General features: G+C 43.3%; 1 protein-coding gene across 6 annotated transcripts; it reads left to right on the forward strand.

Annotated features, from left to right (window-relative positions):
• The first annotated feature begins 15,134 nt into the window (after nucleotides 1-15,134).
• LOC142422177 (uncharacterized) lies at nucleotides 15,135-91,384 on the forward strand. Of its 6 annotated transcripts, XR_012779061.1 has the most exons (9): nucleotides 15,135-15,204; nucleotides 25,806-25,965; nucleotides 29,827-29,972; nucleotides 37,645-37,824; nucleotides 40,877-41,003; nucleotides 66,822-66,952; nucleotides 67,811-67,936; nucleotides 75,625-75,769; nucleotides 89,919-91,384. XR_012779061.1 is itself a non-coding variant. In XM_075527648.1 (7 exons), the coding sequence occupies exons 5-7, from the start codon at nucleotides 37,810-37,812 to the stop codon at nucleotides 46,959-46,961; spliced, it is 1,794 nt and encodes a 597-aa protein (XP_075383763.1). In that variant the 5' UTR covers nucleotides 15,135-15,204; nucleotides 25,806-25,965; nucleotides 26,771-26,917; nucleotides 29,827-29,972; nucleotides 37,645-37,809; the 3' UTR covers nucleotides 46,962-47,932. The 6 variants fall into 6 exon arrangements, 5 of the variants coding, with proteins under 5 accessions (XP_075383763.1, XP_075383762.1, XP_075383765.1 ...); XM_075527648.1 differs by lacking the exons at nucleotides 66,822-66,952; nucleotides 67,811-67,936; nucleotides 75,625-75,769; nucleotides 89,919-91,384 and adding exons at nucleotides 26,771-26,917; nucleotides 45,310-47,932; XM_075527647.1 differs by lacking the exons at nucleotides 66,822-66,952; nucleotides 67,811-67,936; nucleotides 75,625-75,769; nucleotides 89,919-91,384 and adding an exon at nucleotides 45,310-47,932.
• The last annotated feature ends 52,795 nt before the right edge of the window (nucleotides 91,385-144,179 follow it).

Here is a 144,179-nt window from a genome sequence, read left to right on the forward strand (position 1 = left end):
CCTTTATAGGAAAGGCAATGACTAACTCAAATCCTCACACACCATACAACCTTACCTGGGAAACCACTAATTTAGAAACTCAGGAAGTTTATCATAGAACCTCGAGATCAGCCCCGGTGCACACCTGGTGGCCGGACCTGTATTGTAACCTAGAATAAATTAGTCCCTTAGAAGAAATGGAAGGGGGACCATGGAGGAAGAGACAAAGGCGGGTATCCATAAGTAAAAAAGGGTTTTATGTATGTCCAGGGTTTAGGACCGGGAAAATGTATGTCCAGGGTTTAGGACCGGGAAAATGAGGTGTGAATGTGGGGGAGTTGAGTCTCTTTATTCTGCAGCTTGGAAATGTGTCACTACCAATTATGGGGAATGGAAATGGCAGGTCAAATCTCTCTTCATTGAAATGTCTTATGTCCAACCTAGTTCATGAACCAGGTATGCTCCTGACTGTAACCTGATACGTGTAACGTTCACAGAGGAAGGAAAGAGGGACAAACGATGGGTTTCAGGACTGTCCTGGGGAATATATCTCTATAAAAGCCCATTACTTGGCACCATAATACAATTAAAGCTAAAAATTTCTCCCACTGCGGGGGTCGTAGGACCAAATCCAGTACTGGGAGGGGGACAGCAAAAACAAAGACACCCTCACCTAACTGTCGCCCTGTCCTTAAACCCCAAAACCCTGGTAAAAATGGAAACTCAAGTAACCCCTAAAGTGTATGAGCTAGGGAATCCTCTATGGAAAATGCTAACAGCAGCATATGAGACCCTAAATCGCACTAACCCCAGTGCTACTGAGGCCTGTTGGCTATGCTATGATATCAGACCCCCGTTCTATGAGGCAGTAGGAATAGCCGCCCCTTTCAACCGGTCGAGCACAGAGACCCCAGGTCTTGCAGATGGGATCATAAAGGCCCAGGACTGACACTCCAGGCAGTCACTGGAAGTGGAACTTGCATAGGCAAGGTGCCGTCTAGCCATGTTCAGTTCTGCGCTATCATCTTCCCTTCTGTGAATACAAGGGGTGGAATAAAATGGATAGTTCCGGCGCTCAATGGGTGGTGGGTGTGCTCTAAAACCGGACTGACTCCATGTTTTAGCCCACCTGTCTTAATGAATCAATAGAGTTCTGCATTATGGTGCTGATATTCCCCAAAGTTGTTTACCACCAGGAAAGAGTAATGTATGACGCATGGACAAGGGGTGTGGAGAATACCAAGATGATCAGGGAGAGGCGGGAACCCTTCACGGCAGTAACCCCGGCTACTCTTTTTGGCCTTAGGAGCAGGAACCGGCATCTCATCCTTGGCAGTACAGCACCGGGGATTTAATAGTTTGAGGGCAGCCATAGATGAAGATATAGCTAGAATAGAAGAATCTGTCTCCCATTTAGAAAAGTCACTAACCTCCCTGTCCGAGGCAGTGTTACAAAATCGCAGGGGGCTAGACCTAGTGTTCCTCCAGCAGGGAGGGCTGTGTGCAGCCCTGGGGGGAAGAATGCTGTTTTTATGCCGACCACACTGGAGTGGTAAGAGTCCATGGCTAAAGTCAGGGAAGGATTGGCCAGATGGAGACGAGAATGTGAACAAAAGGAGGGATGGTTTGAATCATGGTTTAATAACTCGCCTTGGTTTACCACCCTGCTCTCTACGTTGTTAGGACCCCTAATCATACTCTCATTCATTCTTACTTTTGGACCATGCATTGTAAATCAGTTAATTGTTTTTGTGAAAGAACGCGTCGATACTGTCCAGCTAATGGTACTACAACAACAGTATCACAGGCTGAATCCTGACCCCCGTCTTGTAATAGAAGAGGTACAAAATGCCACTTATGAGCAAGAGTACTTGTAAAGACATAAAGGGGGGGCGGAGCTCTACATAGCTTTAGGAAAAACGAGCTGTTTTTATATAAACTACCCCTAGACTAGAGTAAACCTAATATAACCTGCTAGTTTCTTGCTTCTGTGCACCTGCTTATTGCCGAATCAAGATGGAGTATGGTTACTCCAAATAGTGCCAACATAAAAAAGGGGGGTTGTGGGGTCCTGGTTTACAACTGCCAGCACCAGCACCATGACAGACTGTATAAAACCAAAGTCTGGGGCAGGCTTAAGCTCGAATTTCAGATTCCTGGACACTGAGGTAATTCTGTCAGAGAAGGCATCACCTGTCCCAGACTGACCAGTAGGGAGCAGCGACCACCACCCCCAATTGACTAGTCAAGAAAATATGCAGGAAACTGCTCACCAACCACCACTGGACAACGCTGTTGCCAGAACTTTTATCCAATAAGTTTAAAGAACAGCAACAGAGATGACATTGAAGATGGCCGACTGAGAGCTCTTCTGAAAAAAAGCGAGTTTGGTGTCCAGGTAGCTGAGTGGCAGGAGTCTGGTGAGTGAAATATCCCCCAGGGACAGCACCCCAGACCCACCCCACACATTTGTCCTGAGCCGGGGCCTGGGTGATACAAGACTGGACTTGTGAGACATCTCTGGTCACTAGGCTGCCGACATCGCACCAGCGACTAGCCTCAGCTCCATTCCCAGACCAGGACCCCAGCCCAGAGTCGCTTGCCTGCCCCGCCTAGACAAGCGCAGCAGGTCGCGCGATCCCCTACGCCAGCTGCCCACTCGTGGGACCCCACTAGGAGAGAAGCTTCCCTTTCCTGCGGTTCCCCTCTCCCCTCCTGGCCCCCAAGCTCCAGGTAATAGACCTGCGGGCTGCCTGGCGACCCCCATGGGGGACCATCCACCCACACCGCTGCCGGGGGGCCTCTTCCCTGGCACTCCACGTGCCGGCCGCCCAACCCCCGTCAGCCTAGTGCCTGCTCCTCTCCTGGCTGGGACCCTGCGCTGAGCACTTCCCGCCTTCGCAAGCCATAGCCCAACCTGTGCCTACCCCGACCCTGCGTTTCCGCTGGAGCGCAGCTGCCCGGGGCGCGGAGTCTGCTGCCGAGGGCCCCTCCCAGCGCCAGGCGCCAGAGTGGATGCCCCTGCCGACAGGGAGCATGACAGGGAGCACGAGTGACAGAGCTCTGCACTCCTGCGGGCCGGCTTTGCACCCCTTCCCCCATGTGCTGCAGGGATCCCAGCGGCCGCAGCTCTGAGCCTGGGCGGAGGAATCAAAATTAAATTCCATGAGAAATTTCAAGGCTAACTGTAAGGTAGATTAATGTTGAAAATTCCGGTAGCTAGAGATCAGAGTATTCACACAGTATGAATAAACACTTTATGTTTTGTTGCTTAAGTTCAAGTTATTGGGTACAAACATAACAATGGTGTGAGAGTACATTACTAACATTTTCTATGAGACCAGTAAAAGCCTAATACCAAGGTCAGATGATACTTCAGGAAAACTGTAGACCAATATTGGTAATGGATCTACATGAAAAGGTTCTTAAAATTATTGGGAACTGAGTCAGACAACACATTAAAATAATAATATACCATGATTAATTGAAATCTGTCCTAGAGTTGATTTAACATAAAATAAGCAGTGTAATATACCAATCAATGTAAAAAATATTTTTTACATTACTTGATAATTATCAATTATCTAAATAAACAGATAAAACATACTAAACAAAGTCAAAGGCTTTTAATGTTCAGGGGAAAAAACCTCCACAAATCTCACATAAAATAGATATAGTTCAATATGTTAATATGCTAATAAACATTCCTTAAAAAAAGTCAAAATGTCAGAAAGAGAAAAAACATCACCGTACCTCAGAAAAATTACACCACTTTCACCACTGATATTAAAATTGACTGTACAGTAAGGCTTTAGCAATCAGGACTATATTTATGATATTTTTAAGGATGTGGCTGCCAAAGAGAAATAAAAATTCCTCTAATCATAAATTAATAATCATATCCATAAAATATTGAAACTACCCCATAAATAGTCAATAAATATAAAAACATTGTAGGCTACATTTCAGTCCACAAAAATAACTTTTGGTACTCAATTCACAAACCATTAATTGCTAAACAACAGCTCCCAAACTATTAACCCTTACACCTTAACATTGTGAACATCCTTACAATACACTGACAATCTCCTCAAACACTGAAACCCTAACTACCTGAAAAGCCCCTTACCATCCATTATGGTTATTAACACCCTGAGTGTCCCATCCCGCGGGACATTCAATGTGGATCCTGGAGGAGAGAGTGGGAATTGGGGGGACAAGAGGGATGGAGAATGAAGACAAGACAGTATCCTGATCAAGTCTTATTTATTGAGTGGAAAGTTATAGCTTATATAGGCCAGGGAAAGGGAAACAAGCCACAGATGTTTCCCTGAGAACAATAGTGGGGGAAGCAAAATGCAGATGTTTCCCTGAGGACAATGGTGGGGGGATCAGGATGCAGATGTTTAATCATTACACACATGTTTACCCAAGGTTGGAGCAGAGTTCATTCTGGGAATAGTGACCGCAGAGCAGAATTGTGCAGGCAGATAGAGACTTCCTTATCTGTGTCTGGCAAGATAAGTGTGTCAAACACAGCTGCAGTGCAGTAGGCTGGGGTGGAAGAATACCCAGAGCTCAGGCTAATGAATTCCAAGTCATGGCCGGGCCTCATGGCTCCGGGAAGGTCCTAATAAATTCCAAGTAATGGCCGGGTCTCATGGCTCCGGACACCCGAGAATTCCCTGATACCGACAACCAATTTATATTTAAAAATAGCCTAATTCATCTATCTCAATATTTAAAATCAGGAGGACAACTTGGAATATATTCTATAACCTTAATCCTAACTTTATAACCCAGTCTTAAATTGAGAAACCAACTTCCAAAACTGTACTGTTTAAGCCAGAACTATACATGTTTACACTATAGTACATAAGCCCTAAGTAACTCTAAACATAAGATGTTAGGCAGGACACATTCTAAACATAAAGATCTTTCATCTGTCCACTAACATCTGACTCCTGACACTTATGTTCTATTTCTATCCATTGGCTCTTGTTCTTGATCTGGGAACATTAATCCCACGACCTAAGTTCCAATCATAAGTACAGACTCTGACTCTAGCACTCTACAACCCTAAACTGAACCCAAATCTAACCGATCAAGAAACTCACATTGCCCCACATGGAAGCAGCACACCAACATGTGTGATCATGAAGGGCTTAGGGGACCAGGTGAAAAAAATCATATCATCGTGAATGGGGGGGGGGTGCATGATGGTGACCCAGTGCCCATCTATAGATAACTGGACATCTCTTGCAGAGGAGCAGTGGGGAGGAGATGAGTCACTCAGGGTTCAGGGTAGCAATAATAAAACTCACAATCTTCCTCCCGATTCTATCTTACAAACCTGATTAGACCAGAGGATGCAGAGCGGCACAGATGGGATCTGGAAACACAGGGAATCTAGGACAGATGAACCCCTCAGGGTAAACGGTGAGAGTGGCGATAACGGGAGGGAAGAGGGGGTGTGGTGTAGAAAGGGGGAACCAATCACTGGGATATGCATATAACCTCCTCTCTGGGGAATGGGCAACAGAAAAGTGGGTGAAGGGAGATGCTGGGCAGTCTAAGATAAGATAAAATAATAATTTATAAATTATTAAGGGTTAATGAGGGAGGGGGAAGCGGGGAGGGAAGGGGAGGGAAAAAAAGGACAATGCGGACCTGATTCCAGGAACCCAAATGGAAGGAGGATTTTGAGAATGATGAGGGCAGCGAATGTATAGTGTGCTTTACACAATTGATGTATGTATGGATTGTGATGAGTTGTATGAGCACCAATAAAATGATTTTTTTAAAAAAAGAAAGTCACATTGCTAATTATGTATGTGGAGCTGTCTTCTCTCAGTCTTTACCTAAATGTAAGGAACTAAGGAAGGTAGACAGACAAAACCAGGAACCACAGGCACATTTTCAGTAAACTATTAAATCATTTATAATTTCTGATTAGCAGCATCTGATTCATGGTAGTTGGCAAAATAAAGTGGTTCATAAATGTTCATATGTGATAAACAACATTATGTCCATATCATAGGTCTCTTGTGGATCTCCCCTTCACTGTGTCCTGGCTCCAAGGAGACGTCTCTGCTATTAGACATACACAGGGATGTGTTAACCAATAAGCAAGGTGCCTGGGGGTTCAGTTGTATTGATTTACTAATTTGTAAATCCCAAATTTCATCTGGTTTCTTCCTCAAAAATGTAGTGAAACCCATGTTAAATAAGGTATATTAACTACTGATTATTCTGTCATCGACCCCTTCCCTCCCCTCATTCCCAGAGGACACTCAGGTCACAAGAGATGCAGGAAGCAGAAAATTACAGGTACATACATTGGAATAATTGTATCCATTTTTCCAAACTAACATTGGCCTTTTACTCAGACCTAGGGAAAGGGCTCAGAGAATGATTTTTTGTACCCCTCAACCAGTGTGCGCTGAAACCCTAAAATATTTTGGTGTGACTTCCCGACATGATCGCTGAAGACAGATGTGTGCATAAGCAAACGTGGTGAAGAAAGCTGATGGTATCCGGCTATCAAAAAGATATAGCATCTGGGGGTCTTAAAGGCTTGAAGGCAAACAAGCGGCCATCTAGCTTGGAAGCAACAAAGCTCACAGAGAAGAAGGACATAGCCTAAGTGAATTTGAGGTGTTGAAGGAATCAGGTAGCAGATACCAAAGAACAAAAATCATCATTGTGTGATCACCTTCCCCACATAAACGCTGAAGACGAATGTGTGCATAAGTAAGTATGGTAAAGAAGGCTGATGGTGCCCAGCTATTGAGAGATATAGCGTCTGGGGACTTAAAGGCTTGAAAGTAAATAAGTGGCCATCTAGCCCAGAAGCAACAAAGCCCACATGGAAGCAGCACACCAACATGTGTGATCATGAAGGGCCGAGGGGACCAGGTTTCAAACAGCAAAGGTGGGGGGGGGGTGGATCATATCATCGTGAATGAGGGGAGTGCGTGACGGGGACCCAAGTGGGGAGGAGATGACTCACTCAGGGTCCCAATTCTACCTAGCAAACCTGGTTAGACCAGAGGATGCACAGCTGTGCAGTAGGGATCTGGAAACACAGGGAATCTAGGACATATGAACCCCTCAGGGCCAGCGGTGAGAGTGGAGATACTGGGAGGGAAGGGGTGTGTAGAAAGAGAGAATCAATCTCGGGGATATACAGGTAACCTCCTCTCTGGGGGATGGGAAGCAGGAAAGTGGGTGATGGGAGATGCCGGGCAGTGTAAGATAGGATAGAGTAATAATTTTTAAGTTATTAAGGGTTCGTGAGGGAAGGGGAGAGGGAAGGGAGGGGGGAAGGAAAATGAGCTGATTCCAGGAACCCAAGTGGATGGTGAATTTTGAGAATGATGAGGGCAACACATGTATAAGGGTGCTTTACTCAATTGATGTATGTATGGATTGTGATAAGAGGTGTATGAGCCTCATAAAATGATTTATAAAAAAATATTTTTGTGAGCCAACAAATTAACCTCTCAAGACATACTTTAAGTGGGGCTGTATCTTTACACCAAAATGGAAACGTGTCAGTCCTATGGACACCCAGTGTCAGGAACTCCCTGTCAGAGCACACTGGGGTTCTCCTCTCATGAAGAAGTAAGTCCTCAAAGAGCTACTCGTGATAACAACAGTAGGCCAACCCCTCTCTGATCTCCCCTGTGAAATGCTGACTGAGCACATGACTCTCTCACTAAACTCTGGAATGAAAGCGAGGCTTTGGTGTGGACCAATTAGCAGAAGTCATTAGTGGACGCTTCATTGTCAGGAAGATGGCACAGGGCTGAATACCTTTGAGCTCAACCTCCGGAGCTTCCACAGTCAAAGTGCAGTGTTCCTCCCTGAGTCTGCCATACATACCTACTGGATGACGGTACCTGGCCTAGGATAGGCCCCCTGCCCAGTTTCCAGGGTCCCTTACTTTCCAGGAAGCAGAGAACATCCAACAAAGAATGATCCGCTATCTTTCCACACAGCATAGCCTGATCTGAGATCCACATCTGCCCCAATTTCAGCACCTCACACAATCTGCCTCCAGGATCACCCTGGTCTGAGCTCAAACTGGGAAATAAAGGGGAGGCTACAGACAGATTAAATGGTAACCACCCAGAATGACTTCAGCATGATCAATAAATCAATATAATTTTTCCTCCAGGTGCCTTCCTTACTAGAATAGCCACCCGGGGGCTTGCAGCGGATTACCTAATATAACCGGATGCTTGTGCTAAGAATATGCAGACTTCATGAAGACCTGGTTAGTCATCTATAGAGAAGGGGCCAAGGATGAGCTATATCTGTAAATCCATAGCTGGAATGTGGGACATGGCCAGCTGTTACTGTGTGAGACACAGTGAAGGAAGTCAGTCTGAACCCAGGAACAAACCTCACCTTCAGGAAAGGGCTACAGGGGTTGCTTATGATCAAGTGGGCACAAGAACCTGGCTCTGTGGGAGGTAGAGATGTGTTGACAGGGTGGGTTTCCTGTTGTAGTCTCTGAATTCTCAGTTCCTTAGTTCCTCCCAAGAAAACATCTCTATTTGTATTATTATGTTCCACAGCATTGAGATCTATGAATTCAAGTATTGGGCTTCCTTAGAAGTTAAAATAATCTGTGTGTGAACTATTTGCCTTCAGAGATCTTCACTTTGGTCAGAACCAGGTGGGGAAGGGAGACTCCGGATAGGGCAAGATATGACAAAATAACAATCTATAAATTATCAAGGGGGGAGCGGGGAGGGAGGGGAAAAATAAAGAGGACCTGATGCAAAGGGCTTAAGTGGAGAGCAAATGCTTTGAAAATGATTAGGGCAAAGAATGTACGGATGTACTTTATACAATTGATGTATGTATATGTATGGATTGTGATAAGAGTTGTATGAGCCCTTAATAAAATGTAAATTTTAAAAAAAAGAAAGAAGAAATCGATGACCAGAAAAGAAGGTGTTAACTGCAGGTCTGAAGGGAGTGACCTCACTTAGGGTGTAATCAAACCCTAGGAAAGCAGCTGCCTTGAAGAAGTGCTGAACTTGTCTTGTCATTCTGAGCCTCTCTCTCCTAGCTGTGAATGTAACATTCATAACAGGGGAATGTCACTGTCCTATAGCAATGTCACAAGAAAGAATCTTCAGCTTTACGAAGGCTCCTTAACAGTTGTTAAGACCTTTCAAACAGTGAAGATGTGTGTGTACTGACTGGAAGACAATGAACGTCTAATAATCCGGCCACACTCTAAACCCATACTGGAGAGAAGGGTACACAATGGTAACAGAGCTGCCTTGCTGAATAAAAGAAGTCTTCTAAACATGATTAAAGAAAACACAGCATGATCAAAAGTGAAAAATTATTCAGCAGAATTTGTTTCCACCCGTTCTGTGAGGAAAATCATGGATTTAGAGTCCTGTAGATTTCTATGGCATTGAAGCTCCCCATATCTTGATGAATGAACTAAAACAAGAAATTTCTGTGCACAGAAACACAAAATTAATTCTCATTAAGAATCACCATGTCAGAATGATGGGGGCAACAAATGTACAAAATGTGCTTGACGCAATGGATGGATGTATGGATTACGATGAGAGTTGTATGAGCCCCCAATAAAATTGTTTAAATAATAATAAAATAAATTAATTTGAAAAGAATCACCATGTCTATAATGCAAAACATGTCAGCTTGGCAAATCTAAATTAGTCAGTAAAGAAACTCTAATGCTCCGGTGGTTAAATGATCGGCAGTTCTATGAAGTGAAAGCAGTTGAATCCCACGAGGTGGCAATCTGTTAACATACAGATTACAGTCAAGAAACCGTAAGGAAAAGTTTAAAGCCCCGTGGTATCACTAACAGAATGCACTGGAGTGCACCTGAGAACAATAAACCAGTGAATAAAACAAGCCTTCCATCAAGAACACTTGGATAAAAGGTTAGAAAATTTAAGTACTACCAGGCAGTGGGGCAGAGAAAATGGTTACCTCTTTTAAATAAGATGAGATCTTACTATATATAAGAGTTATATATCTGGATGTTGCCTTGTACTAGGAACAATTATAACATAATTTTTAAAAACTAGGAGTTAACATTGGGACATAGTTCTGCACATTAAAACCAAACAAATTGAAAAAGAAACAGTTACAAAGGAAATAAATCAAAAGGTTTAAAAGAATTTACATACTTAGAATTTGGTTACAAGAAACATTTTCTGTATCTAGTAGGACAGTGGTTCTTAACCTTCCTAATGCCGAGACCCTTTAATACAGTTCCTCATGTTGTGGTGACCCCCAGCCATAAAATTATTTCCGTTACTACTTCATAATTATAATTTTGATACTGTTATGAATCGTAATGTAATTATCTGATATGCAGGATGTATTTTGCTTGTTACAAATTGATCATAAGTAAAGCCTTGTGATTAATCACAAAACAATATGCAATTATATATTGTGAAATATTTATTTCTAATTACAAATAAATGAAATATTGTCTTGAGTCATGGTGTAGCATAGGTAACAATCTTCACCTCTGGGTACTCCTATGTGGGCGTATCTGCATGTGGGTGGACCTGCCTGAAAACAGATAGAGGAGCAGTGTCTAGGTTCCTAAGACCATCGAAAGGCCCCTACCCCTTCCCTAGTTTATCATGCATTCTTTCCAAAATCAGGACTTTTTTTTAAAACGCCACAGAACAAATTGTTAAAAACCGGGACTTCCCCGCCCAAAGCAGGACTTCTGGCCACCTTAAGCACAGGTGACAAGACTGCAAACCCAGGAGGAAGCCCCCAATGTTTTGTGCACTAGCTGCAGCCACTTACTTTCTGAATAGCATTCACTTCTTCCTGGTGAGGGAAGCAACAGACCTTGGGGCTCACCTTGGAGCTGAAGAGGTTTCAAAGAGTCTCAGGGAGGAGGCACTGCTGTGTGAAAGGAACTAATGCAGGGGGGTTATGTCCAGGGAAGTCAGATGCTCACAGGCATCCTCCCTGAGGGTGATCAGTTGCCAGACTTCAGTGGGCCCCACTCCCTGCTGTTAAGGGCAATGGACACCTGCAGTCATCTATTTGGTTCCTGTCAGTGGAATTCAAACCCTACTGATAATGGTTCCTATGGTTCCTCTTCCTATTGCACGTATGTCTCTACACCACCCCCTCTCACTGCTGTATAACATAGTGCAAGCCCTCCCTGTGATGCATCTCTTTACCTGTAATTGGGGGGCTTGCACGCACGCTCCCAAAGGTATATAAGCCTGGGTTAGCAATTGGTCTCTCTGGCTGGTCTCTTCCGCCTCTCTTCTCCGCTCCCTCCCCTCCCATGTCCCTTTCCCCTCACCCTCCTTCCCTTGCCCCTCTCTCCACGTGGACCACCAAGCGGGGCTGAGGTGAGCAGTGCTACCATGAAATGTGTCTGACCCCATTATTGCAATATCTCTTCTATCTCTCATGCTCTCGATAACTTTAATTTAGTATTTACATATTTCAACCGTACAATTGTGCTAACTGAACCTGTGATTAGTGGTAGAGGGCTGGGACCCCCCAACTCATACCACAGGGTTAGGGGAGACCTGCAAAATTCCCGCCAATGGGGCCCAAAGCCCCAGCCTGGGATCCCCCTTTCTCCAACAGGGATTCTCCCCCACGAACCCCAACCAATCCTAAAACTGGGGATGGGACCAACCTCTGGGACACCCTCCCAAATTTCACCATCCAAGGAGTGCGGCAGCAGCAGGTGGGGGGTTGTGGAAGAAGAGGGCTTGCCACCCAGTCAGGCTTCTGTATACACCAGGGTTACCCCGAACTGGTCACCACGTGACCCCCACATGAACACACAGAGGACACACTGCTCAGGCTGCAGGCACTTCTCTGGCACCACAGCCGGCCCCATGCACAGTAAGTAGGAACAGTACTATGATCCTCACTTCCAGTTAGGTCACAGCCACTTCTGGCCCTGTCTCACCATGACCCGGAATGGGGGGAGCATAGTCATGGGTGTGATCAAGAAACACATAAGTGAAAAATCCGTCAGGAGATGTGACTTCATTAGGTATAGACATTCAGGAAAATATGAATCTTACTTGATATGGCAGCGATTAATATAACATCATAAGCAGCAGTTCCCAGTGCCTAATTCCCACCAACATAATTCAAAGTTTGTTCTCCATAACACTGACCCTCCAGAAGGAATTCAGATGAATTGGAAATAATACAATGTATAGGTCTTGATGGGAAAAGACTCTTATCCTGACAAATGATTCAGATTATTATCAGATGTGTGATCAAAGTCTTACCTCATAGACAGTACTGATGGCTAAAGGCATCAACCTACATATGTGACACTGAGTATTTACAACATAAAAGGTGATTCCTCAGTCACTTTAATAGTGGGTCAGGATATCCTTCTCTTACAATCCTCACAGCTGTGCTCAGGGCCTTGTAAAACAATTAACAATATACTTCTACCATAGCAACACTGTGTGGGGAGGTCAGATTCTTACAGACATCCTCCCTTAAGAGAGTCAGTCCCCAGGGAGTAGGCCCAGCCCCCTGCTGTTAAGGACAATGGACAGGTCTGCAGTCATTGATTTGGTTCCTGTGGGTGGAGTTCAAACCATACTGATAATGGTTCCTATGGAGATCCAGAGAACATAAATCTAGGATCCGCCCATCTTGTCACATGTATACCCCCAATCCCTCCCCTTCCTATTGTGTGTATGTCCCCAGACCGACCACCCCCTATAACTGCTGTATAACCTATAGTGGAAACTCTTCCTGTGACGTATGTCTTTACCTGTAGTCAGTGGGCTTACATGCCCCCCAAAAGGTATATAGGCCTGGGTTAGCAGCGATAGATCTCTCTCTCTCTCTCTCTCTCTCTGCTCCTCGAATCGAATCATCTCCCATGCTCACTCCCTTTCCCTGTCCTCCTTCCCTTCCCCCTCTCTCCACGTGGACCACCAAGTGGGGCTGAGGTGAGCATGCTACAATGAAATGTGTCTGACCCCATTATTTGACTCTCTCTTCTATCTCTCATGTTCTTGATGACTTTAATATAATACTTATATATCTCAACCATACAATTGTGCTTACTGAACCCGGGATTACTAGTGCGGGACTGGCACCCCCCAACTCATACCACACTACACAATTTTATTTTTATACAAAACAAATGGAATATTTTTTGTCATCTCTTAGATACTCCAGTGCATGTGGAGCTTATCCATGTCTGAGAGCATGAAAATAAACCACTACATCACCTGTCTATAGTTTTGGACTATTTTTATATAAGGACACTACCTGCTGTGGTAAAGATGAAACATTATGGTTTATAAAATATAAAAAACAAAAGCCTACGGAGCTTTTCCTCTGCTCCCTATGGTTCTATGAGTCAGAATTTACATGACAGCTCTGACTTTACTGTTCTTTTAAATGAATTCTCTTATGCCATATAAGTAAAACCTTAGAGTGTTTGTGTATTTGCAAACCAGAGGCAAATACAAGAGATAAATCACTTCAACCGTGGTGCTTGGTAGAGGGGAAGCCAACAAGAGGAAATCTTTTTAGATTGACAAATCCTAAAACAACAGGCTCAAATACAAGAACAATCTGAGGATGATCCAGGACAGGACAGTGTTTCTCCCTGTGGTACACGGGGTCACTATGATTTGGAACTCACTGAGTGACCCCTAACAACCACCTCCCTTGTATAAGTACTGAAATGTTAGTGTTTCTTTTTTTAATATGCAGTAAAGTAATAATCATTCCAGAATCATTGTTGAAAATGTATACTCATGGTTTTAATATATACATACCTGCAAGATGAAGCAATAATCAAGGATAAAATTGAACAAGGGTAGTAGATTGGTACAAGAAACTTTATTTATTTATTACTTTAATGCCTGAGAAACTTTAAAAGAACATTTTAAGACTACAGAGTATATGGGGTAAAATCATTTATAAAATACACTACAACAGGATATATTATACTGGTGTTTTAACAATAAAGTAACATATTTCATGATTATATAACTTTATTGGATTAGAAGAGTGATTAGATCATACATCAGAGCAATTTAACTCTACATTTGTGGAAATGGGATGGATTGAGTTTGAGAGCACCTATCCTTGACTTTGAGTTCATATTTCAACTTGACTAGGTGGGATTATTACCAGGGACACAAATATGATTCAGTATTAGAAAACTATTATGTAAACAACTACATAAACAGGACAAAGAATAAGAACCATATGATCAAATTGATAGGTGCAGAAAAGGCATTTGACAATATCTAACACCCATTCCTGATAAAAACGCTCAATGACATAGAAATAGAAAGGAGAGACCTCAACACATGAAATGTATTAAAGGAAACACAGACCGTGAAGGACAATTAGTTGACTGGAACTTGTTGAAAATAAGACACTTATTCACACAGAAAGTTTCATCAAAGTAGTCATACAGAACCTACAGATTATGGGGAAATAAATCTTAAGCAGTGAGGAGAGGGAGAGAGCAGGGGAGGAGAAGAAGAGGAGGAGGAGATGACAGCTGGACAGCTGTGGCATTTTCAGGAATTCCCATCTTGATGCTCACTGGGCATGCATCAAGGGACAGGAGTCTCGGGTGTGGCTGCTGTCGCATCAGTAGAGCCTGAAATCCATGTCTGAGGATGAAGCAGGTTGTGAAGGGTCTCCCCATTGTAGTTCTTGATTCTACAGGACTTAGGCCTCTTCTTTGAGTTGGGTGATTGAGAGGCATTCAGGTGGAAGCCAGGAGAGAGGTGGTCAGGTGGAGCAGATGGCATCAGATCCTGTCAAGTGTGTGTCTCTGTGGTCCTAGCCGCTGGAGTGTCTCTTCAGGGGAAATTCCCACTTGGGAAGCATGCCTTCCACCCACCACTTTTCTTACAGTTTGTCTTTCTGTCTGGGCTTGTGAGTTGCTGTGATTCAAATGCAAACGCGTTTCAAATGCAAGCAGGGCCACCCAAAGGGCACAGGTTTCTGCAGGGTTTCCAGACTAAGAAGAAACTACTAAGAATGGATCCTTAGCCCTGAGCTTCACCTCCAGGCCCCTCCCTCCAGACCGCCCTCATTATCTCCAGGCCCCGCCCCTTCGCACAGACACCACCCTACCCCCTCCCCAAGTGATACAATTTCCTGCTGAACCCACTTCCTCTGACTGAAGGATCCGAGTGAGCGTCCCATGAGTTTCTAAGGGTGAGTGAGTTTCTGTGTTTCTGTGCTGATCCCAGGCGCGGAATTCCCCACAGGCCTGGCGTTCCCAGCTGTGTCCGGATTCCCGGGGACTTTACAGTTCCCGCACCCTGTCCGCCAGTGTTCCAGGTCACCGCGACCCCTGGGACAATTCCAGTCAAATCCTTTCTGAGCTGGCTACAGGCCTCAGCCTTGGGGCCTGGGAATACTCTGGCTTCTTTTCTTGCTCAGAGCTCCTCCTGCACTCTCACCCTTCACCCCAGAAAGACGCGATTGGGGGTGGGTTCTTGCTTGGGGCCATCCCTACCATGTCAGGTGGCGTGCATGAGAGCATGGGGACCCCAGAGTGGCCTTTACTGAAAGGAGAGGCAGCCTTGCAGTCATCAGGCCACCCCACTGATGACCGAGGTCTGTATTAGAGCTTAACTTCTCAGAACCTTGCTTTGCAAAAGGGCACCAGCCTCAAATCCCCGCATAGATTAAGTCCTCATGTGGATTGCAGAGCCCCCCATAGAGTAAACCTCCACTGAATGCTTTCTGCCCAGGAACCAAGGTAGTAGGTAGTCTGGCCCGCAGGCAGAGGGTTTGGAGTGTGGCTGACCTTCACCTCCCCAGGCAGCCCAGGGAGGGGCAGTCTCTTGGAGGTTTGCCTGAGTGTGTGTCCCTGATGGAGGTCACCAAACTGGAGGCAGTACAGGGGGTCTCCTAGGCAGGAGCCACGTGCTATCCGCCTTGCCCGGACTGCATTGGTCAGAAGGCCCTGGACCCATCTTGTAAGCCCTCTATCTAAGGATGGAATGTCTGTCAGAGTGATGGACTGATTGGCCACCAATCATGCTTTTGTGACAGTTTCCTTTGCCCTGTCCTTCCCCCATACCTTCTTTATCTCACATCTCAACTGGGAACCAGGGAAGCCATTTCCACCTCCTGTTGGGGGTGGCTTCCCTCATCCAGATGATGTGTTTGTTGTTGTCTCATAAGATTTAATAAATGTTATCTTTAAGCTCTATTTAAAGAGGATCTCCTTTTTACTCCGGTCTCTGCATGTCCCTCAACCATTTCTGCCCATCGGAGACTAGCTTGTGCTCTGTTTTAGACTGTAAAATGAAATTCCAATCTCAAATATAATTTAAGGTGAACATTTACTAAGTCTTAAAAGAGACAGACTACAAAGACGCGGACCCATCACGGGATGGAGATCATAGTGCAGTTTAAGGAAACAGTCAAGTCGGGAATCTAATGAAATAAGATTGCAACAGAGGAAACGGTCATACGTTTTTGATTGGAGGAGCATCAGTACAGCATTGTTATCAATGGGACTACAGAAGCAGGGACAGGACCGTAGTGAGCGACCTTCATTGCCAGATAGAACATTTTACAAGATTGTTCCAAGTCCTTCTGACCCAGGCAATCAGGGCTCAACTGCTAAGGCATGGCTCATGACTATAGAACCCCCCCATTGGCTGGAGAAAGGTGGATGGTGTCCACTTTCCAAGTTCCTCTGCCCTGGGGCAAATTTAATCCACCTGTTTGCTTAATGATCCGAAAGAATTCAATGGGGCTTAATCTACACTGCCATCTGTAGCCCTTTACTAACTGACCCCAATTAGTGTTTGGGATGGGTCTACACCATGCAGCCCCCTCCCCCAGCCTCTCAGAAAGACGATGACCTGCTGGACTTTGCAGCCCCCTTGCCCCAGCTTCTCAGAAGAAGGATGAGCTGCTGGATTTTGCAGTCCCTGCCTCCAGCATTCCGAGGACCTTCTCTCTCCTGGCAGGATCCACACAGCCTCTTCCCCCCACCCCCAACCCCACCCCCCATTCTGGGAAGCAGGTCTGCAGGAAACCAGCATGATTTAATCACGGACACATCCTGACTCAAGGCCTTGCAGCTGCAACACTAAAAGCCTCCTTCCCCTTATCAACACATACCTCCTTGTCTCGGACCCTATACAAGTCCTGCTGCCCCACTGCCCCACTGCCAGGCACGACTTCCTTGACCTAGCTCCTTGGGTTGGGGAATCTGCCTGCAATTCTTTCTCTGCCTAAATAAAGCCTTTCTTAACTTCACATTCCTGGCTGAATTCTATCTCTGCTCTGCGTCTCAGTTTTCACCTCTCAGGGTGCTAAGATTTTAATCTCTAATAGAGCTCCTGAGATTTGTCTGCTGCTGCTGTACCTTTCCACTTGGAGTGTGATGAGCGGCCCCCCCCCCCCACGTGGGGAAGTTTCCCCTAATAAACCTCACCTCAGAGATTGGTTGTGTTAATGGCTCATCTCTGTTTAACACTGCGCTCTTCCACTCCTGCCACCACCCCCTTATCATCCCTCTTGGCTCTTAGAGTATTGCTGGCCCAGATTTAATATCCACTAATTTTCTTAATAGGGAATTTTGGTTTCCTTTGTCATCCTTTTGAATTGCAGAATCCAGCAATTATTTTATTTATTTTCAGGTCCTTCTCTGTATTAATCTGCAGAAATAATAGATTTCTTCACCTATAGTGTTTCAGTGTTGAAAATCCACAGGGCAGTTCTACACTATCCTGTAGGGTCACTATGAGTGAGAATTGGTGTATTTTAGTGGCACATGCCCTCATGGTCAGCACTTTTTAAAAATTTGAGTTATTTTCACAGTGACAGAGAATTTAAATCGGCCATTTATCATTTATCCTAGTGGATACAGAAAACGTTTGAAATATCCTGATGTTTATTAATTAACCAGCTGAATTAGCTTCTGCATTTTCTTGCTTATGTTTAATTGAGTTGGTCTCCATCCCCCACCCCACCCCTCTCCCCACATGACTGAGTTTAAAATCATTAATGGTGGACATACATCCACATCCTAGGGGCTGCATACTTTGACTGAAGGACCTTGAGTCTCATTTGCTAACCTGCTGACACTTGCCTCTCTACTTTTCCATTGCTTAAGCTTGCTATTTCTACATTGGTCCCCAGACCCACCAGATTCAAAATTTTAGTGGGCTGCCGCCCATGCCAATATTGGATACCAGCAGGAAGTTTCCTAGCTGCTCCATCCCGCCTCGTCAGCGTGTGTAGTTGTGATTGGAGGCGAAAAGTATTCCCACCTACCTGCCCTGGGTTTGTTGCTTTATAAACCAGAGTTCAAGTAGTGCGCTTGGGGCCCAGATGTATTGAACGCTAGCTGTTTCCTGGCAGCCAGCTCCAGGAAAGCTTTTCATCTGGTCTTTTTCGGTGTGGCCCTGATTAATCTTGAGACCTGGATATAACATTTTCTTGTAACCAAATTCTAAGTATATAAATTATTTTTATCCTTTTGATTTATTTTTTTCATAAGTTAGTTTCTTCAATTTGCTTGCATTTGCTGTACAAGAAATGTGTCCTACTAATAGCTCCTCATTTAAAAAATTGTGTCATAATTATTTCTAATACAAGGCAACATCCAGATATATAGCTCATATATAGTAAGATAGGATCTTATTTGAAATAAGATACCATTTTCTCTGTGCCCCAGTGCATGGTAATGCTTGAATGTTCCAGCCTTTTATCCACGTGTTCTTGATAAGAGGCTTGTTTTGTCCACTGCGCTATGGTGGAATATGTGAGTGATGCCGCAGCACCTTAAACTCCTCCTTGGGGTTTCTGGGCTATAATCGTGTGTTACCAGATGGCCACCTCATAGAACACAACTGGAGGAGTAGGGCTTCTTCACGGACTAATTTAGATAGGCCACGCTGACATGTTGTTCATTATAGACATGGTGATTCTTAATGGGAATTGTGTTTGTTTCTGATTTAGTCATATTTTCAACACAATATCCATGTGCATACATAGACAGGATATGCGCTCATCATGTTCAATTTCCCCTTTGCTTAGGTGTCATGGAGTTAGTCCCATCTCACGGCTATGTCATGTGTTATATAGCAGAACAGTTCCATATTGTTTCTGGAGCATCATGATTGTGGAAGCAGATCTGTTCTTCCACAGTAACGCAGGCTGAGTGTACCTCATCAATCCTCAGTGGAACAGTCCAATCTGTTTGTGCCACCTAGAAACATTCTTTGTCCCTAACCCCCTAAGACTAACTCGCTGCCACAAAGTCAATTCTGACTCATGGTATTCCTTTATAGGTGTCTGAGATCTATACGGGAGCAATCAGCCTCATATTCCTCTTTTAGATCTACTGGTGGGGTTGAACTACTAGCCTTGAGGGTAGCAAATGAAGCCAGAGTTTATTTTTCCCCCTGGAAATGAACGAAATCAAGCAGATGCCATCAAATCCACACCAACTCCTGGAGACTCCTAGTGTGTCAGAGCACAAAGATGTTGCATAGGGGTTTCTGTGACTGGTTTCTCAAAGTGTATCACTCAGGAGTTCTTCCCTGGAGACTCTGAGTAGACACAAACTTCCAATCTCTCCATGAACACCTATCCATGTTAACCATCTGTAATGCTCAGGGACATCAAAAATGAAGCAAGGCACACATGCGTGCATGTACACACACTTAGCAAAGCCAGAACCTATGTAAATTGGAAATCTTTCAGAGAAGGAAAACTCTAAAGTATAAAATGAGGTTGAGTTTCTAACTATAACACGAGAAACCACACAATTGAATTTGTAAAATTTGCAGGACCCAGAAAAATAAAGTCATTCTGCTAATTTTCAACTATCAAGTTTGTATGTGAATTGTACAAATATACTGTAACTTAACTGGTCTCTTTACCATAGCTAGAGAATAAAATTAATATCAACTTTAATAGATCTTCAAGAGAGATGGTATATGTAAATAACTTAATATTCTTCATGAATTTTCATGGAAGATGAATAGGTATCATAAAGATTTTTAAGATGTACAATATTTGAGGAATTAATACAAATGTATTACATTATTCTGTTTAGCATAATCTATTAGGAACAGCTATACAGTGGCTTCAAAAGTTTCATGGATAAATTCCATTATCTTTATTCCATTTTTCATGACCTTTATGAAAGCCCCTTGTGCATTCATGGCATGAATGATTGGCTACCAATGAGCTCCTTGTATCTCAATTAGATAATTGGTAAATATCAATCATTTTGCCTACCATATGATTCTATGTGGTGACCGTATGTGGTTTCAGAGTAAAACTATACTCTGTAAGATTTTCATTGGCTAACTTCAGAAGTTGTTGATTTCTTCTAAGGTTGCCTTCAGTCTCTAATCTTGTTTGGTAGCTGAGCACTCAGTTGCTCTCACTACTTAGGGACTCCATTTAAGGACCTGCATCTTGAAGTATGAGTGCTTGCAGGCAGAGCCCTGTGTGGCCTGATGTGTCAGGAATTAGCTTCCCTTACAAATTGGTGGGCCTTTCTGGGGCTGCTTTCCTTTTTCTGTATGTCTCTTATGTGTTCCTATAATGATACTCTATTGCATATGGGGTATATGAACAAAGGAGCCCTTTTGTCACAGTGGGTTAAAAATTGGGCTGCTGACTGCAAGGGCAGCTGTTCATACTCACCAGAAATGTGCAGGAGAAGAAGAGTCTGCCTGCTCCAGTAAAGATGTGCAGGCTTGGTAGTCCTATGGGGAGTTCTGCTCTGTGTGATAGCTCTGCTGTGAGTTGGACCAAACGTGGTGGCAGGGAGTTATGTGTGGTCAACATCAGAACTTGTTCTTGACCACTTATTAGCTATTTGAGGCTAAATGCAATTAGATTCACATTTTTGTGGACTCTTGTGAAGTGCCAAAAAAAATTTTTTGTGACAGTTTTGGGAACTGATTATTTGTGGAGGAGAGTTGTTTTGGAACATGCTACTTTTTGTTGATTTCAGTCTTGTTTATATTTCTTCTTTGAAGTTTCAGTGATACACCTTTCTGACATCCTTTATCCTTATTAAAATTTATTTGGTCAACCTGGGCTTTCCTTATAACATAACAAGTACACTCCCTTCTGATGCCCTGTGGCCTGGTATTTTCTCCTCCTGGAGCTAAGTCTTTTGGGCTATCCCTTAGTTAAGCCCACCACATCCTTCAAATCACTGTTGTCAATGAATTCAATTGATTAGACTACTACGAGCAGATGATTAAAGCCACCACTGAACCAAAGGGCCCCATAGGCAGTTACAGAGAATGATTTCACAGTGGAAATCAGCTGAGAGAGTACCTATGTTTACCTCCCCTCTGTTTTGAGGACAGATGCTTGCTCTGGTTTCTAACTAGATTAATTAATTAGAGGCATTGAAGAGAATGCCTCTTGATGTTAGTTGCCATCTAGTTTTCTCCAATTTATAACAGCACTGTGCACCCATGGTGAGGTAGTGGGCTATGTGTTGAGTTGGTGAGGTAGTAGGCTATGTGTTGAGTTGGTGATGTAGTAGTCTATGTGTTGAGTTGGTGATGTAGTGGGCTATGTGTTGAGTTGGTGATGTAGTGGGCTATGTGTTGAGTTGGTGATATAATGGGCTATGTGTTGAGTTGGTGAGGTAGTGGCCTATGTGTTGAGTTGGTGATATAATGGGCTATGTGTTGAGTTGGTGAGGTAGTGGGCTGTGTGTTGAGTTGGTGATGTAGTAGGCTATGTGTTGAGTTGGTGAGGTAGTGGGCTGTGTGTTGAGTTGGTGAGGTAGTGGGCTGTGTGTTGAGTTGGTGAGGCAGTGGGCTATGTGTTGAGTTGGTGAGGCAGTGGGCTGTGTGTTGAGTTGGTGAGGCAGTGGGCTGTGTTGAGTTGGTGAGGTAGTGGGCTATGTGTTGAGTTGGTGAGGCAGTAGGCTATGTGTTGAGTTGGTGAGGTAGTGGGCTGTGTGTTGAGTTGGTGAGGTAGTGGGCTGTGTGTTGAGTTGGTGAGGTAGTGGGCTGTGTGTTGAACATGTGCCCACATGTTCAGCCATTCAAAACCACTAACTGGTCCACAGTAGAAGGATGAGACTTTCTACTCCCTTAAAGAGTTGTGGTTTCAGAAACACACAGGGCCTATTCTACTCTGCTCTTTAGGGATGTTTTGAGTCAAAATTGACCCAATGACTGTTTTTTAAAAAAATGTGCAACAGAAAGAAAAACATGCCCTGTGACGTCTGTACTCTGACTTCAACATGGTCAGCTTTTTTTCTCTGAGACTGGAATGGTGACTTTGGGCTCTTTACATATTGGTCATAAACCTGAACGTCCTCCTTTGCATTTCTTTTAACTATTGCTTCTTTTGTTTTACTTTCTTGCTAGTGCTTCTTCATGCTCCATTTATTTTTCTCATGTGGGAATTTCCATGAATACTTATTGCTAAGGAGCTTTGCATTTGGTGGCTGGCCATTGACTTCCCTTTCCTGCCCATGAAGACCTGGGTGCTCTTTGACTCCTTTGCTTGTATGTTTTAGAAATGGAAATCGAACTGAGCATTTGCAAACTCATGAAAGAACCTTTCCATGTTGTTAGAACTTCCTTATCATACCAGGGTTCTCTGGCTAGTGTTTCCTAAAGTGATCATTTTATTTCTCCCTACACTAGCTCACGAAATGTAAGTATGCATGTGTTAATGCTTAGGCTCCACCTTTGTTGCATTTCTCATACAAGCCGTTACCATTTGACCTTGTGCTTTTGTTCTTGTTAGTTGCTGTAGAGTCATTTTCAACTCATAGCCACCTCATGTGTCCAGGGTGGAACTCTGTTGGTTTTGGAATGGTGTGCCCTCTCTGAACAAATTGGTCTTGTTTTGTTTTGATTTCCTCCAAGGTTTGTCTGGGTGTTATATTACTTCAATCAGTCTAATAAATGCAAGAGCCAGTTATACGGGCGTGAGGTAAGCAGTAGTGTCTGAGAGTCCTGGCTTTTCCAGGAAAATGAGTTCCAGTTACCTGAATTGAATAGATTGTTTTCTTTGTCTCCTCTTCGTGCTATTCAGAAGATGTCTAGATCATCTCTGTAACTGATGAGTGACAGAATACAAACTATCGGCATATGAACAGAAATGTAGTTGCCAGGCACTTAGTTGTAGGTAGACACATGGACCTGCATGCTGACTCGATTCAACAACTTACCATTTGAGTAATACTGAACATGGACTTAATGGTTCGTGACTTTCTTCAGCTGTATTCCATTGGAAGCAACATCTACTTAAAAGAGACAAGAGGACTAAATGAGCCAATGTGTCTAAATCTCTTTGGAAATTGCTTCAAAATCGTGGTTGCTGAATAAATGCAGTGTTTTATCATGAACATGTTGTGTGAAAGAGACCCTAGTGGTTCATTGGTTTAATCGATTGGTTGCTGGTCATACCCTCTGTGGCTCCAGCATACCAGCCACATCAAGGGAGGACAGTGATACTATTTGTGCTCATAAAGATTTACAGTCTTGGAAACACTCATGAGCAGTTTCATTCCCTGTCAGAAGGTCAAAATGAGGTAGAATTGACTTGAGAGCACTGCATCTTGTTTTTGTTCATCATAAAGGAATGAAATTTTGGCTTGGAAGGCTTCAAACATGTCATCTGATGCATTGCTGTAGATGAGATTTTGAGAGGCTTCTTGGATCAACATTACATTACACTGTTGTAGCAGAATTGTAGCGTGACTGTGGCAGCTCATGTGACTTTATCTTACAGCTAGTTGGCGATGCCGTGAAATATTAGCATCCAAGTGCAGCCTCTTCTATGTTGTTGTTAGGTGTCCTTGTGTCCTGCACCATCCTCACAAATGTTCCCACGTTTGAGTCCCTGTGTCAATCCATTTTGTTGGAAGGTCTCTCTCTTCTTTACCTCTCTCTCGCTTCCCAAGCACAATGTCTGGGGGAAACAGAGGATTTCTCCCAAGTTGTCTCCCCCAAATACAGGCCAAACTTAGCTGCTTGTTACATGTGTCAAATGACTACACTTGAAGGTCAACAGAAGTAGGTCAGGGGATATTCTCCCTAAGGGTTATCAGCCATTCAGAACAAGCAGACACCACTGTTTATCCCACAACAAGCAGGGCCAAGTCTCTTCTGACAAGGAGAGTAGTAAACTGTTTCTCTTAAGGAGAACCCACGGAGGTCAAGCCCACTGAAGGGTGATCAAGGTTAGGCTGCCATATTGAGTCTAGGGAGCTGCCCTTCTTGTCACATGCATACCCTTAGTTCCTCCCCTTCCCATCATGTGTTCACCCCTAGCTCATCCCCTTCCTGTTACACCTATGCCCGTTGTAGACACCTCCCTCCCATTGCTTGTAGTGCCTATGGTTCAGCCCCTTCCTGTGATGTGTGTGGTTATCTGTAATCAAGCCCCCTAAGTAGATATAAGCTTCTGTTAGCTACGTGTTGGGACTGATAAATCACACCTCGCCTCGCTTTCCTGCTCTCGGCCCATGCTGTGCACGGACCTGGCTGGTAAGATCATGGCTGTCCAGGAGGTGAGCATGCTACTATGAAATGTGTCTAACTCCATTATTTCAATCTCTTATCTCTCATGCTCTCTATGACTTTATTATAATCTTTATGTATCTTAACTGTACAATGTGCTTACTGAACCCGTGATTAGTTGTGGGGGGCTGGCCTTTCCCCTCATAGATGTCCTTCTCCAGGGACTTGTCTCTCCTGACAAAATGTGGGAACAAAAGTATGACAAGTCATAGAGGCCAGTCCCACAGCTAAGAGAATGCTAGTGGTCATCATGTTCAGCTAGTCTGCCTTCCATGATCTGCAAAAGTGAAAAAAATCTTACAGTGGCCCATTCAAGGCCTGGTGTGTAAGTCCTAGAATCCCAACACAGTTTAACAGTCAAATGCATTGAAGTTCAGTCAACTTATAAGAGAATTGGAACCTAAATACATTTTCCCAATCAGCAAAAAGAAGGACATGCTATTATGATACTGCTGTGCTCTTTTGTCAGTATATCCTATGAGCTTAGTGTGTATTGATGTGCGTATCCACTATTTTTGGAGGGGAGCAGGTGATGATAATTACATGACAGTAGCTTTGTGTCTCAGAGTGGGAAGATTTTGAGGATATCTATATTCTATTGTTACCTTTCCCTCTTGCCTTGTTTCCCTTTTCAATAGCTTGGCCTATCTCCACAAATGTACAAAATATACAAGAGGGCAACCGTAGAGTGACTGAAAAGTAGGCGAATAACATAGAAACACTACAAAAAATTTCATAATTCCCCAATTAACCATCTCTTTCAGTAGGTAATATGCCAGCTCTTGATCATGTAAAATTCTCCAAGAGGATACCATGAATCCAGGGCTTTGGGTTGCTACTTTGCTAGGCCTTACCTGCAGCTCTCTAATGGCTAAGGAGGGGCTAAAGGGAAAAACAACAAATTCTGCAGTGTTTCCTAGTTGTTATCTTGCTTCTACCCTGTGCTTCATGTTTTGATAAATATTCTGGTTGGTCCTGTGCAAGGAGGTGAATTTCTATCCTCCCTCCAATGGAAAGAGGATGTGAATGTGGAATTGAGGCTTTTATTTTTTATCATTTGTTTAATATATGTTATGTGTTCTGACTGTTCTGTATTCTGAACATATAGAAAGGACTAGGTTGCAGTTGGTCACAGACAAACTGTACAGAGATAAACTCATTATGCGAGAAGCATACAGTTGTTGGGATAGCATGTAATTAGTGAGGAAGTGTGTCTAGTGCACTGGTTCTCAACCTTCCTAATGCTGTGACCCTTTCATACAGTACCTTGCTGAACCAGAATCTATGGGATGTTTTAGGACACTGGCTGTTGAAGAGGTGGCTGTGGATTTCTCCTAGGAAGAATGGGCATTGCTGGATCCTTTTCAGAGGAAACTCCATAGACATGTGATGATGGAATCTTTTAGAAACCTGGCCTCATTAGGTATGAATATTTTATTAAAAAGAAAAATATATATGTGTGTGTGTGGCATATTTATTGATGCTACTGTAATATGTCGGCTGAGAAATGGGAATACTTGTTACATAAACAAGTGTACTAATTTCCTCTCAGAAGTGTGCATGTCATGCTTCCCCCATGAATATAAAGCTCTTAGTGTTATACTAACTTCTTACATCAAGTGTGGCTGTGAGTCTACTAAGTTCTTTACATGTTATAAATGTGAGTGTTGATGCTTGGTGCAGAGAATACATGTGTGTTGTTCCTTGTAAGTGCTCTGTGTTTTTTACAAGCTTAACAGGATAGTTTTATTATAAATAGATTTACACCCACCCAAAATCCACAGCCCTGGAGGAACATAGGATTGGCTCGGTGTCAGGGAATTGTTGATCATCTTTTCAGACTTCCTGGTGATGTGCCTTTCTCCAAGAGCAGCTTGTCAGATACACCTTTTCGCCCTCATAGGACACCAATATGATGGGGACCTGCGTTAGGCTGGGTTGTCTAGAAAAATACAACTGTAGACAGAGACATGTGCATAAGAAGGTGCTTTAGATCAAGAAGTAAACTTTTTTCAAGAGAACAGCCCAGCCCAGTCCAATTGAAGCCCATGGGTCCAATGTTAGCTGGAGCATCCATGGCTCAGTGTGTTCAAGTCCCCAAACTTCTGTTTTTGGGTGAACAGCAATCCTTTCTGCTGCCCAGCTTAATATATGTGTGTGTATCATATACATATATGTAAATCCATATATAGTCACTCTAATATGTGCATAGAATTTTCTTGTTTTAGTTTATCAATTCATCAGTATATGAGGACCTTCAACACTACAGAAAACTACAGGACTCTAAATCCATGACATCATCACAAAGTGGCTGGAAACATATTCCCTGTTTCGGGGTTCTGATCTGAATAATTTTTCACTTCCTTTTCTGTAAGGTAAATGCTGTATTTTTTAATTAAAACACTTTATTGGGGACTTGTAAAATGCTTATCACAATCCACACATCCATCCATTGTGTCAAGCACATTTGTACATTTGTTGACATCATCATTCTCAAAACATTTTCTTTCTACTTGAGCCCTTGCTATCAGCTTTTCATTTTCATTCCCCTCTCTCCCTCATGAACCCTTGATAATTTGTAAATTATTATTTTTTCATGTCTTACACTGACACATGTCTTCCTGCACACACTTTTCTGTTTTCCATCGCTCTGGGAGGGGGTTATAGGTAGTTCATTGTGATCAGTTTCCCCTTTCTCCCACCACTTTCCCTTTACCCTCCTGATGAGCAATTAATGGTTAGTGAGTTAAGTACCAAAAATTAATACTGTGTGTTGAAATGTAGCATACAATGTTTTTATATTTATTAGCTATTTATGGCATATTGTTAATACTTTATGGATACGATAACTAAATTATGATTAGAGGAATTTTTATTTCTTTTTGGAAGCCTCTTCCTTTACAAATGTTAATCTCATTGCTGTAGTTGGAACATACAGACAGTTTTTAATATCATCGGTAAAAGTGGACATTTATGTTTGTCCTTTCTCTGAGGTGGGGTGTTGTTTTTTCTCTCTCCTCTAAGTGTGACATTTTGACTTTTTCTCTTTTTGGAATGTATATTAGCTTATTAAAATACTGAACTATAGCTGTTTTATGTTAGATTTGTAGAACTTTTTATTTTTCTTAGCATTAAATGCCTGTGACTTTTTTTAGTATGTGTGATAATCTGGGTACTTTAGAGAAACAAATTCACAGAAACTCATGAATAAGAGATTTTTATATAAAGGGTAAGTGTGCATCAAGGAAACATCCAAACCTAGTGCTGCCCAAGCCCACAAGTCCAATATTAACCCATGTGTCCAATACCAATCCACAAAGTCCTCCTCCAACTCACAAAACAGATGCAGTGATGCCAACTGCAGGAGGAAAGTTGAATCAGTGAATGTGTACACATCTCAGTGCTAGCAGGGGTCTCCACACGAGTGCGCCAGCACCCAGAGCTGCATCGGGGTAGATCCATTTGGTTTCTCCTCAGGGATGCCTTGCAGGAAGTGAGCCTTGCCAGCTGAAGCAGGGAGCTGGCTAAGACACGTGCACCCTGGTCCCACCAGCAGAAAGCAAGAGGTCTGAGAACTAGAAAGGCGAGGCTCACCAAGCCATTTATTCCTCCGCCCTTCAATTAACCCCACATGTGTTTCTCGGCCAGGTTGGCAGAATTAACTAACTCAGTATGTTTTGTGTGTCTAGATTATTCCTTTTTTCCATTAATTGGTATATTACAGTGCTTATTTTCTTATGTTAAATCAACTCTAGGACAGATTTCAATTAATCATCACATGTAATTATTTTAATGTGTTGCCTGACTCAATCCCCAATATTTTTATGAACTTTTTCATGTTCTTGAAAATCCATTATTAATATTGCTCTAAAATTTTCTTGAAGTATCATTATCATTATTAATATTGCTCTAAAATTTTCTTGAAGTATCATTATCTCACCTTGTTAACAGGTTATTACTGGTCTCATAGAAAATGTAAGTGTACTCTCATAACCATTGTTTTTTCACCCAATAACTTGAACTTAGACAAAAAACATAAAAGTGTTTATTCATACTGTGTGAATACTCTGGTGTCTAGTTGCCAAAGTCTTCAACTTTAATCTGGCTTACAGTTACCCTTGAAGTTTCTCTGGAATTTAATTGTGATTCAGTTGTTTATAGACCTTTTTAGCATCCTAAAACCCACTCAACTCTCAGATCACTTGCTCTGACTAGATCCTCTGGTCTTGCAGCTGACTCCTCAGTGTAGAGTGATAAATGATTTACACTAATCTTGACAAATAGTCACTCACACCTGAGACTATGGATGGGCCATCTTAGAACCCAAGCCAATACGCTCTCTCCTACAGTGTGTGTGGTTTGCCATCTGTCAGCATTACCTAGAGAGCTTGGCATCCAGAATCTAAGCCAAGATGACACAATGGTTGATCAGTCATCTCTTTCCTGGATCCATCTTGTACTTTTAAGCTTCTGCCCTCACCTTTGCTCTTGGGATCACCTATCTACCTATCCCTTGCCAGTCCTTGACTCTAGGCTGCAGTCTTTCCCAAAGGCCTTAAAATTGGACATCTGTAAACACAAGAGCTTAAGAGAGTAGTAAATAAGGATTCTCCTGGCTTGTTTTCTTGTTAAGAATATCTCTGTCTTGGCCAAGGTACCTCTAGGATGTCCCATTGGTGTCCTTCTGTCTCTTGTTGTCTACCTCTAAAGCAAGTTTCTCTACTTACCTCACTATTGTGCATAAATGGGCTACCCAATCATAGGCATTTCTTCACACACAATAGATATATTATAAAGAGTACCCAGGATGCAAGGGGATTGGAGCAGGTTAAACTTGGGTTACACTGGGCTGGAGTGGCATATATGACCATGATTCAGCTTGATCACACTTTAGCCAAATATGTCAAGGGTTATGGTTTGAGGTGCAGTAGAGGCTGGTAAAGAACATTCTTCATACAATATTCCGTTCTTCAGTTAGATTGCTGGTGAAAAGAAGATATTTACCTTCAATGGAACTTGAGAATTTTGAGGCCTTAAATACTTCCACTTTATTCTGAAAATAAATATTGTATATATAGGATGTGGATCCAAAGTTGATAATGATATTCGAGAAATTAGTAAAATTGCTCTGTAAAGATAGAGTGGGCTCTTGTTAAATGCAAACACCCTCAGACTGGAGCAGGACTTTGATCCCGAGGGTTGGGGGTGGTTACTATTTAGCACAGGAAGTGCAGGCTAACAACCTGACATGCCTTTCTTAGCACTTCCTCCTCTTCTGTTTCAGAACAAAGATTTGCCACAGACAAATATGGTCCAGTCTAGGGAGCTAGAAATCTGTTACTGCTGTCTTGCACATTGAAGCATCACAAGGAAGGATTTCAACATCTGACTGGGTTGTGAACCAAAACCATTCACCTAACACCAAACAGGGTGAGCAACTCTGGGGTTCCTGGGGGCACCGCTGGGTGGAGGAGCTTGAGGGGAAGCAGGAAGGACCTGGGCTTCCTGGAGTCTGAACCCAGGAAAACACCAGTGTACAAGGGCCCAGGCTGCCCCAATGGTCAGGGTCTAAGTTCTTTGTGCATCTCCCTGAATGATAGAATGCATTGGTTATGTAACCGCTTAATAATTGTATTAGAACTTAAATTGTGAGCACTCCAATTTTCAAAAGGCTGGTGGCATAGTGGATACAGATTGGACAGCTAACTGCAAGGTCCGTGGTTCAGAATTACAAGTCACTCCTGGAGAGAAAGACAGGTTTTCTAATCTTACAATGAGTTACAGTCTCGAAAATGCACAAAGGACTGTTCCACCTTCTTTTAAAGGTCGCTATAATCAGATTCCATTTGGTGGCAGTGATTTGGGTTTTAGGTTTGCGTTGCTGATGACATAGCAACTGTCCCTTTGCTGCATCCCCACTTTGATTAAGCCTCCATTAAATTCTTTCTGATCATTAACCAAGAATGTAGATCATCTTCCCCTTGGGGAGAATGCCTTAGAAAATAGATTGCCTGCACTCCTCTCCATCCAGCCCCCTCCAAGGGCCTGCCTAGATGTATCCTTGATGGAGCTCACCTTACTGAGGACAGCACAAGGGCCATTGTCATGAGTCTGGCCTTGACTGCCTTAGTTTGATGGCTCTGGGCCAATCTTGTAATTTTTTCTATCTAATAATGTGCAGGTCCTAATTATGATCTCATTCCTGCTGCTACAGTCCCACCTGTATCTGTGATGTATTGATCTGCCACCAATCGTGATCTGTGACATGCCTTTTGTTCTGTGCCCTATTATCCAGGGTCTCGACTGAATCCTCAATTGCATTGTCACCTCCTACTAATGGCCTCCCTTATCCATACGATATGAGTCTTTTATTGTCTCTTAAAGTTTAATAAATGTCCTCCTTAATTTATATTTGACAAAGGGGTCACTTTTCTATCCTAACACACAATTTAGGATCAGAAATGACTCAAAGTACAGTTCTTTGGGACAGCATCTTGACAGCCATCCCTACAGGTGAGGTCAGGCCCTGCACACCCCTGGCTTCCGTCCTGAATGGGCAAATGTTACAAAGGTCTTTTAGTTCTGTGGATAAATGTACACTCCGCACCTTAGCCCCACACCAAACGCACTCAGCTCTGTGTAGGCTGGCAAATCTAGTTCCCCAGATAAGTACTCAAATGTACCTCACTTTACCTACTAATCTTCTGCCCAAAGGCACACAATTCTTGTAATGTGGCCTGGGAATCCCACTGCTCTGTTTCAGTCTCTTGGTTCTACTGCCACCATGTCTGTGTTGCTGCTTCTCCCCATCATTTTCTCTCTTGTGTCACAGCTCTCTGTCTTTGGGATTGAAGAGTTTCAATGCAAGAATCTAGGATCCAAAGACCCCTACTCCTGGCTCATCTTTTGTGATGGTAGTGAGATCCCAATTTCTCTCTCTGAAATGACTCAATCAGTCCTAACACGATTTCCAATGTGACTAATCCTCAGGTTAGGTTTCAGACAGTTTATTTCCGTAACCACAAGGCACAAAGGTACCAATTTATTGTTGGGCAAGCTGCCCAATCCTCTTAAACAAACAAACAAACCAAACCCACTGCCATCAAGTTAACACTGACTCATAGCGAGCTTGTATGACCGGATAGAACAGCCCCCGTGGGTTTCCAAGACTGTAACTCTATAACGGAGTAGAAAGCCATGTCACTCGTGGGAGAAGGAAGCCCCATCCTGCTTTTGAGGAGAAATTGGTGGTTTCAAACTGCTGACCTTGCAGTTAGCAGCCCAACAGTCACCACTATGAAGGGCTCCTTTCCTCGTTCACAGTGGCGGGCGACAAACCCACACAAGTAATTTGGAAGAAGGGGACATACTAGAAAGACTGTACACTTGGATAGGCCAACTGTCTAACACAGTGATAATCAACCTTCCTAATGCCGCGAGCCTTTAATACAGTTCCTCATGCTGTGGTGACCCTCCAACCATAAAATTACTTTCGTTGCTACTTCATAACAGTAATTTCACTACTGTTATGGATCAGGCAACCCCTGTAAAAGGGTCATTCGACCCCCAAAGGGGTCTCGAACCATAGATTGAGAACTGTGATGTAACTGCATTAAGTAATACAAAAAAATACTACATTAACAACATTATCTATATTGGGATTCAAAAGTGCACTCACTATTGGGGGATGTATACTTCTTCATATATATATATTTCATATATATATTTCAATCTAATAGATGTCATATAAGTGTTTATTATGGAGTCTTGGTTTTGACATGTGTTAAGAGTTGGCCTGCTATCCTCAAGATCAGAGGTACACACCCATTAGCTTCCTGTCATGGTTTTAGGGTCTCGGGAGCTCTGTACAACTGTTCTCCTGTGTCCTATCTGCAACTTATACATCTAACTCTACTTGATGGTGAGTTTTAAAGTGTTTCTAAAGTGATTGCACAATTTATAGTTCCTCTGTAAAATAATCTTTATTTATTTTAAATGAAAAGATAATTTTTTTCGGGACACTTACAACTCTTGTTACAATCCATATATCGGTTGCATCAGGCATATTTGTATATATGTTGCCTTCATTCCTTTCTAGACACTTACTTTCTTTTTAAAAAAATCCTTTTTATTAGAGGCTAATACAACTGCTATCACAATCCACATATACATCAATTGTGTAAAGCATATCTGTACATTCATTGCCCTCATCCCTCTCAAAACACCCGCTCTCTACCCAAACCTCTGGCATCAGGTCCTCATTTTTTCCCTCTCCCCACTTCCCCCTCCCTCATGAACCCTTGATAATTTATAAATTATTATTTTGTTATATCTTGCTCTGTCCCACATCTCCCTTCACCCACTTTTCTGCCGTCTGTCGCCCAGGGAGGAGGTCACATGTAGATCCTTGAAATCGATTCCCTCTTTCTACCCCACCCTCCTCCTACCCTCCCAGTATTGTCACTCACACCACTGGTCCTGAGGGGATCATCCACCCTGGATTCCCTGTGTTTCCACTTCCCATCTGTGCCAGTGTACATCCTCTGGTCTAGTCAGACTTGCAAGGTAGGATTCGGATCATGACAGTGTGTGTGTGTGTGGGGGGGGCACATTTAGGAACTAGATGAAAGTTGAATTTTTCATCGTTGGTATATTGCACCCTGACTGTCTCGTCTCTTACCCAAGACTCTTCTGTAAGGAGATGTCCAGTGGCCCACAAATGGGCTTTGGGTCTCCACTCCGCACTCCCCACTCATTCACTATGGTAAGATTTTTTGTTCTGATGATGCCTGATACCTGATCCCTTTGACACCTTGTGATTGCACAGGCTGGTGTGCTGCTTCCATGTGGGCTTTGTTGCTTCTGAGCTAGATGGCCGCTTGTTTACCTTCAAGCCTTTAAGACCCCAGATACTATATTTCTTCATAGCCGGGCACCATCAGCTTTTTCACCACATTTGCTTATGCACCTGCTTGGTCTTCAGAGGTCGTATCAGGGAGGTGAGCACACAATGATATTATTTTTTGTTCTTTGTTGCTGGATAACTGATCCCTTGAGCATCTCATGGTCACACAGGTTGGTGTAATTCTTCCATGTGGGTGGGCTTTATTCCTTCTGAGCCAGATGGCTGCTTGTTTACCTTCAAGCCTTTAAGACCTCAGATGCTATATCTTTTGATAGCTGGTCACCGTCAGCTTTCTTCACCACATTTGGTTGTTCACCCTCTTTGTCTTCAATGGTTGTGTTGGGAAGGTGAGCATCATAGAATGCCAATTTAATAGAAAATATTCTTGCATTGAGGGAATACTTGAGTGGAGGCCTAATGTCGTTTTGCTACCTTAATGCTAACCCTATAAATTTATACACATAGATCTATTTCCCATCCTCATGTGTATATTTGCATATATACATGCCTTTATCTAGACCTCTATAAATGCCCTTTGCCTCCCAGCTCTTTCCTCTATTTCCTTTGACTGCCCTCCTGTCCCACTATCATGCTCAATCCCCACCAGGGTCTCAGCAATTCCTCTTAGTTACATTACCCTTGATCATGCCCAATAAGGCCTCCCATCCCCTCCTCATCACCGATTTGGATCGCTTGTTGTTCCTTTGTCTCTGGGTTTATTAACACCACTACCTTTCCCCCCACCTTCCCCTTGCTCATGTCCCCGCGCAACTCTCGGTCCCCTTGTTGTCTCCTCCAATTGTTCATCAGTCTATTTTATTTAGACAGACCTGCGGAGATAATAACATGCACAACACAAGACAGAGCACAACTAAGCAACTATATACAACAAAAAACAACAAACTAATGACAAAAACTACAAAACAAAACACAACAAGAAAAAAAAGCTTGTAGTTAGTTCAAGGATTGTTTGTTGGCCTTTAGGATTGTTTTGCAGTCCAGTATGTTGGGGCACCACGCCCTGGCCCCAAAGTATACTTTCCATATTCCCTGGGGACCTTGTCGCTCCATTCCCTTGTGGTTATGTTGCACCCCCTTAATGTTTTGCCTCGGTGTGACAGGATTTGATCGGGTGCAATTCCCACAGTGTATCTCCGGTATTGTCCCCTGTAGGGCTATGGGTCAGTGAGGGACGTCATGTCTCATAGTGGGGCCGGCCACGTGCTCTTCTCTGTTGACTGGCTGTTCTAATTGGGAACATTGACTTCCTGGTCTGGTGGGCCATGATGTGCTCCACTCTCTCCTCCACCCCCTTCATCTGCTCCCGTGTACTCCTATCAGATATGACCCTCTTCCGGAGCTATAGATTCAGTGCCGTCCTTTGAAATAACTGCTTCTGAGGGGAGGGGCAGGTTTCCACTTAGTAGTTGGTGTTGGGACCGACCTCCCCAGACCTCTCCACTGGTTCCCTACTCCACGCCGGCATGTTGCATTCACATCTTGGAGCACTGGGTTGAAGTCTGGTTCCTCTTTCCCTGTGGATACACAAACAATACCCTCCCCTTGGGTGGGTTAGTGCCCAGTGCCCCTGCTACCCTTTTATTTTTACTATTATTTTTTGCTTTTCCCACCTCCTTTTTAGTTGTCTACCATTTGTATCCCTGTATTTGGTCTGGTCCCTACCATATTACCTGGTCCTCACCCCGGGAATGTTTGTATACTGTAGCTTTTTCCCTATGCCCCTTTTGCCTGTTTTTTATTTTTTAAAGTTTACCTCAGCAGCCTTTGAAGTCTATCTTTAAGTCAATGCTATCTTGAGGTCTATTTCCTCTTTTATGCCCTCTGGGTGAGGTTGTTTTATGTGGTGGTCTCTTATTTATGCTTGGTGAGTGTTGTTCTGCCCATACTGGGTTGGCAAGGATCTTTTGTAGGGATGGGTTTCTTATAATGTATTCTTTGAGTTTTTCCTTGCCTGGGAATATTTACTTCTCCTTCTATCTTGATTGATAATTTGGCTGAATAGAGTATTCTTGGGTTTGCATTGTTTTCCTTCTTTGGAATATGTTACTCCACTCTCTCCTCTTCTTCATAGTTTCTGCTGATAGGTCTGAGCATATTCTTATTTGGGAAGCTTTATATGTGATTGTTTTTCCCTAGCTGCTCTCATGATTTTCTCCTTTTCCTCAAAGTTGGATAATTTAACTATTATGTGCCTTGGTGACTTCTTCTTGGGAACTAATCTTGCTGGTGTTCTTTCAGCCTCCTGAACGGTTGCCAGGTTTTCACTCATTAACCTGGGGAAGCTTTCCTCCATGAATTCTCTATTGTTGCAAATGACTTCTTTGTTGTGTCTTCCTCTGGTATGCCAATAATTCTAATGTTGTTCTGCTTCATAGTATCAGATATAGCTCTTCAGTTTTCTTCAGCTTCTCTGATGATCTTATTAGACTTTTGTTCGCGTTTGTTAAAGTCTGCTTGGCTATCCTCCAAGTAACTGATGCGGTTCTCTGATTCCTCCAGTCGCTTCTCGTGGTCCGTGAATCTGCTACTCATTTTTGTTATCTCCTCCCTAAGCTCCTGTATTTCTCTTTGACTATGGCTTTTATCTCTTCTGTCATTTCATCCTTTTTCTGTATTGTTTCACTCATATCCTCTATGACTCCAAAGTAGCATTCTGAAAATTTCTTTCCATGGCAGCTCAATGTCTGTTTCCTCTATGCATGTCATTATGTTCAGGACATCTTCTGGCATTGCCTTTTGTTTCTCCCATTTTTTCGTTGAGGTCGTTGGGGCTAATGGCTGTATGCGTTGTTTTAGATGAGCCAGGTGCCATTTTTCAGGGAGTCGAAGGCCACTGGCTCTCTCTGGGAGACATATAGGAATACTTCTTTGAACTGCCTATAGTTTATTTCACCATGGAATTAAACTACCACTTTATCCTCTGTGGCTTCCCTCTCAGGGGAGTGACCCAGAAGGGTTGCCTGCTTCGGTGTTGCAGAGGTTGGGGGAAGGTTTCCGCCTCGGCATTGAGGAGTGTTGGCGGGGCTGTCTTATGCCTCCTGGCACACAGGCAGGAATTCCCCAGTAAGGAGTTGAGCAGAGTATCCCCTGGTGGAGGTGGGGAGGGCCTTGTCAGCCTTGGGCTAGCTACACAGCAGTGGAGCTCACCTAGCTGGGTGTGTTGCAGCATAGGCTAAGGGGAGTGGTCTGGAGGCTAGCAGTAGTGTGTGAGAGACCAAGAAAGAGACAAAGAGGAGAAAAAGAGTTAAAAGGCAAGCCCTCTGGGCCTGTGGAGGGTAGAGGAGGGGAGATATAGTGAAGAGATGGAAACGAAACAAAACAACAGTGTATCTGAGTTGCAATCTCCTCCAGTGGAGCTGTACAGGTTTTGTCCCTGCTCCTAGGAGGCAGCTGGCAAGCCATGGCTGTGTTGAGAAAGGTCCCTGTACAGTCCTGCAGCCCTCCAAGTCTGAGGGTGGGGGATAGAGAGGGGCCGCAGGGGTCCAGTAGTCCCTGCCCCAAGGCGGGTGTTGGCAAACGGTGGCTATGTTGAGACCAATCCGTCCTACATGATCCAAATGGTCCTGGGCTCCAGCAGAAACAGTGGTAGGGCCTAGGTTAAGCCCCAGCTGGCCTCCACTAAGTTAAGGCAAAATCCCCCAGCCCCTCAAAACTCCATGAGTCTGTGCCTACTTTTATGATGTTCCTCCTGCGCTCCAGCAGTGTTGAATTTCCCTCTAAGCAACTCTCCTGGGCTGAATTCTGCATAGTACCTCTGGTCAATCTTTAGTTTATAATAGCTCTTTATATAGCCCATTAAAAATGTTTCCAGATGCTTTAATTAACAATCATCTTCAAGGTTCCTTAATTTGCCATTCTCCTTGAGAGTCACACAGTAAGGAATTGATATTTTTGTATGCTGTGAGGTAAGGATCCAACTTTTTTGTTTCTTTTGTTGATGTTTATATTTGATTACCCAATCTCTATTTGTTATAAAGTCATCTTTTATTCACATGTCTGAAAATTATGAGTTTTAGATTTTATTGCTTATGGTAGAAGCATGCTTACCATCACGCAATAAGGGCACCGTTAACAGTATTGAGAACTTTGTGTGTTAAGAAGAAAGAAAGAATAGTAACAGCATCTGGAACTACAAGTTATGTGTTACTCACATTGTATTCTCCCATCGGCCTGCAGATGGTGCATCACCAGCAGCTTAGAGGAAGGAGGAAGAAGTGCCTGGTATTACTACTTTTTGGATATCCTCATTAGAGATTGAAATTTGTGAGCATCATTAGAGCTGATCCAGATAAGACAAACAGAACATCCCAGTTGCCTGCAGTGCCCTAAGGACCAAAGAAAATGACCAAGGCTCAGGTGATTCTGATGTGTTTTATCCTTTTCTATATTTCCTACTGGAATTGAAGAACCTTTATAATACTGATTCAGGTCATTGGAAAAGTGGATACTTGAAATAGTAGAAATTAGAGATGAACTTTGACTCTGACTTCAACATTTTGCTGGAGAAGATTAGGAATATATTGATCATAGGATGAACACTGAACTCTTGATATTCAACATAATACATAACTGAGGATGCTTTGGATGGCATTATCTTCCAACTCATAATTCATTATTCTATGGCCAACTCCTGAGAATCATCAAAATGATATGCTATGCATAGTTTTTAAGGAGAAATAAAAATGGGATTTTTGTCTGATTAAGTTTCTTTAATGCTTCTTCTTGAAGGTGATATGTTACATACTCTCCCAAACAGCAACATTCTCATTAATGCATCTAAAATGGGCCTTGTAGCAATAGTGGCTTAAAAATAGTTGATAGCATCTCACCTCCTCTAACTATAGATGCAGCATCAACTGTCAATGAGGCAGAGCTTAAACATACCTGTATGAGGCAGTGCTTAACCATACCTGTACCCTCCAGTAGTTTTCCAGTTATGACACCACTATCTTTGCCATAGCTCTCTCCTACTCAGCTCATTAATTTTTTGCAGTGGCCATGGACTAAATACAGTCCAGAATCACAGGTACTAGTTTTGTTCGGTAACAATGTAATTTGGTATCAGAATTAATAGGCTGCACATTGGCATTCATATTAAAGAACCATGTAGGCACATTTACTCTTCTTCAGGGAAGGCTAGTTTTCCCTGACCCCTATCAGACATTTTTCCTTCTAAACATAGGCTCATTTCTTAGTTCTATCTTCATAGGCTCCTCTCAACTCCCTTTGGATATCTTCTTCTTGATCTTGCCTGCCTGTCCCACGATCTTGACTGAAAAGCCCTTTTTGAACCTGTCACCATTGGCTCTGTCACTGTGTCCCTTCTGCCCTGGTCATTGTCTCCATTGGTGCAGCTCTTGACCCATGAATAGTACAGTTCATTTTGCAGGAGCAGCAGTAGACCAGTCCCTATGAGGTAGAGGTTCAAGATGGTCCATGATTTGCTCTGCAGCATCTCAAAAAACTAAATAGTCACAACGTAAATAAATCCCTCTTCAAGATGTGGAAGATGGTGTGTCCCAAATCTATATACAGATCAGATATCAGTCTGTAGAGTTCTTCTCATTAATGTGTTTGCAAAGGCTGATGAACCACATCATCAGGTCAGACAACAGTCCACTGCGTCACAAAGTGAAGTTGTTGAATCTGGTCAGCTAATAGGTTGCAGGGAGTGAGGAATCCAAATGGGAAGGTGAGACAGCAAGCTGCTGGCTCATGGAGTGGAGGAAGCTCTCAAGTCAGGTCACACAGGCAGCTCGTAGTTGCCATTCAAGGAAATGGCTCATAAATTTTTGGAAGCTGGCAAATCCCTAATATATTAGTTCATTTTGAACTCTGGCTGCAGGGACTAACAAAACCAAATGTGTCTCACTCTCTCTCACCACACCATGCCTGCAGGAAGTTCTCTCTCTCCCTCTTGAGATGATGGCTTCTTGGCCCAACCTAGCACCTTCCCTGCCTAGGCAAGATTAGGAGAGCTCCAGAGGTCCACCCAATGGCTTAGAGCTAGGAGGGACCCCTTGGAGAGAATGTGGTCAAAGATGGCAGGTTCAAGAAGACCTTGCGATTAAAGTTAAGACAAAGGTGGCTGAGAAGAATTTGTCCTAATGTTGTCAAGAGTAGATTTTGCTAAGGTGTCCTTTAAGAATGTAGAAAGTTGTTCTGCATTCAGGGAGGTATTGCCTATGAATATTCTGATAATGGTGCTGAGTTATAGCTTCTTGTTCCTGATCCCAGATTGTACCTTATTCATTTTAGACGACTTTGATCTATTTGGTAAAGTTTTATTTGGTAACAGCATGTAATTTGGTATCAGACAAAGAGTGGAGTGGGAGGAATGACTTGTGTGAGTATTGACCAAATATGTGTAAGAACTGAGGTATGTTTGACCACCCCCATCTGAACTGTTCCTGATACCTATTGCCACTGAAGGTACAGAGCCTCTTATAATGGTGATACTGCTAGAACTCCTCATTCCATTTCACAATGTACTGTAAACTTGTTTGTTAATATAAAGAAGTGTGTGGATATAAATCTACCTTGTGTGAAATAAATCTGAGGCATTTTTATCTACTTTGTGTGAATATAAATCTGAGCTATATCTAGCTCATTCAGATAATTTCACTGGTACTCAACATTCTAATTTTATGAGTGGGTGCATTATTTTGGAGCATGGTGGTCCCAGCACTCAAATGGTGATCCTCAGGAGTGACACTGCAATTGTGGCAAATATGGAAGACAGAGAGCAGACAGTGGGGAACAGGGGCTCCTCATCCATGTGAGGACTGAGAAAGTGAATGTATTTTCTAATGGGTATATATAATTGAGCTTACAGATCTTTCCATAAGGAATGCACATCATGAAATTAGTGTATACATAGTCAATGGGTAATATCATAAGCGGGTAACATAATAAACAAGCAAGATGATGAATCACCATCTTTACCTAGTGCTAGTTGACTTCAAGCCCTCCCTGAGCCCTCCCCAGGTATTTGCTACATTTATGATGGGTTGACCTCAGAATCTGATTGCTCTGATCTACAGATAACCGTCAGGCATAGTGAAGTAGCCAGGCACAGAAATGATTCATCTACTATGGTAACTCCTTCAAGACTGCTCCTTATTGGAGAACTATTGTTAGGGGAGCACATTATTTGGCCTGGAGAATGTGTTTATGAAAACATTAATTTCTAGAACAATGGAGATCTTTCTGAAAATAGGACTAGTTTTCCATCCCCATGGTTGCCAATGTAGAAATAAGGTCATATACACTTTCTATCAAGTTCTCAGTTTAGTACACATTATGATATGTATAGTTTTCATTACTGTTTTGCTTTCTTTACTATAAGATATTTTTTAAAAATCTTCAAATGAAAAATACATCATTAAATAGACTCCCCTTACTACAGGAATCACTGACATTCAATGATGTAGCTGTACAGTTCACCTGGGAGGAATGGCAGCTCCTGAACCCTGCTCAGAAGACCCTATATCAGGATGTGATGTCGGAGAACTATTGCAACCTGGTTTTCATTGGTGAGGAGAATTCTCAAGTCATTGATCTCGTCACTGGCTTTTCCTACCTTATGTGTTAAAATCTTTGCAGTGTCTGTGGTGTTCCCAAGAAGGTAGATTCTCATTGCATTCTCTGGTCCTAAGTTAATCGGTAAGGTCTTCTATCCTTGAGAGAACACCCTTTATTTTGTTCCTTTGAACATGATTTTCCTAGAAATACAACATTCTTCAGGCTTTACAAACTTTAGGCTAATTTTGGTGTGTCTAATATTCTGTAATTTCTCATAAACATGTTACCTGGTTGACATTGAGAAACTCTCTCATTTCCAACAAGGATAACTTTGGTCGGTATTAGAAACAAGCTGTAGTGGAATTTTTCAGAGGTATGGTTAAAATACCTTTAGGGGAATTGGCTGGCAGAGTTGATTCAACTGGCAGAAGGCCTCACATCCATGGTAGGTATCGGAAAATGCATAAAAGTGTGTGCTTCTTTGAATGTGAGAGCTCACTTTTCTTAGAAGTTGAGAGAAGTACTTATGTAGCTCTTATGAGATTAGATTTCCATTTATTTGATTTATACTATTATAGGTTTGCTTCTATAATTTTCTTTCTTTAAGATTCTCAAAACTTCCCCTCTTTTATATGCTTCTATCTTACTATGAAAATCCATCTTGCAAACTTCTCTCCAGAGAACCCTGAATTTGTAACTGTCCTCTGAATACAGCACATTCCTCCCCTACTAAGTAAGAATGGATTTGCCTTTGTAGTATTCAACAGCATCTTGGATCTTCAGCTCCCACTATAAATGGGTTTCCTTTGTGCTTCCTTAGCTTTCCCTAAAGGTTTTGATGTCCATTTTCTCATTTGTTCTCTTGTCCCTTTAAAGTTTTCTTCATTCTGGTGAAATAAGTTCTGTTTTCTAATAGAGATGGTCAAATTGCCTTCTCTGTTGGAATTCTTTAATGGATGTATTTCTCCATATTTTACTCCTTTTGGTGAACCACATTTATAACTTCTGTTATTTTCAGATATCTAAAATCATCTTTCTAGCAAGAAAAGTCTTATCAGCTTAGGATATATTTTAGCATTGTACCTCCAATTTTTTTCTACTTGTAAGATTTTTTTAAATTCGTCTGTTTCTCAAATAATTTTTTAAGTGCAAAGGGCATTTTTAATAACCTACATTCGTGGTTTTTTTATTAAATGCATGTCTGCTATATATTCCTTACTATTACAGTTTGCCTTTCTTAGGCCCACCCCTTCTGCTTAACAGGTCCAAAGCCTGAAAAATGACCTTTGCTGCTTTTAAAGAGCAGTTCGGCTGTATGTTCCAACAGATATTTTTTTGTTGTTATTCATATAATGCACAGTATATTCAATGTTGTCCTCTCATTTTCTGTCTATTCAACATTGCTCTCTCCGTTTTCTGTCTTTTGAGTAGTCTTTCTGTTTCTATATGTGTGATGCTGTCCTTGGTGCCATCCCACAACTCAACTTGTTTCAGTCATTAGTCTTCAGACATCAGTCTTTTCTTGTTTTGACTAATGAGCTTCTCCATCATTTCATTCCATAGATGTGGTTGATTTAATTTTTGTTTGTTCCATTCAGAAAGATCCATGTGTTTAGTTTTCATTTCTGTTGTTTAATAAGGAATTTGCTGTGAATTCATCATTGGTCTCAAAATTTTATCAGTAAACTTATGTGTCATTTCTGTCAGTAAGGCCACATTTTCCAACTACTAATACTGTTCCCAAATTTTACAGTCATCAGTGCACATGACTGTATGGTTGATCAATTTCAGCCTGTAAAAGTTATGCGGCATTTTCTATATATATGTGTATGTGTATTCATTTATATATGTATATATATTTAAATTTTATTGGGAGCTCTTAAAGATATCACAACATTCCACAGTTCAATCACATCAAGCAGTGCTGTACAATTGCTACCACAGTTTCAAAACATTTTCTTCTTGAATTTTTTGATATTAGCTCTTCTTTATCCCCTCCTTCCCCCACCCTCAATTTATTTATTGTGGAAAACAGAACCTGGATCAAAGTGTGAGCAGTCTTTTCTCTATACTCCTGTCCACAGGGCTTGGACAACCAGTACTAATGTTAGAAGAAAACCTCCACAGCCCCAAGGATAAAGCTAGAGCTGATAATGCACAATCTCCAGATAGAGTTTTCACTATAACTGCCCTCCAGTAAGATGCTACAGGCGCCTTTCTTCTTGCTACTCAGCTAAAAGATGCCTAGTTTTAAAAGCAATCAGGTTTCCTTTATTGCTATCACTCAAGGAATCAACTATCCCTTTGTCTCTTAAATGTCCTGTGGATGGGTTCTAAGGAATGGTTGTGTAATTGAAGGGCAGATATAAAAAGCCTTTGTATTATTTCACCAATTTATATCGTCTCAGGGCATGCAGCTACCTCCTGCGCGCACGCGCACACACACACGCACACATACACTTACCTATATAACAAGGTAGGCACTATCTTTACCCTGCACGTCCCTGAACTAATTTGGGGGAGCAACTTAAGACCAGTGCTGAGGCTGAGGGCAGGTGAAGGGGAGAAACTGGCCTCTGAGCAGGGAGAACAATAACAACATTTCTGTTCTTGTAGTTAAAGCTGGTGGCAGATAGTAATGATGCTTGTATGAGGCATCATTAAGGAAGCACGATCACGAGAGGATATTGTGAGGATGATTTTTAATTAGGAGAATGTGACTGGGACTCTTCTCTAACTTACAAATGTGAATGCCTCCCTCCAACCAGATACCTGGCCTTGCAATCTTCTTTAATTCTGAGATAAAGAATCGGTCTGCATCCATTCTCTTCTTGGTCTTCAATTTCCTGCAGCCTGATACTTATCATGAAGTGTTCTAAAATAGATCAACATACTCCCACATTTCCACTTGTTGTCTGTTCTGTTGTGCCTGTGCCTTTTGGAGGCTTGCACACCTTGCTACTATATGAACTCACTGTTAAATGACCTTGCTATCTTATTCCGTCATCGGAGATGAAGCCACTCTACCCTGTTTTTTTATCTACCCTGTTTTTGCTGTCTGCTTTATCTTCCTTAATTGCACACGCTATTCCTACGAGCCCTTTCGACTGGGGGGCTGGATCCTCTGCTTTATGTTTGCTTAAACAGTTGGTGCACAAATGTAATAGCACTTGTAGTAACTGGTCTTACTTGCAGGCATATGAGTATTAAGCGTCCACCAACAGAATGGTACTTCAGGGAGGATCTTGCAGTGTACATTTTGATGATGAATATGATGCCAGTCTTTTTTGTCAGCCTCAGCCTTATAAACCACTTGATTATCTGATTAAAAATAGCCAATTCCAGTCTATTTAGTTGAATAATTCATACACTATCAATTTTTAAACATTCCATTTTGTTTTGACAACTTGTAATTTTTTCTTGATACAATTTCATATATTCCATCTTCCAATTATTAGAGGACGTTTGCAGCTATTTTTTTCTCATTTTCAGTCATTGAATGTCAACCATTGAGGGTCCCCAAAGCTCCCCTCCATCCACATCATTACCGTTGACTGTACTTTGAGGATTTAGTGCTTCTTCAGTGTTATTCCATTGCCATTAAATCTGAAGGGTTCATGTTCCACAAGTAGAGAGATCACCAGGTCTTCCTCTCAGCCCCTAATTCTGGAGATTCCACTAATCCCTGTGCACCATGGATGGTCCTAATTGTATTTGAAACACTGGGTGGCAGTGCTCCTGGCATCACAGAAACATGCAAGCCACCACAGGACAACACGGAAAGATGAATGGTGTAAGTTAGAATACAGACTCCATAAACATAAAGAATATCTTTCTATATCATAATACCTTTCATATATACCTGTGAAAATTGTTTTCTCCCAGGTAGAACATTCTGCATTTTTCACATTCCTAACTTTATTTAGTACTTAGTTGTCTTTCAGTAAATATTGATGGAGTGAATATATCTGACGTCTACCAACTGGAATTAGCAAGCCTTAGCACCCCTGCAGTCTATTGGTCTCCGTGTCTTCCTTGTATTATGTTTGTTGAACATTTTCATGTACCTCTTTAAGCAAATATCAAATCTGTGTTCATTCATCACTTTCATATCCAACCTGATCTCTACAATAACTTTTTATCATTTGAATTGTTTAACAATTGTATTTCTTCCAATGGGCAATAAACATTAATCATAGCGTTTTTGTTATATTCATATAATAGGGATGTCACTAAAGATCAACTTTGTATCAATGCATATTTTAAGATGTCCATTGTAAAGATGTTGAAAAGAGTCAATGTTCTTTCCTTTTATAGAAATCCAGAAAGATGATCATTTGCTTGAGCACTTACAATGTGAAAGATGCATGGACAGAATGGAACGGCGCTATAAATGTAATACATTGGAAAGTATTGTTTCTCAGCACAAAATTAATTTTCTTCCAAAGGAAAATTACGAGATATTTGGCTTACAAGAAAAAATCGTAAAATCAGATTTAATCATTCTGGAATCAAATCAGAACAGAAGCAACAAAATACAGAAGTTAGTTGTGCTCAGTGAAGATGAGAAAACTTTTCTCCCCAGTGAACAAGAGCAATTTTGTACTGAAATGAAATTCCCTGAGTGTGAACCACCCAGGCTCATGAAGTCACAATGCATTCAGCATCAGGAGTCTGATGAACTTGAGAAACCACACACAGGCGATAAATGTGGGACAGCCTTCATCGAGGACTCTGTGCTCTATGAGCAGCAGATTATCGATACACTAGATAAGACCTATGAATGCAGTCAGTGTGGGCAGAAATTCAAGAAAGTGTTCAAACTCCATGAACATTATCGAAAAAGTCATGAAGGACAAAAGCTAGGAAAATGCTTGCAATGTGGGAAAACTTTTCACAATGTATCATACCTCAAGGGGCATCAGGAACCTCATGTGGCAGGAATATCCTATGTATGCAGTGAATGTGGGAAAGGCTTCACCAGGAAGAATGATCTCACTGTTCATCAGCAAACTCATACTGGCAAGAAACCCCATGTATGTGGTCAATGTGGAAAAGCCTTTATCAGGAAGACTGCTCTCACTGATCATCAGCAAACTCATACTGCAGAGAAATTCCACGTATGTGGTGAGTGTGGAAAAGCTTTTATCAGGAAGAGTAAGCTTACCGTCCATCAGCAAACTCATACTAGAGAGAAACACCACATATGTGGTGAATGTGGAAAAGCCTTTCTCAGGAAGGATGGTCACACTGTTCATCAGCAAACTCATACTGGAGAGAAACCCCATGTATGTGGTGAATGTGGCAAAGGCTTTATCCAGAGGACTTCTCTCACTGTTCATCAGCGAACTCACACTGGAGAGACACCCTATGTATGTCGTGAATGTGGAAAAGCCTTTATCTGGATGGCTTCTCTCATTGTTCATCAGCGAACTCATACTGGAGAGAAACCCCATGTATGTGGTCAATGTGGAAAAGCCTTTTGCAGGAAGAATGCTCTCACTTTTCATCAGCGAACTCATACTGGAGAGAAACTCCATGTATGTGGTGAATGTGGCAAAGGCTTTTTCCAGAAGACTTCGCTCACTGTTCATCAGCGAACTCATACTGGAGAGAAACCCTATGTATGTGGTGAATGTGGCAAAGGCTTTATCCAGAAAACTGCTCTCACTGTTCATCAGCGAACTCATACTGGAGAGAAACCCTATGTATGTGGTGAATGTGGAAAAGGCTTTATCAGGAAGGATGGGCTCACTCTTCACCAGCAAACTCATACTGGAGAGAAACCCTATGTATGTGGTCAATGTGGCAAAGGCTTTATCCAGAAGACTTCTCTCACTGTTCATCAGCTAACTCATACTGGAGAGAAACCCCATGTATGTAGTGAATGTGGCAAAAGCTTCAGTCTTAAAGGAAATCTCAAAACTCATCTAAAAATTCACAGGAGAAAAACCCTATGTATGTGCTGAATGAGTTAACGCTTTCAGCCAGATGTGATGCCTTACAGCACATCAGAGATTTCATTTCACAAAGGAAAAAAGTCCTTTGCATGAATTAAATGTGGAAAATCTTTTATGTGGAAGTCAGAGCTCGTTAAACATGAGAAAATTGCCAATAAGAAACCTTTCATTGGAGTTAGTGTAACAAAGCATTCAAAACCGAGGAAGAGGTGCTAGAGTTTGGCCTGGGCCAAGCAAGGGAACAGACAATTGTGACTTATATTATGGGGACCCATGTTCTGCATTGCTGACATGACCCACCTGTTTGGGGAGAGGATCTTCCAGACTTCCACAGGGTACATGGGTACCTCATTTCTCTTCCAGCTTTCAGTGCCCAGAAGAGAGCTGAACTTGGTGTTTCCAGATCACAGCTATACCAAGCAGAGTGCCCACCCTGATTCCACTTGAGCCTGCCCCACCTGCATGCTCTTTGATGTATGGGAACAATTAATCCAGAGGATGAATGGACCACAACAAACCTCAGCCTCCTCAACCCTGAAACCAAAGAACTAGATGGTGTTCAGCTTCCACTGCTAATTACTCTGAAAGGGATCACAAGAGGGTCCCTGAGTTGAGTGGGAGAAGAAAGTGGAACAAAACCAAAATCATAAAATAGATCAGGCTTACCGGTCTGAAGGAGACTTGGAATCTGCAGATTTGGACCTTTAGCGGCCGTTCACTCTTGGACCTGTACTCACTCCTCTGCTTCAGCTTTCAGCCAAACAACATACAGGCTAGGAGGGGAAGAATAACATCAAAGAATAACATACACTCCCTGGAATAGCAACTGTACAAAATCAAAGGAACAGCAGTTGCTTATGGATCAAAACTGTTGAACAAGAAGGAACAGGAAAGAAGGATGAATAATATAAAAACTAGGCCCCTGTAGGGCAAGATATGACAAAATAACGAGGTATAAATTACCAAGGGCACATGAGGGAGAGGGGAAAGGGGAGGGAGGGGAAAAAAAAAAGAGGACCTGATACAAGGGGCTTAAGTGGAGAGCAAATGCTTTGAGAATGATTGGGGCAGGGAATGTATGGATGTGCTTCATACAATTGATGTATGTATATGTATGGATGGTGATAAGAGTTGTATGGGTCCCTAATAAAATGTAAAAAAAGAAAAGAGGAGAAAAAAATGATTAGGGCAAAGACCGTACAGATGTGCTTTATACAATTGATGTATGTATATGTATGAACTGTGATAAGAATTGTATGAGCCCCTAATAAATTGTTAAAATTAAAAAAGAAAAAGAAATTGTAAAAACCTAACAAGAGAAAAAAAAAAGGTTTTGAGAATGATGATGGCAACAAATGTACATATGTTCTTGACACAATGGATGTATATATGGATTGTGATAAGAATTGTACGAGCTCCCAATAAAATGATTTTTTTTAAGTTCAAAAAAAAAACCTAGGCCCCTGGATAGCGGTGGAGCCTGCAGCCGTTCGGCGCACGGCGGCTCTACTCAGCGGAGGCCACGCTCTACTCAGCGGAGGCCACGCTCTACTCAGCGGCCGAACCACTCGCGCCCAGGGGCCCCGAACGGCGGGGGCCGGGGCCATGGGCAACCAGAGGCTCCCCGAGCGAGGGTGGTTATGGGGGGCAGTGCGAAGCGCTCCCCCGGTGCAGGGGTGATGGCAGGGAAATTGAACACGGGGGGGGGGGGGGCAGAGGGGGGGGCGGGGCAGCTGAGAAGCTGGGAACCCCTCCCACAGTCACCATCTTGTCTCTCCCCTCCTGACTCTGGAAGCAGCCCAGCCGGGCTCCGCCCCCATCATGCCCTCTGATTGGCTAAGCTGAGAAGAACTCCCGCCTCTAGCCCACTCCTTGGTCCCACGGGGCCACTTGACTGGCAGATGTATTGACCAATAGGCCTGCTCATCTCTGGCGAGCTTGTTGGCAGGTGCTCCCTTGGATTTCTGTCTGTGGTTTGGACTCAGCTTCAGGCTGTCGGTAGTGGCGCGCTCACCCCCCAGGTCTCTGAGGAGATCCGATTACCCCTTTTCTATTGCACTGAGTGGTGGGTGGGGGTGGGTAAGATTCTTCTGGAAGAAGTGCCCCCTTAAAGGGACAGGAGCCTTGGCTGGGGTCCTACCTAGTCTGAGAACCTTGTGTGGGGTCCAGGGAGGGTCGCTGTATTTACAGAGGCGAAACATTCCTCAGGGACCGGGGTGAGTGGGTGCGCAGGCCAGGGGGTGGAGCACAAAGGTGACATTTAGAAAGTTCTTCATTTGGTCATAATTCAGTGTTTGGTGGCACTAGCCTGAAGAAATGTTATTGGACCATGAATAAATTACTTGGATGTTCATTTTGGAAAAAAAAAACCAAACTAAAGGAGGGCGGAAGTGGGAAGAAGGCTGGTATATCTTGGGGAATACAGTCAATGTATGAATTGTTGAACTGAAAACCAATTTATTCTGTAATGTTTTAAGTCATAAAAAAACAAAGAGCTCATGTCTCATCAATGATTTCATGTAGGACAGTTACCATGTAGCTGTAATGTAACAAACTTTTACCTGTGTTTCTAAATTTTCTTGACACAATATTGACAAGCCTTAAATTCAGTCAAGATTGGAAACTCCACAGGAAGTCATGTGGCATCACATACCAGTGATCACATGCAGAAGGAAAGCGCTGGCGATATAGTGACTTTGCAAATACCCTATTTCGTTTCTCTCAGCGTGTCAGTAAACTACATTAGGATTTTAACCAATGTAGTTCAAGTTGGCTGGCCTTTAACCCAAAATGAGTCATGTGACAATAGAGGATTTGTACAGCAGAGAAACCATGTGAATACAGGGAATGTGGTAGTTCATAGGCATTCAGTGACTGGCAGTGCCTCCAGTACCCAATTACATTTTATGTTTCCCAAATTCCATTGGATAAACTGATGTACTAATTGGATAGAAAAGGGCTGAACAAAATGTCTGTACTTACATTGTATGACCGCAATGTAAATCCTGTAGGAAATTATGAATACAGAAACTGAGAGCCTGATAGACTCATCCTGTGTACATATGTACACTGATATCAAAACCAATATCTGATTTTACATTTGATCTCATTTTTGACCCATGTTAACTACATTAACTGGAGAAACACTGACCATAGAGCAGGAATGTGAATGGCCTTGCTCTCATGCAGAATTCTTTGGAAGGTGGATTATTGCAGATGCAGTTAAGTTAAAATCTATCCCTTTATACTTTGAGATCCCTTTTGACCCATTTTAAATCTATTGTAGTTTTTAATATTCTTTTTGATTGAGCTTTATTTCTGTTTAACTTTGTTGTTGATTTTTAAAATATATTTATTTGTCTATGAATTCCATGATACCTAATTGTGATATTGCTGGATCATATGGGATTTCAAATTCTGTTTGTTTTTAAGTAGTACCACATTGATTTCCTCAGTGGCTGTATGTGTTTATAAGTCCACCAGCAGTGTATATGAATCCCAATCCCTCCAGATCCTCTCCAGCATCTGTTGTTTTGATTCTTTGGTTTGGGATGGCATTATAGGGGTCAAGCGCTATCTCGTTGTTTGAATTTGCATCTTCCTGAAGGCTTGTGATCGTGAGCATATTTTTTTATGTTTGTTAATCATTTGTACTTCATTTTGGGTGAACTATCTGTTCATATCTTCCCATTTTTATTGGGTCTTGTTATTTTCTTATTGAGATGTTATAGAGTTCTTCATTTTTTTAAATTTAACCCTTTGTCTGATGTGTCATTGGTAAAAATCATTTCCTAACCCACGGGCTCTCATTTCTCTCTTCATGCAGTCCTCTGATGGGCATAAGTTGTGCAATTTCATTTATGTCCAAATTTGGCGTCTTTATTCTAGCCGGTGGCTTTTGGGATGATTCAATTCTCTCCAAAATGACTCAAGGCCCAATGATATTCAGGCAGGTTTATAAGGACAAAAACCGAAGCTGGTTTGGCTATCAAGAGGGGTTGAGAATATTACATTTCCTTCGGTTGGTAATCAGGGAAGGGTTGGGGATTCCACATTCCTTTCAGCAAGCAGTTTACAGAAGCTAAGATAAGCATTCATCTTTTTAACTTTTGAGGCAGGGTAGAATGGGGTATGGGACAAAGGGCACATACTGAGAGCTGGAGGATATTGACGTTTGGGTAATAATACACTGCAACGTGGGAAAACTAGGTGTGGAGGAGAAAGAGGTTACATACTTTAGTGAGGAAAGAGGCCTGGACAGCATTTTCAAAATTCTTTAACGGGGGCACACGAGTCGAGAGAAGTTCTTACAGCACTGACTGCACTGCGAACCAATTGGCTGGTGATTCAAACTCACCCAGATGCCTTGGAAGTCAGGCTTAGTGAATGAGTTCTCACAGGTCTCAGCCTTTAATATAGAAATGCAGTTCTACTCTTTGCACAACGGGACACAGTGAATCAGAATCACCCCCATGGAATCTAAAACAGTACTTGGTTGGTTTTGGGTTGTTTAATTGCTATGAGCATATAGAAACCCTGGATGCACAGTGGTCGGGCATTGACCGCCTGAAATCCAGCTTCCAGGAAGAATGGTAAAAGGGTCTGCTTCCCCAAAATTTACAATCCAGACCCTAAAATGCCCCTGTGAATTCAAGTTGATTCAGTGACTGTGTTTATGGCCTAATTGTATGACTTGAGTCAAAGAAGGACAGCAAACAAATTGTCAAAGTCGTTCCCTCTGTCCCGGGATGCTGGCCTTTTCCGGATGTGGGTTTTCACTGTTTCTTACATAGTCAGGTGGCAGTGTCCTCAGACTGCAGTCTGATAATCGGAAGATGTCCTGTGCTGACTGAAATAACCATGGAGAAGACCTTTCCTTCTGTAAAGCCCTCAAGGAGATGCATTGATACAGTGGCTGCAATGCTAGCCTCAAACATAGCAGATCTTGTATTGATGATGCTGCGTCATTGCTAGGGGTCCTGTAGTCAGTTCTGATTCCCTGTGAACCCACATACAATAGTCACAAACACTGCTTGGACTTAGATTAGCTCAGTCACACTCAGGTGCACTAAACCTCCCAATATTCTGAAATGTGGAAATGATGGTAGGAAATATGATTCAAAGGAAAATACAATCCAATTGGCTGCAGTTGTGTTCTGTTAATTGGCAAACAAGAATAAAACTTTGTAGGTTAAAATTCTAAATACTTTGTTATTGTTTTGTTTTTCTGACTGTATGACTAAGAGTTGGCATGGAGGAGAAGATCCCCTTCCAGATCTTATCTAGTGCCCGATTGAAAAGCTCAACAGATGAATGGAGCTTTTCTTCCAAGATGGCTTTGCCTTAAGTCTGGCATGCTGTCCTGGCTGTAAGCTAGGACTGCAGACAAGGTTGAGGGCCAGGACCTTGACCTAAAACTGTTCCTTAAGTTTTCTCTGACTGTAATTATTTACAGGAATAAACGTCATCTTACTCAGGGAACCGTTGACTGGTATGAATCCCTGACCTTGTGGTGAGCAACCAAATCTTATCCCACAGCACCACCATAGCCCTTTATATCTCTGCACCAACAAGCCCATATTACAGGGTTTCCTAAATGTCACTTTTAGAAGCCAAGTCATAATTTTTAATATTATTATATGAATATGAATAGGGAAGGTCATAAAATGATGACCTTTGACTTATAGTGTTGAAAAAGAATGATGAAAGTACCGTGGGACAGCCTTTCAATTAAAGAAATATGTTTGAGTGAAATGTAGCCAGAGTTCCTTAGAATCAAGGATAGTGAGACTTTGTTTCATGCAACGTTATCATGATCCCAGTCCCTTGAGAAAGACATCCTCATGATAAAGTAGGGGATCAAGGAAGAAGCTACATCATGAGATGGATTGACAGGGTGGCTGTAACAATGGGCTCAGGAGGCATTATTTTGTTCTGTTGCACATTGAATCACTTAGAATTGGAATGGACTTTGGCATTAACAGCATCGAAAACAAATCAAAGCACACAAGGTTCTTCTCAAGTTGAGTAACAATGCTGGGGGAAAAGGGAGATGTTTTATGTGGGGAAACACCTAACAAAGGGAAATTTGTAACAGAATACACTGTCTTGATCATTGCCCATATGTTGAAGCTCACTGTGTCTTGGCTAATTGTTGGTTGAAAATGTCTTGTCAACATTTATAGAACTTTAAGCATCCAAGGTTGTTTGGGTGCAGGATGGTTGTTAGATGCTCCATGAAAGAGAACTGTCTGAAAAGGATTTCCTTTTCCTTAATATTCATGGGAGAAAGTAATCATATCTTTAACAAACTGAATCAAATTGAATCAATTTTAACAAATTGAACTGCCACCCTTTTGGCTAAAAGTTGAGCATTTAATCATTGTGCCACATAATTTTGTGGTCCAGGCTCACCTAAGTGTAACTTACATGCATCAACCTTTATTTCTGTAGATGAATGTATATCTTCTTGTTGCCCCATGTTTAGGCATGACATAGATTTCTTCCATGTCAGCACTATTGCTATTTTCTGCTCCTGAGTGTTTATTGCGTGGTGCTGCCTTATGCATTGTATGATTTTTAGAAGCACCCTGGACACTATCTGTAGTGCCAGAAACAGCTGCCGTAGTTGTGAAAACTAAGAGTGACTCCAATTATGGCCCAAACCCTGAAATATCAAAGAAGAATTGATGCATTTGGGTTATGTTAGGGAATACCATTAAATATATCATGGGCGGCCTGAAGGACAAGCAGGTCTGTTTTGAAATAAGCACACCTTGAATATTTCTTTTTAAAAAATCATTTTATTGGAGGCTCTTACAACTCTTATCACAATCCATCCATACATACATGGTCTGAAGCACATTTGTACATTTGTTGCCATCATCCTCAAAACATTTGCTTTCTACTTGAGCCCTTGTTATCAGCTCCTCATTTTCCCCCTCCATCCCCCGTCGCCCCTCCATCATGAATCCTTGATAATTTATAAATTATTATTTTGTCATATCTTACACTGTCCGACATCTCCCTTCACTCACTTTTCTGTTGTCCAATGTCTTGAATATTTCTTGGGAGCATTCGAGTAAGACTTCATTGCACTTATTTGGTCATGTCGTCATGAGGAACCAGTCCCCGGAGAATGGTCTTGTGCTTGGTAAAGTAAAATGTCAATGAAAATGAGAGAGACTTTCAATTAGTTGAACTATCACAAAGGCTTCAATGATCAGTCCAAACAGGAATGATTGTTAGGATAGTGCGCGTCCGGGCAGCACTTCATCCTGTTCTACATGGGATCTCTGTGAGTTGAAGCCAACTCAAGGGTACCTAAGAATATCAACACATACAATATTATCCAGGTCACTGTAAGTTAAAAATATTACATAAATATACATATGGAGCAAGTATGAATGAATACATCTGATTGCTTAGAGAAAATCTGGGACTCATAAGGGAAATTTTTCCTGCATTAAGGTTTCTTTAAGGATCCCCCTTGAATAAAGTAGTTATGCTTTGGGCAGAGATCTGCACGTATACAGTTTAAAACAACCAGATGTTCCCTGGAAGAGAGGGCGTTTTACTCCTGTAAACAGTTAAAGTCTCAGAAACTCACAATGCATCACTGTGAATTGGCATAGACTCTGTGGTGGTGTTTGGTGACTTGGAATGTCTCTGGCTTTGACAACAAATAATTCTAGTTAGTACAGTCAATTGCAGACATATCTCATCAAGACATATAAGTGTGAACTCTGTTATATATATGGTCAAAATAGACAAAGCCCATTCCAATGAAAAGAAGACACATTCAGATGCATGAAGATTCCCCAGAGTGTATACATGACAATCCCTAGAGGTGTGCTGAAAACGTGCATGTCCTGGAACCATGGACCGTTGCAGGGAGGTTTGTGTCTGGGCTCACACTGACTTCCTATCACTGTGTCTCTAGCACAGCAATACATGGCTGTGTTCTCAGGATTCACAGAGCTCAGTTTTAAAGAAACTTGGCTCTTGGAAATGCCCTTGGTGATGCTGACTCGTGACTGGAGAGATGGATTGTAGTATATTTTCCCATCATGTTATTTTACCCCAACTCACCCCAGGCCCTTTGCTGGTGCCTGGCAATCCAGTGCACATAATAGCTAGTTAAAGAGAATCCAGAGACAGCACAGGTGAGAGACAAGGTCTGTGAGTGCTTCACCACTCCTGGGCCTGACTCCTGTAGCTGCTCTTGGGCCAGGACACCTGGGGATGAAGAGAAACAGAGTCATGTGCTCAGATGCTGCATCCCCAGACTACAGGTAGGAATCCCTGAAGCACTCACCTCCCAGAGTTGCCACCAGAAAGGACAACCCACACATGCTTCATGTTCACGTGGATAAGATTTATGACACCCCAAAATGCTCTCCAGAGTGACGAGGATTTTGAATTTAAGTATACGCGTGCTGTGGCTTCATGTGGCTGCCAACGAGGTATTTGCATGTTGGAGGTGCATTTGTACATCAAGGTGAACAGGATAAAGTGAGGGCCCTGGGTCTGCTCCTCCCACTCAAAGAATGCTGCTGGCAGCGCCTTTAGGGTAACCCAGATATTTTCTGAAGTGTTCACTTTATCTACTGCAGAGTTCTCTGAATCCACACAAGAGTGTATTCTGTTCTGGGAGCTATATGCAGCCACAGATCGAGGACATTTTTATTCCCAGTGATAGGTAGAGACAGATATCAACAGAGAGAGAGAAACAAACAGACAGAAAAGAGGATAAATGACTATGTAAATAGATAGTTAATGAAAATATTCACCACAAACCAGGGCCTTATCTCTTCTGATTCATGACACCAACGTTAGTCTATATTTAAACAATGGAATGTTGTAGTGTGGTCAGACAACATCCAAATCACCAAATATATTGCTAACTTAGGTAACCATGTCTTAAATCAAATTTACTGCCATATGTCTTCATACCAAGTTTAACTCATGTGATGGTATTTTCAATTGCTTCATACGCTTGTGAAAGTTGGGCATTGAATAAAGAAGAGTGAAGAACCATTGCATGTGAATTGTGGTGCTATTGAGGAATACTGGAATTACCATGGACTGTCAAAGGAACTAACCATGTGGATCGCAGAGTAAAGGTTAACTGATGAACCACCAGCAGTAGAAACTCCTCAGGAGAAAGACTGGACTTTCTATTCCTGTAAACCCTTACAGTCTTGGAAACCCGCAAGGCGGTCGCTATGAGTCAGTACTGACTTAATGCTAGTGGTTTGGGTTTGGCCAAAGGAACAAACAAATCTTTCTTGACGTAGTATATCCAGAATATTCCTTAGAAACAAGGATGATGGTACTTCATCTCACATTTTTGAACATGATATCAAGAGAGCCCAGTACTTGGAAAAGGGTATCATACTTGGTAAAGTAGAGGGCAGTTAAATAGAGTAAGGTCCATGAGGAGACGGAATGACACAACAGCTTCAATAATAGGCTCAAAGTTATGAACCATAATGAAGATGACTCAATATTGTACGTTGTTTTGTTCTTTTGCGTATAGAGTTAGAAATGAACTGACCTAACCTAAAAAACAAAACAAAGAGCACATACTTAAGAGTGAAAGGGGTGGAGGTTGGCCTGTCAATCAGGTAGCAACTTGATGACCTCTTTGGAGGTGCTAAGGAGACAAATAACTCACTGGGGGTGGGAACCCTGCTAGACATCACTTTTGACAAGCCACATGGAGAAAGGCTGATGGAGCCAGAGCCCTGGGAGTTGTGGGAGCCATGTGGAGACCCCTGCCAGCGCTGAGGTGCTTCTACTGCCACTGGATTCACAAGACTTTTCACCCATTGGCCTGTGATCTTCCTGCACCCATCATTGCTTGGCTGTGTGAGTGTAACAAGGAATTTATGGACTAGTATTGCACATCTGGACTAATGTTGGGTTTGTGGACTTGATATGGACTGGGCTGGGATGTTTTCTTAAGACTCAACTGCTCTTGTATATAAACTTTTTTTCTTATACACTTATGAGTGTCTATGAATTTGTTTCTCTAGTCTACACAGACTAACAAATATGCTGAAATCAACATCCATTGATACTTATATCCTGGAAAACTTATGGTTACACAAAATCATACAAAGTTCTCACACAGGATATTCATACAAGGATTGCATATGAATGAGACAAATAAGAATTGAAGAGAGATTGAGAATATTGAAGCACATGATGGCCTCCCTCTCATGGTTCTGCATTTTACTAGTTACACCAACTGAATACAAGCTCAGTGTATATACTACCAGGATCATCACCTACTTGTGTTCTCCTAAAGGCAGGCTGGCAGTTATCCACAAGGCGTTTGAAGGGGCTGAGCTTGGAAATCATCCCAGATTTGTGGTCTCTGGATTAACAGACTAAATAAGATGTGGTCTGTGATGTCTTCAAAAGTGCCACCAAGCTGTATGTTAAGATGGATAAAAAACAATGAGCAGGTTAAATGATATGTTCCTGAATGAAGAGATAGAAAGGAAAGTTAGTGGTATCCCTCTTAAAACAAATAGTAATAATATCTTCAAAAAGACCTGTTGCAGAAGCAGGACATCCAGAATTCTCATTGGAAGAGACAAGTTTTTTTTAAAAAAAAATCATTTTGTTGGGGGCTCGTACAATTCTTATCATAATCCATACATCCAATCCATTGCGTCAAGCACATTTGTACATTGGCTGCCATTGTCATTCTCAAAACATTTACTTTCTACTTGAGCCCCAGGTATCAGCTCATTTTCGCCCTCCCTCCCCACTCCCTCGTCCCTCATGAACCTTTCATAATTTGTTGTTCTGTCATATCTTACACTGTCCAACGTCTCCCTTCAGCAACTTTTCTGTTGTCCATCCCCCAAGAAGGAGGTTATATGTAGATTTTTGTAATTGGTTCCCCCTTTCTACCCCGCCTTCTCTCTACCCTCCAGGTATCACCACACTCACCACTGGTCCTGAAGGGTTCATCTGTTCTGGATTTCCTCTGTTCAGGTTCCTATCTGTACCTGTGTACATCTCTGGTCTAGCCAGATTTGTAAGTTAGAATTGGTATCATGTTAGTGGGGGGAGGAAGCATATAAGAACTAGAGGAAAGTTATATGTTTCATTGTTGCTACCCTGCACCCTGACTGGCTCATCTCCCCACAACCCTTCAGTAAGGGAGTGTCCAGTTGCCTACAGATGGGCTTTGGGTCTCCACTTTGCATGTACCCTCATTTACAATGATATGATTTTTTTGTTCTTTGATACCTGATCCCTTTGACACCTCGTGGTCACACAGGCTGATGTGCTACTTCCATGTGGGCTTTGTTGCTTCTGAGCTAGATGGCCATTTGTTTATCTTCAAGCCTTTAGGACCCCAGACACGATATCTTTTGATAGCCAGGCACTGTCAGCTTTTTTCACTACATTTGCTTATGCACACAATTTTCTTCAGCAATCATGTTGGGAAGGTATGCATCATGGAATGCCAATTTAATAGAACAAAGTGCTCTTGCATTGAGTAAGTGCTTGACTGGAAGCCCAATGTCCATCTGCTGCCTTAATACTAAGCCCATAAATATATACACATAGATCTGTGTCCCTACACTCTTATATAAATATATTTACATATGTACATTCCAGTCTTTGGGCCTCTATAAATACCCTTTTATCCTAGTTCTTTCCTCTGTTTCCTTTTATTTTCCTCTTGTCCCAAAATCATGCGCAGCCTTCATTTGGGTTTCAGTAATTTCCCTCAGTTACATTGCCTTTGCTGAATACTTAGCAGGCCTCTCACACTCTCCTTGCTACTAACTTTGGATTACTTGTTGCTCCCATCCCTGGGTTGGTCAACACCACCTCCTTATCCCCGCCTCCCCCTCTTCCTTGTCCCCCCAGGAACCATCAGTCCCATTGTTTTCTCCTCCAGACTATTCATCCAGCCTATCTTATCTAGATAGGTCTGTAGAGATAATAATATGCACCAAAAATCAAGGCATTGCAAGACAAGGCGACGAATGAGAACACAGCAATGACCAAAAAAAAAATACAAAACACCCAGTGACCCATAAAAGAATAATTTAAAGAAAAAAATTAAAAAAGAAAAACCTGTAAATAGATCAAGGTCTGGTTTTGAACTCTAGGTGTGTCCTCCAGTTAAGTCTGATGGGGTGCCATGCTCTGGCCCCCGAGTCTATCCTTTGTATTCCCTCAGGAGCTCTTTGCTCTGCTCCCCTGTTGCTCTGCCGCATGCCTTTAGTGTTTTACCTTGGTGTTGCAGGGTCAGTCCGGGCCAGTCCCGACACTGAGTCTCCAGCGTTGTCCCCCATAGGGCCCTGAGTCAGTGAGGGACAGCGTGTCTCATAGTGGGATCAGCCATATGGTCCACTCTGTTCCTTGACTGTTTGGAGTGGGGATATCGTCCTCCAGGCCTGGTGAACCAGGATGTGTTCGACTCTCTCTTCCTCCCCATTCATTTGCTCCCGTGTGCTCTGATGAGACTTGTCCCTCTCCCCTAGCTGCAGCTGCAGCTTCAGTGCCGTCCTCTAAAGTAAATTCTGGAGTGGGAAGCAGTTGTCCACTTAGGTGGATGGGGGCTGAGCCCTCAGGCCCCTCCACTGGCTCCCCTCTCCATGCTGGCATGCTGCATTCACATCCCAGAACACTGGAACCATGATATCTTAATGAAATTGTAATGAAAGATTATTGGTTAAAAGTTAAGACAAGAAATACATAGGAAAGAAATCACTGCTCTATGTTAATGCTTGCTTTCTGAGAATAACCCGAAGTTCCAATGAACAATCTTGCCCTCTACTACTTCGACTGATTGGGTTCCTATGTTTCAACCATCTATGCACCCTGCCAGACCTGCCCCTTCTGAATGAGAAGTTTGTATTGAGCTCACTATGAGTTCTACTCAGAGGTGTTTAAAGAATTAGCACTCATGTTTCAACTCGCTGGGTTAGTTGTTCTAGCTTTGTTAATGTTCTGTTTTTTGTTCACAAGTAAAAAGAGGGATACAATTGTGTGGCCCAGTGGGGTGCTCATATAGACCATCCACACATGGACTGGGACCTGGTCATTGCCACAGGTGCTAAGGTGAGGTAACTCCACCTTGAGCTTGATTAATATGCGTGGCAGTTACCTAATCTGTTGTCAACTTGAGACTCTTAAGAGTGAAGGGTCACAGCTTGATGACATCATTTGGAGGAGCAAGGGAGATACATAGTTCACTGGAGGTGGGACTCACACTCACTTCCTACTAGACATTTCTGCTGACAAGACACATGGAGCTACTGTAGAGTCCGGGAGCTGGAGGAGTCACATGGAGACCCCTGCCGGTGTTCAGATGCTTTCACTGACATGGATCCTCGAGACTTTCCACCCACTGGCCTGTGATCTGCCAGCACTTGGCATCAGTGCATGCTTTGCGTGAGTCTAAAGAGGAATTTACAGACTGGTACTGTACATATGGACTATTATTGGACTTACAGTTTTGATCTGGATTGAGCTTGGATGTTTTCTTAATATACAAATGCTTAATATACAAATGCTCTTGTATATAAAGCTCTTTCTTATACACATAAGAGTCTCTATGAATTTGTTTCTCTGGGCAACCCAGAATAACACCATTATCAGGTGAAGATAATCAGTATGGGGAGAGTTTGTGGAGAGTAGTCAAATACGCATGGGAACTTGGTGTGCTGAACTGTATGATACATACATGTATACCAAAAAAAGAATGACTGTCATCAAGTCAATTTTGTCTCATAGTGACCCTATGGGACAAGGTTGTACTGTCCCTGTGAATTTCCAAAACTGTAACTCTTCATAGGAGTAGAAAACTTATGTGTGTACAGAGCTAAAATTTACTGAACTATATAAATACACTTGTGCACTTAAGATACGTTAATTACTAAGGAGAGGAATAAAAAGACATTGAGGCAAATGATTTAAGGCACAATATCAGTTTATCAAAGAATTACAGGATCTGATTAAAAATTTTTTTTTGTTGCTGTTCATCTCATTTGTCTGCCTCACTATTTTTCTTTTTTCTTTTTTAACAATTTATTGGGGCTGATACAATTATTTTCACAGTTCATACATATACATACATCAATTTTTATAAAGCACATCTGTACAGTCTTTGCCCTAATCATTTTTTTTCTCTTTTCTTCTTTTACATTTTATTAGGGACTCATACAACTCTTACCACAATCCATACATATACATACATCAATTGTATAAAGCACATCCATACATTCCCTGCCCCAATCATTCTCAAGGCATTTGCTCTCCACTTAAGCCCCTTGCATCAGGTCCTCTTTTTTTTTCCTAAAATTTTTTTTAAAGAAAAATGATTCCTATTAATGTCCTGATAGAATACATGGGTTGGAGTTACTATACACAAATATACACTAAACTCAATGCCTTCTACTGAATGGGACAGTTGGAAGAATGAAATCCCTATTGATATAGGAAAGTGGAAGAGGTGGCCTGATGTTAATCAACACTGAAAATGTATTACAGTTTGCTGACAATGATACTATTTTTATCTGAATGTTTTGAATACTCCAGGCTTCCTTCCTCCTTTCACCAAGGGCAAGGAACTGCACAACTGGTCTGTCTCTTCAAGACGTATAGTCCCTAAATAATGGGAAAGCCCTGTTGGTGCAGTGGTTACGAGTTAGCCCTGTTGGTGCAGTGGTTACGAGTTACTCCTCATGGTAGGAGTAACACTAAGCACCCAGCCGCTCACCAGGAGAAAGACTGGGCTTTCAACTCCAGTAAACAGTTACAGACTCAGGAACCCAAAGGGTGTTGCTCTGACGCGATGGTTGTGAGATTTAAGTAATGGAAGCCCTGTGACATAAGATCTTTATTAAAACAAAATTTTATTTCCCAGCATGTACCTGTCATTCTAAGATTTTTGTCTGAAAGAATTGTTTTGCTAAGCCTGTATGTATACCCTGTGAAAACAGAGACAGGGAGACTGGAGTTTGGAAGAAGGATCCCAACCCTCCTCCGCCCCCACCCCACCATTCTCCTTTCCCATACATGTGAAAATAAAACTTAGAATCTTTTGAATTCATCTGGTTTCTGTGATATGACAATAGTCACCAAGCAATATTGCCCCCTTGGTACCCATCCTACAACAATAATACTAATAAATTAGTATTGGTCATTGATCAAAATGTAATTTGAATTCTTTCCTGTATGGTGTTAAGAAGAACTTTCAAATACGTTGGTGGGAATTTAGGCACCAGGAACGGCTGTTTACGATGTCATATTAATCTCTGCCATATCAAGTAAGATACATATTTTCCTGAATTTCTATGCTTAATGAAGTCTTATCTCCAGACTGATTTTTCACTTACCTGTTTCCGGATCATACTCATGACTATACTCCTCCCATTCCCGGTCATGCTGACACGGAGCAGAAGTGGCCTTGGGTGTCCTAGCTGGAAGTGAGGGTTATAGCACAGGCTGAGTGGAAATAAAGGCATGGGGCACTTACAGCTGAGGATAAAGGTGCAGGAAAATTGCTTGGGCCTGTCCTCCCTGTCAAATGCCTCAGGGGCACAACCATTTGAAAGGACAAGAAAGAAGAAGATTGGGGCTGGTCATAGGCCAACCAGGTCCTGGTGCTAACCGGGCTCCAAGAACTCATATCAGGCTTCCTGATGAGGGAAGAGAACCTTTGGAGGGAGTTGAGCAGACCAGTGACATGGTCAGGGCAATATTCGGTACGTCACTGGGGCTTCAGTATGGAGCCTGGTGCAGGGACTTGGAGAAAGGGTGCAGGTGTGGATGCAGCGAGAGCAGGTAGGAGGTTGTTGGGATAGTTCAAGAATGTGGTGTGGCCATGGCCAAGGGAAAGGAGTGGGGGCTGAAGGGAGATATTGGGGCCATTTTGGGTTAGGTGCAGATGGTGGGAGGTGCGGGCAGGATTTGGTAGCATATAGGGTGAAAGAATGAAGCTGACACTCAACTTTGTGATGTGGACATTGGAACAGATGGGACCGAGGGGACAGGTTTAGGATGGGGAAGCTGATGGAGTCAAGCTTGGAGACCAGAATGTGGATCAGGAGGCAGGATGTGGGCATCTTATGCAGGCATTTGTATTGCTTACCTGAGCAAGGGCCCCAGGAATAACTTGCCAAGTTGACTGGCTGGGTCTTTCCCCTCTATGTCGCAGCAAGCTCTCCCAAGATGACCAAGCAGCTGGACTGTGACCTGGAGAAAATTGGGAACAAAGAAGACCCTACCGTAGCCATGCTTCCCAATTACCTCTCATTCCTTCAAGGTGGGGCTGGCTGCAAGGGGGTGTGGGGGTTTGGGGATAGGGAGTGTGGGGGGTCTCTGCTGGCTCCTGGGCAACTACAGGTGTTGGCAGCTCTGCTTTGAGTGAGCATGGGGGCTGGAAGACACTGGTCACCCCAGTAGACCATGTCATTCCAGCTTTCAGGAAGGCCCTGGTCCTGGTCAGGCAGGTGCAAGAGCAGGGCAGCAAACAAATCAGCAGCAAAAAATAGCCCCAGCGATGACTGCAAATAAAATAGAAAATCATGGAAGTTTCCCACAAACTTCTTAAGCCCCCTTGTATCTCCATCACACAACTTTTGCTTGTTTATTATTTCCAGGTTTTAGCCTTATTGACAACAATTACAAGAATCTGCTTGCAAGCTAACATTCCATGATCCATGTAGTTTTCCCATCACCCCTTCCCTCCACCCCCAACTTTATCCTGACCCTAGTAACTGTTAATAAACTTTTCTATCTAAACATTTGCCTTTTCTTGTCTTTTTATATACATGAAGTGATACAATATGTATCCTTTTGTGATTGGCTTGTTTCATTCAGCATGTCTTCAAGCTCTGTCCTTACTGTATCCAGACTTCATTTCTTCTACCGGCACAGCCGTACTTGTATTTGCATTTTGTTTGTATGTTCATCTGTTGACGAACATTTATCTTATTGGAGCTGTTTGGTTATTGCTGACATTCCTGCAATGAACAACGGTATGCCCGTCCCTCTTTGAGGATCTGCTTTCAAGTCTTTGGAGTCTATACACAATCAGAGTGGATGTCACTGTTCATCTGTCAGTTCGTCAGATTGTGGTGGTGTGCATGTTGAAGCTGGAAGCTATGCCAGCTGCTTTTTCAAATACCACCCATGGTAGTCAGGATTCAGAGTTTTCAGACTCACACAGACTAAGGTTGAGAGGCAGACCACCTCTGAAACATTAGCTACTGAAAACAATATGAATAGCAGCAGATCATCATTTGATGCAGTGCCAGAAGATGGTCCCTCAGGTAGGATGACACTCAAACTAGGATGAGGGAAGAGTTGCCACCTCAAAAGATAGTTCCTCAGAGATCCTCAAGTTGGCTCCAACTCATAGTCACCCTGTGTACAAAACACTGGTCATTTCTGGGCCATCCCTACACTAGTGTTTGAGCCCATGTGGCAGCCACTGTTATGCAGGATCTTCCTCTTTCAATGATCCTCCATTTTACCTGGTGTGATAACATTTTCCAGTAACAGGTCTCTCCTGATGACATGTCTAAATACGTGAGACTAAGGCTTACCATCCTCGCGTCTTAGGAGCATTCTGGCTGTTCTTCCTCCAAGATGGCTATGGTTTATTCTTCTTACAGGTCACTTCCAATGTTCTAAGTAGAGTTGACCTTAATGATCTAGTCAGCAGTTCTCAACCTGTGCATCATGACCCCTTTGGGGGTTGAATGACCCTTTCACGGGGATCGAATGACCCTTTCACAAGGGTTGCCCAATTCATAACTAGCAAAATTACAGTCATGAAGTAGCAATGAAATTCGTTTTATGGTTGGGGGGGGCGGTTCAGCACAACAACAGGGACTGTTCTAAGGGTTACGACATTAGGAAGGTTGAGAACCACTAATTGAGATGAAGCAAGTCTCTTCGTGACCTTCCTTTGGTAATATGGCATAACAAACTGAGAAGAAACCATTGACACATCCATTAATCATGATGTGGCATGTACAAAATATGAGTCTTGGAAAATTTGAAGTCATCAAAAAAGGATTTGTACAGACCATTTTGAATCATGCAGTCATATGCTTTACTATTCTAGGAAATAAGAATTGAAGAGGAATGACATTGCACTTATCTGCTGCCTGAAATTGTGTGGCAAATGATCTTTTAAAGTATTAAAAGTGCAGAGACACTACTTTGAAGACTACGATGCTCCTTAACCTAGCTGTTGTATTTCCAATGGCCTCAGATGCATGTTTAAAATGAACCATGAATAAGGGAGACCATAGAAGAAATGATGCATCTGAACTAGGTGTTGGTAAGGAATATTGAAATCACAATGGAGTGCCATATTAACTAACATGTGTTTTGGAGGAAGTACAGCTGAATACCCTTGGAGGAGATGATGCCAAGATTTCTCTCATACTCTGAACACATTATCAGAAGGATATGTTGTTAGTCCTTGGAGAAGGACATCGTGCTTGGTAGAAGGATAACAAAGAAGACCACCAACAAGATGAATTGATTCAGTGGCTGTAACAATGGGCTCTAACACAATAGTAATTGTGAGGACGGGGCAGGACCATGCAGTCATTCTTTCTATTATATATAGGGTCGCTATGAGTCTGAACTGATTGGATGGCATCTATCAACAACCACGTGGTGGTATGTTTACTATTTTGAGGAACTTCCAGACTGTTCCCCAAAGAGGCTGAACCATCTTTCAGTGCATATGGACTCTGATTTTGCAACATCCTAGACAATTTTTTAATTTGTTTTATTATAGCCTTATGTGTGTGTGGCATTTCATTGTCACTTTGATTTTCATTTTCCAAATGATTAATTCTTTAATACTTTGTTTTCCTGAGCTGCCCTTTGAGATTTTATGTTCAGCTCTTTGACTGCATCATTTTGTCTATTTCCCCTAGCTACTCTACAATTATGAGCAATTTCAGTCTCTTCTGATGTCCACTTTTTTTCTTGATTTCTTGCCTTTAATGCCCTTTTGCTTCCTTCATATATGATGTTCTTGTTATTCCCCCCTCTCCTCCGCTCCCAGCTCATCAGGTCATTAGTGTTTATTGTATTAAGCCTGTTGAAATGTTCCCTAGGTTCAGATCAGATAGCCTCAAGATACTATTTTTGAGCTCATGGACTAGTTTTAATATCCTTCAGTTTCAAACTATTTACAGAAATTTTAGACTAAATCTAGGGATATATAGCTTGTTTAAAATATTTAACTTATATTTTTAGAGTAGTGACTCTTAACTTCTTGACCAATTTTTTTTGCCTCTTTGCAACTCTTTTATTTGTTTGTTTGATTCTTTTTTAAAAATGTTTTATTAGCAGCTCATACAACTGTTATCACAATCCACAGAAGAGTGTTAAATCTATTCATGAAAGATCCCTTAAGTAAATGATTCTGTAAGAATTAAATTTCCACATACAGAAGAATGAATCCCGCTGTCTGATCACAGCCCCACCCCACCCTCTACACACATGGACCCCAAACTAACAAATATCCAAAGATTTAAACATGAACAATGAATTCATTTTCAAATAAATATAAGGGTGTGATTTTCAAAGTTATATTTCAATGAGAAATAACCATATGATAGCAGATGCACTGAACATAAAAAACAAAATAGATAAAAGTTTGTCTTACCACAAACTTGGCTTGTGACCCAAGACCAGAGACACACATGTATGACTAAGAGGGGGCTGTATAATCTATCTGTTGGGTTAGTTAAATTAAGGCCAGAAAAGTTAACTCAGAAGGTTATGGTGACTAAATTTTGTTATCAAATGATTAATCTTCACAGCAGCTTTTTTCCTCTTTGTTTATCAAAGGTAACAGAATGACCATGAAACTTATCATGAGCTTTTAAGAAAATGGGAACATGCAGTGAGGGAACAGGTCTGGAGAGTACCATTCAGGAGTTGTTCCCGCATCAGGACATTGTACTTGCTTATTCTTCCAGGTATGAAGAGTTGTCTGTGGTAAGTTCATGAGGAAATCTTACACCTTTCACCCTATACAAATGAGTTAGTACCGAAACATTTCCCCCCCAAGAACTGAAAAGACATGGAGGAGGAGCATGATTGAGAAAGAACAAGCTGAAATTTTAACAAGTTGAGTTGGTAAATGATAGTCCAACCACATGTTGTCTGTTTATTAAGAATGAAATTAATTGATGTGTTCTAACAGTTTAGAATAATAAAACTACCCATAACTTATTTCATCCAGAATGCAATGTCCTTCCAAAAGCTCCTCCAAAAATCATCACAGCCATTGAGTCATTTACCTCTCAAAGTGACACAACAGGTCAGAATAACACTGCCCCTGTACGTTTGTGAGGCTGTAAATCTTAATGGGAGGAGAAAACCTCACCTTTCTCCCCATGAATGACTGGTGGTTTCAAACTGCTGACTTTTAATTTGCAGCCCAACTCGTAATAAACAACACCCTTTGATTCCCCAAGATACTTAGAAGGCCCTCATCTGCTCTTGTGATGCCCTCTCAGAAGTCATGCACCGTCACTTACTGGTATACAGTACAAGTACCTGCAAATCAGCCCCTCCCTCTGCTGATAAAAACTAACCCAGCCCCGACCCTGCAGATCTGGGAGAGGTGCCCCAGGTCTGAAATTTTCAAGTGTCCAAAACAGGAAATCAGGACCGAACACACCGAGTCACCAATGAGTCTGTGCTAAACTGGGTTTTCCGTGTGGTTCTATTAATAGGTGATTTTATAGAGAGCATGTGAATGGACATGACAGAGAGACGCACAGAGGATTTGTGTGATGGTTTTGCTGACCAGACTGTCTCTGTGTTTTCAGGTGTCCAGAGTGAGATGCAACTGGTGGAGGCTGGGAGAAATGTGAGATAAACTCAAGCTTTCTGCTTCTTGGATTAGTAGGACAGAATCATCACTTCCCACAGGAGAGGCAGGGTCCCGTGGAAAGGTACTGTCAGCTCAAGGAGCTGACACACTAGGAGGCGTGGCCTTCAGCTAAGCTAAAGTTGACACACTCTTGTTCCCTGTTCCTAATTCACCCTCCCCTTGACCTTGCAATGAAATTCCTTATGCCTTGCCTGTATAAATGAATGCACACAGTTGCCAGGGAGTTTTCTTCCTCATCAGGGGAAAGGTTCCTCCTGGCCTCAGCTGCCTGCATCCTGTCTCCTGTCCTTCATCCATCCCCAACTGTCCTCCTTCCAGTGTTCCAGTAGCTGTGCAGGTCGCTGCAGTCCTTGTGGGTTTCTAGCTGTAAATTTTGAGCAAACAGATGGCCTCAACTTGGCCCAAGGTGGTTTCCTTCTAGTACAGTAACTGTTGCTTATATAAACTATGGCAAACATCACAAAGAGGTGAATTAATTTCAAAAACAGATACCATCCCTAGTGGACACTTTTCTATCTCTTTTTTAGAAGTTGGTTGTTGGACAGGAGCTCAAACTTAAGCTCAAATGTATGGTATTTTCCCCCAACCCTTTTATTGGGAGTACTTACAGATATCATTCCAATCCATAGTTTAATCACATGAAACAGTATTGTAAGATTGCTGCTACAATCAATTTAAAAACATCTCTTCCTTTTTGAACTCCTTGATATCTGCTCCCCTTTACCTGTCCTCACTCAACAACAGCCCCCAACCCCCAGGAATCTTTATTGTATTTGTTGACTCTATAGGTTCATCAATCGTGGGTTTCATATAATGAAAAACAGAAAATCATGTAACAACAATAGATGCAGGATGCTCACAATGACAAAACACATCAGAGATAAACTCCACTATGAAACTAACATAGTCACTAACACACACAAAATATTGAAAATCAAAGCAGGCATAAAGTGTATCAGAGAGAGGATCAAATGACAAGGTTTTAACAGTTCAAGTCTAGTTTATAATTTTGATCTCCTTTAGTCATCTCTCTAATACTCTGGTAATCAGCTTATTCCCATTCCTCAATTGTGAATAGAGGGAAATCACCAGAGGCTTATTTCCTTTGCAGATCTCACAAGTGTATCTTGGGCTTCCACTCTCATCCATAGCCTCCTGCAAAACAGAATCTCACAATTTAAGCTCTGATATTATTCCTTCCTTCATTCTTGGATTATATAATTTAAAATCCTTGGGTCATGAATGTTGGTGTGCTTCTTCCATGTGGACTTAGTTGACATCTGACTTAGATGCCTGCTTGTTTGGACACAAGCCTTTACGAACCCAGACGCTCTTCTATCTGATTGCCGGTACCATCTAATTTCGTCATCACACTTTTCTGTAGCACCATATTTTCTGTTTCCTTCATGAGGGCACTTATAGAGGAGGGCACTGTCATAGGAACTAATTGTTCTTAGATTGGAACTGGGATTTAGTGCAATCCCCAAATCTGTTCCTGGATCTATGTTTTGTTTTGTTTAATCTGCCTTTGGTTCCCCTTAGAGACATCTTTGTGAATTAATGGTTGAGAATTTTATTGATTATCACCTTGGAGCATAAGAATCTTCCGTTAATAGTGTCATTGATCAGAGCCCAATACCAATTTTTAAGACATTCTTGAGGGATGGATATTGGACCAGTGTAGCCTAACTGCCCATTACAATAGCTGAGTTATTCACCTGTACAGAATTAATCCTTACATGACTGGAAGCTATTTACACAAACAATGGGGTTGGTCATCAGGCAAAATTTATACTAATGCTCACTGACAATGTAAATCACAGGTCTGCCAGAATAATATATATCTGCCATAATAATAATAATATAAATCACAGGTCTGCCAGAATGAAAGATCAAGTAAGATATTAATGTACTAAGTCAATCTTAGTCTCACTACTGACAGTTCAAAGTCTTGGTAGAGCTCTTTACTTCCATTTGTGTAGGCCTCTTGGTTTCTTCTCGTTTTAATGATCTCTAATTCTCTCTGTACAGGATTGTGTTTCTTTGGATAAGTTTATTCATAGGTTTTCAACACTTTGTAGTTATTGTGGATGGTATTGTTTTCTTGATTTCTTTTTTTGTATCTTTCATCATTAGTGCACAGGGGTCTAATTGGTTTCTGCTGGTTAATTTTGTATCTTTCTACTTTACTAAATTCCTCAATTATTTCCAACAATTCCATTGTGGAGAACATGAGATTCTTTCTATATAAAATCATATTATCTGAAAATAGCGAGTGTTTCACTTCTTTGCCAAATTATGCTGGAGAATTCTACCATGCTTTCAGAAAAGAACTGTCACTATTCTACCCAACCTGTTCCAGAATATAAAAAGGGGTACTGACACCCAAACTTGTTCTATGAAGCTAGAGTAATCTTGATACCACAAACAGGCAAAAATCTCACAAAGAAAGAAAACTAAAAACCAAAATTTCTCATGAATATAGATGCAAAAGATCTCAATAAATTCCTGGCCAATAAAACTCAATAACACATAAAAATAATAATACATTCGGACGATGCTGGGAGAGTGGAGGGTGAGTGGGTTGGAAAGGGGGAACTGATTACAAGGATCCACATGTGACCTCTTCCCTGGGAGAGGGACAGCAGAGAAGGGGGGAAGGGAGACTCCGGATAGGGCAAGATATGACAAAACAACGATGTATAAATTACCAAGGGCATATGAGGGAGGGGGGAAGGGGGAGGGAGGAGGAAAAAAAAAAAGAGGACCTGATGCAAGGGGCTTAAGTGGAGAGCAAATGCCTTGAGAATGATTGGGGCAGGGAATGTATGGATGTGCTTTATACAATTGATGTATGTATATGTATGGATTGTGGTAAGAGTTGTATGAGTCCCTAATAAAATGTAAAAGAAGAAAAGAGAAAAAAATGATTAGGGCAAAGACTGTACAGATGTGCTTTATACAATTGATGTATGTATATATATGAACTGTGAAAAGAATTGTATGAGCCCCAATAAATTGTTAAAATTTAAAAAAAATTCATAAAAAAATAATAATACATTCAAATCAGGAGAATGATGGAAATTCCTCCACACAAAATTCTATATGAAAAATCAATTGCACACTCAATGGGGAAAACTGAAAATATTCTCACTGAAAAAGGAAAGCCTAAAAAGATGTTCCTTATCACCACTCTTTCTCAACATTGCGCTAGAAGAACTAGCCAGAACCATAAGACACCAAGAAGTCAAGGGAGTACAATTGTGATTTCTCTTTTCCTCTCCTTGTGGATTTGATGGATGTATTTCTGTGAGCTCATACAAGCTCATTGCGGCAATGTGTTCTTGGTCTGGTGATCCTTTTTCATTACGTAATGTCCATTCCAGTGTCTCATTGTCATTTATGTTGAAGTCTATTGTGTCAGAGATTAATATTGACACTCCTGGGAGTGTTTTTGTTTTGCTTTTTGGTTGCAATTAACTTAGTAAAAATTTTGTCATCCTTTGACTCCCCCATGTTTTTGTCTGTGAATAAGAGATGTATCTCTCAAGGCATCAGATGGATCTTGTTCTCTGTTCTCTGTACCTGTTTGGCACCCTTGGCCTTTGGTTGGTGCATTTAGTCAATTGATATCCAGTGGTATGGATTCTAAATATAGGTTAGTTTATGTCATATAGTTTGTGTTTTGGTATTTACCTTCAGGGGAGGTGGGCAGAGTTCATTCAAGTATCTCTTTCCCAACTAGATCTGTATTTTGTCTGGCACTGTTTTCAGTATGTTGACTTCTAGGTTGTGTTACACACTGTGGTGGAAATATGCTAGTGTGTAGGAGTTTTACTTATTTTCTGACCATAGAGATCTGGGTAATATATTTTTAATGTTTTTATTATATATATTTTTAAGGAATTCTATTTTTCTTGTTTGAAATACCTTTATTTCTCCTTCATATTTGATGTGTATCTTTGCTGGACATAGGGTTCTTAGTTGACAATGTTTTTCAAATTTTGGTATATATTTTTCAATTTTCTTCCTTCTTGCATGGTTCCTAAGGAGAGGTATGGGATTGCCTATTTAACTTTTAGGTGATGGCTTATTTATTGCTCTGACTGTCCTCGAGATTCTCCCCTATTCCTTGAGAGAATTTGGATGATTTGTCTATTATATGTCTTGTTTTAGGTGTTATGAGGATCTAACATTTTTGATGTCCCACATCATCTTCAGACTTCCTTCAGTTCTCTAGCGTTTTTGTTTCACTGATTCAACTTTCATATTCTTCCATTTTATTGCTCAGTTGATGTAACCCTCACTTTATTTCTGTTATCTCATTGTTTAGCTTCTAGATTCCTTTTGGGTGTGTGGTTCTTAGTATCTCAATTTCTTGTTTTTCAAGATTTATCCCTAAATCTCTGTACAGTACTGTGTTAATCTGGGTAAACTAGAGTAACAAATTCATAGACACTCATATGTGTATAAGAAAGAACTTTATATACAAGAACTGTTGAATGTTGAGACATCCCAGCCCAGTTCAGATCAAGTCCCTAAGTCTGATATTAGCCCATATGTCCAATACCCATCTATTAAGTTCTCTTCTGACTAATGAAACATGCAGTGATGCTGAATGCAGAACAAACACAGGCCAACTGGTGCAAAGTCTTGTGGATCCAGTGGTGGTAGAATCATCTCAGAGCTGGAAGGGGTCTCTACGTGGCTTCTCCAGTTCCCAGAGCATGGAGTCTATCAGCTTATTGCCATGTGTCTTGTCAGTAGAGCGTCTTCAAAGGAGTGAGCTGAGAGAGAGTGTTTCTCCCACCTTCAAGGAGGAAATCAGGAGTTCACAGAATTCTCAGGAGAAGGCAATGCCCACACAGAAGCCTCACTGGCTAAGATCCGATTGACAGACTAGACTTGACCCCTTCGCTCTTAATCCTCTCAGGTCCCAAATTGACACAAGATTATGGAACTACCGCAGGTAGTAAATAATGTTCTTTTATATTCTCTTTTTAGTAGTTCAATGTCTTTTTTTGTGTATTCCACTGGGATTGGGTAATCTTCAGTCGATGGCTTTTGTTGACCTTTATTTTTTGTGTGGTTATTACTGTTTGCTATAGTTCATGTTGCATAGTGCTCCAGCTGTAGATGTTGTACAGGGCTCTGGGTTATATAGAAGGGGATGGGTTGGGCCTTTGGGTTAGAGAAGGAAGATCAGTTGGGGTTGGAAATTATATTGTGATAGGATGAGGAAGAACTGATAGCTTTTGGTGGGTATACCTTATAGGACATATGAGCTCAAGAGTAGTGTTTAAATTAAACCTTACAGGCGCTCTCCCAGTGAGACCCCAGAAAGCATGGCTCCCGCCTGCTGTCCACCACTCAGGAGCCCAGGTCCTGACGCCGCACGTCCATGCGTCGCTCGCCTGGTTTCAGAGACAGAAACGCACTTGTTCTCCTCACTCACCGTCGTCCCGACAACTTACACTTACTTCCCAAAGGCTCCACCACCCCCACCGGTGCGTAAGATCCTCTTCAAACTCTTGCCCGCAGCATCTCCGGGCGTCACGGGGACGCTGCGCCTGACTACAGCAGCCGACAAAGGCCGAAATACACGCCAGACGCTGGCGAAACGCACTTCCGGCCCCTCCCTGCACAGACTTCGTGGAGGGTGCCATGCTTAGATACTTTCTGTACAAGAGGAAAGGGTGTGTGTATGTGTGTGTGTGCGTGTGTGTGTGTGTGTCCCGCTTGTTCTAATTTCATACACCTCATTTGCACGGCCTTACCCATTCTTTGTTGGGAAGGACAAAGCAGTGGACAGAAAGGCCATATAAAAGCAATCCATCACTCCACACTGGTTCATGAAGTTAGTCAATCACTTTCAAATATATATATATACAATCTTTCTGCTGTGAAATATCAACTAGTTTTGGAATTTATTGTCTGGGATCATTTAAATGATGATTTTACTGACTTTCATATATTTTTTCAACATATATATGTATATACATATACACACATACACAATTCTCACTATACTTTACATTTCTCATTAATACAGTCATGTCTAGCTAACACATGAAATGTGATCAATATAAATAAAAAACGATTGTAAATTTTAAGGTTTGTATTTTTAAATCATCACAAAGTAGTGTCATCAAGTTATTGCTAATTTATTTAGGAATAAAAACTCAGAAAAATTTAAGGCATTTTTAATAACCTGTGGGGAGATACGCATTTATGGTGTAGTTTAATTATTTGAGTAATTCACAGTGGAACAGATTTGCAACCAGCACAAAGGTGAGTACTATAAGCTGGAGGTCAGATATACCACTACCGTTCTCCAACTCCTTCACCATTTCTACACCCAAGAGTTCCCTGTACTTCACTCCCTGCTCAGCTGGGTTTGACAACTCCATCCACTAGCTGCACAGACTCACACCACACTCACAGGTATGTAGTTAATTGGAGGCTGGAAACAGGTTGTACATTGGGATGAAAATTAATTTGAAATCAGTACCTCAAGTGGGAAGAGAATATTTTGAAAATGATGATGGTGGCATATGTGTAAATGTGCTTGACACATTTGATGAACATATGGATTGTGATAAGAGATGTAAGAGTCCCCAAAAAAGTATTTTTTAAAAGAAAAATAATAATTTGAAAGTAACAAGATACAAATTGTATGTAGTTGGCGAACCTGGGGAGCTTTCGAAGCAGGTAAACCTTGGAACGGAAATATTCCCTGTTGATACAATTCTTGATCAGAGCATTGGACAGTTCTCTACCAGTGGGGTCTCTCTGCTGCTCACTGGTCTAACTCCAGGTCAGTACAGCAGTTCTGCATTCGGTCTCTGCACTAGCAACCTCTTTACTGCTATGTGACCTAGCTCACAGGCAGTGGATAGCAGATTTCTTAGCCCTTACCTGCTCTCTACATTGGGTAGCTCAGGTGCCAGAATCCCTGCCATCAGATTCTCTGCTACTAACTGGCCTGAAAGATCTTCTAGTCAGACCTCTCCACTGTACTACCTCTTGACTCATTACCTTTCTGCAATTACAGGATCAGATCATAAACAATTAAGTTTACAGACACGGTATCACATTTGTGACCATTCTGCTTACACATGGCTCTGTGTTATGGTCAACCTACTTCCCAGCCAGCATGCTTTCTGTCATCCAAATGACTCAACCACAACCATCACCCATTTGTTATTGTTACCTGCCATGAAGTTGGTTACGACCCCATAGTGAACTATACACAACAGAACAAAACACAGCACGGTCCTGTGCTTTCTTTACAAGTGTCCCCATGCTTCAGCCCATTGTTAGACACTGTCAGTCCATTTCCTTGAAGGCCTTTTTTTTTTCCATACCCCTCACTTCACTCCAAGTTAGATAGTTTGTTCTTTGAGCAGTCTCCGGTACTTTCAACTGTCTTCTTCAGGACCACAATTCAAATGGATAGATTTTTTTGGTCTTCCTTATTCAAATGCCAAACTTTTAAAACTCACATGCAAATCATTCTTCAGGCACTAGGTCAAAATTTCACTTTTGGGCACTGAAAGTTGTCAGTTCTCTTCAGCAGAACTCTAGGTCTCTTGGCAAAGCAGAGCTGTGGTCTAAAGATGCTATTGCTCTGTGTTCTCCTGTGCCAGGTGACAGTTCCCTAAGGTGGGAGATTCAGATATCTGACCTGGGTCTACAGGGATGGTTGTAACTGCAAGTAATTGAGAGACCAATTATCTTTATTTACAGGAGTGCAATCTCAGCAGTCGAGACCAGGATGGGTGAAGCCTTCCCAGAAGCAGTCCCTCACCTGCACTGTCTCAGTTTTCTCCATCACCAGTATTTCCTGTTGGAACTGGATCTGCCAGACCTCAGAAAAGGGACTGCAGTGGATGTGAGTAATATGCTGTGAGGGTAGTACAAGTTATAACCCATCCTTCCAAAGCCGACTCTCCATCACCAGAGACACACTGAGGAATCAGTTCTTCCTGCAGCTGAGCTCCATCAACGCTCAGGACAAGGCCATGGATTACTGTGCAAGGAGCACAGTGAGGGGATGTCAGTGTGAGCTCAGACACAAACCTCCCCTGCAGGGGAGACATGGGCAGCAGGGGTGCACAGGACCCACTGAGCACAGACACAAAGCCATAGACAGGCACAGATGAATGACAGGGAGGATTACGTGTTAGAATTAAGGCTTCCTCTCTTAGCTCTCAGCATCCCCTGGACAGTTTTTCTCTAAATTTCTCCTCACTGCAGGCTTAATAGGAGAAACTAGCATTCTCTGTTTGCAGTCCAAATATTAAAAGTGACCCTGACCTTTCACTGGCATCCCATATGATTCATTTTCCTTCTTGGCATACAGATTGTCATGGTTATTATCATTCTATCTGTTAATCAGAACTTGTTGAAGGGTCAGGTGTCCATCTGCTTTGCTCCCTCTGCAATGTGAGTAGTGACTGGTTGATTTTCTATGTCTGAGATAATTACTGTGGTGACATCTGGGGCTAAACTTGTGACATGTCATTAGAGATTCTTGCTACTCATTGTCTCGGTTTATGCAGACACAAGTGTTTCAGGCAGAGAGAGATCCCTAACATAGGGAACAGGGAAACTGGAATGACCTGTCTGATTGGAGGTGTCATTTTTGAGATTACTCTTTGGAGTCATAATGAAGCAAAAATTCAATGGAAGGAAACTTTGATAAAAAAATAGCAAATTTGTCACAAGAGGAAGAAATTGCAGACTAATATCTCAGAATGCTCTTTAGAATTGAGAATAGTGGGACTTCTCACATATTTTGAACCTGCGATCAGGGAATCTAGTTCCTAGAGAAGGATATCCTGTTTGACAGAGTGTCAATAAAATAGAAGAAAATGCTTAATTAGATACACAAACAGTGGCTACAAAATTGTTCTCTAGGAACAAGTGGGGATGGTCCAAGATGTGGCAGTGTATGTATTTTTCTGATGGACACAGAACCATGATGATTAAAGCTGACACAAATGCACCCAACATCTCTGATGCAGTGAGGTGCAGAAATTTTAGATTAATGCTGTTTAGTCAAGTAATTACCTAAAATAATAATATATTATAGTTTTTTTACATTCACAAAGTGTTAAATTATTTAATGTTTAACATTCAATACATATACCATTCTTTATTCAGTTCAGCTGTATGGCTATCAAATAATCAGGAAAACAACGTGCAATAAATACATAATAAATACTATACACAAATGAATATAACTGGGGATTCCACTGTCATCCAGTTTCCTGCAAAACAGAATCTCACCATTTAGACAAATGCAATCCCTCCTCCTCTTTGGGCAGTGATTCACTAGCCCTTACTCTCAGGCATCTCTGGGTGAGTGTAAATTGCCTGTTATTTGGTGAGCAGAATAGAGTGTAATCCTTCACAGAGGAACTCCATATAGACCAATGGAGTAAATTTTAAAGTAAGAATTATATGCTTATACAACTGAGGTAAACTTATTTTATATAAGAGTATTAAATCCTCTTAAGTGAAGTAACCATTAAATAAATGATTCTGTAAGAATTAGATTTCCACATGCAGAAGAATGAATCCTTGTATCAGATCATGTCCCCCACCAGCCACACACAGGCATACAACTAAAAATATCCAAAGATCTAAGCATGAACAATGAAGTCATTTTTAAGTAAGTATAAGACTGTGATTTAAAAGTTTTATTTAATGAAAAATAACCACATGACAGCAGAAGCAAGAAGCATAAATGACAAAGTGGGTTAAAGTCTGTCTTATCACAAACCTGGCTTGTCACCCAAGACCAGAGGCACAAGTGTGGGTAAAAATACTAATAATTATGGCTAACGGGGCTGTATAATCTTGGGTCAGTTAAATTAAGACATAAAAGTTAACTCAGAAGCTTATGATGAGTAAATTTTGTTATAAATTGTTAATCTTCAAAGACTTTTTTTTAACTAAGGAAATTGAACATGGAACACATGAATTTTTAAGAAAATGGAAACATGCAATGATGGGAACATGTGTGGATAGAAGAATTGTTCCCCATTGGGACATTTTGCTCACCTATTCTTTTAGGTATGAAGAGTTGTCCTCTGATAGTTTCACATGAAAATCTTTTTTTTTTCTTCTTTTTCTTTTTTTTTTCACATGAAAATCTTACAAATTTCACCCTATAGCATTGAAGTAGCCTACCTCAAATTCTTTGTTTTTTCCCCCTAAAAGCTCAAAGAACATGGACAAAGAGCATGAGGTGAGTTTCTGGGGGATACACAGCTGAAAATTTTAAGAATTCCATTTGTAGTTTTACACCTATAAAGTTGAGATAGCAATGATGTCTCTACCCACAATTTGTCTATTTATTAAAAAATGCAATAAAGTGATGTGTTCTCTCCATTTAGTATAGTAAAATTATACATATCTTATTTTACCCAGAATGCAGTGTCCTTCCAAAAGCACATCCAAAAATCATCACTGCCATTGACTCATTTCCTCTCAAAGACACAAGGGGAGAGAGTAGCACTGCCCCTGTAGGTGTGTTAGGGTGCAAATCTCAGTGGAAGTGGAAAGCCTCATCTTCCTCCAAATGAACCACTGGTGGTTCAAACTGCTGACTTTGTAATTAGCAGCCCAGTTCATCATAAACCACAGTCCCGAGACTCCCCATGATACTTAGGACATTCTCATCTGCTCGTGATGACCTTCTCAGGAGTCATGCACTTCATTTACTGGTGTCGACCCTTCCTTCTGCTGAGAAAATCACCCAGCCCTGGGAGAAGTGCCTCAACTCTGATTCCCAGGTGTCCAAATTCAATGATCAGCTCTGAACACAAGTCACCTTTGAGTGCTGATCCAGGTTTTCCTTGTTACTATGTTAAGAAGTGGTTTTACAGAGAACAAGCACGTGTGAATGTGCATGGTAGAAGACACAGTGGATGTGTGTGAGTTTTGCTGACCAGAATGTCCCTATGTTTGCAAGTGTCCAGTGTGAGATGCAACTGGTGGAGGCTGGGAGAAGCTGGAGGCAAACTCTTGGGGGGCAAAACTGTCTACTTCTTGGACTAGTAGGGCAGGATCATCATTTCCTTCGGCTGAGGCAGGGCCCCATGGAAGGGTGCTGACAGGTCAAGGAGCGGATACAACAAGTGTCGTGTCCTTCACCTAAGAGACAGTTGACAGTTCCCCCTCTTGTTCCCTGTAAAACCGCTGAAGCACAATAATCTGCAGATCAGCTATGCTTCCTCTTCCCAGCTTCCCACACCCCTCGACTAGCCATGAAATTCCGTATGCCTTGTCTGTATAAATTAATGCGCTGCAGTTGCCGGGAAGTCTTCTTCCTCATCAGGGAAAAGGCTCCACCTGCCTCAGCTTCTTGTATCAGGTCTCTTGTTTTTCTTCCATCCCACACCATCCTCCTTCCTGTGTTCCAGGAGCTGGGCAGGTTGCTGCAGCCCTTGTGGGTTTGCAAATGTAAACTTTGAGCAATGAGTTGGCCCCAATTTGACGCAATGTGTTGTTGGCAGTAGCCTGGTTTCTATCTAATAAAGTCACTATTATGTATAGATCCGAAGCCAAACATCACAAAGAGGCAAATTCATTTCAAACACAGTCTGAGGAGGGGGCTAAACCATTTTAAATAGCACGAAGGTAGCAGAGTTTATTTTTTTCTTTGCCCTTTTAACTGAGAGGCAAGTCTAACTCTGGCAAACAAAATGATCCAAGGCTGCGGTGAAAAGGTCCAAAGGTCCTGACACAGGACAGAGACATCATTTCTTTTTTTAAACATTTTATTAGGGGCTCATACAACTCTTATCACAATCCATACATATACATACATCAATTGTATAAAGCACATCCGTACATTCTTTGCCCTAATCATTTCAAAGCATTTGCTCTCCACTTAGGCCCTTTGCATCAGGTCCTCTTTTTTTTCCCCTCCCTCCCTGCTCTCCCCTCCCTCATGAGCCCTTGATATTTTATAGATTGTTATTTTGTCATATTTTGCCCTATCCAGAGTCTCCCTTCCCCCCCTTCTCTGCCATCCCTCTCCCAGGGAAGAGGTCACATGTGGATCCTTGTAATCGGTTCCCCCTTTCCAACTCACTCACCCTCCACTCTCCCAGCATCGCCCCTCACACCCTTGGTCCTGGAGGTATTGTCCACCCTGGATTCCCTGTGCCTCCAGCTCCCTTATGCACCAGTGTACAACCTCTGCCCTATCCAGTCCTACAAGGTAGAATTCGGATCATGGTAGTTGGGGGGAGGAAGCATCCAGGATCTGGGGGAAAGCTGTGTTCTTCATCGGTACTACATCGCACCCTGACTGACCCATCTCCTCTTCTGAACCCCTCTATGAGGGGATCTCCAGTGGCCGACACTTGGGCCTTGGGTCTCCACTCTGCACTTCCCCCTTCATTCACTATGGCATATATATATATACACACATATACATACATATACACACACACACACATATATATATACTTTTTTTTTGCATGATGCCTTATACCTGGTCCCTTTGGCACCTTGTGATCGCACAGGCTGGTGTGCTTCTTCCATGTGGGCTTTGTTGCTTCTGAGCTAGAGGCTCATACAACTCTTATCACAATCCATTCATACATCAATTGTGTAAAGCACATTTGTATATTTGTTGTCCTCATCATTCTCAAAAGATTTGCTCTTCACTTAAGGCCCTGGCATCAGGTCCTATTCTTTCCCCTCCCTCCCCACTCCCTCATGAACCTTTGATAATTTATAAATTATTTTGTCATGTATTCCCCTATCCGACGTCTCCCTTCATCCACTTTTCTGTTGTCCGTCCCCAGGGAGGAGGTCACATGTAGATCGTTGTAATCAGTGCCCCCTTTCCAACCCACCCTCCCTCTGCACTCCCAGGATCACCACTCACACCACTGGTCCTGAAGGGCTCATCCACTCTAGATTCCCTGTCTTTCTGGTTCCTATCTGTACCACGGTACATCCTCTGGTCTAGCCAGACTTGCAAGGTAGAATTGGGATCATGATAGTGGGGTGAGGATGAAGCATTTAGGAACTAGAGGAAAGTTGTATTTTTCACCATTGCTACATCGCACCGAGTCTCCTCCCAGAAATCCTTCTGTAAGAGGATCTCAAGTGGCCTACAAATGGGCTTTGGGTCTCCACTGTGCACTCCCCACCCCCTCAGTCACTATGGCAAGATTTTCTGTTCTGATGATGCCTGATACCTGATCCCTCCCTTCAACACCTCATGATCGAACAGGCTGGTGTACTTCTTCCATGTGGGCTTTGTTGATTCTGTGCTAGATGGCCGCTTGTTTACTTTCAAGCCTTTAAGACTCCAAACACTATCTCTTTTGACAGCCGAGCACCATCAGATTTTTTTTTGCCACATTTGCTTATGCAGCTATTTGTCTTCAGCTATCGTATCATGGAGGTGAACACACAATGTTATGATTTTTTTGTTCTGTGATACCTGATAACTGATCCCTTTGGCACCTTGTGAACACAGGCTGGTGTGCTTCTTCCATGTGGACTTTGTTGCTTCTGCGCTAGACGGCCGCTTGTTTACCTTTTAGCCTTTAAGACCCCAGATGCTATATATTTTGATAGTCAGGCACCATTAGCTTTCTTCACCATATTTGTATATTCACCCGCTTTGTCTTCAGCGGTTGTGTCAGGAAGGTGAGCATCATAGAATGCCAATGTAATAGAAGAAAGTATTCTTGCATTGAGGGAGTACTTGAGTGGAGGCCCAATGTCCTGCTGCCTTAATACTAAACCTATAAATATATGCACATAGATCTATTTCCCCATCCTCATATATAAATATATTTGCATATGTACATGTTTTTATCTAGACCTCTATAAATGTCCTTTGCCTCCCAGCTCTTTCCTCTATTTCCTTTGACTTTCCCCCTGTCCCACCATCCTGCCCAGTCCCCACCAGGGTTTCAGCAATTCCTCTTGGTTACATTACCCTTGATCATGCCCTACCAGGCCTCCCACACCCTCCTCACGACTGATTTGGATCACTTCTTGTTCCCTTGTCCCTGGCTTTGTTAACACCACTACCTTTCACCCCACCTCCCCCTCTCCCATGTCCCCCGGAACTGTCGGTCCCATTGTTTTCTCCTCGAGATTATTCGTCCAGCCTATCTTATTTAGACAGACCTGAGAATATCATGCACAAAAACAAGACAGAGCAAAACCAAACAACAATAGACAACAAAGCAACAACAACAAAACAATGACAAAAAAACCAACAAAGTACAAGAAAGAAAAGCTTGTAGTTAATTCAAGGATCATTTGTTGGTCTTTAGGAGTGTTTTCCAGTCCAGTCTGCTGGGACACCATGCTCTGGCCCCAAAGTTTACCTTCAGCATTCCCTGGGGACCTCGCTGCTTCATTCCCTTGCTGTTCTGTTGCACCCCCTTAGTGTTTTGCCTAGTTGTGGTGGGATCAGATCGGGTGCAATTCCCACACTATGTCTCTGTTGTTGTCCCCTGTAGGGCTATGGGTCAGTGAGGGGCGTCATGTCTCATAGTGGGGCTGGTCATGTGGTCCTCTCTGTGGACTGACTGTTCTAATTGGGAACATCATCCTCACGCCCTGGTTGGCCAGATGTGCTCAACTCTCTCCTCCTCTCCCTTCATCTGCTCCCGTGTGCTCTGATTAGATATGTCCCTCTCCAAAAGCTGCAGATTCAATGCTGTCCTTTGAAATAAAAGTTTCTGGTGGGAGGATCAGATGTCCACTTAGTTGAAATTGGGGCCAGACTCCCAGGCTTATCCACTGGTTCCCTACTCCAACGCCGACATGTTGCATTCACATCTTGGAGCACTGGGTTGAAGTGTGGTTCCTTTTTCCCTGTGGAGATATAAACCATACCCTCCCATTGGGTGGGTTAGTGCCCTGTGCCCCCGCTACCCATTTATTTTCTATTACTTTTTTTTCCTTTTGCCCAGCTATTTTTTAGGTGTCTACCATGCGTACCCCTGTATTTGGTCTGGTCCCTGCCATATTACCTGGTCCTCACCCCAGGAATGTTTGTATACAGTAGCTTTTTCCCTATGGCCCTTTTGAATTTTTTTTTTAAAGCTTACCTCAGCAGACTCATGTGGTACTTGTCCTTTTGTGCTTGACTTACTTTGCTTAGCATGATTTCCTCCAGTACTTCCCATGCAGCGTTGTGCTTATACATTCATCACTGCTTTTTAGCGATGCATAGTACTACGTTTATGTATATACTACAGTTTTTTAATCCAATTGTCACTTGATGGACATTTGGGTTGTTTCCAACTCAGCATTTGTGAACTGTGCCACAATGAACATTGGGGCACAGATGTTTGGCCTTGGTTTGTTTCTTGCCTCTTCTGGGTATATGTCCAGTAGGGGGATTGCTGGGTCATATGGTAACTTGATTTCCATCTATTTAGATATCGCCAAATCAATTTCCATAGGGGCTGTACATACTTACAGGTCCACCAGCAATGGATGAGAGTTTCTGTCTCTCCACAGCCCCTCCAACACTTGTTGCTTTCTGATTTTTTCAATTGGGCTATCTTTGAGGGTGGTAGGTGATACCTCATTGTTGTTTTAATTTGCATTTCTCTTATGACTAAAGATCCAGAACATTTTCTCATATGTTTTTTGGCCATTCGGATTTCTGCCCCTGTGAAACTTCTATTCAGGTCCTTTGCCCACCTTCTCAAGTGGGCAATTAGTTTTTTGGGGGTTTTTGAGGGGAAGCTAGTAGAGTATTGTAGATTTTAGTAATAAGGCCTTTGTCTGATGTGTCATTGCTAAAGATGTTTTCCCAGTCTGTGGACTCTCTTATTACTCTCTTGGTGAATTCTTTCGATGTACACAGGTGTTTTATCTTCAGTCTATCCCATTTGTCAATTTGTGCCTATTTATTTGTGTCTTTCCCTATTTATAATAGCCTATATATTCCCTGTGCCAAAGTTCTCAAGCTGGTCCCAAATCCCTCATTGATGGCCCTAATAGTTTGTGGTTTAACTTCAAGGTCTGTGATCCACCTTGAGTTTATTCTTGTGCATGGAGTGAGATAAGGGTCATGCTTCATTTTTGTGTAGGTAAATATCCATTTTTTCCAGCACCACTTGTTAAAGAGGGCATCTGTTTCCCATTTGATATTTCTGGGCCCGTATCAAAGATCAGTTGTCTGTATGTTGATGATTTTATTTCTGGGTTTTCAGTTCTTTTACATTGGTCTGAGTATCTGTCATTGTCCCAATACCATGTGGTTTTGACAACTGTGGCTATATAGAATGTGCTAAAGTCAGGTAAAGCAAGCCCTCCTACTGTGTCCTTCTTGAGAAGTTCTCTGCCAATTCTTGGCTTCTTCCCTCTCCATATGAAGTTGGCATTTAGTATTTCCATTTCTTTAAAGAAAGATGAGGGTAATTGTATCAGGATTGCATTAAACTTATATAGTGCCTTTGGCAGAACTGACATCAAAATAATTCAATAAGAGAATTAACAATTATCTCCTGGACTGGAAAACAATCATGACCAATGACATAGGGGCAATTACATACCTCTAAAACACATAGAATGATGCAAGACTTTAATAAGAAAAAACCCTCAAATAACTCAACAATAAAGGCAGTAAAACATTATACCTAGACAGTTAACCAAAACAGGCATCCAAATGTCAAATAGACCCATTAAAAATGTTCCTGATCGAGTGAGCGCTCGGCTTGCAGCAACCATAGAAAATGTTCCTGATCATGAGCCATACATAAGATGCAGATACGAAAAAAAGTAGATATATCATTTTACATTGAAAATGGTAGCCCATGAAAAGAAAGAAAGAAAAACAGAAATAAATGTATCGGAGAAGAAGCAGAGAGATTGGAACTCTCAGACTGCTGCTGGTAGTTCTGTCCAACTGCTCTGCAAAGTGATATGGTGATACCACAAACAAATGGGACAATAAATTGCATGCACTCCAGCAATGCTATTAGTGGGTATACTAAGACCACAAATTAAAGATAGAAATATGAACGCCCATGTTAATCAAAGTACTCTTCAAAATATCAAGAAATTGGCAATAACCAAAAGCCAATGAATAGAAGATTGGATAAAGCAACTTTGGTACATACACACAATGGGATACTATATATGTGTAGGAAATACTGTAACACCGACAAAGCTCATCACTACACAGACAGACCTACAGAACACTATGCTGAGTTAAAGTAGTCCATCTCAAAAGGACAAATATTGCATGAGACCACTATCAGCATAAACACCAACCCAGAGTCTGAGACCTGCTCTCAGATTAGGCAATCATTTCATATGATGCTCCAGGCAATGTTGTTACATGACTCTAATGTTTATCACTCTATGACATTTATATCTCAAAAATATAAAATGAAAATAGTGCTTCAATGGGAGCTCCACCTAGGATGGGGACATTTTGGCATTTAGGAGGAAAAGAGAAAGACCAAATAACTCTTGCAATGCAGCAGCAGCCTAGGGTTAGCTCAGCTCAATTTAATAGTATAACTTAATTTGCTGTTATTAAAAGAATGGAAATAATCCATTGGATTTAAAGCTGGTATATCCTGGTATGGGAGGCGCAGGTGACTGCTAACCCAAAGTCATGGGCTTCAGAGTATGATCCAAGGATTTCAAATGGTAAAGACAAATTCAGAGGAAGGAATGTTCTTAGAGGTTCAATCCGTGGGTATCAGAGTTGAAGTTCTTTCTTTGCTTCTTTTGCTTGGCTTTGCACTCTCCAGAAACAAACATAAAAAATCCCCAAACCCCATTTGCCTTTCCAGCACTCTCAGCTGCATTCAGGGTTATTATATGTGATGATTGTTAGTTTTGTGATGGGGCTTTGCTAAAGGGAATGGTGATTAATCTAATCTTCTGACTTTGTATCATTTTTAAGGGAGCACTGTGAACCAAAGTCTGGGTTGGGACCTTAAAAGTATCCATGTCTCTCCCTCAGGGGCATTATGGGCCCAGTAGAAATTTCTGACCCTCATCCAGGATAGAGCTTCTTTTTCTTTTTTTCCCTCATCCTCCCCCCGACACCCATCTTTCCCCACAGTTACAGTTTACCACATGTGATCATGACATCCTGTTTTGGTGTCAATCGCTTATACACTTAGGCAATTATATCTTATGGATGTCAGGGGGTATATTATTGGGGAAATATTGCTCCCTCTGTTCCTCTTGGTGTCTATGTGGTTTAATGAGTGCAGTAATCTCATATAATCGGATATCATGTTTTTCCAAACACTACAATGACTAGCTATGGCCCCAGGACACTCATACCTTTCCCTCAGGTATCTTTATAATGAAAGCATCTCCCAAAGAACACATTAGTCTGCTGATGAAGAGCAGCCTAGCCTAACCTTTAAACTCTAGGAACGAGAGTGCACAGCAATGGGCTGCCCAGGTCTCCCTATTCACTGAGCACGTATGATTATGCACAGGTCCTACTGGAGTTTGTTGATCTAAGGTTCTCTGGTGGTAATTATAAAAAAGGAAGAAAAGATGATGAACAAGATAAACAGTGGATATGTGTGATAGTTTCCTGGACAGGATGTCTTTGTGTTTCCAGATGTCTAGGGTAAAGAGCAGCTGGTAGAGTCTGGGGGAGACCCAAGGCTGACTAAACAATGTCTGAGACTCTCCTGTCTCTGCATTTACCAGCAGCAGTTATGACATGGATTGCATCAGCCAGCTCCAGGGAAGGGCCTGCAGTGGGTCTCAATTACTAGTACTAATGTTGGTACTACATCCTATATAAGCTCAGTGGGTGGCTAACTGGCAGTCACCAGAGACAGTCACAAGAACATTCCCCATATTCATATAGGCAGGCTCAATGTTAAGGACATAACCTGTATCACCAAAACAGAGACACAGTAAAGGGAATCATTAAACGTTTATACATAAATCTCCCTACAGTGGGATACTGGACTACAGTGATTGCTGAGGGCCCTCAGGCCCAGGGCTCAGTTCAGCAGACCAGAGAGGAGTTAAAAGCTGGCTTCCTGTCTGTGTGCGGGGCTTCCTCTCTAGCTCACCATTTCCCTTGAGGATCTCTCTAGATGTGTGATTTTGTATCAAACACTAAAAGCCACACACGGAGGCACATCATGCAGAGGGAACAAAGCAAAGCTGAAGGACCTGTCAGCTCTGATGCAACCCTGTCCCAGTAACTGATACTAGGAGGAGAGGATATAGGATGGTTAAGATTTCCCTAAATTTTGCTCAGTGCAGGGTAGACCAGCAAGAGCATAATGGTATCCTCAAGCTATAATTGCTCATCATATCTGGCAGGTGGGTCTAAAAAACTGGTGGCCTAAATCATGCTACCATCCTAAGCCACTGACTGGGAATCAGGACAGAAGAAGTGATTGGTTTCAGAGGACACATTTGGGGCCCTTGGAATAGTGTGCTCCTGTGCTTGAAGCAAGGAGAGGTGCTTATTCCTGAGTAAAACTCTACACTTTCCCTTGTGGGGCTGAGTGTATATAAATACCCAAAGTATGTATAATGTGTCAGCTCTTAAGAGACCATGTTAATTTAAATAATTTCATTTCATAACTTTAATTTAAATATAAGTGAAAATAAATAAATTTTAATGTAACTTTCATTTTATTAGCTCATGAATTTCAGGAGACACCTAAGTACCATGTTGGGGGGAAGCTCAGTCCAAAGGAGAGATCCAGATGCTATAACAAGGTCCTGGCTCTCAGCCCCGTATGCATTCCTAGCTTACAACCAGGCCAGCATGCCAGACTTAAGACAAAGCCATCTTGGAAGAAAAGGCTCCATTAATCTGCTGAGCTTTTCAATTGGGCACTAGATAAGATCTGGAATGGAACCATCTCCTCCATGCCATTTTTTAGGCACAGAGGCAGAAAAACAGAAACAAAATTCGAATTTTTAGCTGCAAAGCTTTATTCTTATTTACCAATTAGCTGAACACAGCCAGTGTAAATTTGATTGTATACTCCTTTGCTCATATTTTAGATCATTTTGACATTCCAGAATTTTGAGGTACTTAGTGCATCTGAGTAAATGACTGACCAAATCCAACCCCATGTTTGGTGCACTGGAAAACAAGCCCAGTACATCTGAGTTCAGAGTCCAAAATGTTCCTGGATAGTTCAGGGAGTACTCATGAGCTCATTCAGCATATGTTCAGTAGACCCGACAGGAAAGTTATGTGCAGACAGATAATGTAATCAGGTGACACTGAAGCACTTCCATACTAACCACTGTCATGAAATGAACTGAGATGACCATGGCAGTTACAGTCAGACAGAACGGTGACTTGGACTAATGTGCAGCTACATTCACAGGATGGAACTTAAAACTGGCCAGCCAACAAGAAGTAGAGATGCTATGAGTTGCGAGTTTGCTGAAATGACGACAAAGTGATGTCATGTTAGTCTGCATTTGAAAAGTAAACTAACTCAAATGACCTCCAAATGATCAATAATAATGTCCTGTGCTTGAATTCTTGGATTTTGGTGAAATTTATGATTCTTTTTTGCAAAGCAATGGCTGCTTCCCCTCTGAAAATTCTGGGCCAGAGAATTCCAGGTGACCACAAACTTGTGCTCAGATCCTCACACCATTGATATATATATATATTTATACAGATATCTAAAAATGTTGTAACTGGTCAGAAAATGAGTGTGGCCAACCCTAATCTGGGGAAAATAATCTTTGTTATGAGGGAGAGAAATGAGGAAGGAATCTCAATGGGGAATGGCTTTGTAAACTGCATGTTTAGAGACAGTCCTACTGATTCCATAGTCAGTAAGATGAGCTATTTTCCTTGAGTCTAGGGAATAGACTCAAAGATCACATCCCAGAACAGTTATCCGGGGGCTGTGTTCAGGGAAAAAATGGCGAGGCTGACTTTGGTTGGAAATGCTCACATTTTGGGAAAGGGACATCTTAAATAGTGTCTATGGTCATCCCCTAAATTTTGAGGATTCGTTGCCTGGATAGACAATATTTTAATCCAGGGTGCCCTGCTGGGTCTCAAGCAGATGTCTTTTTGTTCCAAACCTGAAATATCGTTATTCTTATTCTGCCCCCCTGTTAACTTTGATTTTCCACTCACTGCTCTGTTGTATCTTTCTACTTGATCTCCTGACTGGTTTTGCCCTAATTTTGCATGTGCTCTGGCAAACCAAGGGTCTCTCATCTCACAGTCTTACATCAATTAGAAGTTACAGAGTTGAAACTATTCTATTCTGGGGCCAACATTCTCCAGTTGGAAACCTCCTCCCTGTGATCTTATGACACTTGAATCTCTTTATTTACATTAAGATTGGCCTTAGTTATCAAAATCTGAGACATGTTGTTTGTAGGAGTGCTGGAGTTGGTGGTGGCAGGGGCTCAAAGAAAACCCCTGAAGACTTTGAGGAGGTTGATAAGGAAGTGTTGGTGTGGAAAGAAAAGATTTATGACACTGTGGGCGATGACGATACCCTGGTGTCCATCTGATGCTTTCAACAAATGATATCTTGTCCACTCTCTGGGGCACAGGACATACAGGAGCCCAAGGCAGGGCAAAGATGTTGAGGGGCTGGAGGGAGAGAACATTGAGCTCATAAATAATTGGTTTTCCTTTGATCTTTAATACACACCACTTAGGTCAAGTGCTCTCTCATTATAGACTAACAGGCATATGAGTTCGAACAAAGAGTTACCCTAGGATGGGCTCAGAAGGTAGAGGGTTGTCTGTTCTCTATCACTTTCTGTTTATAAGGACTAGATTCCGTCACATGCAAATCATTCTTCAGGCACTAGGGTAAATTTCACCCTTGGGCTGGGAAAGCTATCAGTTCTCTTTAGACAGGGCTGTAGGTCTTTTGGAAAAGTAGAGCTGTGGTCTAAAGATGCTATTGCTGTGTGTTCTCCTGTGCCTGGTGACAGTTCCCCAAGGTGGGAGATTCAGATATCTGACTTGAATCTATAGGGATGGCTGTGACTTGAAGTGAATGACAAAAACCATCCTTTTTTGTTTGCAGGTGTTCTGTCCCAGGTGCAACTTCAGGAGCCTGGTCCAGGACTGGTGAAGCTCTTCCAGAACCTGTCCCTCACCTGCTCTGTCTCTGGTTTCTCCATCACAAGTAGTGATTACTGTTGGAGCTGGATGCGCCAGACCTTGGGGAAGGGGCTGCAGTGGTTGGGACACATATGCTTTAATGGTAATACTTATTTTAACCCATCATACCAAAGCCGACTCTCCATCACCAGAGACACATCAAAGAATCAGTTCTCCCTGCAGCTGAGCTCCGTGACTGCTGGGGACACAGCCTTGTATTACTGTGCAAGAGTCACAGTGAGGTCAGTGTGAGCCCAGACACAAACCTCCCCTGCAGGGAAGACATTGGGCAGCAGGGGGCGCACAGGACCCACTGAGCACAGACGCTCAGCCCTAGGCAGGCACAAATGAATGACAGGGAGGATTTCCTGTTGGAATGAGGGCTTCCTCTTTCAGCTGTCAGCATCTCCACGGACAGTTTTTCTTTTTCTTACTCTAAATTTTCTCTTCACTGCCGGATTGAAAGGAGGAACTAGTATTCTGTTTGTAGTACAAATAGTAAAGTGACTCCAATAGTTTATTTTCATCCTATAGAACCCATTTTCCTTCTTGAAAACAGGTTATCATGGTAATTCTCACCCTATCCGTTACTCAAAAGCTGTTGACAATGAAATGCAGTCATGTCCAGATTCATGCATTCAATGCACGATTTTAAATGGACTGAGCTCAGTGACCTCCTACTGCCCAGGGTCAAGTCTGGGAAGGTTTCTTTCTGAATCGCTCTCTGTGCATTCTTGGCAGTGAATGACTAATGATTTCTATGTCTCAGAAAATAGTTGTGGTGATTTCTGGGGCTAAATTTGTGACGTGTCCTTAGTGATGCTTGCTACACATTGTCTCCCTGGATGCAGAAACAGTGTTCCAGGAATAGAGAGATCCCTGACACTGGGAACAGGTGAACTGGAATGACCTGTCTGGTGGGCAGTCATTAGTAAGCTCATTCATTGGAGTCACAATGAAGGGAGCACTCATTGGAAGGACAGGTTTGATTCCAAAAGATAGTAAATGTGTCACAAGAGGAGGAAATTGCAAACTACTTTTTCAGAATGTTCTTTAGGCCCTGTTTTCAGCAGATGCCAGGGAATGAAGTCAGTGGTGCTTTCCTCTCAGAAGCTGTGGTTTCCCCACCTTGTCAGCATCCCTCTAGGGACACCATGCACAGTGACTCTTGGGAAACTTCCTGCATTGGAACCTGCCTTCTCTTCATTGGAATGGGCTTTGTCTGTCTTTCAACATCTATTCAAAGGCAGACTTCAGAGTAATAAGTATTGATGAGATCTCAGTTTACACTCCAGGATACTAACTAGTGGCATTTGTAGTAAAAATTAGAAATAGTTAATGCAAAAATGTATTCTCATGTTGACTGGAAATTTTCTCCACACACTGTAATGTAGCTTGAAACTTTTCATTCTAACAAATATTCACTCACAAATGTGTATTTATTCAATAAACATCTCTTAGAATGACCTCAAAAACATTTTCTATGCCAATATTATTGTTTGGAAGCAAATAATTATTAAGATTCTCAAGGAAAATGGAAAGAATGAAAAAAAGCTAATCCAAAAGAAAAACAAGTGTAGAGTATAAAGACTTACAAAATAATAACAAACACAAAAATTAAGAGAAAACATATAAAATGAACTGAGGGCAGAAAAATTGAGGGGAAAAATCAATAATTCCACATAGGGGGATAAAATCAGAAAGATAACCCAATGCATAATGACAGCAATAAATGCAGACACATCAATAATGACATGGAATGTAAATGGATTCAATGCACCTCTCAAGTGGCAGAGAGAAGCACAATGGATAAGGAAACGATCCATAATTCTATGCTTACAAGAAACACATTTGAGACATAAAGACAAATATAATCTAAAAATGAAAGATAGAAGAAAATATATCAAGAAAATGGCAATAAAAAGCAATATTAATCAGTGAAAATTTCAAAATGGAGTACTAGCAATAAAAATTAATAATAAAATAGACTTGAAGGCCCAATCCTTAATGGGAAACAAAGGTGGGCATTGTATGATAAAAGGAACAAAAGAGCAAGAAGAAAAAATAATAAAATATATATATGCACTCAATGGCAGACCCTCAAAATATATTAATCAAACTTATGGACTTAAAGAGAGAAATACATACTTTTACAGTAAGAGAGTTAAATATGCCCCACTGAGTTTTACAGAACTCAAAAGATCAATTGGATAATAAATCTGGATAACACAATTTACTGACCTTATAGACATATAGGAAACATACTGTATAAGTCTGGGTAAACTAGAGAAACAAATTTACAGAAACTCATATGTATAAGAGAGAGTTTTATATAAAAGGTAAGTGTACATTAAGCCCACAAGTCCAACATTAGCCCATATGTCAGACACCTATCTGCAAAGTCCTCCTCCATCTCACAAAACACACGCAATGACAGTGCTGGCAGGGGTCTCCACATAGCTGTTTCAGCACCCAGGGGTGCATCAGGGTAGGTACATATGGCTTCTCCTCAGGGATGTTTTCCAGGAAGTGAACCTTGCCAGCTGAAGCAGGAAACTGGCTAAGGCAGCTGCACCCTGGTCCAACCATCAGAGAGCAAGAGACCCAAGAACTCGAAAGGCGAGGCTCATGGAGCCATTTATCTCTCTGCTCTTCACTGTGAATCCTTAGAGGTACTATTGCCAATCCTGGATTGTTTGGTTACCAAAATAAACTCTTTAATTTTTAATAGAAACCCTTTTACTCTTTGACAGGAATGATGGAAGGTGAGATAGTATGCACATTTTTCTCAAGGCTGTTTATCAATCACTGCTACATCCAGAAAGGAAGGAAAGAAAGGAATGAGGAAAGGATGGAGGAAGGGATGGAGCGAGAGGAATAGAGAAGCAACAATACATGGAAATAGAGTTGCCATCTTAAGGAAATGTTATTTTTATTAATCTAGTAGCTAATCTTTGGTGACAAGGATGTATTTACTACCAATAAATTAGTCAAGAAGAATCAGATTCCAAAATAAGAACAATGAAGTCATTGGACATTCTCTATGAGTCCACTGCCCAACCTGCTTAACCCTGTGTAACACTGTAAATTTCACACTGGCCCAAGGAACCTCCCCTGGGATATTGCATACGGACACACAATGATGAAATATACACACCTCATATAGTGCTGATAATTATTCTATATTTTCCTTCCTGATACTCTGTTGACACATTTCTTTCTGGAAAAGTATACCACTCCACCAACCTACTATCAGTTATGTCTAAATATACTGGGCAAACATGCAGAGAAAGGACAGTCCCAACTTCAGGTCAACATGGAACAGAAAGACATCGCCTTATCAAATCAGAAGACACTTAGAAGAATTAAGAAAAATCCATCCCTTTTAAAAAGTCACAACCCCACCCTGATGCATACTCAGGAATGTTGTGAAATTGGTACATACCCACTACCCCCTACATTTCCTTCATTGTGTACATACCTAAAACTATAAACTACCCTCCTCACTGTTTTTTCCTTAAGGAGCTTGTCTTTGGTATTCTTCTGGCTCACTCCTTGCTTATTTCAAGTAGAGCTTCCCCATTTCATTTTTATGCAGCCCCCTGTCTTTATTTCTCAGCAGGAGTTGGGTTGGTAACTTGGGACCCACTTCCTCTGGCTGTGTGTTTATTCAACGTGACATTACATATTCATCTGCCCCTGCCTCCCCCACTCCCTGAGAACTGGTATTCTACAAGAGCCTGTGAGGAGTACTGTTGTGTGTTTTGACATATTTTTGTTTATTAAGTTACCTTTGGGTTTGTTCCAATTTATATCAACAATGTGTCCAAGAGAACAGAGCACGGACTGATGTTGTGCCATCATCGCACTTGCTATGCTTGATCTCATGGCTACACCTGTTGAATCAATCCATGCCACTGAGGAGCTTCCTCTTTTTCACTGCCCGTCGACTTTACTGAGCATGGAGTCTTTTCCGAGTACTGCTCTCTCTCCTCATAGCATGACCAAAGTGTGTGAGGTGAAAGTATCACCACTCTTACTCCTAAGAAATTCTCTGGTTGTGCTTCTATTTAAGACAGATCAGTTTATTTTTATGACACTGCGTGGTATTTTCAAGATTCTTCACCCACACTATCACCAAGGTCCATGAAGCACTGCTCCAGTCCTCCTTCACCACGGTCTAGCATTGACATGCACCTAATGTGATTGAAAGCCCTGACCCATGGTTATTTTCATGGCCTCCTAAATCCTCAACATGACAGCATAGTCCCATGTAATATAGACCCCTAGGAAAGAGGTATGCATACGTGAGTGACACTTTGAGTTAAGTATCTGGTTATTGAATGAAAGTTCATGGATTTAAAATAAGTAGTTAGTCCTTGTCAGGAATAGGAGGTTATCTGACCCAGAGAATATTTATACAATGTGATACTCTACCAAAAATCCTACAGAACAGTTCTATTAACCATACAGGGTCTCTATGATTCAGAAAAGACTCGATGACAGTGAGTTTGGTTTGGGAGCAAATATTATTTGCTTGCTTGTTGATTTGCTTGCTTGATTCAATGATTTGTCCTCAGTGGAAAGGATTCCTGGTGTGTGAATAGCTCTCAGATCTAACAATGAAAACGTGAAAGAAGAAATGTGAATGAAAATTGGATATGTTCACATCAATGAATACAAATAAACCTGGACTCTGGCTAACTTAAGATAGTGAACACTTCCATCTGGGAAGACACTAAACTGAGCCTATGTGTAGGCGTCCAAATACCTCCATCTCTGCTAACCGTCTTGGTCCCACATGCACAAGTGCGAGTCTTGGAGAAAATAGCTTTTGGAGTGTCAGGACCTATGTTCCCATGAGCTGTTCACAGTCTCCAGACCTTATCCATCCATTGATACTCATAGGCAAATCGCTCACGTGATTTCCTGTTTAAATGCTGCTTCTCCCTCAGGGGACACATACAACTACTGAATCAGGGTGACTTTGCTCCAGAAATGTCTGCTTCCTTCCTCTGTATCCTCATTGGAGCTGGGTCTCCCATCAGGTCAGTGTCAGGGGGATATGGAATCCTTCCTAGCAGATTAACTGACAGATGGGTGTTTAATATTTATTTCCTATGTCTTCAGATGGCCTGGCCCAGGTGCAGCTGCAGGAGTCTGGTCCTCAGATGGCGAGGACTTCACAGACCCTCATTCTCACCTGTCCCACCATGGGGACTCTGTTTCCAGCACCAGTGCTACTTGGAATTTGATCAGACAGCACCCTGGAAGAGGCCTTGAGTGGCTGGGAAGGACTTACTAAAGAACAAAGTGAAACAGAGATTATGCACCGTCTCTAATGATCATCTAGTCATCAACCCAGACACACTGCAGAACCAGTTCTCCCTGCAACTGAGCTCTGTGACCACAGAGGACGCAGCTGTGTATTTCTGTGCAAGAGACACAGTGAGGGAACATCAGTGCGGGCCCTCACACAAACCTCCCTGAAGAACAGGTGGAGGAACTGAGATGCAGGGGGTGTTCAGACCAGAAGGGGGAAATCATGCATAAACAGCACAAGCCCAGGATCCTAGAGCAGGTGTAGGAGTGAGCCCAGATGTGTTTTTCTGCTTCCATAGCTATTCCGGAATAGCTATTTCATAGAATTTTGTAGCTTTAATATTGCTTGCATCAGATTCACCTTAGTCCTGAATTTAACCATGTTGGTCTTTAATCTTTAAAATCTGTCTTTTTTAGCAGTGCATCAAAAGACAGAGACCCTCCACTCAAGTACATCTCAATGCAAAAACACTTTGCTATATTAAACTGGCATTCCATGATGGTCACCTTCCCGACACGATCAATTAAGACAATTGTGTACATAAGCAAATGTGAATAAAGTTGATGGTGCCAAGCTATCAGAAGATAGAGCATCTAGGGTCTTAAAGACTTGAAGGTAAACAAACAGCCATCTATCTCAGAACCAACAAAGCTGACATGGAAGAAGCCCAGCAGCCTGTGTCACCACGAGGTCTCGAAGGGATCAGGTATCAGACCTCAAAGAAAAAAAATCATATCATTGTAATTGAGGGGGAGTACAGAATGGAGACCCAAAGCCCATCTCTAGGCAATTGGACACCCCCTTACTGAAGGGTTGTGGGGAGGAGATGAGCTAGTCAGGGTGCAGTGGAGCAACATACAACTTTCCTCTAGTTCTTAAATGCTTCCTCCCCCCACTATCATGATCCCAATTCTACCTTACAAATCTGACTAGACCAGAGGATGTACACTGGTACAGATAGGAACTGGAAACACAGGGAATCCAGGACAGATAATCCCTTCAGGACCAGTAGTGAGAGTGTTGATACCTGGACGTTGGAGGGAAGGTGGGGCAGAAAGGGGGAACTGAGTACAAGGATCTACATATAACCTCCTCCCTGGGATGAACAAAAGAAAAGTAGATGAAGGGAGAAGTTGAACAGTGTAAGATATGACAAAATAATTTCTGAATTATGAAGAGTTCATGAGGGAGAGGAAGGTGGGGAGGGAGGGGGGAATGAGGAGCTGATATTAAGGGCTCAAGTAGAAAACAAATGTTTTGAGAATGATGATGGCAACAAATGTACAAATGTGCATGACACAATGGATGGATGTATGGATTGTGATAAGAATTGCACAAGCCCCCAATAAAATGATCGAAAAAAATGACTAGTGACCTTGAGCTTAGCAGCCTCGGTGTAATGAACCACACATACAGGATCTGCAAGATATCTAAAATATACTCATATACTCTTGGAATGACCTCTTAGAAGTCATTCAACTTCACTTATGGATATATAGGCAGAGGGTATGCAAATAGAGCCCCCCTTGCTGATGAGAACCAACCAGCCCCAACTCTGAAAGTCTTCCAGAGGTGCCCCAGCGCTGGAATTTCCAGTTGTCCCCATTCAGGACTTAACACATTAAGTTACCACGGAGTCTCCATTGAGCTGACCGTTACTTATTGGAATTTTGAAAGATGGTTTGATGGATAGCAAGTGTGTGTAAGTGGGCATGAGTGAGAGACTGAATATGGGTTACAGTTTCGATAACCAGGATGTCTGTTTGCAGGTGTCCAGTGAGAGGTGTAGCTGGTGGAACCTGAGGGAGACTTGAGGCTTCTTTGAGACTCCTCTCTGAAGTATTTGTATTCACTATCTGTAGCTGTCATATGCACTGGGTCTGCCTACCTCCAGAGAAGGGGCTGCTGTGGGTTTCATATCTTTATAGTGTTGGTAGGAAATCCCAGACAGACTGAAGGGCCAATCCACCATCTCCAGAGACAATGGCAAGAACATATGATATAAAATGGACAACCTGAAATTCGAGGACACAGCCATGTCTGACTCTGCAAAAGATGCAGTGAGGGGAACTAGAGGTTAACCCAGGCACGCTTGTCCCCTAGTGGGAGGGGCTGGGCTGCAGGGGGCTCTCAGGACCCACACAGCACTAGACCCAGTGGTGGAGCATCACCACTGGCTTCCTGTTGTGTCTGGGAATTCATGTCCCTCTCAGGGAAATTCTTGCCTCTCGGGGAAATTGTGGATCTCCTTACTTCTGTCAGCACTATGAGCCAACCTCCCTGTAATATGATGATTTTGAACTTAGTTTCTGGGTTTTTTTTACCTTTAAACTCCTAAACTTCCCATATTCACTGGTAATTTCTATGTCTAGGTTGAATTTTCTTCATCTCATCTGCTTCCTCAATCACTTTATGCCTTACATTCAATTCTGCTCTGTAATACCTCCTTACCTGGGACAACTGTCCTTGCGCTGCGCAGGATCTAACTTTATTATTATTGTTATATATTTTCAGACAAAGAACACTAAAAGAGCTTATGACCAGTAGACCTGTCCAAAGTCAAGTCATCCTGTCTCCATTCATGTAATCAGGAGTTTTCCTCTCGGAGTTCATTCATTATAATAATTCACAACACCTGTTTGCCCCTGTTCATCACACTCATTTGAGTCAATCATTTCTCTGAATTCAAATTTGTTTTTATTGTTTCATTTAGTAGTTGTAAATATTGACACAGGTGTGGGAAGGGAAACCTTTTATTCTGAATCTCAATTTGCATCCACAGAACTCACCTCCCTTCCAGTCCTGTGTCCCCTTCCCATGGACTAGACAAGTCCTATTCAGTTCAGGGCATCCAGTGGTTCCCTACATGTTCAGTGGATGGCAGGACCTCCAACATCACTCCAGATCAGAATATCCTTCTCTAGAGACATGCCACAGACTGAAATTCCCTCTGCTAGCTCTACGACTGCTATAGTTATGATCACATATTTCTGAGTCAGACACACACAGAAGGAAAGGCAGTCGGAGCCTAGACACAAATCCCAATGGAAGGAGAGGGCTGGGCTTGAGGGATCACCCAAGATCCAAAGACAACAGGGACCCACAGGGGAGAAAATGCATAGGACCATAAGAGGAATTTGTTTTTTGTTTTGTAAACAAAACCTATTTCTTTTTCTGCAGAGAAAATTTCTCTGCCACTGGGACAGTTAATGATTATTGTGCCAACCTGGCCGAAAAACACATGTGAGGTTAATTGAAAGGCGGAGAGATAAATGGCTCGGTGAGCCTCGCCTTTCCAGTTCTTAGGTCTCTTGCTTTCTGATGGTTGGGCCAGCAGGCAGTGCCTTATCCAGTTCCCTGCTTCAACTGGCAAGGCTCACTTCCTGCAAGACATCATGGAGGAGTGCTGGCGTAGCCATCTGGAGACCCCTGCCAGCTCTGAGATGCTTACACGCTCACTGATTCAGTTGGCATCATGAGGACTTTGTGAACTGGTGTTGGACATATGGACTAATGTTGGACTTGTGGGCTTGGGCAGCATTGGGTTGGAATGTTTTCTTGATGTGCACTTACACTTTATATAAAACTCTTATACATATGAGTCTCTGTGGATTTGTTTCTCCAATGAGCCCAGACTAACACAGCCACCGACCTCCATATTCTTGTAACTACCTCTCTGCATATGATCGGCATGTAATTTATGTCTGTGTTTGGTTGTGCTAATTATATGTGCTACTCTTTAATATGTAATGCTATGTGATAGAACTTGTAGTCTTGTCTGCATTGTTATTATTGCTTTAATTCTAGTATATTTTATGGTGTGTTTTTTGTTTTTATCTTTTTATGGAAAAGCATATGAATTTATTATTCTGAGTGAGTACTGTATGAAGGTTTGTTAATGCTAGTGTGCATGCATGTGCTAATTTGTTCAACGTATGCATATGTATGTTATTGTGACTGTTAAAATACAAATATAAATATGTGAGTTTCTGTGCATGTGTTGACATTTAGCATATGTGTTATTGTGTGTATGAGAATGCATGCATTAGTGTTTGCATATTTTGCTACAGGACTTTTCTTACTCAAGCAGGAAGACTTTAAACAAGATACATAGGCACACAGTTGCAATGTTGGGCTCAAACCCAAGAACAATTTTGAGGATGGCTAAGGACTGGGTGGTGTTTCACTCTGTTTTACATAGGATCACTGCATCAGAACTGAAGCATCAGCTAGCAACAAATATTTTACCCCATGTGTTCTCCCGTGACTTTAATAAAGAAAGGGTCTTAGTGTTTCACCGTTGACTTTACAGTGAGAATGAAAGTTCTATGGCTGCAATCATCTCCTGGATAACTCTCTGTTCCAGTTTTTTTTAATGATCTCACTGATAATTAACATAGGTAAGGCACAGAAGCTCCTGTGTAGGCCACAACATATGCACACCTGTGTGATCTGCACAATTGAACACAGTTTTCATCCCTGACTGACCACTCTACACACTCCTAATCCTGATTCCAGGAGAAGTCAGTTAGGACTTCATTTTGTAATACTATTGTACAAATGGAAAGTAGAGTGGTCTCCCCACAATCTATTTGCTAACAACTAGAAATCTGTCCAGATATGAATCATATTGATAAGCACCACCCAGAAAACCCCAGGAGTATGTCTTTTGATGCTCCATTTGTTGACTTGTGAACAGAACAGGGAATGTACACAAGGATAGAAACAGTAACTAAACCACGCTTTTGTTGTAACTGAGGTGTGTGTGCTGGTGGTGTTGACAGTACGATCAAGTTCAGTGTTACAGACTATGGCCATGGAATCCACAAAAAATAATGACACCTTGTGTGATGACCTCAGACACATCATCAGCAAGATGCCCCCAGTGTGTATGCCATTTTAGGTGAACTGTTGCCAGGTGACAGCAGGATTGAGTAAAAGTTCATTTTTAATATCAGGAACATTTTCAACCACTTCTTGCAATGTACAGAAAGGATCATAGAGAGATCCCTGAAGGTCAGCTTTCTATGTGATATTATAGGAGAAATCGCATACTGGTAATATGACACTTGGACCAGCTACTACAGCCATGGTTTCATACACAGTGGATTTCCTGTCATTAACACAAAATATTTAGACAGTAGCTTACAGCGTTAACTGGGGCATAGACTGCAGTTGGTTGTTCATTTCCTCTATTCAGCCACTTACTGGATTTAATTGGTGATATGCGCTGATACCAAAGAAGTACCTAGGCAGTGTGTACATTCTCTCTCTTGTTCACTAGTCAGCAACAGAGATAGGCACAGCCTGGGAGTTCTCTGAGTTTGTCCTTCAAAGTCGCGGAATTTGCCTTCGCTGATTATCTCCCCTTTTCCTATTTGAGTGTTCGGTTAACATTTGTCCTCCTTTCTTATGCTTCCTGCCCTCTATACATAGGTTTGGGGAGGGGCAACCACTGCCCTTCAGCTCTCATGTGGTCCATAGAGCAACAAGCAGAGTAACTCTGAGCATCAGGTCTCAGGAATCCATGGGTGGTGGCCAATAAATGTCCACTGGAACAAAAGAAATGCAAATGCAGTCCCTCCTCCTCTGATCATGAAAGGCACTTGATGCTCTGTGTGTGCAGGTCCGTTCAGAGCATCCCTGGTCTGTACTCTTCCACATCATGTCGACAGCTTTGATATGGGTTTCCCTTCTGATTACTGTCAAAGGTAATTTCCCTCCTACATCAGACCTGGTCTAAGTGCTGCAGTTTGGATTGAGCTTAATCTCTGTTCTCTTTGTTCAAGTGTTCTGTGTGACGTCCAGCTTGTGGAGTCTGGAGCAGATGTGACACAGCCTGGGACTTCTCTGAGCTTATCCTGTAAAGCCTCTGGATTTACCTTCCCTGATTATCACATGCACTGGGTTTGGCAAGCTCCAGGGAAGGGGCTGGAGTGGGTGGCAGGAGTGAGTAATCCAAGTGGGAGTACTCAGTGGTACTCTCCATCAGGTTGAAGAACAGTTACAATTTCCAGGGACAACCCAACAAACACAATCTCTCTAAAAATGACAGACCTGAAAGCAGAGGACACAGCCATGTAATACTGTACAAGGGACACAGTGTGTGGAAGTCACAGGGAGCCCAGACACAAACCTCCCCAGCAGGAATGGGGTGGACCTGCAGCTGGTGCTCAGCTTGCATGTAGTGAAGAAGCCTGCAGGGAGCAGCTGCAGAGGAAGTCCAAGCTTTCCTTTTTTTCTCACTCTTCACTGTTCACACTCAGCAACAACCTTAGACATGAACATTAGTGCTTGTCTTTTGTAAATCCTGATTATTCTCAGATAAAGAGAGTTATCATAGGACAGTGATTCAGTTCATTATTTAAAGCTTCATTTGTCATACTTTTTCTAGCAGTAATTTTTAGGTAATATTTTACTGGTTAGGAAATCACATTTCTTCAATCCAAACCAAGTAGTTGTGTGTCATTGAATTTGTTCCTAATTATAGTGTTTCTATGTACATCAGAATAAAACACTGCCTGATCCTAAATCTTCATAATTGGCATGTCTTATCACAATGTTACAGTGTCGATCCACCTTGTTTATCCTCTAATAAGAAAGCGAAGTGTCATTCTCCAGGGACTGGCCCCTCCTGAACTCTTGAGCAGTTTCTGATATGACTGTCAACATTCAAATTTCTAAGGAATACTCTTATGGTACTTCTTCCAACACAGAAATGTATCACTATCCTGGTAGTCAATGATATCCTCAATATTCCCCCAACACCTAATTATAAGGATAAACTCTGTATCAGTCTTCTTTAATCATTGTACAGATTTCCCACGCATATGAGACTTTCCATGCAGTACTGGTTGCTTGGACCAGGTTCACCTTAGTCCTGGATTTGACCACATTGTTCTTTAATCCTTAAAATCTGTGTTTTGTGACAGTACATTAAAAGACAGAGACCTTGAGTTCATATATGTATTGGCCTTGAATGAGGATAAGATTAAAAACAACATTTTTATTTAATAAAGTTTTCTGTAACCTTGTAGAAAATTATGTTCATATATATGCCAGTATATATATCATATTAATATATAAATTTGGTCGTGAACATTTTCATCATTGTTATGTGCCATTGGTTTACTTCAAACATTGAGTTCAATTTTGGAAAAACTAATAGCATTCTCCTTGCAAACAAGAGTCAGATTAATATGTCCCCTATCACCACTCATATGCACTTTTGTGCTGGAAATCTTAGTGAGAAATATTACATAACAATAAATTGGGCAACAAAAAGTAAATTTCTCATTATTCACAGACATAATATTCAATGTAGAAATAAAGAAAGATGAGACAGTTTGTGTGATAATATGTCAAAGTATAAGATTAACACAAAAATAATAAATAACATTACTGTAAACCAATGAAGAGAGCACTGGAAAAAAAGCAACAAAGAAAATTATCATTTAAAATAGTCACACAAAAGATGAAATACCCAGGACTAAAACAATCCAGAGAAATAAAATATGTGCACAAACAAAACTATAGAACAATGCAGCCAGAATGTTCCTCAGAGTGAAGGATGACAAGACTTTATCTGACACATATAGGAAATGTTGTCAGCAGAGAACAGTTGCTGAAGCAGAACATCATGCTTGGTAAATAAGAGGGTCAGTGAAAGGTGGAATACCTTCAACACAATGGATTGACACAGTAGCTGCATGCATGGGCTCAAACAACAGAACAATTATGAGGGTAGCGCAGGACTAGACAGTGTTTCCTTGTGTTGTGCATGGGGTTGCTATAAGTCAGAAACCTATTCCACGGCACCTAAGAACAACAAGAAACCAAAAGAGACCTGCACAAGTAGAATAGTCCATGTTCATGGATAAGAAGAATCAGTATCATATAAAAATATAAATGTCACTGAAAACAATCTTTAATTACAACAAAACAATGACCAAGTAGCAACTTTAGTCTATACAGAAATGTTAAAAGTAATTATCACCGTCATATGAACAGGGAAGATATGCAGGATAAGCAATAAACTGCAAAAAAAGAAGAATGAAGTAAGAGACCTCCAACTACCCAGCCTCAAAAACAGCCACCGTAGTCAAAACTGCATGATACTTTGGAAAACATACAAAAACCTTCATCAAAGGGCCAAAAAAATATTGAATGGGAAAGAATTTCTCGATTCAACAAATGGTGATTACAAATTTAATCTCCATCTGCAGAAGAATCACACAGGACGCATACCTCATCCCATGAACAACAACAAACTCAAGATTGATAAAAAAAAAACAGACAAAAACAACTTACACATAGTGGGTGGGAGAAAACATTAAAGAACTAGAAGAATATTGTATGTTTCACCGGTGCTATACTGCACACTGGATGGTTCATTCCTTCCTTGTGACCCTTCTGTGAGGAGATGTCCAATTGTCTACAGATGGGCTTTGAGTCTCCACTCCAACCTCCCTCATTCCCATTAATGTTGGTTTTTGGTCTAAATATCCCTGATACCTGATCCTGTTGACAATTCATGATCACACAGGCTGGTGTGCTTCTTCCGTGTGCTCTTTGTTGCTTCCGAGATAGATGGCCACTTGTTTATCTTTAAGCCTTTAAAACCCCAGATGCTCTATCTTTCAATAGCCGGGCACCCTCTGCATTAGTCATCACACTGTTTTTGCACTTATTTTGTCTTCAGCGATGGTGTCACGAAGGTGAGCATCATAGAATGCCATGTTTTTATAACAAAGTGTTATTTCATTGAGGGGATACTAAAGTAGAGAACCGGTATCTATCTGCTACCTTAATAATATAAATATATGTACATAGATCTATGTCCATATCATTATATATAAATATATTTACAGATATACGCACCTGTATTTATACCTCTATAAATGTCCTTTCCCTCCCAATTCATTCCTCTAGTTATTTGATGCTTTGCACACACACACACACACACACACACACACATTATCCTGACCCCAGTTCTATATTACAAATCCGGCTAGACCACAGCATGTACTGGCTACACACAGAGATCTGTACCAGTGATCTCTAAGAGCTCACGACACATGGAATTCAGGACAGATAAGCCCCTCAGATACCATAATGGGAGTAACTATAACATGATGGTGGTGGGAAGGCCTGGGAGGAAATGGGAACCCTATTGCAATGATGGACGTACAACAGCCCCCACCCAGGGTGATGAACAAGAAAAATATGGATTAAAAAAAGCCGTGGATAGTGCAAGATATGAAAATAATAACAATCACTTATCAAGAGTTCTGAGAGTGGGAGGATGGGGGAGGGAGGAATAAAATGAGGAGCTGATACCAAGAGTTCAAATAGAAAGAAAATGTTTTGAAAGGATGATGGTGACATATGTACAAATGTGCTTGACATAATGGATGTATGAATTGTTATAAGAGATGTAAGAGCCCCCAGTAAAGTGTCTCCACAGGTCTGTCTGAATAGGACAGGCTGGATGAACTATCTGGAGGAAAAACAACGGGACCGACAGTTCCCGGGGGACTTGGGGTGGGGGGGTAGGGGGAGTAAGGAAGTGGTGTTAACAAACACAGGGACAAGGGAAAAACATGGGACCCCAAATGGTAGAGAAGGGGGAGTGGCAGGCCTGGTGGGAAATGATCAAGGGTAAGGTTGCTTAGAGAAGAGGTGTACTCTAGCCCAGGTGGCGACGAAGCATGGTAGTAGGGCAGGAGGAAAGTCAAGGGAGATGGAGGAAAGAGCTAGGAGTCAAAGGGCATTTATGGAGGTCTAGACAAAGACATGTACACGCAAATATATATAGGAGGATGGGGAAATAGATCTATGTGTCTATATTTATAGGTTAAGTATTAAGGTGGCGGAAGGACCTTGGGCCTCTACTCAAACACTCCCTCAATGCATGAATACCTTCTTTTATTAAATTGGAACTCTATGATGCTCACTCTCCCAACACAACGGCTGGAGCCAAAGTGGGTGAACAAGTAAATGTGGTGAAGAAAGCTGATGATGCCCAGCTATCAAAGGAGATAGTGACTGTGGTCTTAAAGGCTTGAAGATAAACAAGTGGCCATCTAGCTCAGAAGCAACAAAGTCCACATGGAAGAACACACCAGCCTGTGTGATCAAGTGGTCCCGAAGGGATCAGTTACCAGGCATCAAAGAACAAAAAATCATATCATTGACTGCACACCTCCATGATAGGATCGCTGAAGACAAATGGGTGCATAAGCAAATGTGGTGAGGAAAGCTGATGATGCCCGGCTATCAAAAGAGATAGTGTCTGGGGTCTTAAAGTCTTGAAGGTGAACAAGCGGCCATCTAGCTCAGAAGCAAAAAAGCCCACATGGAAGAAGCACACTGGCCAGTGCGATCACGAGGTGCCAAGGGACCAGGTATAAGGCATCATGCAAAAAAAAAAGATGTGTGTATTTAGGTGTATATGTGTGTATATGTATATATGTATATATATACCATATTAAATGAAGGGGGAAGTGCAGAGTGGAGACCCAAGGCCCAAGTGTCGGCCACTGGAGATCCCCTCATAGAGGGGTTTAGGAGAGGAGATGGGTTAATTAGGGTGCGAGGTAGTACCGATGAAGAACACAGCTTTTCCCCAGATCCTGGATGCTTCCTCCCCCCAACTACCATGATTCGAATTCTACCTTGCAGGGCTGGATAGGGCAGAGGCTGTACACTGGTACATATGAGGGCTGGAGGTACAGGGAATCCAGGGTGGATGATACCTTCAGGACCAAGGGTGTGAGGGACGATGCTGGGAGAGTGGAGGGTGAGTGAGTTGGAAAGGGGGAACTGATTACAAGGATCCACATGTGACCTCTTCCCTGGGAGAGGGACAGCAGAGAAGGCGGGGAAGGGAGACTCCGGATAGGGCAAGATATGACAAAATAACGATGCATAAATTACCAAGAGCACATGAGGGAGGGGGGAAAGGGGAGGGAGGGGGAAAAAAAAAGAGGACCTGATGCAAGGGGCTTAAGTGGAGAGCAAATACTTTGAGAATGTTTGGGGCAGGGAATGTATGGATGTGCTTTATAAAATTGATGTATGTATATGCATGGATTGTGATAAGAGTTGTATGAGTCCCTAATAAAATGTAAAAAAAGAAAAGAGGATAAAAAAATGATTAGGGCAAAGACTGTACAGATGTGCTTTATACAATTGATGTATGTATATATATGAACTGTGATAAGAATTGTATGAGCCCCAATAAATTGTTAAAAAAAAAAGAAAATGATTAGGGCAAAGAATGTACAGATGTGCTTTATACAATTGATGTATGTATATGTATGGGCTGTGATAAGAGTTGTATGAGCCCCTAATAAAACGTTTAAAAAAAAACCCTGAACATAAATCTAGAGCTATAAAAATCATCAATAGGTACAAACATAAGGGCCTAGTTGCAGAGTATACACATATTATAACACATATTAGAGTAAACACACATAATAGAAGACAAAATAAATGGCCAGTTTTACTTAGAATAAGAACAATTTTTGAAAAAAAAAAAGAACAATTTTTGAATCAAAACATTCAATAGGAGAACAAAATGTTATCCATAGACTAGAAAAAAATCCTAAGCAATGGACGCAATGGACAACTAAAATCTAAAATCTAGAGAATTCTGTAATACCACAATAAAAATTAATAACTCAATTATAAATGCAGAAAAACCCATAGACAGGTAACTAAAAGAGACATTCAAATGGCAAACAGATAAAAAATGTTCATGATCATTAGTCATGTAGGAGATGCAGATTAAAAAAAAAGTGTTATCACCGTACACTGACAATGATAGCCCATTAAAAAAAAAAGTAAAAAGAAAACCAGAAAACACATACTGGAGAAGCAGAGAGATTGGAACTTTTGCTCACTGGACTGATAGTTCTGTTCAATAGCTCTGAAAAGTTATGTGGTGATGCTACAAGCAAATAATACAAACTACAAATAAATGGGATAAGAACTTGCATACCATTCATCAACGATTTTGGTGGGTTTACATTCTAAAGTAAGATCTCATATCACAGTCAGACATATGCACTTCCATGCTTATCAAAGCACCGTTAATATCAAGAAATTGGAAATAATCCCAAAGACTCTCTGTAGAAGATTAGATAAGGAAACTTTGGTACATACACACAATGGAACACTACACGTGTCTAAAAACTGCTGGAGAAACCACAAAGCTCATCATGACTTAGACCTATAGAAAATTATACTGAGTGAAACTAGACAATCACAAATGGGCAAATGTTGTATTAGACCACTATTGGCATAAACAGCAACAGGGCCTGACAACTCTGCTAAGATCATTTTAACATTTAATATGACATCCAAGGCAATGTAGTGACATGACTCTCTAACTATGTACTATTCCCCACTCTCTCATTGTTCATCTAAAATTTAAAAAGACTGAGCAAAAAAAACCAAAACAAATGAAACAAACAAACACTTCTGTAGTAGAGGATCCACCTCAGATTGGGATACGTTGTCATCTAGCAGGAAACGGAAAGGGGCGAATAGCTTCTGACCACATCCCAGGGTTACTTCAATGTACTAGACTCTCCAAACTACTCCGTTGAACTTAAAACTGAAACTACCTGGTATGGAAGGCACAGATGACTGATATCCCAGTGTCTTGGGCTTCAGGGTATGATCCAAGATTTTCAAATGGTAAAGCCAATAACAGAGGAGGGAATGGTATAAGAGGTTCAATTCAGTGACTGTCAGTGTTGAAGTTCTCTTTGTTCTGGACACCAAAGACTGCAGGCCTCTAGTGATGTTGTTGTTTTTCTCTCTTTTGCACTGGCCTTTTCAGAACTCCCAGGTACATTCCAGGTTTATTATATTTGCTGACTCTAAGTTGTTTGTGGGGCTTTGTTAAAGGCAGGTGTGATTAATCTGATCTTCTGACTTCATCATTCTTAAGGAAATATTGTGAACCTAGGTCTAAGGTATGGCCTTACAAACATCCATGTTTCTCCCTCAGGGGCAATATGGGCCCAGGAGAAATTCCTGACCCTCTTTCAGGATACATCTTCTCTTTTTACCTCATCAATTTCCTCCCTCCCCACCTCCCCCTCCTCCCCCCAGTTGCTGCAGTTTACCACATATGACCATAACTTGCTGTTTGGAGCCTTTACTTTGTACATCTAGGCATTGATATCATATGGATAAGAGGGTTTATAATCTGGGGGGGAAAAGGCATATGGTATCCTCTGTTCCTCTTGGTTTCTATGTGGTTTAACAAATACAGTTAACTGGCATAATAAAAAATCCTATTTTCCCAAATATTATTTGCCAGCTAGTTCCCCCGGGACATTCATATCTGCCACTCAGGTATATTTACAACAATAAAAGACATGCAATGGCACATTACTCTGATGACAACCAACCAACCTAGCCCAGTTCTTCAAGTCTAAGAAAGAATACAGTGTCAACAGCCGTAGGATTCCCAGCTCTCCCCCATTCCCTGGAAAGGTATGATTATACATAAGTGTAATTGCTGATCTGAGATTCCCTTGTGGCAATATTAAAAAGGAAAAGAAAATGTGGCGAACAAGAGAGAGAAACAATGTGTGGTGCTTTTCTGATCAGGATGTCTTTGTGTTTGCATGTTTCCAGTGCAGCTGGTGGACTCTGGGAGACTTGAGGCAGACTAGGGCATCCCTGAGATTCTCCTGTCCAACTTGTGGATCAAGCACCAGCGGTTAGGGCATGGATTGCATCTGCCAGTTCCCTGTAGGGGCTGAAGTGAGTAACCGTTTCTGGTACTTATGTTGATTCCATATCCTACATATACACTGAGTAGCTGATTGACTGAAGTAATGTCAAGAACATACTGCATCCTCAAATGGACACCCTCAACCCGGTCGCGACCCACAGGCTGAGACCGTTGCTCTAGACGAAGGAGAAAATTTAACTACCATTCTGGAAAGCACCCCTAAAGCACTCTACACTAAAAACAGTGGTGGCCAAATTGACAACGATAATAAATTATTTAGTGGGGTGAAAACACAGTACAGCTATCAATAATTTGAAAAGGCAACTTACAGCTGATAACTATGTGGAAGCTGTATGTGTACGTGTTTAATTGCTAAAAAATCAATCATCCTAGCCACTCAATAACATAAAGTCAAACAATTTATAAAATGGGCAAGGGACTTGAGTAGACTTTGTCCAAAGAAGGACCCAGGAGTGCAGAGACATTGCTCAGCAAGATCAGGCATGTGCGAGTTCGGACTTCTCCACCACGAGTTCGGCTGTTCCTTTGGACTCGCGGGAGGGGTGCTGGTGAGAATGTGGGGAAATTGGAGCCCTCTTCTGAAGTGATGGAATCTTAACATACTGCAACCACGGAAACAAAAACAGCCCTTTGAAACGTAGAACAACTGCATGGCCCAGCATTTGCGCTCCTAGGAGTATGCCCCGCAGACTGCGAAGCAGGGATTTGAGTTCCGGCAGTCCTCACTGTGGATTTGAATCCACGCAGAGGCGGTGGCGACACATCCACAGAGAGCAGAACCACAGTTTCTGCTCTCTCAGCAAACAAAGCAAATGGGGAGGAGGCCCAGGGCCAATTCCATGGACAAAGAGGGCTGCTCCACTGGGACAGAGTCCATGCTCCTACGTATGTACAAGATACATGGCAGTGCATCTTCAAAATATAAAATGCAAGATGAACTGCATGACATGAAGAGCTAAACCAACCAACCATAATGCTGGTGAGGAATTGGCATATTAAGTAGCTCAACACCAACAGTAAATGGGAAGATTTGCCCCAGTGGATACATACCGATCCCAGGACTAGCTACTATAGAATGCAGCTTGTTTAAACACACACACACACACACACACACACACACACACACACACACACACGGACACAGACAACACAGCAAGTCTCCACAAAACTAAAAGGAGGTATTAAGCAGAATACAATGTTGCTTTAGAGATCCATAATAAAGAGATACGAGTTAGGAGATTCTGAATCACTCTTCAAAAATACAGATCGGAACATGATGATAATAGAAAAATGTGAGAAGTCAACAACAATGAAAACCCTTTATGGGGATACACTGGAGCATACACATAGACATCTGCAGGCACACAAAAAAATATCATATGCAAAAAGTTAGCAAATAAAAGAGTAACCCCCAGACACATGGTAATTATACAGACAAGAAGCTGACAGTGTGAAGATGGAGGGGGTGGGGAGCACAAGAGAGCAGGGGAAAGGGAGGGAGAGGGAATCCATGAGGACCATCAAGAATTTAAACAGGAACAAAGTACAACTACAGTAGCAGCTTCGAATTCAGCAGTTTTCTCAACCTGTGGGTCTCAACCAAACGACCCTTTCACAGGGGTCGCTCAATTCAAAACAGTAGCAAAATGACAGTGATGAAGTAGCAACAAAAATAATTTTATGGTTGGGGTCACCACCACATGGGGAACTGTATTAAAGTTCCCGGCATTAGGAAGGTTGAGAACCACTGTTTGAAACCAAAATCGAATGTAATTAATGCATGCACTCCAATGAACTTGAAAACTGAGATGGAAATGAGCAACTTTCTAAGAAATATCATAGCTAAAGCCATTTCAAAAAGAGTAATTCAAATCATTAAAGAAATTACTCTAGCTACATGCACAAAATCCCATCAATCATCGATAACTTTATAGGTAAACTTTAGTAAACATATGAAACAGATAATTCAATCTTATACAAAATATTACAGATAATAGAAAATGAGGAAAACTATCTAGTCTAATGTGGTACAATGAAGTAACCTTAAGAAGAAAACCAAATGACATTACACAATTTATATTTTCAACATAAATAAAAATCCCATAGTATAATATGAGCAAAACAAATCTAAGGTACATATGGAGGGGTAGGAGGAGGGAGGGAGGGAGAAAGGGAGAGAATATGAATATGAGAATCCTGCTAACTGCAAGACTGGTGGTTCAAAATCCACCACCACTCCCAAGGAGAAAGATGAGGTTGTCTGCTCCTGTAAAGACTTTTTGTCTCAGAAACCATATAGAGGGTAACTAAGAGCTGGGATGGTGATGATGGTGGTGGTGGTGGTCGTGGTGGTGGTGGTGGTGGTGGTGGTGGTGGTGGTGGGTGTCTCTCTTTCCCTGGTACCATTGAGAGTTATCCTGGGAAAATAACTATTTTCAAGTTAAATACTGTTTACTATTATAGATATGTTTATTATACATGATCTACTTACTGGCTTTAAAATTTGAAAACGACACCAGTGTAACTCAACATATTAACAATTTAAAGGAAGGTGATTCTAGTAATGGACATAGAAAAAATGTTTGATACAGTTCAACATTCATACAAGTTTCAAACCACAGAGGCTGCAACAAGATCTCATAGAGGTTTTCTTTTACTTAAGTGCTAATTTGGAAAACATAAAGCAGATATTATATGTAACATGGAATTACAGAAGGCTTTCCTTTAAACCTGAAAATAGTTGATATTCTCACTACTTCCATTCAACAATGTATCAGAACTCCAGAACAGTAAAACACACACACACACTCACAGTTAAGAATGACAATTAGGAAGTAAACTTTCACTAATGATATTATTGCCTATGCAAGAAGTCCAAGATAATGTATACACAAGCAATTCGATCTAAAAGATCAGTTAGCAATTTGCTGTAAGTTATTCAATGTACATAATTCAGTGATATACTAATAGCAGTTACCAATTAGAAAATGTAATTTTAATAGGTAGCACTTATGATGACAAGAAAGGTATATACTATGTTTTAGCCTTTCATAAATAAATTATAATACTGTATTAAAGGCATTGAAAAAGATTTATATAGAGATACTCAGTTTATGAATGAAAAGGTCTAATATTTAAAATAGCAGTTGACTTCAAATTCATCTATAACAAACATATTGCTTTTAATCAATATAATAGAATTCATGCAGGTTTAACAAAAGTATACCAAAATTAATATAAAAAAATTTAAAGTCAAGAATAGCCACGTAAATTAGAAGGAAGCGGGCACTTGCTCTCCTATCTAGCAAGTCCTAGTTAAAGTGATGGTCCTTAGGTCCATTGACACACCACAGGGCGAGCAACAAACCTGCATGCAGACCGGAGCTCAGCCCGGCACGGGGGCATCATAACCACTCGTAGGAAATGCACAGCTTGGTTAACATACCAACAACACAGGAAAGGACGAAACTAGAACTCCACCTGATGACACACACATCACTTCCAGAGGGATTAGAGTCCTGCACAGGAAAGGCAGTGCTTAAAAGCACTCAGAAGGACATTATAGGAGAATGTCTCTCTCATGACCCCAGTGCTGCTGCTCAATTCAGCCCAGACCGGAGCATGTACACAGGTCCAGATAAGAGATGGGAGCTCATGACACACGGAATCCAGGAACAGGAGTGGGGATAGAGATACCAGAAGGGTAAGGGGAAAGAGGGGAGAGGATGGGAGAAGGTGGTACCTATCACAATGATTGACACAAAACCATACACCCCTCGCCAGGGGGAATAACAACAGAAAACATGGGGGAAGGGAGACAGCTGTTGGTGTGAGATGTGAAAATAAAAATAATTTATAATCTATCAAGGGGTCATGAGAGAGGGTGGGGCGGGGAGGAAAAAAAAGAGCAGATACCAAGGGCTCAATAGAAAGTAACCGTCCAGAAAAGAATGATGGCAACGTATGTACACACAGGCCTGATGCAATCGATGTACGGATTGTAAAAAGAGCTGTAAGAGCCTCCAATAAAATGATTGTTTCCTATAAAGGGGAAAAAAAAACACGACACCAAGTCATGAAAGCAAAGAGGGATAAATTAGATTACATTAAAGTAAAAGCGCAGAAAACTCTACTCAACAAAAGACGTCTCTAAAAGTTGAAGACACGACCCCAAAGACTAGGAAGACGCATGCACCATGTGTGTTACTTATAAACAAATGGAATCTAGAACACAAGGAATATCCAAACCAAAAAATAGACCCAACCAACCAACACAGGAGTCTCATGGGACCAAAGAGGCAAGGAAGTCCAAGTAATCAATAAAACTGTTAAAATAGCATCAGCATCACTAGTCATCGGTGAAATGCACATGGAGACACGGGAGACCAACACTGTGTTACCAGATTTGGGAAAACACAAAGGCCAGTTAGTTTTAAGGATGTGATCTGAGAATTCCTTGACCTGGCTTTTAAACGATCAACCATCCATTTGTGAAAAGATCCACTGGGACTTCTCCAACCAGTAAGCACCTGGACAGAGAAGTCTCCCCCGTTCCCGGAAATGTTCTTATGCAGTTGAATGGGGGCCACCCTTGGAAGGATCTCACAGACCCAGCGATGTTTCTTCCCAGCTACAGGAACACGTGCCCACACAACAGGGCAGCCATGCTTTCCGTCTCTCTGCAAGCCAACTGCCTGTGTCCCACTTGCCCGTGGGGGGATGTGTGTGTTGAGGGGTGGGGGGCCTTACTTGGAGCAGGCTTCACAATGTTCCTGGTGGTGTCCTTGATGGTGCGCTCCCAGACAAACGCGGGGTACTCCATGGGGCAAGGTTCCAGGGTGTGCTTCAACTTCTGGGCTGCGGGGATATGGGGGTTTGGCGGGAAACGGGATCAAGAACTCAGCATGCGCACTCCCAATTGTGAGCCCCGCCCAGAGAGCTGAGGATGGAGTGAGGTTCCCGAGGCTCTGGGTTTGGTTCTAAACCCTGCTGGATCTCATGGAATTTTCTAACTGAAGTTGCAGAAGTCTGTCAGCCTGACTCTCCCACAACCTGTGCTTAGAACCCCCCAAGCCAATCCTATGAAAAACCCGAGGCGCCTACAGTGCTTCATATCCACAAACAGGTGTTATGTTACTTTGTTGCAGGCATCACCACATTTCATTAGTATTGTTACTGTATTATTTAGCCAAAGGTGTCTTAGCCTGTCTATTTTAAAGTGTTTTTTATGCATAGAAAGGTACACTACAGATCATGAGAGACATTTGACTGATGTTAGATAGGAACCATTCCTAAGTGTCTTTGGATGTCAAAAGACTTAGTAAAAAAAACCAAAAACTCATTTGTAATCTGGGGATGGCCTGTAGTCACGTCACTGTGCCTGCCAAGCTACGCTCTAACCTATAATTCCTCACGCAGTGGTCTTGCATTATCAGCTATCATTTATGCAGAAGAATTCTACTTTCTGGGACAGCATCAGTCACCAGGGCTCTGACCTCAGCCTCGCTAGAGCTTAGCAACAATGAAGATGTATATCTTAATAAATATGTAAAATATAAGCTTGACCACATTATTTAGGGTGAGACAGAGGTCATGATACAATTGCATGGTTTTATGATAGAAGGAAAATAGTAAAATACATAATGCCTTTGAACCACAGCCACGGACCAACAGAATCTTACTACTCTGAAGCTCTTTGTCCCATAGTGTACACACCTTGTCAGTTTTCACACAGTCAAAAGCCTGGGGCGTGCTGGCCCAGGAGCTCAAACACTCTGCTGCTAACTCCAAGGTTAGTGGTGCAAACCCACAGTTGTACTGTAGGAGCCCAACGGAGGCCGCGGGCAGCCTGCTTCCATGATGATCACAGACAGCCTCGGGGTGCCTTGGGGCCCCACGGGGAGGTTCCTGCCTGTCCCACGGGGCTGTGGGGTTGGACTCCCCTGGGTGACTTGCTTTGTGGTTAGTTTGATGGAGAAACACATAGTAAGTAGGTGCTGGGAAAAATCTTTGTGACGAAATGGTTGAAATAAATTACACCCAGGAAGGAAGTAACAAACAAGTTGATTATTTTTAAACTGGTGATAATGAAAATCCATATATCAGAGGTTACGGAGCCCTGGCAGGGCCACGGGTGAAGCTCTGTCTGGGCTGGTGACCACGAAGGCCGAGAATTCAAAGCAGAAGCAGTTATTTCCCCAGGAGAAAGATGAGGCTGTCTGCTTCCATGATGATTGACTGTCTCAAACTACAATACAATGCGGTGCAGTATAACTTGACAACACAGTATAGGACAATACGGATGTCGGGTCTCGAGGACCCCGAGGAACAGCTCCACTCTGCTGGGTGCAGTCACTACGAGTTGGACACCATTTCTGGACGGTGGCTTTGGCGAGGGTGGGGGTGTCTGTGAGCGACATGGACCCAGGCATGTCACAGTCATTAGTCCTGGGCCCAGACCTAATGAGTGCCGCGTGCACCTCAGCTAGGAAACACAAGCAACACCCGGAGCTCTCTACTAATGTCACGAACATTAAAGTGGCGAAGATACTGATCGCGGTGCGACAGGACAGCATGCTGGTAAGCAGGAAGGTTCTGAAGTGGGGAAGTTGATAGTACAAATTCCTCATCTGCCGCCTTCAGTTAATCCCCAGTATTCTCCCCTGGGAAATAGGAAGGCAGATAGCACCACAGAATGCATAAACATCAACCTTCTAGGACGTAGGGAGCTGAAATGGCATTTTGAATGACAAAATCAGATGGCTTACTAGGTTGGGAATGAAAGATTCAAGAGGAAAGGAACTGCATTCACCATCAAAAAGGATATTTCAAGATCTGTCTTGAAGTACAGTGCTGTCTGTGCAGGATAATATCTATCCCCATGCAAGGAAACGCCGTCAATACAACTATTACTCACACGTATGCACCAACTACTAGAAGTAGCAATGCAGAAAGTGAAGAAGTCTACCATCATCTTCAGTCTGAAATGGATCAAGCAATCAGGATGCATGGATCAGTACTGGTGATTGGAACGCAGGCGTTAGAAACAAGGAGGAAGGGACAGTAGTTGGAAAATATGGCCTTGGTGATAGAAGTGAAGCTTTAGGTGGTGACAGGATTTTGCAAGACCAATGACTTGCTCCTAAAAGATATACTTTTAACAACACATGAGGACTTCTCCAGAGGGAGCAGAGAGATGTTCTATTGACCACGTCCGGGGAAAGAGACGATGGGGAAGCTCTCTATCAGCAGCCAACTAAGGCGGCCAGGCCCAACCGTGGATCAGTGTAAGGTCAGGCTGAAGGAAACCAAGTCCACAGATCCAAACTACGCTCTTGAGAACACTTCAGAATAGACGTGATGCCCTGAACACTAATGAGAGAAGGCCTGAGGACTGAGGAGTGGTGGGATGACATATAGACCATCGGACCTCAATAAGTCAAAGGGCACTGCAAAGACAGTCAAGACTGAGGCATAAGCAGAGCAAAGGCAAGATTGACCAAGATTTCCTCTCGCTTGGATCCACAACCCATGTGCAAGGAAACAGCAGCGCAGAGCTCAAAGGGCGCACTGCGTTGCACTGAGAATCTGTGCCCTGAGGATCACAAGCTGTGCCATCCAGAGCCCGAGAGGGACTACGATCAGAGTTCCAACAACACTGAGATGCTGGTGTGCAGAAGGCTGCGGATGACAGTGGAAGCCCGAGATACATTTTTGAGATCTACACAGGGAATAAGCGTCCCCTAATGGAGGGACAGGAATAAACTGGGTACCAAGCAGAGTGTTGGAGGGAAGACTGTGGTAGATTAAAATGTCAAACCTGACTTGGAGGGTTAAAGCCTTGTCATTTGACTCCCCTGAGACAACTGGGCTTGATTGGGCTCTCAATATTTTCTGGGTTTTTTATATTGGAGTTTATTTTTTATGTATTTTTTCATGTGGGTAGTCTTTTTGAATATTTTTAAAGCATTTTTCTGTATGCTGGTATATGAAACCCAGGAATGAAGAATCTCTAGAAATAGTAATTATAATAAATGTTCCTCAGGGTGGGGGTAAAAGGGTGCTGATAGCAAGGAATTCAAGAAAGGAAGGACGTGCTTTGAAACTTATTGGGGTAGCGATTGTACAATACTGCTCCTAATAAAATGGTTTGGGGGAGGAGGGCACACCTAACTTTTGTGCAACACCTCTTTAAAGTGTCGAGAAGCAGGGACTCGGGTGCTTTGAGGACTAAGGTGCACCTGACCTGAACAGTGGCCTTTTCAATCACCCCACACATTTGAAATTCGGACATTGAATAAGGAAGGCCAAAGAACTGACGTACGTCCCTGAATCACAGTGCTGGGAGGGAACACTGAAAGGACCCCGTGCCCTCCCTACTGTCCTTTGTGAAGACACATGAACTTTCAGATCAAGCTGTGGCCGGTCACCTCGCGTCCACACAGCGTGGCTTCCCACAAAGCCCTTCCTTGGTCTGGACCGCTGTGGGAAACGCGAGGTCGGTGCCGGCCGTGCCAGTGCATCTATGGGACTTGACGCCAACAATGAAGGCAGCCAGCAAGAGCGTGGGCACTGCTTCAACTCACAGCCATGCCAGATCCACTGCCTGCCTCTCGGCGAGCACAGATGCAGGGGGAGCATGGGGTTCGGCTGGGCTGATTCCTGTTTTACCCTGGAGTGAAAATGGGGGCTGCGACAGCAGACATACTCCTCCTGGAGTGGCTCAGAAGGTCCCTGTCGTGACCACCATGTCCATTTGCGCAGGAAGCACTTACAGCTAGGGGCCCTCAGGTTGGTTCTGAGTCCGGGGAACCAGATGCGAGCTCTGCTCCATCAGGTTTTCAGTGGCTGTTTTGAGGCCTGTGTTTCTGAGGCACCCCTGGACATACCCAAATCTCCCACATTTTGGCCAGCATACTGATGTACCCCCATGGTCTCACTCCACGAAGCACCTACTGTGGACCAAATGCCTTTCATGGTCAGTCATCAGCATCACGCACAGAGCAAGACCTAGCCAGGACCCCCACACTACGGACGGAGACACTAAAGCTCAGAGAACTGAAGACACTGCCCCGGAGTTGCCTTGCGCTCTGAGTGGCAGTGCCTGCCATGGGCCTGGGCCATTCCAGCCCAGCACCTTCCTCACCACTGTGAAACCACCTGACTGACCACAGACAGCTGTTTGGGAGGCCTGGAGCGAGAACCTTGTGAGGAGAGCACTCAGGGGAGTGTCCACACAACATTTCTTTCACTTTCCCTTAGCAACGATGTCCCAGAGCAGAAGCACCAACGGGGCTTGCTGTCTTGCCGAGCAGACACTTGAGTGGATCGCTCCTAGCTGAACCACCCCCCCTTCCGTCTCAGCAAAGGCACCCCCTTTCACAGGTAGGGGCCAGCCAGCTCCTCTCTCCGTGCAGCTTCCCCAGATGAAACCTTTGGGATCAGCCAGCAGAAATGCGCTCCCACAGTGCCCTCATTAGGGAAATGAAGCAGATAAACAGTGTAATTATGGATTCCATTTTCAGCTAAAACAAAACTCATGTCCAGCTCAGGGGCTTTCTCTAGCCGGGGCATGGTACATTTAGAAGGAAACTTGCGGGTCAATGGCCTCACATTGGTTCAGACGGCCCCCTTCTGGCACTGGGTCCAGGAGGCCCCTGCTCTACAAGACCTTCAGAGGGCAGCAGCCCACGGAGGGGGGAGGGGGAGAGCCGACTCGATGGGCGGAGCAGGAGGCGTGGCTGTTCACCATCAGGAGGAAAGGAGAGCTCCACACTCAGCAGAGTGCTACAGACCTGGCTGGCGGGTAATTTTGGTCAATCAGTCCGCTCTACTCAGGGACTCCAGGGAGGGCAAGCAGTGTGACCACCTGCACCCAGGCAGCTGAGGGGACAGGTCTTGGCTGAGCACTGATGGCAGGTTCTACCAGTAGGCACACACACCAGTGAACATTTGCCTTATCTGGAGACAAATAGCTGTGGTCACAACTAGGGGACAGTGCTGCTGGCATTTAGTGGCTCAGGCCTGCAGGACAGCCCGTGCCACAGAGTGATCCACCGCAGACATCCTCAGTGCCCACTCCAGGTGCGGAACCCTCACCAGACACGGTGTGGGTGGCCCCATGGGAAGGGCAGGGCAGCCTTCACACGCCCTCTCTGGGAAGTAGTCTGGCACCTACACGCCCACACACCTGGGCAAGCGGCGGCCAAAACTAGCAAAAACAACCAGAAAGGACTCTGTGGTGTTTTGTCTCCCTGTTTTCCATCTTCAGAAGCTTTTCTTTAAGGCTTTTACAGCTCACTCCACCGCCACACCGAGGGACCTACTTCCCACGGACTGTGGCAAGGCCTTGTCACGTTCACTGGTGTGTGTGTGTTGGGGGGGATGTACGGGGGGGTTGAGAGAGGGGGAAGGAGGTTCAAAACGGCCGGGATGAAGCAAAGGGCACCCCAGCTGGCAACTGATTAACAGAAACTCACTGTCTAAAGGCTACACGTGTGTGTTCCGGATGGAGCTGTGTCCCCCAAAGCAAGTGTTACCAAATCCTATGTAACCTGTGCCATGAGCCCGCTTGGAGAGTAGGGTTCCTTCATCATAGTAAGGAGGCAGGATTTGTATCAGGTGCAGTTTAAAGCAATCTTGTGTAAGGTCCCGAGAACAGACGATAACAAGCAAGCGGATGGATACCACTCCTGGGGACAAAGCTGAGAAGGGACAAGGACATTCCCTGAGAGCCAGCACCCTGGATCTGGACTTCCTGAAAGCCTGCACTGTGAGAAAATAACATGTGCCTGCGCTAGATCACAAAGCTGGGCAGGGGGACATGGGTGTTTGCCTTGGGTCCCCACTGAAGCCCCTTGGCACAGTGAGAAAAGGGAGTTAGGAAAAGTCGAACCATGGGAGATGACCAGCCCACTTCCCTCGGCACCTTGCAGTCCCCTAAGAAACAGCCATATGTTTCGGTGTTTGTTTGCCATGAGAATCACCAGGGGAAACCAAAGCACAGGCACCCTCCCCTCTGCCAGTCACGTAACGTGGTCGGCTGTTATGTGCGTTGAAAATGAGGAATTCAGAGTCCACAGAGACCAGGTGCCTTGCGTGGGTCTTTGGAGCCGGCACAAGGCCACGCTGCGCCAAAGCACTTGGCTGCAGCTCCCCGTCCTTTGCTCTCCTCCTGCTTCAATCCTGCAGTCCCCTCAGTCCTCCTGATGAATGGAATAAATGGATACAGCTCTGCTGTTTCCAATTAGAAGTCAACCTTCAACTATCTCCACCTGCAGGGCAGAACCCAGCTGACAAGACCTGTGGTCGGAGGGGAAGCTCACCTCTAAGCCAAAAGGACAATCAGAACCAGAAGGCTTATCACATGGGCCAGATTGCTCCTGAAGACCCCTTCGCCCAATGCCCTGACTGCCAAAGGCTCCAAATTCATCGCTCAGGGAGCCTTGGTGTCACAGTGGGTCTCACATTGAGCAGCTGACCACAGAGTTGCAGGTATGAACCCACCAGCTGCTCCTCGGGAGAAAGATGAGGCTGTCTGCTCCTGTCAAGCAGTCTAGCCTTGGAAACCCTGAGGGCCAGTTCTGCTGGGTCCCGTAGGGTCACTGTGACTTAGGATCTGCTAGTTGGCTGTGGGTTTGGTTTCCCTCGTAGCTGGAAGAAGCGGGTGGACACAGTCAGGTTGGTCTTCCTAGGTACTAGGAGCCCTGGTGGTGCAATGGTTACACCTGGGGCCACGAACTACAAGATCAGCAGTTTGAAACCACCAGCCACTCTTCCCAAGAAAGATGGGGCTCTCTACTCCCGTAAACAGTCACCGTCTCGGAGACCCACAAGGGCAGCTCTTCCCTGTCCTGTAGGGTCGCTTTGAGTCGGAATCAACTCAGTGGCAGCGAGAGTTTTGTGATTCCTTCATAAATAGTCTCACTTTTCCTCAGTCCCGTCTTGTGAAGCGGCTTCCCTGTGACAGTCCGCCCACATTACCCACGTAGTGAGGACCCCCTTACCTCCCAGGACTCAAAGCCTGGTGTGGAGGCTCCCACTTCCACGGACCCCGGTGCTGCAGCGTCTGAGAGCTGATGTTCCGAGCGCTCGGTTTGTGGCGGGCCGCAAGTTAAGGGCGGAGGAGCCGGAAATCCATCTGCGTCTCCGCTAGGTTCCGGTTCCCTTAAGTTCTGACCGTTGACCTCTCAGGGTCACGGGGTTCATTCTAACAAGCAATGTAAAAACACTTCGCTCTCAGGTGCAGAGAGTTTGCTGTGCCGCATGTGGCCGGCCACTCAGGGGCAGCCTCACCCTCAGGAACGTGCCTGGTGTGCCCCTGATGGGAACTGGGGCACTAAGAGTCATACTCCTCCGATCAGGGTGGGTGGGGTCTGATCCAATTATGTAAACTTTTCTAATCTGCAACAGTGAATCTCTCCCAAATCTCCGCCCTTCCTTCTGTAGTCCTGCCTGTGACAGGGAAGGGGACTTGCTGGCGTTTGTCCTTGATGAGACTGGGGATGACACGATTTCAGCGAAGTATGCTAACATGATTTCAGCGAAGTTCAGACGCACTACCTGCTCTTAGGGAGAAAGACGAGAGTTTCTGCTCCTGTTTAGATTTAGAGCCTCGGAAACCCGCAGGGCAGTCCTAGCTATTCTATAAGGTCATTATTAATTAGATGGTGTTTCCTCCTCGATGGCAGCACGTTTGAGTGCCACATAGGCATGAGCCCCAGTCTACCTGCCATAGGTGGAGGGTCCTGAACCAACCATGTGCCATCCATCTGCATGGGTTTACTGTCCCCGTGCAGCCCCTTCCCTGCAAGCTTGCTCCTGCCCACAGCTGCAGTGTCTTCATCTGCCACCATCGTGACTGACGGACAGGTTTCTCCATGTCCTATTTAAGTAGCCGAGTTTCTGGGAATCTTGGCCACCATTTGGGCCTTGTGCTGACTGTCTCCTTCGTCTGTATGATTTGTCTCTGTCCTGTTTAAGACTTAATAAGTGTGTCTCCATAAGTTCTTTTTGAATGTGGGGTCCCTTTTATCCTCTACAACAGGTGTATAATTTTTCACCCCCAATTTAAAAATTGGGGGAAAGCTAGTAAAATGAATAGACAGCAGTCAGTACCCTATAGGCCGACTCTCAGGTTTCCTACATCTTGAGCATTGCATATTTTCAAACAAAAGTTCTGTCGATGTGGGGGCGGTGGGGGGGGGGGTTCTTCTGAGGACAGGAAAGTCTTGTCCCCCTATGTCCCCAGTTTGGTCTCTGCTCACTGGACACCTTTCGCCACATTGACTGCGGACTGTACTTAGTTCCACGTCCTGCCCCTCCCCCCAAGATAGATATTGTCCGGTCTTGGTACAACAGACTCCATTTTGAGTCCTGCACCTCCTTCTTAGCTCTCAAGACTGACCCCTAACTGACCTCCCCGCCCCTGCTCAACCCCAAATTCCTGGAACCAGCTCATCCCAAAGCCAGAATGTTTTCTGAAGATATAGTCACTGCACCCGTCCCTGACATATAGATAAGATTAACAACCTTCTCCCTTCTGAAGCACCTGTGTGCGTAGATCCTCCCCAGCTATGATCCTCCCCAGCTATGCCTGCCAGCAGTGGGCATAAAAACGCCATCAGGATTTCTTCCCGGTGTGCAGCTTCAAGCTCAATACAATGAGTTGCTGAACCCTCCCGCAAGCTTCTCAATAAAGACTGCTTCTAAAACTCTGCTAATTGGGTCTTTGATTCTGTTTTCGTGTCCAAATAAACCTTATAGATATCTCTGTGGCATATGCAGTGTTGCATCTCGTTTTTCTTGTTACATGATACTTCCTTGAGTATTTTTCCATTTTATTAAAAAGCGTTCAGAAACAGAACTGCATGCATGTCTGTGGATGGGTTATAATTTATTTTTAAATGTCGCTGGCATTTGCGATCATAAATCCCCTGGTGATGATCACCCTGTCAGGGAAGGCCTTTGTTCACATCTCGGTCTCTCCTGAGGCTACATTTCCCCCAACGGGATCCTGGCTCTCACTGTGAAAGGTGGCACCGCCCACCTCAGTTGGGAGGGACAAGCCTTAGACCCGAGTCCTGATGTCATGGGGACAGTACTGGGGCCACAACCTGGACACATTGCATCTGTGTCACTGTCCCTCGAGGCTGCCCCTCTGCGTGTGTAGCCTCTCCAAAGGTGTTGGCCTGCCTCCTGCTCTAGCTCATAGGAAACCAGCACATTCTTCCCTGGGGGAAGCCAGGCCCCCTGTGGTCATCTTGATTTGGCACAGGGCCTCTGCAGTGGAGCCGAAGGCTGGGTGTCTGGGGCTCTGGTCTGGATGGAAGAGGCTGCTGCCGTGTCTTTCTCCCACGGACAGGCTGGGGGTGCAAACTACAGATCGTGGAGTTAGTAACTGGGCCACCAGGCTTGCTTTTCTAAATAGAGAAAAATGGACGGATTTGTCAAAGCCACACACCTGTGACTGTAATGGCCATACCTGGCCTAGGGAGAACAGCGGAGGTCTTTAGTTAGCACGGACAAACACCTGGTGTGCACCACATCACCGATAAGCTGCTGGCTCTTCACACTCGGTTTCTAGGACACATCCTTTTGACACATTCAGATTTTTCTCAATGACAGTGACAGAAATGGTTGCCATTGACCTCCTACCACTGACTTTTATCCAGTTAATGAGATGGATACAAATCCAGATTTATTTTCTCCTAAGCCTTCGAAGCTCGAAATTCTTTGTGTGGTATACCTAACTCTACAGATACACATCAATGCCCGTTTCTTGGCTTGGCGTTACTTCCCGGTAAATGGCATCAATTGCTAATCTTTTAATGACCACCCTCTGCCCAGTGACTACCTCTCTCGCAGCAGGGGTAGAGTCCAGTTGCCTCGGACTCTGTCCCTGGATCTTGTCCGCTGTGAATCGTGCTGTTCTTTTGCGACATCTGCCTGCATTCTCTCTGGTAATGTCCCTCTGCTCCAGGTGGGCGTGGTCACGTGCGGAGGTTGGCATGGTCACATACGCAGGTGGGCGTGTTGACAGGTGTCTGTAGGTAGGTGCACAGGTGAGCATGGTAAAGCGCGCAAGTGGGCGTGGTCATGCGCTCTGGCTGGCTAGTCACGTGCGCAGGTGGGTGTGGTCACGGTCGAGGGTAGGCGCGGTCACGCGTGGGTGGGTGTGGTCGCGCATGCGGGTGGGCGTGGTCATGTGCGCGGGCGGGTGTGGTCACCCCCCTTTCCCCTGAACCCTTAATAGTTCATAAATAATTATTTTATCTTATCTTACACTGCCCGGCGTCTCCCCTCACCCACCTTTCCATTGCCCATCTCCCAGAGAGGAGGTTCCCCATACATGCCCAAGATCGGTTCTCTCTACACTCCCTTGCCTCCCGGTGTCGCCACTCCCACCGCTGGTCCTCAGGGGTTCATCCGTCGTAGGGAGTGACCAAGGCCAAGGTAACTGAGAGGAATTACTGAAACCAGAATGAGACTGAACATGGTATAGGTTGTAACTCTTAATGGGAGCAGAAAGCCTCATTTTTCTTTCATGAAGGGTTGGTGAGTTTGAACTGCTGACCTTGTGCTTCACAGTGCAATAAGCTAAATCAGCTAATGAAAATTTTATGCTTCTTAATGATCTGATCTGCAATTACTTGTTGGAATAGAAAAAAAGAAAGAGGATAAAGCTGAAACAGAATGAATTGTGGTTAAAATAACCAAAACAAAGCAAAAAAAAATCTCTCCTACAAACTCACAGCCATCAAGTTGATTCAGACTCATAGTGATCTTGTAGAACAGAGCAGGACTTCCCTCTTTTTCCCAGACTATAAAAAATCTTCAGAGGGATAGAGCTTCATCAGATGGAATGCAAAGAAACCAAACTGACTAAAAAGAGACCATGGAGAAGCTCAATATCAGCACCTTAAATGAAGGCAGGGGCTGAGTGTAATACATCAATTGCTCATGAGCATTTCAAATTCAAGTTGAAGAAGAATAAAACAAAAACACGAGAGTCCAAATAAAACAGGTATATCTCACTTAAATTTCTCACAAAAATAAATTTGATTCATTGAACCCTAATGACAGAAGACCAAATGATCTGTGGAATGATACCAGATGAGAAAAATATTATAAAAGACAGAAAAAAAATATCAAAATGGATGTCAAAAGTGATTCTTTAACCTAGTGTTGACTACACCATAGATAAACATGTGTAAGAAATGATGACACTCTAGCTCAAAAGCAATAAAGCCCACAAGGAAGAAGCACACCAGCCTGTGCGATCACGCGGTACCAGAGCGACCAGGTATAAGGCATCATGCAAAAAAAAAAAGAATATAAATATATGTGTGTGTGTATACATATATAGATGTCATAGTGAATGAATGAATGGGGAAGTGCAGAGTGAAGAACCAAGGCCCATTTGTCGGTCACTCATAGAGGGGTTCAGAAGAGGAAACCAGACCCACCCGCGTACGTGACCACGTGCACCTGCGCACGTGACCACAAGCACCCACTCACGTGACTTCGCCCACCCGCGCATGTGACCGCCCAAGCACGAGACCAAACTCACCCGCGCACGTGACCACTCGCACCACTCCACGTGACCAGGCTCACCCGCACACGTGACCATACCCACCTGCGCACGTGACCCACCAACCAGCGCACGTGACCCACCAACCAGCGCACGTGACCACGCCCACCTGTGCACGTGACCGCGGGCACTTGCTCACGTGACCACCCCAAACTGCGCGGGTGACTATGGGCACTTGCGCACGTGACCACGCCCACCGGCTCACGTGACCAAACCCACCCGCGTACGTGACCACACCTACCGGTGTGCGTGACCACGCCTACCTATGCACGTGACCATGCCCACCTGCCCACGTGACCAAGCCAACCAGTGCACGTAATTTCATTATGAGTATGTTCATGCCACTACCTTGTGTGCTCTACAGCCCCTCCCTTCCTTTTTTTACCTTCCCTTGGAATTCCTTTGTTTGCCTCACCTTTTAAAAAGAGGCTTGTGTAGCAATAAAGAGACCTTGACAAGAATCTGCTTGGTCTTGCTCCTCTCTCTCGCCCGTTTCTCTTTCAGGCTGGATCCCCCTCGGTAACCTCTCGAATAACTGAGTCCCGCTGGTTCCGGGCAGCAAGGGGGTGTAGAAAGAGAGAACCGGTCTTGGGGATGTATGGGGAACCTCCTGTCTGGGAGATGGGCAATGGGAAGGTGGGTGAGGGGAGACGCCGGGCAGTGTAAGGTAAGATAAAATAATTATTTATAAACTATTAAGGGTTCATGGGAAAGGGGGGCGTGCACGCTAGCTGCGCACATGACCAGACAAAGAGCGCGTGTGACCGCGCCCACCCGTGCACGTGACCATGCCCACCCGTGCACAGAACCCGCCAACCAGCGCACGTGACCACAAGCACCCCGCACGTGACCCCGCCCACCCGCCCACGTGACTGCCCAAGCACGTGACCAAACTCACCCACGCACGTGACCACTCGTAACACTCCACGTGACCAGGCTCGCCTGCGCGCGCGACCACGCCCACCTGCACACGTGGCCGCGAGCACCTGCGCACGTGAGCACCCCAAACTGCGCACGTGACTACGGGCACTTGCACACGTGACCATGCCCACCCACGCACGTGACCATGCCCGCCTCCGCACGTGACCACGCCCATCTGCGCACATGACCACACCTACCGGTGCGCATGACCCCGCCCACCTACACACGTGACCACGCCAATGTATTAACATTAATTTCATTATTAGTATGTTCATGCCACTCTATAAAATAATTCTAAAGATTAGTTAGCAATATTATCGTTCATATTTTTCTGAACATTCCATGGGAAATTAACTTAGCAAAGCCTAGAGACTAATAACTTCATAGCTGCTTTTTTTTAACTTACTCTGTCTTCTTTCGATGTCTACATCTTCTTATTAGTATCTTACTTCCCAGTACGAATACAAATGCCCATAATCTCATGTCAACTTGAAGATTTATCAAAGTACAGGGTGCGGTGTAGCCTTCCAATTATGCCTAATGGTATGTCCTTGTGTGCGTGGCCTCCTACTACGGAGAGTTCTGGGAACCTCCTCCTCTCTGTCTCTGGCTTCAGCTTCCTGTTGCCTGACCCTGATGGCTGCAAGACCTCTGGAGATGTGCACACAGCCATTCGATGCACAAGACTTTGCACCCACCAACGTGTGACATTCCTGCCTTCAGCAACAGTGCATGTGGCTTCATGAGTCTGGAGAAAAACTTATGGACTGGTATCAGACTTATGGACTTCAGTTGGACTGGGTTGGGATGTTTTCCTGATTCACAATTACTTCTTGATAGAAAGCTTTTTCTTCCACATATATGAATCTCACTGCATTTGTTTCTCTAGTCAACCTGGCCTTACACCATATGGTACCTAGGGAGTGGAATACTAGAGACACAAATCATGAAGGCGGAGAGAGGATGCTTGCCTGACCTCTGCTTTCTGATAGTCTTTTCTCTTTGACACCCTCCGGTGTCCCGCTTCCGGACACTCAATCCGACAGCCAGTGCCAACCACTGCACTTCCGGTGGATATGATGATGAAACGATCCCTGCAGGAACAGGAAGAAGACAGACAAGTTTGTTGCCCAGTTATCACCACCTCCTTACCGGACCTATGTATGGGCAGGAAGCAGAGGAGGGGTAGGACTAAACAACCAACCAACCAACCGCCCCTGTAGGTTTCTGAGTGGGCGCAACGAGAAAGAAGGACTGACTGGTCTGTGCCAAGAAATTTGGAAAACAGCTACCTCCCCATGTGGCCATCCACTGGAACAGAGCTGTACATACATGTCCACTCCAAGAAGGGTATTCTAGTACAATGTTCAAATTATTGAAAAACATTATTCTAGTTTATTTATTTTTTACTAATTGGGATTTAGTGCAGATGTGTATTTCATATCATTCCACATATCAATCATGGAGAGTAGAATTGGAGAATTGCTACCACAGACAGTTCCCAAACAATCTTTCTACACTGACTCCTTGACATCTTTTTTACCCATGACCACTACTGTATCCCTGTCCCCACGGACCCCTAATTCTACTTTCTGTCCCTATAGGTCCATCGATACTGGGTTTCATTGAAGAACATTATTAATAGCCCATGCAAATAGAAGTGTGCTGGCTGTAATACAAAAAAACAGTTGTTATGGTACTGAAAGGGAACTGCCTGACCTTCAAATTGGATTTGTCAAAGGGTACAAAACAAGGGATATCATTAATGATGCCACATGGATCTTGGCTGCAGGCAAGAACACCAGAAAGATGTCTACCTGTTTTTTTATTGACTACACAAAGGCATTTATCTTTGTGGGTCATAATAGCCTATGGATAACATTGCCAAGAATGGGAATGCCAGAACATACAGTTGTGTTCATCTGGAAACTCCCCATAGACCAAGAGGCAGTCAGCCAGTCACACAGTTTACAGTCACATGGCTTACAGTCAGGGGAGGTGCTCGCTAAGGCGGTGTCCCTGCACATATTCACTCTGTACATGAACAGATCATCTGAGAAGAGGGACTCTGTGAAGGAGAACGCAGCGTCGGGATTAGAGGGTGATTCATCAATAACCTGCAGCATGCAGGTGGCACAGCCGTGGCTGCATGTGGAAAGACACAAGGACATGGAGCACTGACTGAAGAAGATAAAGACTGCAGCCTTCACCAGGATGGGTTGCATCTCAAAAATTCTTCATAACTGGACACCTTTCGGCAGCAACACGATTAACAGAGAAAATGTGAACCTGAAGGATTTCAGCTTGCTGGTATCCACAGTTCCCTCTCATGGAAGCAGAAGTCAAGAAAGCATATGATGGATTGCATGGGCAAACCTGCTGCCAAATACCTCTTTAAAATCAAAGATGTTATTTTGAGGACTGATGTGCACCTGACCCAATTCATGGAATTTTCTATTGATTTACATGATAACAGAAGAAAAATGAAGAATTAATTTCTCTGGATTGTGGTATTGGCATGTCATACCAACTGCATGGACTCTGAGAAGTTTGAACAAGAGGAAAAAGAATATCCAGAAAGCTCCTTGGAAGAGGGAATGGTGGTATTCCGTCTCACATACTTTGAATGTTGCATCAGAAGGGGCCAGTCTCTGATGAAGGACGTTATGCCCAGTAAAGAAGAGGGTCATCCTAAAAGAAGGGTCAATCAACAAAATGGACTGAGTGACATATTGGCCTCTGCAGTGGGCTGAGACAGAGCCACAGGCTTGAGGAAGGCACAGGACTAAGCATGGTTTCTTTCCACTGTGTGGAGGTGATTTGACCAGTACCCCCTGCTTTTCCTTCATGCTCCCCTTTCTCAGGGATCCTGTTGCCTGACACCTTGCCTTGTGCCCCGCACCATCATCTAGTGTGCTCCGTTGGCTTCCCAACACTGCAGACCTGTAGTCGCCCCGCCCCTGTTTGTCCTGTTTCTGTTGCCCCACCCCCCCGCCTTGCTGGTTTGGTTCATGGCCTTTTGATCATCTCCATCTCAGAGGGAGAAGTATAACACTGTGCTGAGACAGAGGTGGTCTGATTGGCACTTAAGCCTTATGTCCTGCACTGGAGAGGTCCCCAGGGGAGAGAGAATGGGAGAAAGCAGATGTGCCCTCAGAAACCAGCCTGATCAGGTGGTCTCGGTCAGGAGGTTTAGGGAGGCCAGTTAGCCTGTTGTTTGGTTGCTCGAACATAGGTGTTGCTACTGTGTCGATTCAGAGGCTTCTGCAGGAAGTGAGCCTGGCTCAGTGTGGCCAGCCTCAATGTGGAGTCGCTGCCTCATATTCCCTGCTTCTTCCCTGTGTAATCTGTGAACCCTTATTTCCCCAGGATTCACTGACATGCCCCGTGGGAGCACCCAGACTATGCATCTGGAGGAAGGCCCAGGTACCAGTGGTGGACACGTGGAGCTACAGGTGACACAGCCTGCATTGCCACCTCTGGAGTTCATCCTTCCCCAAAGGTAGTCTCACGGAATCCCATGGTCATAGTCCGTCCTTCCTCAAAGAGTGTCCCGAAAAACCCCATGCTCAGAGTTTATTCTTCCCCAAAGATCGCTGTCCATCCTTCCCCAAAGCTGGTGCCACAGAACCCAACATTCAGAGTTCCTTCCTCAAAGATAGTCCTGTAGAAACCCGCGGTGGGAGTTCATCCTTCCGCAAAGGTGGCCTCGTACAGCCCCACAGTCTAGGATACCCTTTCCACCATGGACCCTGGAAAGTAAAGGCAACAAAGGCCCAGTAGGAGGGGGTCCAGGCTTCTCTTCACCCCTCAGAGCACACAGATTCGACATTTCTGAAAGTTAACAGCATTCATCCCAGGTTGCTTCTACAAAGAGTTTGGCTTTCTGGTAAACAGGAAAGGCACCCACAAATGCCCAGGCTTATGTGGGCACCATCCCTGGCCTGTGTCTGAGTAGAGCTTGGGCTCACTTGCCCATGAGGCTGCCCAGGTTCCCAGCAGCCTCTTCCTGGTATTTTCCTGTCTCCACACAGGTTGTGGGGCTCTGAGCAGCAGCATCCTGGTTCTGCATTTCAGACTTTGGTTTTGAAAGGGCTTCAGGGGGTTGCAGGCAACCTGGAAAAGGTTTTCCTGTTGATGGAGGGTGGGTTTGATGTGCACCTTCCTCATGGCATTTCCTGAGGGGCCCTGCCTGCAGAATGCACTTCTCTGCTGGTCAGAGGTTCAAACCCACCAGCTGCTCCCCAGGAGAGAGATGTGGCAGTCTGCTGCCATAAATATGTTCAGTCTTAAAACCCTAATTGGGACACTTCTGCTCTGTCTGACACAGTGTCATTTGGGTCAGAATTGACCCAGTGGCAACATTTGTAAAAATACTATCTCATAGGGGCTTGAGCCAACTTCTCTGGCAGCTCTGGGTTTCTGCACAGGAGAGGGAAGTACTCAGTCCCTGGTGAAATCACTTTAATGAAGGGGAAGTTCTCGGTCCCTGGTGAAATCACTCCCTAACTTGGCTCTGGTTTCTACACAGGAGAGGGAAGTTCTTGGTCCCCGGTTACTCCCTTTGTAGACACAGCTCTGCCAGAGGCTTTTTCACAGTGTGGTGAAATTGCTTGAGCCCCTAAAGCTTGGCGGATGCCCCAGGGCACTTGTGTGAGGAATGTGCTCACCCCAGCTGCGCCTCTGCTCAGATGCTGCTCAGAGGTGGGATGAGGGCCATCAGCGTTGCCTTCAACACTTCCACTTCTGTGGCCTTTTCTATTATAGGGATGCTGACTGGCAAATCCAGCAGGGCACCGCCCAGTTGTTCCTGGACCTGATCCAGGGGAGGCAGCGCATCCCTTCTATACTGGGTGCAGGGACCAAGAGCCAGATGGGATTTGTCTTCAGTGTGTGGGGACCACAAGTCCTCCATGCAGACTGCAGGTGGTCTGCCTTGTGGGATACGCAGACAGTGTCCCGTTGAGTGTCTGCTTGTCAGCTCTCTAGGTCTTCAGGGGTGTATTCAAGTTCAGACAAATCTAATTTTCAGTTGGGGTCCAGAGTTGAGGCTTTGAGCTGGAGGGTCTCTGCTGCTACTTGAGCAGCGAGCTTCAGGCAGAGGCAGGCAGTAGCCAGCGCATCAGCCCAGTGGTTGCCCAGGACCTGAGGTGTCTTGACATTTTGGAGCTCGGGTGATGTGTGACAACTCCCTGTGTGGTGTGTGACAGACAGCTGGGTGGTGTGTGACAGTCCCCCCTTGTGGTGTGCACACACACACACACAACCCCCAGTGTGTGACAGCCCTGTGCCTTTTCTTTCTCTTTTTCTTCCTTGGAAATGCCTGTCCAGGTCTTGGAACAGTAACAAACTCCCTGGGGCTGGGACTGGCATTGGCCCACTCCAGCTGCATGGTCCATGTGTCACAGGTAGGAAGGGGGGCTTGGATGAACCCCCACATGTGTTGCCACAGAAGTTGGGTCTCTGCCTGCTGCTGAAGTCAAGCCAAAATGTCTGCTCCAGTGCAGGCTTTGGTGAGAAGAGAGCGTTTTATTGGGAGCAGACTAGCACAGGACACAGGGGGATTCTTCTAACCGCCTTCCTGAATGCAGACAGGAGGGACATTGAGTCACTGGGGAGAGAGTGTGGAGAACATTAAATGTGGGGTTTGTGCATTGGTCAGTCAGTGTCACGCTTTCAGTACTGGGGTCATCCCTGGGCAGTGGTCCTCGTGTCCAGACAGTGAGACCACCAAGACAGCACAGTGTAGCAGTTTTTCTCAGTTCTCTCTGACTCAAGATCATCAGTTTTAGTGAAGTTTTTCTTAAGCATTCTTATTTCTATTTGAAAATCAAAAAGTAATGATCTATTTTAAAATTTAAAAATCATTTCATTGGGGGCTCATACAAATCATTACAATCCATACAGATCAATTGTGTAAAGCACATTTGTACATTCATTGCCCTCATCATTCTCAAAACATTTGCTTGCCACTTAAACCCCTGGCATCAGTTCCTCATTTCCCCCCACCCTCCCCATTCCCCCCTCCCTCATGAACCCTTGATAATTTATAAATTATTATTTTGTCTTATCTTACACTTTCCAACGTCTCCCTTCACCCACTTTTCTGTTGTCGGTCTTCCAGGGATGAGATTATATGTAGATGCCTGTAATCGGTTCCCCCTTTACACCCTACCTTCCCTCCACTATTTAAATTTTCATTGCTAAAAGAAAACTTGGATGAAGCATATGGAAATAATAAAATTATGTAAATTTCAGTTTATAATAAAACTAATCTCCAAACCCACTCTTTGCCATCTCACTGAGTGCATGGATGCTACTCCCCAGCCTCCCTGGACACTTGATATAGCCTGTCCTGACATCCTGCCTGTTTGTTTTTCAGACCAGAGTTGGCCAAGGCTGTGTCCTTCTTCCCCGGAGTCACGTCTGCTGTGGAGCTGAGCCCACCCCTTCTAACCGGCCAGGTGAGGCCTCCCCCAGGCCCTGTGTGACCTCTCCTGCAGTCCCAGTGCCTGGCCCAGAGGAGAGACACTGCTCCTTCCTGTGCATAGCGCCCCTGAGGTGCAGAGGAACTTAGTACTTGGTGGTGGTGAGGGCTTGCAGGTGGAAATGGAGGAGGGGTTTTGAGGAGAGGAGGGAGTGCACTGTGTGCGAGCCACTGGGCTCAGGAAGCTGGTGAAGTCTGGCATCCAGCACGTCCTCTGGGCTGGAAAGTCAGGACTCTGAGGACACCTGGAGGCAGAGGAAGGTGCTGTGTTGGTTATAGGTGCAGCAGCCTGCTGGCCAAGCCTCCAGTGATGCTGTCTGAGGGGTGCAGATGCTCTGTGAATTCTCCAGCAGCAGTCTGGACTGAGCTTCTCTTGGGGAGGTGGCTGGCACTTCATGGGGAGCACATGTGCCTCGTCTGGATGTTCAAGACAAGCTGCAGCTTCTGATCCATAGAAGAAGCAACTCCCAGACTCCTTGAGAAATGTAGTGATGTTCCTGCACACGGCTGTTTTAGAATAGTTTGATCTTGGACTAGTTTGGTATTTGAGACTGTTCCTGGGGTCACAAGGTAAAGGCAATTTAGTTTCACTCAGGCAGGGACAGACAAGAGTCCACTCTTTGGACAAGATCTGATCAGTTCACACTGCACTGCCAGCCAACTTCCCACCTGCACGGTGGTGCAAGGCCAAAACTCCCCCAGTTCTCTTTGTGGTTGTCAACGCTCAACATTTGTGTGTTTTGATTGCTTCTCCTCTGAGAAACCTAGATCCAAACCCTTTGGTGATGGCCCAGGTAGAGTAGGATAAGGGGTTTCCACTTCCGGTTGTAATTCATTGAGTTTATGATAAAAATGTTCGCTAGCATTAAATGAAAATTTATGAAAGCATTCATGATCTGAACTCTCCTCTTCATTTCCGTCTCACCACTATGTGCATGCACAGTTTTCCATCCAGCCATCCACACGGCCATCCAGTCACCCCATCCCAGTTGTCAGGTGCTGTTGAGTGTGTTTGACCCCTGTCGACTTTCAATGTTCGACATTGCCAAACACGGCCTGCGCCGCACCGTCTTCACTGTTACTGGGTTTGAGCCCATTGTGGCCTTCAGTGTGTCCGTCCATGTGCTTGAGGGTCTTCCTCTTTTTCACTGGCCCACTGATTTACCGAACAGGATGTCTTTTCCAGGCACTCGTCTGGTGATGTCATGTCCGACTGTGAGACAAAGATTTACCATCCTTGCTTCTGAGGAGCATTCTGGCAGTCCTGCTTCCAAGGCGACTGGTTTGCTGTTCAGCAAGTCTGTGGTCCCTTCAGCCTGATTCAGAGTGCCAATGTAGGGTTTCACAGACCAGATCTTTACAGAAGCAGGCAGCCGTACCCTTTACCTGCAGAGAAACAGGTGCCTTGGAACTACCAGCCTCCCAGTCAGCAGCACCCACTGGGGTCATTGTCAGAGCAGAGTCTCTTTGCATCCTTGGCTAGCACTTCATGAGTTGGGTGTGTACTCAGGTACCTGTATGCTTCTGAGGTGCTCACAGATTGGGTTCCAGAAAAACTTTAAACCCTTGCTGATGGCACAGAACAAGCAGACTCTCCACCTAAGGGGATGCTTTAGACAAAGGATGATTCCATACCCCATGTTTGGTACCAGCCTCCCTAAAACCACAGGAAAAAGAATTATTCTTCAGTGAATAAAATGGTTGTTTTTTCTTGAGTCAAGTGGTTAATGCCTGCCTCCTCCCAGCAAGTTTAATGCCCTGTGTGTAGATGTGTGAGTCCGCTGCTGTGCAGGGTTCCCTTCCTGAAGAAAGCTCCCAGTAACCTTCCAGAACTGATGAATGATCTGATCTCCTTGGAAGACCCTGATAGACAACATCTACTGGCCTGAACCAGTAGAAATTTTCTCTTGCTGATCATTCAGTTGCTTGACTGTTTTGCTCCATATTTGATTTATGGCTTATGAGAGCTTGAACAGTGTGTTAGGCAGGGTTCACTAGAGAAACAAAACCAGAACATTTGCATTTGTTTTGGTTTTTTTTTTTAATAGGAAAGAGCTTTATAATCAAGGGCAATTTCATATTGAGAAAACATTCCAGCCCAGTACAGATCAAGTCGTTAAGTACGTAATTAGCCCATATGTCTAATAACAATCTATAAAGTCCTCTTTAGACTCACTAAACACATGCAATGATGCCGAATGCAGGAAAATCACAGGCCAGTGGGTGGGCAGTCTTGTGGATCCAGTGGTGGTGTAAGCATCTCAGTGCTGGCAGGGGTGTCCACATGTTTTCTCCAGCTGCCAGGGTCTGGCTACATCATGGTAAGTCCATTTGGCTTTTCCTCTAGAATGTCTTGCAGGGAGTGAGCCAAAAGTTATGATTATATATAAAAGGATGGGTTTATACATTGAGAATGAATATAACATTAACCGAGCAGTGTAGAAGACATAGTTGAACTCACGTTCATGCAACTGTTAACATACTGGAAATCCTTCAACTGAACTGGGATGCCAGTCCAAGGCCAATGAAGCAGACATTGGAATCTTCCCTCAGGCAAGACAGGCCAAGTCTGCCTGAAGGCAGCAGACAGCAGGGTTAGTCAGCAATTGTCAGTAGCATGGGAGCTTAGGAAAGCCCCCTATACTGCCACAGGATCCACCAGCCTGAAGCTCAAGCAATGTACACAGCAGCAGCCTGCAAAGCAAGTCTCAAAGAAGCCTCAAGCTCTAGCCATACCATCCATGGGTTGGCTTGGCCCACGGGTAGTGCAGTCCAGGTTGGGGTAAAGCATAGCTCAAGCTGGTCCCATGACCAGGCAGGAAGAGAAAAGGGAAGGGGCCTAGGAAAGCCATTTCTCTCTTTGCCTGCTAATCAAGTTTCAACATGATTAAACTCTGCCCACGTGTTCTGATTGGCCTACTTGGCAAAATAGCCCTATCACAGAGAATGTGAGTCTTTCCTCTCAGAGCCTTGTGAGGCCTTCCTGGTGAGGTTATCTATCATCTTTCTATCAATCATCTGTCTTCAAACACATGCAATGATGCCAAATGCAGGAAGAACACAGGCCAATGGGTGGAAAGTCTTGTGGATCCAGTGGCAGTGGAAGAATCTCAGTGCTGGTGTGGGCCTCCACATGGCTCCTCCAGCTCCAGGGCTCTTGCATAATTCCATGTGTCTTGCCATCAGGAATACCAAGCAGAGTGTCTGTGTCCCTCCTCCAGCAGGCTATTTATCTCCGGAGCGCCTCCAAATGAGGTCATCAAGCTACAACCTGATTGGTAAGGTAAATTCCACCCCTTCACTCTTAGTAGTCTCAAGTTCACACCAATTACATAACTACCACAGGCACCGTATGCATTGTATAGCAACCACATCTCTTGCAGGTTCAAACTTGAACATTCAGAAACAGCTCTGTTGGCCCTCTCAAAGATGGTGGTCAAACATTAGGACTGACAGCACACAACCCCATTTTCATCTTATATTGTATAAATGAACCCCAAATATTGGATGTGTACTTGCAAAGAGGAAACCCTCAGAATAACTGTAGTCCTCGTCTCTGTAACTGATCATGTGGCTGGTCTGCTCTTTGGAGCTGCCTTCTTCCACCACCCACTCTGTATTCCCTTTGCCCTCACAAATCCTACAGCTGGTCCTGGTTCTTGGCCTGACTCAGTGACCGAATCTGTCACTCCTAAAGAGTCTGTGCCATTAGTAATCTTGTCAGAATTGTATTGTTGTAGTTTACCATGGACTCTAACCACAGGACATGGTAATTCCAAGAGACGACCTTGATACCTGCCACCATGGCCCCTTTGTTCCTGTGCCCACTGGGCAATGACAGCAGTGGCTGGGTAGAGAAGATGACTGGCTTCCACAGACAGGTGGTGCTCAGGACTCATAGTGAGCCTACATAGACACACCAAGGCTGTGAATCTTTATGTGAGCAAAAAGGCTCATCTTTCTCCATCGGACGGGCTGGTAAGCTTGAACTACAGACCTTGGTGTTAGCAGTTCAATGTCCGCATGGAAGAGCAATTGACAATGATGTAAGAATGGACAGTTTATATTTTAAACAGTTTTTTAGAGATTGAATTTACAATTGTTTTGCTTATCAAACCATTGGAAACAAACGTTTATAAGGGACCAAATAAATAACAATTATTCATAAAGGGAAACATGATACCGTATAGAACAGAATACAAAAATTTCGCTCACTGCCATAAGTGCATGTCAATTTATTGTGACCCTATAGAACAGGGTAGAACAACTGCCCATGAGTTTCTGAGATTGTGACTTTACTGGAGCAGAAAGCCCTACGTTTCTCCCATGGAGCGACTGGTAGTTTTGAACTGCCTACTTTGAGGTTAGCAGCCCAATGTAGAACCTCTCTGACACTAGGGCTCCCTTGGAGCTATAGATGTAATGAAATACTATAAAACAATGAGAATGGGAAAAAATGACACAATGATACATATTAACTGAAAATGAACAAGGTATTGCTACACACAGTTGTATAGGTATATCACCAAGAGCTTAGGACCAATAAATGGCAAAAGAAGTCAGACATAAAAAGAGCTCACATTGTATGAATTCACTTAATTAAGGATCAAAACTAGGAAAAATGGATTTCTGATGTTAGAAGTTGCGGACAGAGTCGGTGACTGGGAGGGGTTTCAAGTGGGAGTCTGCAATGTCGTTAGGTTCTCTTTTTCTATCTGTGAACTGGTTATGCATGTGTGCGCCTTTTGTAAAAGTGTTATGATATGTCCACATTTTTGCACATATACTCTAGGAGGAGAATGTAGAAGCACTGTAAGAACTGTTATGAACAAGAGCTATCTTATGTGTAAAACCAAGGTATGAAATAGTATAAATCAAATATCAATTGGGTGAAAAGAAGGGGGGAAAAAAGAAAAAGTGGAGATCCTGAAACCTTAAACCCAAAACATACCCTAAAATCCTTTTGAGGAGCGCTATTGGTGTAGTGGTTACGTGTTGGGCTGCGATCCACAAGGTCAGCAGTTTGAAACCACCAGCCGCTCTGCAGGAGAAAGGTGGGCCTTTCTACTCCTGTAAACATTACAGTCTCAGAAGCCCATAGCCGGTATTCACTATGAGTCAGCATTAACTTGATAGCAGCAGATTTTATTTTTGGAAAGCCTTTTTAAAGCCATCCAATAAAAAAAAGCCATCCAATAGCTGAATCAGTAAAGAAGATCTGCTTTAGACATTGTGTTCTTTTAAAGAATAATCTGTGATCATATTGACACGGGAACTTGGAAGGTTAGGTGAAAAGTTTAAGGGGCAGTGAACTTATGTGTATGATGGAAATTTGGAATTGGAAAAGGACAGTGAGAATGGCTACATAATTTCATAAATATAATGAATGTTAGCAAATTGTAAATGTAGAAATGATCTAATTGGTATATATTTGTGTGTGCATTGTTTTAGGTCGGGGAGAAGACTTGAAGTTCAAATATAATTTACAGAGACCCCCTTGTTAAATCTTGAATGGGACAAAGTCCAGAAAAAACAAATCATCTGGTTGAGGGAGACAGTAAGCATGAGGCCATAATGGCGACTAATGGATCCACAACAGCTCTGTCACATGGAAAACAAAGGAAGCCCCTTTAAAAGTCACGTTCCCAGCAGTTCAGACCATCACAGTTGGAAATGTGACTACAGAAATGGGAGAGGGACCGTGATTGGAGTAAATACATTATTGCAGATTAGAAAAGTTTACAGGATTGGTTCAGGGCCCTCCAACCATCTTGGCCAGGGCATGAACGTGCAACCTCAGTACCCCAGTTCCCATCAAGGGCATACTCAGGCAAGTTCTTGAGGGCTAGACTACTCCTCACAAGGCTGGCCAGGGAAGTGGGTGGAAGCAAACAAACTGCCTGAGGGCAAAGCATTTTACTTTGCTAGTTCAGAGTCATGGAGCTCTAGTGCCATAGGAGGTTATGGGTTTAGCGGTTAAACACAAAGTTTCACTCTTCAAAACCACCAGCCAGGTCCAGGGAAGAAAGATGAGGCTTTCTACTCCAATAAAAATATATACTCTGGAGATAAAAAGCCCCAATTTAAGTTAACTGGGTTGATTACTACTAGAGGGATAATGTGTGTGGGTCAGATGCTTGCAAAGTCCCTTAAGGCAATGCTGCCAGACTGCAGTCTCTGCTCCCTGCTGCCGGAGACAATGGATTACTTCTCTCTAAAACTTGGAACCATTAGCTTGGTTCCAGTAGGTGGAGTTCACACCCTACTGATAATGATTCATATGGAGATCCAGAACACAGGTCAAAGTTAAGCTGCCATCCTAAATTTTTAAATGTAGGATCCGCCCATTTTGTCACGTGTATACCCCCAATCCCTCCTCTTCCTATTGCAGGTATGCCCCTAGACCACCCCTTTTCACTGCTGTATCACATAGTGCAAGTCCTTCCTGTGATGTATGTCTTTACCCTCCCGTTTCCATTTCCCCTTGTCCTCCTTCCCTTCCCCCTCTCTCCACGTGGACCACCAAGCCACCAAGCGGGGCTGAGGTGAGCAATGCTACCATGATATGTGTGTGACTGCATTATTGTAATATCTCTTCTATCGCTCATGCTCTCGATGACTTTAATATTTATATCTCAACCCTTTATGTTTCCAGGGCTTTCAATGACATTGGGCATCTTTTCAATGTTTATGAATCATGCTTATGAACTGCTCTTCTGTTAGTTGTCTATGTGTATGCATTGCCTGTATTAAAAACACATACAACCGAGCAATTTGTCTGGAAAAATAATTTATAGAAACTTTATGTTAGATTGCCATGCGTTTTGCATAGCCAATTGCTCTTTTAAAACACCTTTCTTGTCATTGTGATACGATGCTAAAAGGTAAAAATATCTGTATATAGTCAAATAGCTTTATCTTTCCTTTAAAGACATGAACCTTCCTGTCTTGCTTAAAGTTTCCACCTCACTAAAGCTAAATTGCTACTCTTGAAAATAAATCCCTCTAAGTTTTTAATGCTTTGAATATTTTATCGCTCTAATCCTCCTGAAGTTTATTTTTGAATGTAGTATGCTCCTTCCTTTGATTTCTTGTAAATTAAGCCAATTCAACCACTCATTAACCAAAGTATTCCTTTACCACTGGATTGTTTTGCCACCTTTGCTTTGCATAGCATATAGTTCTAAATTATATCCCAGACTACTGAATTATTTGCCAGAGGGGTTTTACTAATTGTACACTAGCATCACAATACGCGGGAGCTTCGGAAAGATCGTGGGAGAATGGAATGAAAAGAGAAGATAATTTCCCATGAATTTTTGAAGCCTCCTCGTACAGGTGCTTTACAGTAAGTCGACATTAGGGTTTATAATCAATAAAAAATTCAACTGTGCTCCAAGAATGAGGAGTGTGACATTTCCTGGTTGAGAGAAAAGCGAACAGGAGAGCAGAATACGAAAAGGATTGGTTAAACGATGAAACTGCAGCAAAGTGGTAGCTGTTATCACAAAAATGAACACACAGAATAATATTCTTGAACTTGGAAGTGGGAATTTCAGCCTTTCAAGGGCATCCACTCTGCGGGGCAACATCCCCGCGCTCCCACGCTCAGGAAGGAGGGTCTGGGGTCTGCGGCGCCGCGGGGCACAAGTGGGGCGAAGGGCTGCAAGATAACGCCGAGGCAGACGGGTCCCCGCGAGGCGGCTGCGGGCCGCTCCGGAAGGCAGGGGTCCGGGGGCTCTGCAGTCCCTCAGGACCCTCCAGGAAAGGCTCCAGAAAGGCGGCTGGAGGCCCCGGCCGGCCGTGCAGCTCGCTGGGAGGCGCGGGCGCGCGTGCTCCGTCGGTCCGGGCGGCGGCGGCAGAGCGGGCCCTGAACGTGGGTGGCGGGTGGCGCAGAGCCGCGCCGGGCGGGCGGGAGGTGACGAGCGGGGCGGCCGCGGCGGCTACTGACGGCGCACCGGATCCGGAGCGCGCTGCGCGGGGCGCCGGGCAGGTGAGAGCGGCGCGGGACCCGGATGCGGCGCGGCTGAGGGTGGCCGAGGGCGGGGGTCGCGGCGGCTACGGGGCCCCGCGCTGGCGGGCGGCGAGCTCCTGCAGGTCCCGGCCGGCGGCTCCGGCACCCGTGCCGCGCTTCCTGCTGGCTCGGAGCACGCGCGCCCGGCGGCCCGCGGGACGCCTTGCTGAGGCGCGGCCGGACGTCCCGGCGGGCGGGCGCCTCGTGAGGGCGCCTCAGCGGAGAGCGGCGTTCGCGCCATCGCGTCTAGGCGGACGCCGCGGCCCGCCTGCCACTCAGGTGTCTCTTCCCGCAGAAGTGTGTGTTAGGAGCGGGAAGCCTGTGTGGCGGGCTTCACGGACGTGTTTTTAAATCCCAGCGCCGCCGAGGAGCCCTGGGGCCTCGCCCCCAACGCCCTGCTTTGCCCAAGGGGGTAAGAATGCGTGCCCCTTGGGGTGGTTGTCCGCGTAGATTCCAAAAGGTTGTCTGGCCAGAGCGCAAGTGCTTGTGAATGGTAGCGACTGGGAAGGCTGCACCTCGCTCCGCTGGCCGAAGCCTGGCTGCCGTGCGGGGTCACGTTTATTTCCCAGCTGCTGTGGTGTGGCTGCAAGCTCCGCTGGAGTAGCTCCTAATGTTGGAGCCTGTTGTCGGCGGGTAAAATAGCATCCCGGGGTCCCTTCCTAGAGTACTTCCTAGCACAAGCACATGGCGACTCGGAATACCTTTTCCAGGTACCTGGGGGCTGAGGCAACCCAGTGAACGTAGGATAATTTACGGGAGGTCCCAAACTTGAAGTGCTTTGCTCTTTAAATAATCTTAAGTGTCGCTTTATCACTGTTTGCAGACTATAAACACCCAGAAAGTATGAAACACTCTCTCCCCGCACCCCACTCCCCCAACCGCATTGGTACTTCTAAAGGGAGTGACAAGTGCTTTTGTAAACATCATCTTGGGCTGTTACTGTCTGGCGAAGTCATCACAATTAAATTAGATGAGTACTTATTTTGAAGCACTGAATGGCTGTTTGGAAATAGGATTCCTAATAAAATCATCTCCAGAGAGTCAGAATTCTCAGCAGTTCAGTAATCGTGGGGGTTTTTTTCTTCCAAAAGCTACATTGTAAAAGGTTTTAGTGGAAAAGCAGAAGTATTTCAGAATACTGTAGCATAGGATAGAATCTTAACCGAGTTTCCCAAGGCAGGTGTGAGCAAATCTAAACCTTAAGCGAATTTACTTCTCCAAAGCAAAAGTGATATACAAAATCAACAACTCTGTTTTACATTCCTGTTCATGGGGATGTTCTAGTGGCAGGGGTGCCATTTAGAAGTGGGGAAAATGGGAGTTTTGATTTATGGCTGCTTTACACCTCTGGCCTGTATTTCTTGGAGAGTTATCCATAAAGATTTTAGATCCAGCTTGCTCTGAATATCAACAAAACCGATTGGGAGGTGGGTGGGGGACATAGGAACCTTGTAGTCTATCCTGTGTTCCTCTTTGTGTTATTCAGACTGTCCTCCTGTAAGAGGGGACCGCCAGAGGGGAAGCATTACTAGTCATTATGGAAAACACTGGTGTCAGAAGTTTGATCTTGGCTCAAGCTCTGGACTGCAGTTTACAAAGTGTCACTCCATCTCTCTGGCTTTCTGGCCCTCCTTTTTAAAACATTAATTAATAGAATTTGGGTGGAGGAGGGGGTGGGCCAGACTTGAGAAACATATAAAGGACACTCCCAGAATACTGCCTTTTTTAAAAGTTCTTTTGTATTTTATTTTATTTTTATAATCATTTTATTAGGGGCTCATACAACTCTTAACACAATTCATACATACATCAATTGTGTAAAGCACACCTATACATTGATTGCCCTCATCATTCTCAAAACATTTGCTCTGCACTGAAGCCCTTGGCATCAGGACCTCATTTTTTCCCCTCTCCCCACTCCCTCATGAACCTTTGAAAATTTATAAATTATTATTTTGTCATATCTTGCCCTGTCCGACATCTGCGTTCACCCACTTTTCTGTTGTCCATCCCCCAGGGAGGAGGTCACATGTAGATCCTTGTAATCGGTTTCCTCTTTGATACTGTCTTTTTATTGCTGTCTTCCTACTTTATTTTTCTTTCTGTCTCTTGTTAGTTTTTCTCCTTTTCCCCATCTTCCCTCTCCTCTATTCTTCCTCTCCTTGTAGGACACCACAGGGCTTCTGGCCTCTCTTTGTCCTTTTCTGCCTGTATTCTCAGGTGAGCTCATCTTGCCCAGTGATTTGAATATTATTAGTAAACTGTCTACCTCTGATGTTTATCTCCTTGATAAACATACAAGCTCTCTTCACTTGATTTGTCTTTAGGTATCTGAATGTGTCCAGATTTCCACTCATCAGACTAGCTCCTGCCTCCGGAAGTCTTTTCACACAAAAAAGCACCAGTATCTCTCGCAAACCTGTGAAGTAAGAGTTTTGAAAGTCATCCTTAATTCATTTGCCAGTGGGTTGATTACAACTCATAGTGACCCTATGGGACAGAGCAGAACTGCCCCTTTGGCTATCTGAGATTTTACTGGAACAGAAAGCCTTAGCATACAGCTGGCTTGGTGGTTAGCACCTATTTGCCTTCCCCACTACCCACCCCCAGGGCTTCTCTGCCCTTCAGTCTTGTTGTTAGGTGCCATTCAGTCATTTTTAGTTCAGCCCTGTGTACATTTGAGGGAAAGTCTTCCTGGTCCTGCATTGTTCTTATGTTTGCTGCACCCATTGTTGTAGCCACTGTGTCAATAGCACCTCTAAAATATATCCTTAATCTACTTGTTCTGTTATTATTTCCACTACCCCAATTCAAACTGCAAATGGTACTTAATTAGCTTCCTTTCCTTTGCCTTGCTCTCTTGGAGTCATTTAAGGTTGCTTCCTTTTTTTCTTTTTAATCATTTTATTATGGGCTCTTACAGCTCTTACCACAATTTCTGATTTCTTTCTTCCACCTTCATATAAGGTATGTGAATACAGGGCCTTTGTTTGCCTTCTCTAGAGTATCCCCAGCATCCAGAATAGTGCCTGAAACATTTAACCAATGTTGAATGTGAAATGAATGCATGA

This window comes from Tenrec ecaudatus, chromosome 12 (assembly GCF_050624435.1).
Source record: "Tenrec ecaudatus isolate mTenEca1 chromosome 12, mTenEca1.hap1, whole genome shotgun sequence".
NCBI classification, from domain to species: domain Eukaryota; kingdom Metazoa; phylum Chordata; class Mammalia; order Afrosoricida; family Tenrecidae; genus Tenrec; species Tenrec ecaudatus.

Excerpts from the sequence above, each read along its gene's own strand:
- LOC142422177 (XM_075527648.1), top strand. Across the intron at positions 41,004-45,309 it reads TTGCAACCTGGTTTTCATTG|AAATCCAGAAAGATGATCAT; the intron begins GTGAGGAGAATT and ends TTCCTTTTATAG.